The sequence below is a fragment of the Mesoplodon mirus genome (genome assembly GCF_964341445.2).
Source record: "Mesoplodon mirus genome assembly, chromosome: 5".
In the NCBI taxonomy this organism is placed as follows: domain Eukaryota; kingdom Metazoa; phylum Chordata; class Mammalia; order Artiodactyla; family Ziphiidae; genus Mesoplodon; species Mesoplodon mirus.
Genome location: NC_138980.1, coordinates 62,317,581 through 62,461,759, shown reverse-complemented (window position 1 = coordinate 62,461,759; position 144,179 = coordinate 62,317,581).

Sequence of the window (144,179 nt, the reverse complement as noted above, 5' to 3'; positions counted from 1 at the left end):
AGACCACTTTACATTTCTACCAGCTATGTATCAGAATTCCAGTTGCTCTAAATCTTCACCTTCACTCAGTATTATCATTTGTCATTTATTATCACTGTCATTTAGCTCATTTAGCTACTCTAATGGTGTGCAGTGGTATCTCATTGAGGTTTTAATTTGCATTCCTTTCCTAGGTAAGGATGTTGAACATCTTTCCATGTACTTAATGGGCATTCATATATCTTCTGTCATGGAGTGCCTATTCAAATCCTTTGTCCATTTTTTAAAATCGGGTTGTTTGTCTTATTGAGTTGTAAGAGCTATTTATAAATTCTGCATGCAAGTCTTCTATCAGATAAATAAATATATATATATATATATATATATATATATATATATATATAGTCAATATTTTTCTCCTAGGAAGGACTTAGGGAGATAACCCAGGCTAGGATGGAATTAAGGAAGCATAAGTTTATTATCTTAAACTAAAGACATATGATCTTGAAGGCCTTCCTTGAGTGTCGAGTTTTAAAATTCAGTATTTTATTCCTTGGCAGAACGCCTTTGTTTATTTGTTTGCTTGGTTTTAGCCACTTTGATTCTGTTAGTCAGCAAGCCAGTTCATAATTGTAACAGTGTTAAGCCTGGCAGTGATGTGAGAGAAGAGCAGAGTTCCACCTTCTTCAAGTCTACCCAGCGTAATCTCCTGCCCTTACAAAGGCTCTTCATTACAGAGTATGTTATCTCAGAGATGAAGAAGGTACCTCCCCGGGGACTGGAATATTGTCCTTCTTTTACTTTCACAAGATTGTAAAATATGGAAGAATTCTTCAGGAAACAGAATTCAATTGATAAAAATGGCTCCCATGTTATCCTCCTTTTTGGAGACCCTGGTAATGTTGTCACCATATGAAGGCTCCAGGTCACTGACAGTGTCCCACTAGGACATGATTCTCAGCCAAGTGAACATGGATATAGACTGTGGCCAAACCATACTGAATTTGTTTCCAACTAGAGTAGCACAGCAGATTTGCTCTATAAATTCAACTTCTTGAGTTGGATTGAATTGTCAGAGTGGAAAAGGAGAGGAAAGATAAAAGTCAGAGGTTAATGAGAAGCTTGTACCTGCTCATAATGACACTGATAACAGTAATAAATTCAGGGAACATGAATTCTGTATCTGTTCTGTATCACTGTATATGCAGAATTAAAGATAGTGCCAAGTATTTAGTAGATACACATCTGGTATTTGTTGAATGTCAGAAAACTAAATATTCACTAGGCACCAGTCACTCTAAGGGCTTAACAGATATTATCCCACTTAGTCCTTACTATCTGCCCCCTCCATAAAACATCCAGTAACTGATGTTATTTCAGTTTTACAAATAAAAATATGAAGTTCAGAAAGGTCAAGTTACCTTCCCTAGTTCACACAGCTGTCGAGCTAGAATAGAAACCTAGACTTTCTATCAATATTTTTTAATTGAAGTGTAGTTGATTTACAGTGCTGTGTTAATTTGTGCTGTACAGCAAAGTGATTCAGTTATACATAGATATACATTCTAAAACCCAGACTTTGTAATGCTTAACCACTATGCTAAACTATCGAAAAAGTGGAGTGAAATTAAAGCTTCTTTTTTTTTTAAACTACACTTAATGTAGGAATTCTGCATACTTACATTTACACACACACACACACACACACACACGGACTCCCCTATCCCTTTAAGTTTTTTTCTATATAAAACCTGGAGTGACTTACTTTCTGAGTTTCCTTGTGTATAGTCCAGTTCAGAAAATAGTAAAAGCATATTTTGAGTCATAGGTCAGTCAGAAATGTTTGTTAAACACCTATTTTACTATTTGCTGTTAGAATGAATGTATATACATACACAGAGACAAATTAAAGTCTGTTACATCAAGAGTGATGACATTCATCCTTACATCTTGAGGGTCTGGCTTCTTTCTTGGCACACTGTAGTGCTCAGTAATTTATAACTACCACAATTTTATTATTTTGGTATTCATTTCGTTGCAGATTATTAATGAATAATGCTCACTTAATAACATTACTATGCATGTTTGTGTGCATCAGCATGTGTGTGTATGTGTGTCTGTATGTGCAAAATAGTTAAGAATTCCTTACCTCCAGGAACTTACATTATAGGTGTGGGAAGTTGACAATAAACAAAATAAATAAGTATATCATATAGTGTTTTAGAAGGTAATACACTACATGGGTAAAAATAAAAGCAGTAAAAATATAGGGAGTAATGAAGAGGAGGTTTCCATTTTAATCTGAGAAATCAGAGAAAACCTCACCAAGAAAGTGGCATTTAAACCAAGATTTAAAAAGACGAGAGAAGAAATTATATGAACTTACTGGAAGGAACATTCCAGACAGAGGAACAGCTAATGTGAAATTCATAAGGTAAATCTAGGATTCAAAGAAGAGGTCCCTCTGGTGATAAATATTTGGAATTGTCAGCATATAAATCATGTTTAAAACCAAGGGATGAAATGAGGTAAACTAGGTAAGAAGTGAGATGGAGAAGTCCAACACCATCCAAGGCAGGGGGTGGGAGGGTTTCAAAGTTAAGAGGACCAGAGAGAGAAAGCAACAGGATTTGTAACTCAGGAGGAAAATCAGGTGATAATGATGGCCTGGAATACAAAGAACAGTGTGTTTCATGGAGGAAGCAAGGATATAAAAGTTATTCTGTCTATAATCTTCCCATACCAACCCATTTTCCGTAATATAGTCAGAATGGTCTTCCTAACATAGCCTGGAAGGCATATATCTGGAAGATGTATTCTTCCTTAAAATATCCACATTGCATACAAAATAAAATTCAGTCTTCCTACCAAGGCTTATCAGGAGCTTCACACGCTGAATTCCAGTCACTTCCCCAAACTCATCTCTCACTACACTACCCTTCATAATTAATTCATTCAGAAAACATTTAAACACTTCTTGCATTCTCAGCACTGTCCTACATACTGAGCTGAGAATAATATAGAAGGCATGGAAGGTCCCTGCCTTCACGGAATGGACAGTTTATTGGATCTGAGGGAAACAAATGACTAGATAAATGAGGAAATAAAGTGGATGCTAAGCTCCATGTGAGCAGAATATGATCTGTCCTGTTCCCTGCTCTATCCCCAACAAAAAAAATGGGGCCTTACATATACACACTGCCATATATAAAATAGATAACTAATAAGGACCTACTGTATAGCACAGGGAACTCTGCTCAATATTCTGTAATGATCTATATGGGAAAAGAATCTAAAAAAAGAGTGGATATATGTATATGTATAACTGATTCACTTTGCTATACAGCAGAAACTAACCCAGCATTATAAATCAACTATACTCCAATAAAAATTAAAAAAAAAAAAAAAAGAATGGGACCTTAACATAGGAGGTGCTCAGTTGATATTTGTTGAGTGAAGGACTGAATAAAGGAATTTCAGATGGCAACACATGATATAAAGGAATTTGACATGAAAATTCACTGGTGATTGAGAGCAGGCTACTTGGACAGTGTGGTCATAGAAGGCCCAAGACCTACCATTCTAATTTCCAGCCATTTGGAACTTCTTTCTGTTTGTCAAAGATAACATGTTCTGTGTGGTCCCTGGGCTTTGGGATATCCTATTCTTTTTTGCCAGGGAATATTCTTTCTCCCAAGCTGTAACATCTGTTCTTTGCCTAGCCAATTCTGACCTTACAGTTGAGCATGACACTTAGATTTCAACTCCTCTGAAAAGCCTTCCCACATCCATCCACTCCTTAAACTAGGTTAGGTGCTCCTTGTAATTGCTTGAAGCATTCTGTGCTTAGCCTGATAGAAGCTCTTATCTTGCTGTATTTTCAGTGATATCTGTACATAAAAGGAAATAGAAGAGAAGGAAGGAAACTGCTATGATTAATTATGACAAAAGCTTTTGCAGGTGGTGCTTTTGCATGGCCTTTGACAGAATAAAATGTAGATGCAGGCTGCTCCATGGATGTAGATGCAGGCAGCCCTTTTGCTTTCATAATACTGTGTGAATTACAGGATTTTTTCCCCCTTAATTGCCCATCACAAGCACCTAATTTATCTATTTGTTTGCTTTTCTATTTATTTGTGTATCTACTTATTTATATATAGCCTCTTTTACATCGTTTCTGACATGAACAAGCACCAATATCCATCAGTACCTGTCAAAGAAGAACTGCAACATCAGCTCATTAGAATTAACATTTCAATTTTAGAGAAAGAAAAGACTTTATCAATCCTCTTTCCAGGTTGTTTTTAAGCTATTAGGGGTCACAGGACTTTTTGTCTGTTTTCTTTATTTTGGTTCAGTTTTGGTCTTGGCTTTTAAAATCTGCTGAATTCTTCTCCCTGAAAAATGCATATTTCCCCCTTATACACATAAAATTTTGCATATAATTTCTGGAGAACCCTGAAGCTGTTTATAGTTAGGGTCCCCTGATATATCTCAACCTTTAAGTATAAAAGGCAAGGAAACTTGGTTGTGTAAATCAGGGTCTTTAAAGGAGAAATGAACTTTTGGAGTAAAAGGTCATGCTGTCATTCTGGTTTAGGGGTGGAAATGGACACCCAGCCCCTCCCTACCTGGATGGTATAGAACCAGTGAAGTAGACATGTGCAGTCTTAGCCAATCCTCACACCCTCCAGTGGTAAAATAAGTTTTAAAAGATAAAATGATTTTTCTGTGGAGGAAGAGAAGGGGGTCCCATCAATCCAGCAGTTGGGGAAACAAGTAAGGTGATGCAGGCTGAAACTGGGAGTCCAGCCTCCAAGACGCTCTTGGGAGTTCAGACATTCAAGACAAGTTGGTTTCACTGCTGACCCACTTCCTATATCAAACCACCAGGATTCATTCAAGCATAGCATGAAATAATGGAGTGTGGATTTAAAATAGACTGAAATATATGAGAACCTGACACTACATTTACTAATGGAAATGATTCATGGTGTCACATTTAGCAATGTTTTGGTCCTGACAGCACCGTTAATATTCATCATCTTAGCATAGAAAGATCAGAGATCAGGTATGTAACCAAAACCAAGTATTCTGGATCGTTGCATTTGACTTTGCTTGGGATTTTTAAAGTGGCTTGCCTCTGAGAAGCATGAGGAAAAGAAATGTACTTTTTATTAAGATTTTTGGCAAATAATTGCATTATTGGAGCACAATATTTTAGGGTCAGCACTTTGTATCCAATTACCAGTGAACATAATGTATAGTTCCTCTGACTTGCCATTTCTGCTCTGCAGGCACTTAAGATAACCCTCTGTAATTTTTCTGGTTAAAGTGAATTTATTGCTGGCAAAAATATTCCTGGAATTGGATGCTTTCTCCAAATGAAGAACATGGTAAACATGCCGACTGGAAATTGGCTTTTCCCAACTCCTTGTTCTCCCAGGCAGAAGAGAAAAAAAGAAAAATCTTTCTTTAAAAAAAAAAAAAAAAAAAAGCTTAATCAGCATAATCTCAATCTTTTGCCTGATTAGTGACAAAATGACTGGATTGAATTTGATACTTGTGAATTCCAGATTTGTTTCTGCTAGTGTCTTTCTGAATTCCCAATGGAAAGTCACTTAAACCTCTCAGGCTTTCCTGTTTCCATTCAAATGCCCACTCTGTCTCTTATTATGGTAGGCAAGTCACTCTAAACTTCAATTCTATTATTTGTAAGAAGGGAATAACACCTCTCTCAAAATGCCATGTGAACTTAAATGAATCATACATTGAAACACTTAAAACTGAGCTTGGCACAGAGCAGGCACTCAGCTAATTATTGTCATTACCTCTATCTAAATAACTGAATATATGGAGAAGCAGACAAATTGATCAAAGAAGAAGTCAGGTCATATATTACTCATTTTTCTACATTAATGTTACCCTGAAAAGTTGGTTTTGGAAGACATTTCATCTCAAAATAATGTTTTTTCCTTTGACTTGATTTTTTTTTTTTTAATGAAGACATATTCCCATGAAAGACTATATGACTTAAATGTCAGTGTTCTGTTTATGATAAAATATTCTCTTTTGTTGTTTTATTTTATAAATATATAATGTCCAGTGTTAGCTCTAATTAAATTAAATTGGAGGAGTCAAGCAATACGTATCAATACTTCAGTGCTGGACTAGAAAAACTCTAATTAGTGTGGTAATCAGAATAATTCCCCCCTGCAACTCTCACCCCAAAGGTATCCATGTCCTCATCTCCAGAAACTGAATATGCAAATTTGATTGGCAGAGAAGAATTAAGGATGCATATGGAGTTAAGATTGCTAATCAGTTGATAAGGAATTTTTCCTGGGTCATCTAGGTGGGCCCAATGTAATCACAAGGGTCCTGAAAAGTAGAGAAAGGAAATAGAAGTCGAGGTCAGAGTAATGGGATGTGTGAAAGACTAGACTCACTGCTGCTGGCTTTGAAAATGGAGGAAGGAAACCACAGACGGAGGAATGGAGAATGCCTCCAGAATCTGGAAAAGGACAGGCAACAAATTCTCCCTTAGAGCCTCCAAACAGGGATACAGCTCTGTGGACACCTTGGTTTTAGTCCAGTGAGGTCTGTGTTGGACTTCTGACCTACAGAGTTATAAGAAAGTAAATTCGTGTTGTGTAAGCCACTCAGTTTGTGGGAATTTGTTATACCAGTTATTGACTGAAGTAAAATGCGCAACCTAAAATTGTCATTCAAGTTTTATTTGGAGACCTTTCTGAGGACTATATAGCCCAAAAGGCAGCTTTTCAGATAGCTCTGAGGAACTGTTCCAAAAAGGTAAGGGAGAAGCCAGGATATATAGGAGCTTTTTGCTGGAAAAAAAAATGTACTTGAACATCAAAAGATTACTCCTAATCACAGAAACAGACATTCAAGTTAATGACTTTAGTGCTTTTCTATGTACGGGAAGATAAGAGTCTAGGTTCACTGAAATTATTCTTTAGATATGCATCTTAGCTAACTCCGGCCAGTATCCAGAGCACACAATGCTTCCTATTTTTCTCTAGCCTGAATTTTCCTGAAGGCTCACTATCTGGGGTGAGGGTGGGGTTGCAGCTGAGGTGGCTGATGGCTTGATCCTTGTTTACTGGAATGGCATGCAACATTTTTTATTTACTGGAATGGCAGGCAGCATTCCTTGCCCACACAGTAAAAGAAAACTAATATAATTAGCAATAGTAATTGTGTCTTATTTGTATAAAACATATTTGTATATGACTTACTTGTGTAAGTTCACAAACATGCTTTCATATATTTTTGAACACTGAGAGATATTTAGTCCTCCTGACCTCAATAGACAAGCCAGTGTTTCAAAGCAGTGTGGAGGCTATTTCAGTAAGCCTGGCACCAGATGAGGGGGGCTTGAACCTGGGTGTTGTGAACTAAATGTTTATGTTTCATCCAAATCCACATCTTGAAATCCTGCGTCGCAGTGTGATAGTGTTAGAAGATGGGTCCTTTGAGAGGTGATTATATCATGAGGTAGCTCCCTCATGAATGGAATTCAGGCTTTATGAAAGAGATACCACAGAGCTCCCTAGCCCCTTCCACCATGTGAGGATACAGTGAAAAGTGTGCAACCCAGAAGAGGGGACTCACCTGACCAGACTGGAACCCTGATCTCACAATTCTTGCTTCCAGAACCGAGAGGAATAAATTCCTGTTTCTTGTTAGCTACCCAGTCTGCAGTGTCTTGTTATAGCAGCTCAAATGGACTAAGACAATGGGTCAGTGGAAATAACAGGAATTGATCAGATGCTATATATATTTTGAAGTTGAAGCCATCAATTTTTGCTGGCAGATGGAATGTGGACATGAGAAAAGGAAAGATAAAATATGACTGCAATATTTTCGACCTGACCATTAACTGAGTGACAGTGGATGGAGCAGATTTGGGAAGTAGGAGAGAATTAGAAGTTTAATTTTATGCATATTAGGTTTGAAATATCTAATAGGCATATGATAGAGAAGTCAAGTGGGCAGTTGGATATACAAGTCTGAAGTTCTCAATCTGGAATGGTATGAATTTAGGAATCGTTAACATGTCAGTGCTGTTTAAAGTCAGAGACTGGATGAGGTCAACTAGAGAGTGAGTATACAGAGCAAAAAGATTCAGAATTGAGCCCTGAGGCATGGCAACTTTAAGAGGGCTGGAAGATAAGGAGAAACAGCCAAGAAGCCTCATAAAGTTTGCTGAAAGAAGAAAAAGAACAAGCAGGAAGTGAAATCAAGTGAAGATAGTGGCGATTCTTATTCTTTTATGTTGCTTTTAAGTCACATGATAAGAGTAAATACTTGTAGACCTAAGATCTTATTCTTCTACATCAGCATTTCTCAACTGAGCCACAACTGATATTTTGGACCAGATAATTTTTTGTTGTGGAGGTTTATCCTGGGCATTGTAGGATGTTTAGCAATATCCCTGGTCACCATGCACTAGATGCCAGTAACATGGTCCCAGTTGCAACAACCAGAAATTCTCCAGACGTTGGCAAATTTACTTTTGGAGACAAAATTGGCCCCAGTTGAGAACCACTATTCTACACATATTCTAAAGTACATTATTCTCATTTATTAGCTCCTGCTAAAATGAAAGCCCAGAAGACTGGGAGAAGAAAATCCTTGGGGTTAAGGCAGAGCTGGTCCTCTATAAGGAAGGTAGGGAATCATCAGCAGAAAGTTAGCAGCCTTCACTCTAGACAAAAGGGCAGAACACCCATTTCATGGCTGAATTGCCTTTCAGTGATAGCTTGATTAGCATCATTTTCTACTAGGGCATTTCTGAATCACTTCTCACAGAAACAGACTCTACCAACCTTCAGGGTAAAATGGGAATCCTCTGGCTTGATTTTGTCAAGGAATGTCTAGACTGAAATGCCCAATTAACTTTGTTTTCCTGATGTCTCTGTGCCTGTAGGACCAGAAACAGAAGCAGTTCTGCACACTAAAGAAATAATTTTCTAGTGAGGTAATTAGAGCTACTGCCATTGTACCACTGACCACTGAGGGTAGAAAAAACTGAGGATACAGAAGCACTTAAGGATTTTTGTCAATCTGTTCATGAAAAGGATAAAATGGAAAATATAAAAGAAGCAGATATATAAATAAGGAGGGAGGCACCGCACAGCTAGAAATCAAAGGAAAATACCCACATGCATGGAAGACATTGAAGATGATAATGATGATGATGACAATTATGGCTCATTTACTCGACAACTGCTTATTGAATTGTTGAGTCGTTCTGTTCTTAGTGCTTGAGAATATGGTAGTAAATAAAACAGACAAATAAATTCTACCCTCATGATGCTTTCGTTCTAGAGGGAGCAATAATAAACAAGATAAGTTATTGTCTTATTCTGTTTGGGCTGCTATAAAAGAGTACCATAGACTGGTGGCTCATAAACAACAGAAATTTATATCTCACTGTTCCGGAGGATGCAAAATTTATGAACAAGGCACTGGCGAATTTAGTGTCTGGTGAGATACTGGTTCACAAATGGCTGTCTTCTCACTGTATCTTCACATGGCAAAATGAACAAGGGATCTCGCTGACGTCTCTTTTATAAGGGCACTAATCCCATCATGAAGACTCCACCCTCATGACCTGAGCATCTCCCAAAGGCCCCACCTTCTAATACCATCACATTAGGCATTAGCTTTCAACATATGAAATTCAGGAGGACACAAATATTCAGTCTAAAGCAGTTATAGAGTGATAATGCTAAAGAGAAAAAAAATCAGTCAGGGAAGGGAGATATGAAATAATGAAGAGGTTGATATTTTAGTGAGGATTACCAGTAAAGGAGCTGAGAAATAGCAGTCTAGGAATAGGGAATAACAAGTTCACGAGGGAACATGCCTGGTATGTTGAAGGAACAGCAGGAAAAGCAGTGTAGCTCAAGAAATAAAATAGACAAAAGGCAATAGAACATGATATAAGGTCAGAAAGTTAATGGGATGCCAGATAACACAAGACTTGTAGTTCTTAGTACTTCATAGTGAAAACATTGGCTTTTATGTTGAATGAGATGAGAAGCTAATGCAAGGTGTTGAGCAGAGTGACCTGATTAGATTTTAACAAGATAATTCTTATAGCTGTGTTGAGACTAGAACTTGGGGGAAAGGGCAGAAGCAAGAAGACCAGCTGTGACTATTCCAGTAATCCAGGAGATAAAGGGTGATGGTTTGAATCACACTGATGGCAGTGGGGATGGAATGATGTGCTCAAATTCTGTATAGGGCTTCCCTGGTGGCGCAGTGGTTGAGAGTCCGCCTGCCAATGCAGGGGATACGGGTTCGTGCCCCGGTCCGGGAAGATCCCACATGCCGTGGAGCGGCTGGGCCCGTGAGCCATGGCCGCTGAGCCTGAGCATTCGGAACCTGTGCTCCGCAACGGGAGAGGCCGCAACAGTGAGAGGCCCACATACCGCAAAAAAAAAAAAAAAAAAAAAAATTCTGTATAGATCTGAAGGTGGAATAAGCAGGTTTTGTTTCAGGAAAATATGTAGGGTTTGGGTGAAAGAGAGTAGTCAACTGTAAGGTTTTGGCCTGAAAGACTGGAAAGATGGAGTTGCATTTACTGAATAGGGGAACTTTGCAATATGAGCTTTCAAAGAGAAAGTGAAAAATCAGGCTCCGTTTTAGACATGTAAAAGAGGGGGAGATTTTAGTAAGCAGTAGAATACAGGGGTCTGAAGTTCAGTGGAGAGGTCTGAGCTGGAGATAAGATTTGTGAATCATCAACGTATAATGATGATTAGAAACAATTTGATTTCCCATCTTCACATTTTGACCTCTTTAGGTGGACTCAAGCTACATCATGCCAGGCAGGTGCCACAATAGCTAATAACCCAGGCCAAATTCAGTATATGATACATACTACAGGACAAAGAACAGTTTCTCCAACAAATCAATGGCTTTAGAAAAGGGAGAGGTAGGTATTATAAAGTGAGAAAGACTTAAGGGACATAACAATAAGATACAGTATATCAGTTGTTTAGAACCTGAATCGAGTAAGCCAGTGACTAAAAAAAAGGCATTTTTGAGAACACTTGTGGAATTTTGAAAATGAACTGAATATATCATGATTTATGGAATTATTGTATATTTGGTTATACTTTGTATATGTATATATATGAGTATATATACATATATATAATATATATATAGTGTATTTGGGCAACTGAAAAATTTACAGATGAAATGAATGATGCCTGAGATTAGTTTTAAAATATTTTAGTATAAAAAAATCCATGAGGAATATGGGAATTAAGATTAGCAAACATTAAAAAAAAAGATTAGCAAGCATTGATAAATATTGAAGATGAGTACTTAGTACATCAGAGATCATTGCGCTATTTCTTTTACTTTAGTGTATTTTTTTAATTGGCACAATAATAAAAACTTTGCTAGACTGCAATCTCCATGTAAATAGGTATCTTAGTTTGTTTTGTTCATGGATGTATACCAAGTACAATGACATTGCATATGCTTAATAAATTTTTGTAAATGGCAAAATAAGTTAAAGCACTATTTAGGGGAACAAAAGATTGCTGAATGCCAACCACCTTGAGTGTTATCAGAATTGACTTGCAAAATGACCAGGAGTAACTATAGACTCTCCTATTCCAGGTGACAAGTTTTTATTGAAGTTTGGTTGATTTACAATATTATGTTGGTTTCAGATGTACAGCATAGTGATTCAGTATTTTTTATAGATTATACTCCATTAAAAGTTATTACAAGATAATGGTTATAATTCCCTGTGCTGTACAATATATCCTTATTGCTTATCTGTTTTATACAGAGTAGTTTGTATTTCTTAATCCCATACCCTTAATATACCAACCCATTTCCTCTTCCTTTTGGTAACCACTAGTTTGTTTTGTATATCTATGAATCTGTTTCTGTTTTGCATATGTACTCATTTGTGTTATTTTTTAGATTCCACATACAAGCAGTGTCTTTGTCTACTTATTTCACTAAGCATAACATTCTCTAGGTTCCTCCACACTGCTGTAAATGGCAGAATTTCTTTTTTTTCATGTCTGAGTAATATTCCATTGTACATATATACCATAGCTTCTCTATCCATTTGTCTGTTGATGGGCATTTGGGTTGCTTCTATATTTTAGCTATTGTAAATAGTCCTGCTAATTGGAGTACGTGTACCTTTTCAAATTAGTGTTTTCATTTTTTCTGGATATATACTCAGGAGTGGAATTCCTGGATCATGTGGTACCTCTATTTTTAGTTGTTTGAGGCACCTCCATATTGTTTTCCGTAGTCAGTGCACAAATTCCTGCAAACAGCTACTTGTAGACTTTCTGATGACAGCCATTCTGAAGACAGGTGTGAGGTGATATCTCATGATTATTTTGATTTGCACTCCTCTAATAATTAGTGAGGTTGAACATCTTTATATATGCCTGTTAGCCATCTGTATGTCTTCTTTGGAAAAATATCTATTTAGGACTTCTTCCTACTTTTTGTTTGGTTTGTTCGTTTTGTTTTGTTGATATGGAGTTGTATGAGATGTTTATATATTCTTGGTTATTAACCCCTTGTTGGACATATCATTTGCAAATATTTTATCCCACTCCATAGGTTGTCTTTTTGTTTTCCTGATGGTTTCCTTTGCTGTGCAGAAGCTCTTAAGTTTAATTAGGACCCATTTGTGTGTTTTTGCTTTTATTTCTTTTGCCTTAAGAAAGATATCTAAAAAAAATATTGCTCCAATTTATGTGAAAAAGTGCTCTGCATATGTTCTCTTCCAGTTTTATAATTTCAGGTCTTACATTAGGTATTTAAGCCATTTTGAGTTTATTTTTATATATGGTATGAGGTAATGTTCTAATCTCGTTATTTTACATGTAGTTGCCCAGTTTTGCCAACACCACTTAATGAAGAGACTGTCTTTTCTCCATTGAATATTCTTGCCTCTTTTGTGGTATATTAATTAACCATAGGTGTGCAGGTTTATTTCTGGGCTCTTTATTCTGTTCCATTGAACTGTGTGTCTGTTTTTGTGCCAATACCATGCTGTTTGGATTACTGTAGCCTTGTAGTATTGTCTGAATCTGGGAGCATGCTACCTCCTGCTTTGTTCTTTTTTATCAAGATTGCTTTGGTAATTCAGGGTCTTTTGTGGTTCCATGTGAATTTTAGGATTATTTGTTCTAGTTCTGTTAAAAATATCATGAGTATTTTGATAGGGATTGCATTGAATCTGTAGATTGCTTTGGGTAGGATGGACATTTTAACTATATTAATTCTTCTAATCTAAGAGCATGAGCTATCCTTCCATTTCATTGAATCGTTATCAGTTTCCTTCATCAACGTATTATAGTTTCCAGAGTATAGGTTTTTCAAATCCTTGGATAAGTTTATTCATAGGCATTTTATTTTTTGATCTGATTTTAAATGGAAATGATTTTTAATTTCTTTTTATGATAATTCATTATTAGTGTATAGGAACACAACAAATTTCTATATATTAATCTTGTATCCTGCAACCTTGCTGAATTCCTTTATTAGTTCTAATAGTTTTTCAGTGGTGACTTGAGGATATATAGAGTGTCATGTCATCTGCAAATAGAGACAGTTTTTTTTTTTTTTTTTTTTTTTTGCGGTACATGGGCCTCTCGCTGTTGTGGCCTCTCCTGTTGTGGAGCACAGGCTCCAGAAACGCAGGCTCAGCGGCCATGGCTCATGTGCCCAGCCACTCCATGGCATGTGGGATCTTCCTGGACTGGGGCATGAACCTGTGTCCCCTGCATCGGCAGGCGGACTCTCAACCACTGCGCCACCAGGGAAGCCCTAGAGACAGTTTTAACACTTTCTTTCCAGTTTGGATACATTTTATTTCTTTTCCTTGTCTAATTATTGTGGTTCTGACTTCCAATACTATGTGAAATAGAAGCAGTAAGACTGGGCATTCTTGCCTTTTTCCTGAGTTTAGTGTGAAGGCTTTTAGCTTGTCACCATTGCGTATTATTTTGGCTGTGCATTTGTTGTAAATGGCCTTTATTATGTTAGATATGTTCCATCTATACCCACTTTGATGAGAGATTTTGTCATGAATGGATTTTGAATTTTGTCAAATGTTTTTTGTACACTTATTGAAATAATCATGTGACTTTTATCCTTCTTTTTGTTAATGTGGTGTATCACATTGATTGATTTGTGTATGTTGAACAATCCTTGTGACACTGAAATAAATCCAGCTTGATCGTGGTGCATGATCCTTTATTGTTGAATTTGGTTCGCTAATATTTTTTTGAGGATTTTTACATCTATATTCATCAAAGATATTAGCCTATACTTTTCTTTTTTTGTAGTGTGTTTGTCTGCTTTTGTTATCAAGGTAATGGGGTTTAGTCCATTTAATTTGGGAGTATTCCCTCTTCTTTAATTTTTTGGAATAGTTTGAAAATAATTGGTATTCATTCTTTTTTGTATGTTTGGTAGAATTCCCCTGTGAAGCCATCCATTCCTGGACTTTTGCTTGGTGGGGATTTTTAATTGCACATTCAGCTTCACTGCTAGTGATCAGTCTGTTTAAATTCTCTGTTTCTTTCTTATTCAGTTTGGAAGATTGTATGTTACTACAAATTTGCCCATTTCTTCTAAGTTATCTACTTTTTTGGCACATAACTGTTCACAGGATTCTCTTATGATTTTTTGGTATCTCTATGGGATCTGTTGTTATTTCTCCTCTTTCATCTCCTGTTTTGTTTATTTGCATCTTGTCTTTTACCTTCTTGGTGAGACTGGCTAAAATTTTATCAATTTTGTTTATCTTTTCAAGAAAAACAGCTCTTAGTTTCATTGACCTTTTCTATTGTTTTTCTTTAATCTCTATTTTTATTTATTTCCTCTCTGTTCTTGGGCTTTGCTGAACTTGGGCTTTGTTCATTCTTCTTTTTCTAACTCATTTAGATGGTAGATTAAGTTGTTTATTTGAAAATTTCTTTATTCCTTGAGGAAGGCCTGTATTGCTATGAACTTCCCTCTTATAACTGCTTTTGCTGCATTCCATAGATGTTTTTGGAAATTTGTGTTTCCATTTTGATTTGTCTTGGCATGTTTTCAGATTTCCTCTTTGATTTCGTCATTGACCCATTATGTTTTTGTTTGTTTTGTGTTTTTTAGCATGTTATTTAGTCTCCACGTGTTTGTGCTTTTCCCATTTTTCTTCCTGTAGTTGATTTGTAGTTTCATACCCTTGTTGTCAGACAAAATGCTTGATATAATTTCTATCCTGTGAATTTGTTGAGGTTTGTTTTGTGACCTAGATGTGATCTGTGCTGGAGAATGTTACATGTGCACTTGAAAAGAATGTGTATTCTGCTGTTTTTGGATGTAATGTCCTGTAGATATCAGTTAAGTCCAACCAGTCTATTGCATCATTTAAGACTACTGTTACCTTATAGATATTCTGTCTAGATGATATTTCCATTGCTGCCAGTGGAGTGTTAAAATCTTCTACTATTATTGTATTATTGTCAATTTCTCCCATTATGTCTGTTAGTATTTGCTTTATCTATTTAGGTGTTCCTGTATTGGGTGTATATATGTTAACAAGTATAATATACTCTTCTTGTATGGATCCCTTTATCATTGTATAATGCCCTTCTTTGTCTTTTTTAAAAATTAATTAATTAATTAATTAATTTTATTTATTTTTGGCTGCCTGGGGTCTTCGTTGCTGCACACAGGCTTTCTCGAGTTGTGGCGAGCAGGGGCTACTCTTCGTTGCAGTGCATGGGTTTCATTGTGGTGGCTTCTTTTGTTGTGAAACATGGGCTCTAGGCAAGCAGGCTTCAGTAGTTGTGGCACACGGACTCTAGAGCGCAGGCTCAGTAGTTGTGGTGCATGGGCTTAGTTGCTCCGGAGCATGTGAGATCTTCCTGGACCAGGGCTTGAACCTGTGTCCCCTGCATTGGCAGGCGGATTCTTAACCACTGCACCACCAGCGAAGTCCCCCTTCTCTGTCTTTTGTTACAGCCTTTGTGTTAAAGTCTATTACATCTGATATAAGTATCCCCATCCCAACTTTCTTGTCCTTTCTGTTTGAATAATATATCGTTTTCCATCCTCTCACTTTCAGTCTTAGTGTGTTTAGCACTGAAGTGAGTTTCTTGCAGGCAGCATATTTAAGGGTCTGGGGTTTTTTGTTTGTTTTTTTGTTTTTATCTAATCAGCTACCCTGTGTCTTTTGATCAGAGCATTTAATCCATTGACATTTAAAGTAATTATTGCTAGGTATGTACTTATTGCCATTCTATTACTTGTTTCCAGCCGTTTTTGAAGCTCTCCTCTGTTCATTTCTTCTTCTTTTTGTTTCTCCCATTGAGTTTTGATGATTTTCTTTAGTAGTAGGCATGGGTTCCTTTCTTTTTGATTTTTGTGTATCCAGTATAGGTTTTTGACTTGTGGCTACCATGGGGTTCATATATGTTGACGCATAATTATATCTACGTGATTTAAGCTGATAGTCATTTTAAGTTCAAACACATTCTAAGTGATCTACTTTCTTTTCCCCTACATTTTGTATTTTTGATGTCATGTTTTACATTTTTATGCCTATCCCTTTACTGTTTATTGTGCTTATAGTTACTTCTATAATTTTTGTTTTATAATCTATGTACTGGCTTATTTAAGTGGTTGATCCTCAATTTTTAATATATATTTGCCTTTCCTAGTTGTATTTTTCTTTTCCTGTAGATTCTTCTTTTCCATTTAATGAAGATCCTGCAACATTTATTTTTGGGTAGGTTTAGTATTGATGAGTTATTTTAGTTTTTTGCTTGCCTGAGAAGTTCTTTACCTCTCCTTCTCTTCTAAATGATAATCTTCTGGGTAGAGTATCCTAGCTTGGGTTTTTTTTCCCCTTTAAGCACTTTGAATATAGCATGTCACTCCCTTCTGGGATGCAATGTTTCTGTAGAGAAATCAACTGATAGCCTTATGGGGATTCCCTTGCATATGACTATTTGTTTTTCTCTTGCAACCTTTAACATTCTCTCTTTATATATAATGTTTGCCATTTAATTATGATATGTCTTGTTATAGGTGTGCTTGGGTTCATCTTTTGGGATCCCTCTGTGCTTCCTCTACCTAGATATCTGTTTTGTTCTATAGGTTTGGAAAGTTTTCGGCCATAATTTCTTCAGATACATTTTCAATACCCTTCTCTCTTTCTTCTCCTTCTGGAACTCCTGTAATGCAAATATTGGCACATTTAATGTTGTTCCATAGATCTTGTATGTTACTTTCTTTTTTTTTTCTTAATTTGTCTTTCAGTCTGCTATTCTGATGGATGGGTTCCATTATTCTATCTCTAGATCACTTATGCATTCTTCTGTATCACTTAGTCTGCTCTCCATCCCTTCTAGTATATTTTTCTCTTAATTTTAGATATTGAATTTTTAATTTTTTATTGGGTCTTTGAATATCTTCTAGTTTCTTGTTAAAATATTCAGTTTTTAGATCAATTCTGTTCCCTAGTTCAATTACCATTTTTATTATCAATTTAAAAAAATTCTTTATCTGGCAATTGTTTAGTTCTGTTTCATTATTTATTCTTTCATGTATTTTCTCTTGCTCTTTCAATTGGGAGTAGTACCTTTGCCTTTCCACTTAACTTTCTCTGCCTCGATGGATTTAGGTGCAACAATTACCTATTACAGTCTCAGAGCATCCTTAAGCATCCCTCCTTAAGAGGGAGCATTTCTATGCACACAGCCTTTGGTGGGAGGGCTGGATTTGATGTAGGCACTAGCCACATCTTTCCTCAGGGTTGTGTTAGCAATTATCACCTTGGCAAGAAGTGGGGCTGGAGATGGAGAGGCTAGAGCTACTAATGGGTGTGAGATAGGACTTCCTTACTGCTCAGTGGCTATCACTGCCCTTTCAGGGGTGGGGTTTGATCCCAAGTGGTTAAAGCAGAAGCCCTGAGGGTTGCACTCAAGCTGGCTCTGTTCCCTTTAAGTGTGTGTTTTTTTTGCTCCTCACACCAGGACTTTACCCCAGAGGAGTGGAGTGATGAAGCAAGTGGGCCCATGTGCATACAGAAATCAGATGTGCTGCCTGTGTAGGCATCTGTAGCTCTACTCAGACATAGCCCACTGTTGAGTCTTTTCAATGATCATGGCTGCCCCAGATCTAGTGCTGCACTGCAGTGTGGACTGAGCAGGCTGGAACATTCGCTCAGCTTGGGCTAGATCATGCGGTGAGGTGGTCATGGGAAACCCAGCAGCTACTAGGGCAGACCTCTCTGTCCTGCTTTGGGGGCAAGACCCCTTTGTCTCTCACCACTGATTGCTGCCCCCAGCCTCTGCCAGCTCCTGCCCTGTTGTGGAATTGTTCCTCAGGGAAGGTGGGTCCTGTGTGGTTTCTCTGTGTGTATAGGGAGGGGTGTGACCTGTGGCACAGTAGCTGCCATCAGAAATCTGGGCTGCCTCTGGGGCGCTGCTTGAGTTACTGACAGCAATGGCCACTGCTGCTCCAGCTGGGCTCTGCCCTGGAACTGAGTCACCTCTGCATCCCAAGGTCAAGCCTTTTCCCTGAACCTGGATGGCCTGGATCCATTGCTGTACTACGGCATGGAGTGAGCCTATCCAGAGCATTTGCTCAGGTTTATCTGGGGCGCATGGTGAGCCAGTCACAGGAGACCGGGCAGCCGCTAGAGATGACCTCTCTCAGCCCTGACTCAGGAGCAAGACCCCTTTGTCTGTCACAGCTCATGACTATCCCCAGCCTCAGCCAACTCCCACTCTGTTGTGAAACTGTTCTGCAGGGGAGGAAGGGCTTCCTCCCCTGCAGAACAGTTTCTATTCATGTATCAGGGATGAGCTATGGCAGAGTGTGTATCATCAGAAATCTAGGTAGCCTCTAGGGAGCTGCTTGAGAAAACACCAGCACCGGCTACCACTGCCCCACTTGGACTCCGCCCCAGGATCGGGTCACCTCTGCATCTCCCGTCAAGTCTTTTCCCTGGTCGTGGCTGCTCTAGGTCTAGTGCTGCACTGTGGTATGGAGTGAGCAAGGTCGGCGCATTCACTCAGCTCAGGCTAGGGTGCAGGGGAAGGTGGCTGTGGGAACCCTGGCAGCTGCTAGAGCAGACCTCTCTCCTCCCTGGGAGCAAGCCAGTACACATGTGCTCCTCCTGAGTGGAGTCCAAGCTTCTCCAGACTTTCTATCTCTCCCAGTGGTCTTCCAAGCAGCCAAGGGGGCTTGTCTCCTCCACATAGGACCCCACGACTAGGATGGCCACTCTGTGGCTCAACCCACTCTTTCCCCAGTGTGGGTGTCCACCCCTGCAATCTCCCTTTTCCTCTGAGTCCTCTCTCTGGGGCACAGGTCCTGACCTGGTCCCTCTTCTTCCTGTCCTACCCAGTTAGTGTGTATCTTTCTTATTGCCTTTGTTGTACAGAAGTCTTTCTGCCAGTTTCCAGTTAGTTTTCAGTGAGATTTGCCTCTCATATAGATGGGGGGTTTTTGGGGGGTTTTTTTGTTTGTTTTTTTGCAGTACGCGGGCCTCTCACTGTTGTGGCCTCTCCTGTTGTGGAGCACAGGCTGCGGACGCGCAGGCTCAGCGGCCATGGCTCACGGGCCCGGCCGCTCCGCGGCATGTAGGATCTTCCCAAACCGGGGCACGAACCCGTGTCTCCTGCATCAGCAGGCGGACTCTCAACCACTGCGCCACCAGGGAAGCCCGTGGAATACCAACTTTAAATACAAACATCAGAATATTTAACTCATGTTCAAAATCATGGAAATCACACAACTTATATTTCCCTGAAGGATGTCTTGAACGAGCAGAAGAGACAAACATAGGTGAGGCTCAGGAACCTTGGAAGGAGGAAGAGAAGTCTTTCTGACCCAGGCATGGAGAGGGCCCAAGGGAGTGGTCCCTATGCCACAGGGTTACTCATGCACTGAGTAAGATCCTTCAAGTGCCCAGGGTCTCCACTGCCCACAGTGGGCACATGTGGCCTTGTTCAGGCCTAAAGGCTGCTGGCTTCCCCCTTTTGCAGCCACCAGACTGACATGTGGTGTCCCAGTGGGGCAGCATCTAGGGAAGTTGAACCGGTCATGTCCCTTCCCTCAGACCCATTGCCACCAAGCAACAGGGTGAAGTGACTCTCAAAGGTATTGCATCCTCCATGCCAGGACTGCTTGTTACCTGGATCGTGGACAAGGGAGAGGCTTGTATTTGCATAGATGTGACCTCTGGCCAGCCACCCACCAGCTGTGCTATGATTCTGCCAGCCCAGGCTGGAGACAGCTGCCACCATGCCCCACTCTGAGACACCAGGCACTGTGCTCACCTGGTGAGATACTCTTGTGGCAGCCAAGTCCCTGCCAGAGGAAGATAGTGCCAGTGGATGGGGTGAGGGGGTGCAGGGGTTAGAGGAGGAAGCAGCCAAGAACCCCTTCTGAGGAGACGGTAGGAAGGAAGACTGCGTAAGAGCTGAGGCTCTAAGCCCCAGGGCAAGGCCCATTGTCCCATTGATGTACGAAACACAAATTCAAAGACAGAATTACTAAGAATTTCAAGACAGTGACTGCAAAGCACTAAAGCGCAAGCCCAAGGCCCTTCTGAACAGGGGGCCCTGTGTGACTGTGCAGGTCTCAGCCAATGAAGCAAGTGCTGACCCTGTGTTCTCACCCCTATCCCATCATTTCTGGCTTTCTGAGCCTGGGCTGCACATTACATTTTTAGAACTCAGTTTCCTTATTTGCCAGATGAGAATAGAGCCTTTCAGCAACCCAGACTCTGTAGTCACCGAGGTCCAAGTGATTTTAACAGTCAAAGTGAGGAACTGGCAATGTGGAAGGTGGAAGGTAGAAGCTGTCAGGCAATTTTAAACTTCTAACCATCACTGGACCACACAGTGCCTCAAGCCTAGTGAATTAATATTGAAAAAAATCTCATAATTATAAATAATATATCACCTCAGGGTTTTAATGGTGCTGCTGTGTTCATTTGTTAAATATAAATAGTTAAAATAAGCCAGAGTGAGGTAACTTTGTTTTGGGAGTTTCCAAGCTTCTCTTCTCCTTTAAGAGTATCTGAAAGGAGGATTTCCCACTTACCCTATCCACCTGGAGAATGTTCAAAGCTGGCATTTACTGAGCACTTACTATGTGTCAGATATAGCATGCGTGTCACTTCTTTTTTTTTTTTTTTTTTTTTTTTTGCTGTACGCGGGCCTCTCACTGTTGTGGCCTCTCCCGTTGCGGAGCACAGGCTCCGGACACACAGGCTCCGCGGCCATGGCTCGCGGGCCCAGCCGCTCCGCGGCATATGGGATCTTCCGGGATCGGGGCACGAACCCGTGTCCCCTGCATCGGCAGGCGGACTCTCAACCACTGCGCCACCAGGGAAGCCCCGCGTGTCACTTCTGTGTGAATTCTCTCACCCACTCTTCACACGGCTGCTTCAAATAGGGTGGTTCTCTTCTTTCTTTATCTCCAAGTTAGAGCTGCCAATCTACGTAGAATTGCCAACATTATGTGAATTATATTTACACTAAATATATACTATACACTTATTCTAAGGCAATTACTTGTTGTTTATCTGAAGTTCAAATTTAACTGGGCATCCTGTGTTTTATCTGGCAACCTTACTGCACCCACTGCTCATCTCAGACAACCCTGAAGGCATTTTTCTTTCCAGTGACTCATCTTTTCCGTAAGATGTGTGGATATGTGTGTATGTGAGTATATATGTAGAGAGAACAAGAGGAATAAAGCATAATATCAGAATGTTTCATATACCGGTCATGCTACATACGAGTATCAGAAACGCTTTTCACTTCATTGAAATGGCTTCATTTTTTCCAAATGATTGCATAGTTTCTACCTCTAACATCAGTAGTGTATCAAAAATATCACCAAAATTGCTAGAAAGAAAAGTAACTTTCTCTACTGCTTCTGCTAACATTGTAAACTAAGGCAGTGTAACCAACAGAGCAATTCAGCAACCTTCAAGGAAGTTGTATTATTTGTTCTTGGAGTGGCTACAGAGAAATGTTTGTGTGCAAAAGACGAGGTAATAAATAAATGAAGAAAAATGTCTCTATACTGGAAATAGACATTTAACCTAAAGGAGCTTACCACCTAACAAATCTACTCTATGAAAAGGGCTGTAGGATCACAGACCATCTCAAAGATGAAGAGAGGCCCAGGTCACCTCATTTACTTAAGGAATCTGGTATGTTAAAAATGAAGAAATCCCAAAATAGAGTTTCAAAAATTTTAATATATTTTTAATGTTTACATTTAAAAGTTTAATCCTGATAATTATAACTCAATATTTTTGTACTATTCTCCACTCAAAAATTCAGGATTTATTTTTAAAACATTAACTTATATTTCATTATAAATCCTATGGTCCTATAAATGTAACGGACACTCATCCAGACATAGTGTCTAAAATTCTCAACTTGAAGCCTGTGAAAATGTGAAATAGATTCTGATTCTCTCCAAGCAGTTTAGTAAATCCCATATTCCCTTGGGGCGTGGGGAGTGTATGATCTGAATCATCAGGGGATTAGAGCAAAATGATTGGGGAGCTCAAATGGGAATGAGAAATCCTGCAGGTGAGCCTGTTCATCCCTGCACCCTGCTTTGCTATTTCTGATGGCTTCCAATTAACTATCCTGGAATGGCATCCTATCAACTTTGGCATGAGAAATTTCCTACAATCATCCTTAAAAATAACCGCATAATAACCATTTATTTTTAAATTACGTATTTTTTTATGTTTGGGTAGCTTGCTAAATAATAAAAGTAAAAGAATTACCAATAGTTATCAAGCCACTACTATGTTCCAAGATGCAATGTTAAGTTTTATGGAATCCCACTTAATCTTTATAAAAACTCCATGAGGCTGGTTAATGAGTGAATCTTAATGATATCAAGAGTTATAGGGCTTCCCTGGTGGCACAGTGGTTGAGAGTCCGCCTGCCGATGCAGGGGACACGGGTTCATGCCCCGTTCCGGGAAGATCCCACATGCCACGGAGCGGCTGGGCCCGTGAGCCATGGCCACTGAGCCTGCGCGTCCGGAGCCTGTGCTCCGCAACGGGAGAGGCCGGAGCAGTGAGAGGCCCACGTACCGCAAAAAAAAAAAAAAAAAAAAAGAGTTATAGGTCTATTCCTCATAAGAGTTGGTCTTTTTGTTTTTGTATGATTAAACACATTTAGGCAAAAGTTGGAAACTCTTTGCTTTCATCACTGAAAGCTTAGTCAAACTAAACTACTGATTGGTATTCACGAGATGTGTTCAGAAGGATGACATTGAGTTTTGGTTGTTGTCTGTCTGTTTGTTTTGTCTGATTTTTGTAAGGTTAGAAAAACCAGCTAACGATGTGCTTAGTAGGCCAGTTCACTATCCATGATCTGTCAACCCTCAGGGCCATCCAAAAATCTCATGAGTACACACAGTGCTTATGTAAGGCCCTGGTAGAATCTGATATGCTTTATGAAACAGAAAGTGCAAATACAGGGTCATATTTTAGCCCACCGAGTATTTTCCCTAGTGAGTTATCTCACAGAATGTCAGATCCTAGAGTGGGAGGGGTCCTACAAGATGGTCTCCTTTGAGATGACTTGAAGTTAATGACTAAGTTATCTAACAACAGATTGACAAGTAGTCCTCTCCAGGCCATTTCAGGCTATAGTATCCTGAGTTTTATTAGAGACCTTTCAAATGTTTTCCTAAGTTTCTGGGAAGCAGAGGTAGCAAAATCCTTTACTAGATGTTTAGAAATATTCCTTTGTGCCCGTAATTACAAATTGGAGACATACTAGCCCAATCTTACCTATAGATATATTTTGTTGTTGTTTTTTGGCATGCAAAGTGATTTTTAAAAATTACTTGGCAAGATGTAAACATCAGGAGGTTTCACACAAACACGTAGACACACATATATGGATGGATGGATGGATGGATGGACAGATTTGGAATTCAGCTTCTCTTGATTTAACTTACTATTTGTCAATATGGGGTCTGCATTCTAACTTAGTAACAACTGCCCAGAACTCAAGAGTGGGTTCCATTTAACTTGGGTAGATACTCTCCTTTCTCTGGGGTCCTTGCCCTCCTTCTTGTCCCTCAATACTGAGGCCAAGTGTCAGCTGCTATATCTCACAGTGCCAGGATATATATATATATATATATATATATATATATATATATATTTATATTTGTCTTCCAATATACAGTAAGTCCCCTACATTCATTAACAAGTTCCATTCTGAGAGTGCGTTTGTAAGTCCAGCAAAGTTAGCCTAGGGACCCAACTAACACAGTCGGCTATATAGTACTGTACTGTAATAGGTTTATAATACTTTTCACACAGATAATGCATAAAAAACAAAAAATGAAGAAAACATTATTAATCTTGCAGTACAGTACCTTGAAAGTACAGTTGAAGAGTATAGTAGCTGGCATAAAGGGGCTGGCATCCAGTGAACAGGCGAGAAGAGTTACTGACTGGAGGAGGGAGAGGAGGTGGGAGATGGTAGAGCTGAAGGATCATCAGCAATAGGAGATACCAGCTACATCACCGCTGCTACATCTTAGCAGTACCAGCTACATCACCGCTGCTTTTACACTTGCTTCCAGACATCCTGGCCTTGAAATAAAGGTACTGTACTACTGTACTCTATATAGTGCTGTACAGTAAAGTACACAAAAGCACAACCACTTGTAGAGGATGCACAAACGTGGCAATGTACACCAGACACGTGAACTAACTTACATGATTGGACATGAGAATGCACGTTCACATCCTTGAAAGTTCGCAACTTGAAGGTTCGTATGTAGGCGACTTACTGTACCCAACTTCTGACACATTTGTGGCACTAACATTTATTAGATAATATTAAGTAATTACCACATGCCAACTACAGATAATGATGGAAAGATCCTTCCCTCCATGAAGCTGCCAATCCTGTGGGAGAGATAAATATATAAATAATTCATTCAGTTACAGCACAGGATACGTACTTCCATTAAAACTTATTTAAAGGGATATTAGACTTCTTCCTGGATATGGAGGCAAAGCACTATAGGGAGGACTTCACAGAGCAGGTGGTATTTAAATAAGATCTTGTAGAAGTAAGACATCAAATTAAGAAGATGAGTTAAAACATTCTGTGTATACAAAAAGTCAGAGAGACACGAAAATGTATCTGGGACCTAGCAATTTGTTGGACAGTTGTAAGGGGCTGAAAGGAATATTGAGCAACAAGGTAATGAGGTTAAGCTTTGAATGTGGTCCTCAGTAATTTTTGAATTGCTATCAATGATTACCAGGGAAATTATTATTGTTAATAATTGAAATCCTGCCTGCTTCAATATGTATGCATCTTTTTTCCATATCTTATAGTTTCCAAGGCTTTTTTTCAATAAAACATCTTTTTAGTTCTTAAAAGCATTATTTTAGACAAAACTTTATTCTTCAAGATAAATTACACTAATTTTATTTAACATTTTCTTTTAAGACCTATTTTCTATCTCTTAAATATCTTTTGTTCATCAATGGTTCTGTATATTTGGAATACTGATTTGTCTTTTTCTATAGTTTGGTATTACTCAGATTATGGTGTCAACAGTCCTTAGTCCCAGTGTGTGATCTTGGACAAATTTGCCTCGCTTTCTTCCCTTTAGAATGGACTTAATAAAATCTTCCCTACAGGATTGGAAGCATTAAATGTGATGAATGCAAAGCATTTAGCATAGTGCCTAGAACTCATTGAAAATTATGGCTTATTGTTACAGGAGTTTTAGAGTAGAGATTCATCCAATCTTCAGTAGTATCTGAGTCCTTAAATGCCTATAAATAACAACCATTTAACTTGAGAGTATTTTTCAACGTCTAAAATGCCTCACTTGTTTGTTTGTTTGTTTGTTTTTTTGCGGTACACGGGCCTCTCACCGCTGTGGCCTCTCACGCAGCGGAGCACAGGCTCCAGATGCGCAGGCCCAGCGGCCATGGCTCACAGGCCCAGCCGCTCCGTGGCATGCGGGACCCTCCCGGATGGGGCACAAACCCACATCCCCTGCATCGGCAGGCAGAATCTCAACCACTGCGCCACCAGGGAATCCCCTCACTTATTATTTTAACCCCACCTACCAACTCTTTTTTTTTTTTTTAATCACCTCTTAGATTTGAGATTTTTTTTAACATCTTTATTGGAGTATAATTGCTTTACAATGATGTGTTAGTTTCTGCTTTATAACAAAGTGAATCAGCTATACATATACATATATCCCCATATGTCTTCCCTCTTGCATCTCCCTCCCTCCAACCCTCCCTATCCCACCCCTCGGTGGTCACAAAGCACCAAGCTGATCTCCTTGTGCTATGCGGCTGCTTCCCACTAGCTATCGGTTTTACATTTGGTAGTGTATATAAGAGAAAAACAAATACCATATGCTAACACATATATATGGAATCTAAAAGAAAAAAAAATGGTCATGAAGAACCTAAGAGCAGGATGGGAATAAAGACGCAGACCTACTAGAGAATGGACTTGAGGACACAGGGAGGGGGAAAGGTAAGCTGGGACAAAGTGAGATTTTCTTAACATTATCTCAAAATACATCTATCAAACTCATTGTTCATGCATTTCCTCTTCTTTTTACAAATAATAGGGCATTCATAATATGTAAAGAGCTTGTACAATTCAATTAGCAAGACAGACAACCCAATAGAAAATTAGGTTAAAAAAATCTCATACAAATAATTCACGAAGAGAACAATTCAAATTTTCAATGAAAATATGAAGATGTGATCAACTTTGTTAGTCATCAGAGGAGTATAAATTAAAGCCACAGTGTGATACTTGACTACACACACACTAAATTGAATAGACAAAAATAGCAAAACAATAAAAAGTATTAGTGATGACAGGAAGCATCCAGAGTTTTCAGAAACTTCTGGTAGGAGTGTAAACTGGTGTAAGGACTCTGGAAAACTATTCAGCAGTATATGCTAATGCTAAACGTGCACATAACATAAGACAAGCAATTCCACTTCTCTGTAAATACCCAACAGAAATGTGTCTGTGTTTTCACCAAGAGACATGAGTACACTGTAACAGCAGTGTTTACAATACCATAGACGGGAAGCTTACCTAAATGTCTATCAACATAAAATGCATAAATAAATTTTCTACAAATACCCAGTGGAATAAAAAGTTACTAGATAACACTGAGTAAACAACAGTGAGTATAAGCAAACTATAGAGGACATGGATAGAGCAGGAATTTCAGAATGATGAAGGAGATGGATGGGCCCTCTCCCAACAAAACAACAATTTTATTGATAAAACTTATTTTTTAAAAAATCATTTAAGTTCTCAGTAAAATATACTAAGGGCACACAGCAAATGAAAAATAAAATTCACTCATGAAAATCTATTAAATCTCACAACAATCATTCCATGGCATTTGAGCCATTTCCTTATGCTCCCCCGGTAGTGTTTTGGAAACCTCACCCCAGGTACTCTATTCCAGGCAGGTCAAGCCAAGAAGACCTGAGCTCACTCTCCTCCCTGTCCCAGTGTGAGGCTACAGTTTCAACCTGGGAGGGCAAGGAAGGCTGCCACCCTTCCTGATCCCCACTCAGTGCTATGTTGCAGAAGGTTTATTTCCAGAAGGCATGGCAGAGGTGATCAGGTCTACTTTCCCCAACCCAGCTCACACTTGTAAGACAGAAGCTCTGTCCCGGTACATTAGGCCAAGAATAATGGGCCCTGATTGCCCCATCCTGACTTTCTTACAGGGTAAAACTTCCACAGTGGGAGGTAAAGCTGAGACATCCAGGGGCTTCCATCACCCATGGTGTTCACCTCCAGGAAAAGTGGGTGTCACTCCTGGAAAGCAAGTCCCCGCTCCCAGCTCTGATGCAGGGGTACTGGGTTTATTCCCAGAATAAAAGTCGGGCCATAAGGAATAAGAGCTCCACATTTCTACCTGAGAGGGCTGACTCGACCTGTAGTGGAGTGTTGAGAACTCTATGACTAAACGTGTCATCCAAAAACATTGTAGTCTTGGCAGAAAGTAATTAAGAGGATGTTGGCTCCTTGACACAAGCAAAACAGCTGGGCATCCAGAAGTTTAACAGAGAGTACCAGGGAAATATAAAGCTAAGAATAACTCTCATGGGATCGCAGCAAACTTTAGGGGTCAGGGAGGCTATCAGGGCTGCACTCACACAGGAACAGGGAGAGCAGGAAGAGAAACAACCCAGATGTTCACCAAATAATGAATGGATAAATCGTGGAATTTCCACACAGTAGAATATTTGGCAATAAAAAGGGATGCTAAAGTAGACAGTTACAAAGGACCATATAGTGTTGATTCCATTTATATGAAAGTCCATAACGGGCAAAGAACTTGTTTCAATAAAGGCATAAAGTATATTAGTGATTGCCTGGAACCAGAGTGGGATTTGGGAGCAACTGCTAATGGAGTTTCGTCTTGAAGGGACAAGTATGTTCAAAAAGTAGATTGTGATGATGGCTACACAATCCTGTGAACTTATTAAAATAATTGAATTATATACTTTAAACCATTGAATTGTAGAGTGTGTGAATTATGCCTCAGTAAAGTTTTTAAAAATGTAAAATAAACTATGGTTGTGTGGTTAAATTGCAAAATAATGATGATGTTGGGGGGAAACAGCCAGACATATTAAAAAATACAGAGAGAATAATTCCTTTTACAGGAAAAAAGGAGAAGTAAGAAAACAGGCAAGGCTAAGGTATATTGTTAAAAGTCAGGATAGTGGTTGCTCTTGTAGGTGTAGTGCTCTTGTAGTGTAGGGAAGTAGGAAGGATGTTACAGGAAAACTGAAAATATTCTTAATTTTTTAATTTAAATGCTGGTTACATAAGTCTATTCAATTTACAAAACTCCAATCAGGAGACACATTTATGATATGTGCATTTTATGTTTACACATTGTACTTTAATAAACATTTTAAAATTTTAATTTAATAATTTTAACAGTAGAAGCCACATATTACTTTATTATGCTTCAAATTTCATAATTTTAACTGAAGCAATATTGGTCTGTGGTCCAGTTTGTTCCATTTCATTCACTGATTTTTTAAATTCTTTATTTATTCCACAAATACTTTTTGTGTGCATATGGAGTGTAAGGTACTTATTTAGACCCTGGAAATTGCCATCAACAAGACTTCACTCACCTTGGCCTCATGTGATGTTCAGTCTATGAGGCTGAAAGACAATAAAAATTAATTGCAAGTGTAATAAATACCACAAGGAAGAGGTGCCAGACATTATGGGAGTAGATAATGGAAGACCTCCCTGTATTTGGGACTTCCCCGTGGACTTATTTGAAAGAGTGATTTCTAAGGATGAGCCTCAAGGATCGGTTAGGTTGCCCAAGTTAAGAGAGGGAGAAAAGTATTCTAAGCAGAGGGAAGAACTTGCATCAGGGACCTGAAGCGGGAAGGATGTTAGCCCTGTACAGAAAGAAAGAAAGTCATGCAAATGTTGAGTAGGAGAGTGGTTTAAGATAGAACTGGAGAAATAATCTAAAAACTAATTTGCAGACATTTACGGGAAGTAATTTATTCCAGCAAGAAAGTCTCTTGAATTTGCTTTCTCTCCTCCTCCAATCTTGTTTTGTTTCTACAATATGTTTTCCCATACTGTAACTAGAATATTCTTCATAAAGTAAAAACCTAGTTACACAGGGCCTCCCTTTAACCTCTTAATGGCCCCCATTGCTGTTCACTGGCTACTCCGTATCCATCTCTCCTCTCACTCCCTCCCTCACTAGCTACATTCCAGAACCAGCTATAGTAGTAGCTGCCATTAACTACCTGCCATTTAACATACAAACTCATGTATGTTGTAATTCTTACTTCCCATAGTGTCAGTAGTATTGCCTAGTTAATTCAGATCTCCACAAGTGCATCAAAGGCACTAGATAATTGTAAGAATAGCATTGTGAGATGAGGAATTCATATTTTTCATTTTGTTTATATGAACAGTTTTAAAAGAGAAATTTGAATTAGGTTCATTCTAGGGAGATCAAGAGGAGGATTGAAGCAAACAGTAGCATTGTCAGAATTTCTTATCAATTGTACTTGAGGTCAGTGTGCTATTTATTTGTAAATTAATTGGATAGTTCAATGAATTCATCTGGCATCAGGGTTACATTAATAGAAAAAATAGGGAAAATAAAATGTCACTGCTAGATTTCTCCAACTCACTAAGATTTTAAATCAGTTATTCATTTAGCAGTAACATTTGACCATTTGCAAAAAAAAGAAAAAAAATAAAAACCTTGATAATTATTTCTGTTTGTTTCTAATTGTCTAGCTGTATATTCCCAGCATCAATATAGCATATATTTTTCCAGTCGCAATCTCTTCTCTTTTTCATATTATTTTTAAAGTCAACATGTAGCATGCCTGACTATTTTAATAAAATGTATTAGATCACCATTGGAATTTTTTAATGTCTGCTACACTTTTCGTGCCATCAGCTATTCACTGAGTGCACCATTAAATTTCATGTTAACTTTCATTATTAAAACCCCTAATAATGCATTTTGTTAAAAATCAAAACGTGTTGTACTCTGCCCAAAAGTAACACAGTATTGTTTCCAATCACAATTTTAATTGGATTTTGGCTTTCTACTTTTTATATTCCGTCATAAATTTTATTGGGTTTAATTACAAATCCATATGTATTTGTTGAGAAGTGCTAGTTTGATATTTTCCAGTGACAACTACATTTTATTCAAAGAAAAAATGTATTAGAATAAAAATTGCAAGAGACTAACCCATTGTATAAGATGATTAATTGAATTCCAGATTTATATGCATTTGTGGTGAATGATTTCCTATAGTAAAATGACTTGAATGATGTATCAGGGCACCATTATTCATTTTAATGGGTTTGCACAACGTGCATATCACCATTATTATAGATAGCTTTGAAGATGTGAATTTCATTCCACCTTCATCCATTTTTAGGTCTGACAAATTTTCTTCTATGACCATGGAGAAAGAGAAGAATTATCCTGAGACTATTAAGTCCTGAGATTAAGTTCACCTCCTATATAGAAGGAAAAAAAAATTTTTTTTGATCTATAATTCTCAAAAATCTTTTGCTCTGTCAGTATTAGAGACCTGTTTGTTTAGATCTAGCTAATTATGACTTTTTAAAATTGAGGTATAGTTGATTTGCAATATTATATTAATTTCAGGTGTACAAAACAGTGATTCAATATTTTAGAGATTATACTCCATTAAAAGTTATTACAAGATAATGGCTATAATTCTCTGTGCAGTAAAATATATTCTTGTTGCTTCTCTTTTTTTTTACACAGTAGTTTGTATCTCTTAATCCCATACTCCTATCTTGGCCCTCCCCACTTCCCTCTTCCACTGATAACAAATAGTTTGTTCTCTATTTCTATAAGAAATAGACAATGTTTGTGTTCTGTTATATACATTCATTTGTTTTATTTTCAGATTCCACATATAAGTGATAACATACAGTATTTGTCTTTCCCTGTCTAATTTATTTCACTAAGCATAATACCTTCTAGGTCCATCGACACTGTTGTGAATGGCAGAATATTTCCATTGTATTCAATATATATTATATCTTCTGTATCCATTCATCTGTTAATGGACAAGTATGTCCGTTTCACATCTTGGCTATTGTAAATAGTGGTGCTATGAATATTGGAATGCATGTATCTTTTCAAAGTAGTGTTTTCCTTTTCTTCAGATATATACCCAGGAGTAGAATTGTTGGATTATATGGTAGTTCTATTTTTAGTTTTTTGGGGAACCTCCATAATATTTTTCATAGTGGCTCCACCAGTTTACAGTCACACCAACAGTGTACATGGATTCCCTTTTATCCACATCCTCACCAACATTTCTTATTCATAGACATTTTCTGATAGGTGTTAGGTGATATCTCACTGTGGTTTTGATTTGCATTTCTCTGATGACAAATGATGTTGAGTACACTTTCATATGCCTGTTGGCCATCTATGTGTCTTCTTTGGAAAAATATCTATTCAGATCTTCTACTCATTTTTAATCAGGTTGTCGTTTTTTTGTTTGTTTTTAATATTGAGCTGTATGGGCTGTTTATATATTTTGGATATTAACCTCTTATTGGTCATCATTTGCAAATATTTTTTCCCATTCAATAGGTTGTCTTTTTGTTTTGCTGCTGAATTTCCTTTGCCAGGCAAAAGCTTTTAAGTTTAATTAAGTAGCATTTGTTTATTTTTGCTTTAGTTTGTTTGGGTTTTTGTTTTGTTTTGCCTTAGGGGACACATCCAAATAATTATTGCTATGATTTCTGTCAAAGACTGTTCTGCCTATGTTCTCTTCCAGGAGTTTTATGGTTTCAGGTCTTACATTTAGGATTTTAATCCATTTTGAGTTTATTTTTGTATATGGTCTGAGGGAATGTTTTAATCTCATTGTTTTACATGTGGCCATTAGGTTTTCCCAGCACCACTTATTGAAGAGACTCTTTTTTCCATTGTATATTCTTGCCTCCTTTGTGGTAAATTAATTGACCATAAGTGTGTGGGTTTACTTCTGGGCTCTCTATTTTGTTCACTCATTCATGTGTCTGTTTTTGTGCCAATACCATGCTGTTTTGATTAATGTATCTTTGTAGTATAGTCTTAAATCTGGGAGGGTGATACCTCCAGCTTTGTTCTTTTTTCTCAAGATTGCTTTAGTAGTTTGAGGTCTTATGTAGTTCTATATACATTTTAGTCTTACTTGTTTTAATTTTCTGAAAAATGCCGTGGGTACTTTGGTAGAGATTGCATTAAATCTGCAGATTGCTTGGGGTAATATGGCCATATTACCAATATTAATTCTTCCAACTCATGAACATGGGATATCTTTCCTCTTCTTTGAATGAACTTCAGTTTCCTTTATCAATGTTTTATAGTTTTCAGAGTATAGGTCTTCACCTCCTTGGTTAAGTTTATTCCTAGAGGATTTTTTAATGCAATTTTAAATGGGAGAATCACATTTTTTCTTCTGTTGTAGCAACCCTAGATCTTGTGCCAGGCTGTGGTGTGGAGCATACGGGGCCAGAGCATTTGCTTAGCTGGGATGCTCAGCAAGGCAGTGGTGGGAGTTCTGGATGTCAGAAGTCTAGGCTGCTCCTGGGGCACTGTTTGAGTAAGCACCAACAGTGGCTGCCACTGCCCCACTTGGGTGGGTTTCACCCTGAATCCCCAGGTCACATCTGCATCCCTAGATCAATTTTTTCCCACGTCCTGGCCATCCTAGATCCAGTTCCAAGCTGTGGCATGGAGTAAGCATGACTGGGGCATTAACCTGGCTCAGACTTGGAATGTGATGAGGTGGCAGCTGCTTAGGAAGACCACTCTTCACCCTTCCTGGGATCATGCCAGTACCCACACACTCCTCATGAGTGGATTCTAGGCTTCTCCAGCCTTTCTATCCAAGCAGCCAAGCGTTCTTGTCTCCTAGGAAGAGCACTCCAGGATTGGGAAACCCAGTCTGTGACTTGACCCGCTCACTCCCCAGTGCAAGTGTCCACCCTTGCAATATTCGTTTTCCTCCTAGACCCCTCCCATTGGCACAGGTCCTGACCCAATGTTTTTCATATTGTGCTACCCAATTATGTTCCTCTTTCTTACAGCCTTTGTTGTATTGGAGTCTTTTTGCCAGTTTCCAGTTAGATTTCCATGAGGATTATTCCATATCTATCTGTATTTTTGATGTGTTTATGGGGGAATGTGAGTTCCACATTCTCTTACTCTGTCATCTTGAATTCCCTTCTGCTGGTTTTTTTTTTTTTTTTTTTTTGACTAAAAAATCAATTTCACTACTAGGGAGTAGTCTGTTCACATGGTCTATTCTGTCCTGATTCAGACTTGAAAGGTTGTATGTTTCTAGAAATTTGCCATGTTCTTCTAGGTTGTCCAATTTGTTGCATATAACAGTTTACAGTATTCTCTTATGTATTTTTTCATATCTCTGTGATATCAGTTATTTCTCCTCTTTCATTTCTTACTTTGTTTATTTGGGTCCTCTCTATTTCCTTCTTGGTGAGCCTGGATAAAGGTTTATCAATTTTTTTATCTTTTTAAAAAAGCAACTCTTGGTGTCATTGATCTTTTCTGTTGTTTTTATTGATCTCTATTTTATTTATTTCTTCTCTGATCTGTATTAATTCTCTTCCTTCTGCTCACTTTGGATTTTGTTTGTTCTTTGTCTAACTCCTTTAGGTGGTAAATTAAGTTGTTTACTTGAGATTTGTCTTGTTTCTTGAGTTAGGCCTGTATTGCCATAAACTTCCCTCTTAGAACTGCTTTTGCTGTGTCCCAAAGATTTTAGAAAGTTGTGTTTCCACTTCCATTGGTCTTGAGGTATTTTCTCTTTGATTTCATCATTGAGTTATTGGTTTTTTGGTAGCATGTTGTTTAGTTTCAACATGCTTGTGCTTTTCCCATTTTTCTTCCTACAATTTATATCTTGTTCCATGCTGTTGTAGTCTGAAATATTGCTTCATATAATTTCTATCCTCTTAAATTTGTTGAGACTAGTTCTGTGTCCTCCATATCCTGGAGAACATTCAATGTGTACTTGAAAAGAATGTGTATGCTGCTGTTTTTAGGTGAAAAGTTCTCTTGATATCTATTAAGTCCAACTGGTCTAATATGTCATTTAAGAACACTGTTGCCTTATTTATTTTCTGTCTGGATGATCTGTCCATTTATGGAAGCAGGGTGTTAAAGTCCCCTACTATTATTGTATTATTTTCAATTTCTCCCTTTATGTCTATTAATATTTGCTTTATATATTTAGGTGTTCCTGTATTAGGTGTATATATGTTAATGAATGTAATATCCTCTTCTTCTATTGATCCCTTTTTCATAATATAATGTCCTTATCTGTCTTTTCTAATAGAGTTTTTTTTAAGGTCTATTTTGTCTGATATGAGTATTTCTACCCCATTTTCTTGTCATTTTCGTTTACACAAAATATCTTTTTCCATCCCGTAACTTTTGGTCTGTGTATGTCTTTAGCTCTGAAGTGAGTTTCTTCTAAGCAGCATATAGATGGGTCTGTTTGGTTTTTTTTTAATCCAATCAGCCACCCTATGTCTTTTGACCTAGGCACTTAGTACATTGACATTTAAAGTAATTATTGATAGGCATGTACTTATTTTGCCATTTTGTTACTTGTTTTCTGTTTGTTTTTGTAGTACTTCTTGTTCTTTCTGCCTCTTTAATTCCTTCCCCTGTGTTTTGATGATTTTGTATTGGTATGTTTGTGTTCCTTGCTTTTTAGTTTTTGATATCTATTGTAGATTTTTTTTATTTGTGGTTACTTGGTGTTCATATATTGACCTATAACTATATGTATTTATTTTGAACAGGTAGTCTTTTAAGTTCAAACACATTTTTTAAGGTCTGCATTTTTACTCACCCACTTTGTTTTGTGGTTTTTATGTAACATTTTACATTTTCATGTTTCTCCCTTTACTTATTGTAGTTATACTTGATTTTACAATTTTTTGAATTTTAATCTTTATACTAGTTTATTTAAGTGGTTGATCCCAACCTTTGCTGGTGGGATTGTTCCCTTCCTATAATTTCTTATGTTTGTTTTAACCTTTTCTTTTTCACTTAAAGTTAAGACCCTTCTTATAGTGTTGGTTTAGTATTGATGAATTCTTTGAGTTTTTGTTTTTCTCAGAAATGCTTTTTCTCTCCTTCAATTCTGAAAGATCACTTTGCTGGGTAGAGTATCCTAGGTTATAGGTTTTCTCCTTTCAGTACTTTAAATATATTATGCTGCTGTCTTCTGGCCTGCAAAGTTTATGCTGAAAAATCAGCTGATATCATTATGGGGGTTCCCTTGTATGTGACTCTTTGTTTTTCTCTTGCTGCTTTAATTATCTATCTTTAACTTTTGTCATTTAAATTATGATTATGTCTTGATGTGGGTCTCTTTGGGTTCAACTGGTTTAGATCCCTCTGTGCTTCCCATACCTGGATATCTGTTTACTTCTTCAGGTTTGGGAACTTTTCCACCATAATTATATTGAATACATTTTTGATATCCTTCTCTCTCTTCTTGCATTCTGGGGCCCTCCATAATGCGAATGTTGGTACACATGATGTTGTCCCAAAGATCCCTTAAACTGTTTCCATTTTTTCAATTTGTTTTTCTTTTTGCTGTTCTGATTAGGTGATTTTTATTATTCTGTATTCCAGATCACTTATGTACTCATCTGTATCACCTTGTCTGCTGTTAATTACTTCTAATGTGTTTTTCATTTCATCTATTGTTTTCTTCAGTTATGACTGGTTCTTTTTTATATTTTCTAATTCCTTGTTAAAATTCTTACCGTTCATCTATTCTTTTTCCTAATTCATTTAGTATTTTTATTACTAATGCTTTGAATTCTTTATCTGTTAAATTGTTTATTTCTGTTTCATTAGTCGTTTTTCAGTGGTTTTCTATTGCTCTTTCAATTGGAACAAATTCCTTGGTCTTCTCATTTTGCTTAACTTTCCCTGTCTCTGTGAAATTAGGTGAAATAGTTTCCTATTGAAGTCTTGAAAGGGTGTCCTTGTGTTGGAGCACACCCAGTGGTTTTTGTGGGAGAGCTGGATCTAACATGAACACAAGTCACAACTTTCCTCAGGATATGCTGGCAGCTATCATCTGGTGTGAGGTGTACCTGGAGATGGAGGGGCTACAGCCAGAGCCAAGTGTGAGCCAGGGCTGCTTCTCTGCTCAGAGGATGTCACCACCCTATGGGGGCTGAGGCAGGTCCCAAGTTACTGGAGCAGAAGCACTGAGGGCCTGGTCTGAGCTTCCTTCTTTTCCATTCAATATGTTCTCTCTCCACTCCCAGTACTGGCTCCTTTGCTGCAAAGATGAACAGTGCTGGGGAAATTGGGCTGTTGTGGGCACTCAGCATGGCTTGGGGCACAAGCTGTGATGGCCCAGCTGAGGTCAGAGACCTGAACTGCTTCCAGTGTGCTGCCCATGTAAGCACCAGTAATGCTGCTTCTGCCCAACTTAGAGTCTGAGCCACCTCTGTGTCTAACAGCCCAGCTCTCTCCTTTGTCACAGTGGTCCTCTTCGCAGTGTGGAGCTGTGTCATGAAGTGAGCAGGGCTAGAGTAGTCACTCAACTCAGGCTGAAACACACACCAGGGCAGTTGGGGGAAACTGGCCAGTTACCAGTACAGTCTCATCTCCATCTTTTTTCGGGAGCAAGCAAGCATGGCTTCCTACAGCCCTGCTATTAGTCCCATCAATCCTCCAGCCAGCTAAGAGGATTTGTCTTCTGGGTGTTTGACCCCATGGTTGGGACACCCCATGTGTGGCTTGAGCCCCTCACTCCCCAGGTAGGGTATCCACCCATGTAATCTCCCTTCATCTCTGAGTCCCCTCCCCAGGGCACAGGTACTGACCCATTTGCTTTTCTTCCCTTCCTTCCTGATTCTGTGTAGCTCTTTCTTACATCCTTGGTTGTATAGAGTTTTTATGCCAGTCTCCAATTAGTTTCTAGTGACAATGGTTCCATATGTAATATATTTTTGTTGTGTTTATGGGGGTAGGAGAGTTCTGCATTCTCCTACTCTGCCATCTTGATTTCCTCCTCTAATGATGACTGCTGTTCATTATTGAAAGCTACGGTGAGTTGCCTCTCCTCCACTCTCTACCTTAAATTAGAAATAAAGTGACTTTCTTTATTTTAAAGTCATAAAATTATCATATTAGGTCTGTCATCCATTTGTGGGAGAAAATTAGCAGAATGTTTCTAATGGTTTGAATAAAAATTTTGCAGTATTCCAAATTCAGGACTAGGAGGTGTTTGGTAAAAGCAAAAAAAAAAAATAATGAAATGCATGTGTAACCTGTTTGGAAAAAAATAAATAAATGAGATCAAAGAGATGATCAGCCAGAAATGAGAGAATATAAAGAAATCTTGTGTCAATACCCATATAAGCCCTGTCTATGAAAATATTAGTCTAGGGTAGATAAATTTATATATACAGCTGTTTTGTGAAGGTTGTTCTTATAGTAATTGTACTGAATGAGTGGGCTACTAGATACTGTAACTATAAGATACTTTAACATTAAGCTCTTCTGACTCCATCCTCCCCAATGAATCTTTTGATCATTTGGCTCCCCATATAACTTGCCAATAGGGGAAAAATTGAGCTATTTAAGCTAACTCAAGCATTCTGGTCCACTTGTGGAAGTGGGGCTTTGAAAATAATGTAATCTACCACATAATCCCTCACCCAATTCTCAGACCCAAGCCAGTTCACAAATTCAGAATCCCTTGAATAAAAGGGAGTCCAAGTCCCTTTGAAGGACTCAGCATCCCAAATCTTTCATCCATCCTTCCTCAAAGGCACCTGCTGCCATTTCCAAGAGAAAGGGGAATACTCAAACATTTAAAGGATGATTACATGTAGGCTTGGAGACTACACTAATCCTTCAGGAATTAAAACTCCACTGTGGTTCACCAGGGAGAGTCCTATCAAGGTTGATAATAAAGATTTTTTTTAATATTCATCTCACAGTAGACCAGATGAGTTTAAGAACCCACACAGTGGTCATTTCTCACTTTCGGAATGTATAATAAGAACAGATATACTTATTTGTTGGATGAATCCTTACTTTCACTTCCTGACCTATGGGTGAAAACTATTATGGGAAGAAGGATGAATTGAAAGACTTTATTACTGTCCTCACCACCTCCCAAAACATACAAACATATAATCACCAAATAATAAGCCCAAAGTACCACTGTGTTCCAGGAGAAATTGCAGAGATTATTGGCAGTATCAAAGTTGTGAAATATGGAGTAGCAGTGCCTACAACATAAAACTTACTTCTTTGGACTATGCAGAAGACATGTCTTAGAGAATTAGATTGGATTTCCATGTATTTAATTAGGTAGTGACTCCAACTTTTGCTGCTGTTCCAAATATTGTCTTTTTATTAGAGCAGATCAGCAGAGGCTGAAACATCTAGTTTGCAGCTATTAATCTGGCAAATTTCTTTTTTTATACCAATTAGCAAAGTCCACCAGATACAGTTTTCTTACACCTTACAGATAAAGCAGTTTACTTCACTGTCTTACCTCAGTCTTGACAATTTTCTGGTTCTCTGTCAAAATCTGGCATTGAAGTAATCTTCATCACCTTGCCATCCCACATGGCATCATACTGATCTATAAATGGATGTTATAATGCCAGTCAGATCTGTTCAGCAGAGTGATGTGGTAAGATACATGTGTGCCAGAGAGTAAGAGATAAAAATCTAAAAATATCCAAGGGCTATGACATCACTGAGGTTGTTAGAGATCTACTGAATCTAGGGCATAGCTATGTATTCCCTCCTACCTGAAAGACAAGCTGTTGCATTTTTTACTTCCTTTAGTAGAAAAGAGTCACAGTACTTGGAGGGCATCTTTAGAGTCTAGCTTAATAGACACCATATTTGAAAATGTTTCTTCAGCCCATTTACAAAATGATCTATGTGATTGGCTGTTTTCAGTGAAGTCCAGAGAAAGAAAAAGGTCTGCAATTGGTGCAGGCTGGATTTCAAGCTGTTTTTCTTTCTGGGCCAGTGGCCTGACTTACGATGCTCAAGTGTCTACTTATCAAGATGCCTGGCTGAGCTTCTGGTAAACTCTGATAGGAAAATCACAACACAGATACCTGGCAGTTGAAGGAAAACATCACAATGCTATTATTCTATTGAGAAATATTTTCTGTTTAGTCATTGGCACTGGTAGAAACAAATCTTTTATCGCCAGATAATGCTTGCAACCAATTCTGCAACCTAAACTTCCAATCGTTAACTGAGTGTTTACAGGTCATAAATTCAGGCTTGCAGAGAAGCTGTTTCTCATGAAATAGAAGCAGTATGTTTGAGGAGAGGCTCCAGTATGTCCTTAAGGTGCAAGTGAGTTACATGAGCTATTGACTCTGACTTTCACGAAAGCATTAACTCCTACTGCACTGCTACCTCTCCATCCATCCACATTCCTCATAGAGATTTTCCTTGACTACATTAATGATAAAGAAAAGATTGGGGCCTCAATGCTGAATGTATTACATAATATGCTGACATTAGCTAAGCTGTCAGCTGAAGTATTAAAACCCTTCTCAGAGGTCGCCCTAAATTACAGTATGGAAGGAAACCTCCCAGTAAGCAGAATATGGAGCAGTGCATATTGTTGAGTACTTTTTCTAGGAAGATAGAGGGCCAGAAATGCATTCTATAATGATTTATGATCAGTGGATAACAGTTTAATGAGATTGTCATGGACTTGTGAGCAACAAGATTGGAGAGTAGTTTGTGAATAGACCTCTTGGAATGGGCATAGAGGGTGAGAATATTTACATCTCCCCTGAATGTTCATTAAAGGCCATCCCCTTCATGGAAGAATCTCAATAATCAGATGTTCAACATGGCCCATCCTGTGGCTGTGATACACAGTTTTCCCAACCACTTAGTGCTTAATCAAAGGGTTTATGAATAAAGTAGCCAGGTCTATGCAAACAGAAACATTGCCTGGGATTTCCTTCACCAAGAATGATCTGGCTACAAGTGCTGAGAACAAGAGAGACCAGTACTGATATATCATCATTTATCTGGTGTCAAATTGCTCATATAGGACCCTTTCATCATGATTTGTCCCAACTGAAAATAATACATAGGGCATGAATTCCCCTTCACTGCTCACAGTACTTCTCCCAGCACCCCATCTATGGATTTATTAATGCTTTATTCACCATCATGATCTCATACACATATTGCTTCTGACAAAAGAACTCACTTTAGAGCAAACAGAAATCAGGCAAATAGCTTAACCCTTTGTGATGTGCTTCTCAGTGTACTCCATCATCCAGAAGCAACAGACCTGAAGGAAATGTGGAAAGGCTACTAAGGGCTGAGTCATAGTGCTGCATAGATGACAACACTTAGGAGCATTGGAAAGCTGACCCTTTAAATTGTGACGACACAGTGACCAGTGTCTACTGTCTTTTCCATCTAACTAGGGGTGGGAATAAGAGTAACTACTCTCACTATTTTGCCTAATGGCCCATTCACAAAATTTTGCATTTCATTCCTGCATGTTTCTATACCTTTGGGCTCTGTAAGGTCTTGCTTCCGAAGGTAAAACAAAACAAAACAAAAAAGTCTCTTTTCACCAGGAAATACAAAGTGGTTCCAATAAACCAGGAATTGAGAATGCGACCTGGATATTTTGGGTTCACTATGCCACTAAATCAATAGGCAAGGAATAGGCTGTAGTGAAGAATCCCAATTAACAAGGGAAAATAGATTCTTGCCACACAAGGAGTTACGTTTGAATATATCCAGAATCTAAAGGATTATCAACGTCTACTTCAATGTAGAGTGGTAAATGTTAATAAAAGATCATGATTTCTACCAGAACATGATTTCTATGAGGTGAGACCCTTAAGGAATAAACATTCCAATCACCCCATATAAGATAGTTGTGATCAGCTGAGGTGCTGGTCTAGGTAAAGATAACATGAAATAGGAAGTGAGAAAAGGAACTTTTTAATTAATAGTTATTTTTTTTCTTGATTAAACCATTATTATTAAAATAACCCATTTTCATTTTTTAACTTAAAATTTTATAAAATAGGACAATTCCAGACATGTTGGAATGTGCAATAGTGCCATATATACCTGTTTTTGAGTCTTTTACTAGCCATGTGAACTGCGTGAAATAAGAACAATAATGGTGCTACAGCATATCCATGAACTCAGATCCTGTTTTACACTCTGTCAAATGAGGTGTTTAGATTAGATTGTGTCAAATTTCTTTTCCAACTTTAAGAATTTATAATATTTTAAGAATATAAGGACAAAATCCAGTAAAGAAAAGATAAATGCATTTACTTTTACTTATCATTGAATCCCCTTGATATGATTTTTTCCCTTAGTTCTTGGAGGAACTTTTGGCTTTTACCTGAGTTAGAATTTTTACAGAGGTAGAATGTCAACCAACTCCCTGAAACTCTAATTAGGATAAAACTGTATGGTTGACCTTTGAGGTTAATACAAAGTGAGTGAAATTCAACACCTATGTTGTAATCTAACAACTTGTCTGACAAAGAAAGGTAAAGATTGGAACCTCAGTAATGCAGTTAAAACAACTGCCTTGAGGGGAGACCTTCAAGATGGCAAATGAGTAAGACATGGAGATCACCTTCTTCCCCACAAATACATCAGAAATACATTTACATGTGGAACAACTCCTACAGAACACCTACCAAATGCTGGCAGAAGACTTCAGACTTCCCAAAAGGCAAGAAACTCCCCACGTTCCTGGGTAGGGAAATAGAAAAAAGAAAAAAACAGAGACAAAAGAATAGGGAGGGGAACTGCACCTTGGGGAGGGAGCTGTGAAGGAGGAAAAGTTTCCACACACTAGGAAGCCCCTTCACTGGTGGAGATGGTGGGTGAGTGGGGGGGAAGCATCAGAGCCACAGAGAAGAGCACAGCAACAGTGGTGCGGAGGGCAAAACGGAGAGATTCCCACACAGAGGATTGGTGCCCACCAGCACTCACCAGCCTGAGAGGCTTGCCTGCTCACCTGCCAGGGTGGGTATGGGCTGGGAGCTGAGGCTCCACCTTTGGATGTCAGATCCCAGGGAGAGGACTGGAGTTGGTTGCGTGAACACAGCCTGAAGGGGGTTAGTGCGCCACAGCTAGCCAGGAGGGAGTCCAGAAAAATCTCTGGAACTGCCTAAGAGGCAAGAGACCATTGTTTTGGGGTGTGCAAGGAGAGGGGATTCAGAGCACTGCCTAAATGAGCTCCAGATATGGGCTCGAGCTGCGGCTATCAGTGTGGACACCAGAGATGAGCATGAAATGCTAAGGCTGCTGCTGCAGCCACCAAGAATCCTGTGTGCAAGCACAGGTCAGTATCCACACCTCCCCTCCCAAGAGCCTGTGCAGCCCACCACTGCCAGGGTCCCATGATCCAGGGACAACTTCCCTGGGAGAACACACAACACACCTCAGGCTGTTGCAACATCACACCGGCCTTTGCCACTGAAGGCTCACATGACCTAGGAACACATACTGACTGAAAATGAGGGAATGAAAAAAGATATTCCATGTAGATGGAAATCCAAAGAAAGCAGGAGTAACAATTCTCATATCAGACAAAATAGACTTTAATATAAAGACTATTACAAGAGACAAAGCAGGACAATACATAACGATCAAGGGATCAATCCAAGAAGATGATAGAACAATTGTTTATATTTATGAACCCAACATAGGAGCAACTCAATACATAAGGCAAATGCTAACAGACATAAAAGAGGAAATGGACAGTAACACAATATTAGTAGGGAACTTTAACACTGCACTTTCACTATTGGACAGTTCATCCAAAATGAAAGTAAGTAAGGAAACACAAGCTTTAGATGATACATTAAACAAGATGGACTTAATTGATATTTATAGGACATTCCATCAAAAAACAACAGAATACACTTTCTTCTCAAGCGCTCATGGAACATTTTCCAGGATAGATTATATCTTGGGTTGCAGTTCAAGCCTTGGTAAATTTAAGAAAATTGAAATCTTATCAAGTATCTTTTCCAAACACAATGCTATGAGACTAGATATCAATTACAGGAAAAAATCTGTAAAAAATACAAAGACATGGAGGCTAAATCATACATTACTAAATAATGAAGAGATCACTGAAGAAAGCAAAGACAAAATAAAAAAATACCTAGAAACAAATGATAATGAAAACACGACCACCCAAAACCTATGAGATCCAGCAAAAGCAGTTCTAAGAGGGAAGTTTATAGCAATACAAGCCTACCTCAAGAAACAAGAAACAGATCAAATAAGCAACCTAACCTTACAATTAAAGCAATTAGAGAAAGAAGAACAAAAAACCCGGAATTTAGCAGAAGGAAAGAAATCATAAAGATCAATCAGAAATAAATGAAAAAGTAATGAAGGAAACAGTAGCAAAGATCAATAAAACTAAAAGCTGTTTTTCTTGAGAAGATAAACAGAATTGATAAACCATTAGCCAGACTCATCAAGAAAAACAGGGAAAATACTCAAATCAATAGAACTGGAAATGAAAAGGGAGAAGTAACAACTGACACTGCAGAAATACAAATGATCATGAGAGATTACTACAAGCAAATATATGCCAATAAAATGGACAACCTGGAAGAAATGGACAAATTCTTAAAAAGCACAACCTTCCAAGACTGCACCAGGAAGAAATAGAAAATATAGAGACCAGTCACCACCACTGAAATTGAAACTGTGATTAAAAATCTTCTATAAAACAAAAGCCCGAGAACAGATAGATTCACAGGCGAATTTTATCAAACATCTAGAGAAGACATAACACCTATCCTTCTCACACTCTTTGAAAATGTAGCAGAAGGACGAACACTCCCAATCTCATTCAATGAGGCCACAGTCCACCTGATACCAAAACGGACAAAGATGTCACAAAGAAAGAAAACTACAGGCCAATATCACTGATGAACATAGATGCAAAAATCCTCAACTAAATACTAGCAAACAGAATCCAACAGCACATTAAAAAGATCATACACCATAATCATGTGGGATTTATCCCAGGAATGCAAGGATTCCTCAATATATGCAAATCAATCAATGTGATAAACCATATTAACAAATTGAATGATAAAACCCATTTGATAATCTCAGTAGATGCAGAAAAAGCTTTTGACAAAATTCAACATCCATTTATGGTAAAAGCCCTACAGAAAGTAGGCATAGAGGGAACTTACCTCAAAATAATAAAGGCCATATATGAAAAACCCTCAGCCAATATTGTTCTCAATGGTAAAAAAATTGAAACCATTTCCTCTAAGATCAGGAACAAGACGAGTGTGTCCACTCTCACCATTATTATTCAACATAGATTTGGAAGTTTTAGCCACAGCAATCAGAGAAGAAAAAGAAATAAAAGGAATGCAAATCGTAAAGAGGAAGTAAAGCTGTCACTCTTTGCAGTTGAGATGATACAATACATAGAGAATCCTAAAGATGCCACCAGAAAACTACTAGAGCTAATCAATGAATTTGGTAAAGTAGCACAATACAGAATTACTGTACAGAAATCTCTTGCATTCCTATACACTAATGATAAAAATTCTGAAAGAGAAATTAAGGAAACACTCCCATTTACCATTGCAACAAAAAGAATAAAATACCTAGGAATAAACCTACCTATGGAGACAAAAGACCTGTATGCAGAAAACTATAAAACACTGATGAAAGAAATTAAAGATGATACAAAGAGATGGAGAGAGATACCCTGTTCTTGGATCGGAAGAATCAACATGTGAAAGTGACTCTACTACCCAAAGCAATTTACAGATGCAGTGCAATCCCTATCAAACTACCAATGGCATTTTTCACAGAATTAGAACAAAAATTTTACAGTTTGTATGGAAACACAAATGACCCTGAATAGCCAAAGCAATCTTAAGAAAGCAAACCGGAGCTGGAGGAATCAGCCTCCCTAGCTTTAAACTATACTACAAAACTACAGTAATCAAAACAGTATGGTACTGGCACATAAACAGAAATATAGATCAATGGAACAGGATAGAAAGCCCAGACATAAACCCATGCACATATAGTCACCTTATTTTTGATAAAGGAGGCAAGAATATACAGTGGAGAAAAGACAGCCTCTTCAATAAGTGGTGCTGGGAAAACTGACAGCTACATGTAAAATAATGAAATTAGAGCACTCCCTAATGCCATACACAAAAATAAACTGAAAATGGATTAAAGACCTAAATATAAGGTCAGACACTATAAAACTCATAAGGAAAACCTAGGCAGAACAGTGTATGAGATAAATCACAGTAAGACCCTTTTTGACCCACCTCCTAGAGAAATGGAAATAAAAACAAAAAGAAACAATTGGGACCTAATGAAAGTTAAAACTTTTGCACAGCAAAGGAAGCCATAAAAATGAAAAGACAACCCTCAGAATGGGAGAAAATATTTGCAAGTTAAGCAACTGACAAAGGATTAATCTCCAAAATATATAAGCAGCTCATGAAACTCAATATCAAAAAAACAAACAACCCAATTCAAAAATGGGCAGAAGATATACAGCTTGCCAACAAACACATGAAAGGATGCTCAACATCACTAATCATTAGAGAAATGCAAATCAAAACTACAATGAGGTATCACCTCACACCAGTCAGAATGGCCATCATTAAAAAAAATCTACAAACAATAAATGCTGGAGAGGGTGTGGAGAAAAGGGAACCCTCTTGCACTGTTGGTGGGAATGTAAATTGATATAACCACTATGGAGAACATTATAGAGGTTCCTTAAGAAACTAAAAATAGAACTACCATACAACTCTGCAATCCCACTACTGGGCATATACCCTGAGGAAATCATAATTCAGAAAGAGTCATGTACCACAATGTTCATTGCAGCTCTTTTTACAATAGCCAGGACATGGAAACAACCTAAGTGTCCGTCGATAGATGAATGATAAAGAAGATATGGCACATGTATACAATGGAATATTAGCCATAAAAAGAAATGAAATTGAGTTATTTGTAGTGAGGTGGATGAACCTAGAGTCTGTCATACAAAGTGAAGTAAGTCAGAAAGAGAAAAACAAATACCGTATGCTAACACATATATATGGAATCTAAAAAAAAAAATCCAGAAAATGGCTCTGAAGAACCTAGGGGCAGGACAGGAATGAAGATGCAGATGTAGAGAATGGACTTGGGGATACATGGAAGGGGAAGAGTAAGCTGGGACGAAGTGTGAGAGTGGCAGTTATACATATCCACTACCAAATGTAAAATAGATAGCTAGTGGGAAGCAGCTGCATAGCACAGGGAGATCAGCTTGGCGCTTTGTGATCACTTAGAGGGGTGGGATAGGGATGGTGGGAGGGAGATGCAAGAGATAGGCGATATGGGGATATATGTATATGTATAGATTATTCACTTTGTTATAAAGCAGAAACTAACACACCATTATAAATCAATTATACTCCAATAAAGATGTTTAAAAAAAACCCCAAAACAACCGCCTTTCATTTCTTCAACATTATTAACAGCCAATCCTGTCGGCTTCATGGCTTGATAACTTCTTGAATAGTTTTTATTAACCATGGGTGAGCATGTGAATAAAAATGAAATTAGGCAGAATTGAATGAATTCAAAGAGCCAGTCCTTCAAATTTTTACTTAAACCAGAGACTGGAGCACCTTAAGTACTGGTTCATTAGTTTGTTGATTGAGTTGAGATTTGGCATTATCAAGGCATGATATGAAGGGAGGAAATGCTTTGGGAAGAAGTGCATTTGAATCCTTTCTCTGTTTCTCTTTGGCTGTATTATCCTGAAAATACTACAACTCTCTAATGCTCAGTTTTCCTATTTTCAAATAATTTCCACTCTGCAGTGTTAAGATTAAATGAGATATTGGCTGTAAAGTGATTACCATAGTTCCTGGCATATGAAAGAGGTCAATTAATTAAAAAAAAAAATCTCCCCTACAGGAATTTCAAAGCAGACACAAAGAGGAAATAAGGTTGATTTGAATTAGGACAGAGTCTGACCTGGACTGAAAGGGGTACTTGTTTTTGGTTCCACTAACCAAGGTGGTAGATGTGCAGATAAGAACAATGATAAAGCAAGTTTAAACTTACTACTCCCCAGTGGAAAGACTCAGATTGGATAACACTCAGAAGCTCAAGTAGCCCTCAATTATCAAGAAATGGTATGTGCATCTACAATCCGTCATAAAAAATAAAGGAGATTTTGGATGCACTTTTCTGGTTTTGTTCAGATGTTTGGCATCAAGCACACTATAACCCTATTTAGAAATGAATACATTCTTGGCTAGAGCAATGAATAAAGATTAGAAAGAAATGAAGTCAGTTTTTCTCCTTTTTCTCCCCTTGATCCTAAGGGGATGCCTGGAAATCTAAAACCCTGCCAGTTAATTGGATGTTAGGTAAGCACTGAGTTTGGAAATAACACTTTTCTGCAACTACTCATGGAATCCTTTTTATTCTCCAGTGTCCTAGGGATTCTCCCAGGAGTTAATTGAGCTCAACCAACTACCCCCACCCCTTTTTCTCTCCTCCCAGATTGAAAGAAAGGGGCAGAGCACCAATGCCCAATTATTGACTTCATCCTCAATAAAATCTAATTATTGGAGTTGTTCTTTTAATTCAGAGATTTGGATCATTCATATTAGCTGAAGTTTGTTTTTGCTCCCTTGGTGAATAAACAGTTTCTAGTAATTTAATTGTCTCGGGTAAAAAGGAAGAATTTAATCTAATTTAAATTTATATTTAGCATCCTAATTTATATTAGTAGCATCATTTATACACCAACAATATGAATTGCCAATTACAGAGTATTCTTTTTTCTATACCAATTTTAACTTAATTATATGTGTGTTTTCTAGGTTGGCTTTCTACATTTGTCTAGAATTTGTGAAATCTGGAACTAAAAAAATAAAAATTTTAAAACTGGGTGTTACCAAGGTTGTGAATGCAATATTGTGTAAGAATTACTCTCTATATGCTAGTTGTAAGTGTATTATATAGATAAATAACTTTCTTACACATCTCAGCAATGCTTACACTCTTCAACTGCACGCTTATGTGCACATGACAGTCATTATTAACCACAGCCTAATTATACCATAATCACTGAATCTGAGAAACCTAATTATAGAATCAGAGAAATCAAAGACTGAAGGGAAAAAAACTGAAGTAGAGCTTCATTTTTGCAAAAAAAAAAAGTCTAATTTATTAGGCATCTCTATAATTCTATGAGATGGGTTGCTTCTCTTTTTTTGTGTGGTCCTGGAATTCACACAGGAAGATGGGCACAGAATCAGCACTAAAGTGCTGAGATCTTAACCACCAGACTTTCCACATAACTCTTCCTATATTCCTAAATAATCAGTCAGCTCATGTGCAGTAAGTACAGAATTGTTTTCTACCTGGTTTGATTCTCTGGCAGCACCATGAGAACCAGACAAGATAATGCATATCAATTCAGCAGTTATTTTACAGGTATCTGAACAAATATTCTGGTGCTATCATAGAGTCTCCAGTCATCAGTTTAGTCAACATATGTTCAACATTACATACTAATTATACTTCTTTTTTGGGCTACCATCCTAAGTGCTAGAAAATAGCAGTGACCAAATCATACTAAGTCCCTTCCTTAGTGGGACTTACATTCCAGTCAGGTAAAGAAATTAATTAGCAAAAACATTAAATTGTGTTAAATACTACAAAGAAAAATAGAGTAAGAAGATAGACAATGTTGTTTGGCTTGAGAAACCAGAGAGAACATTTGAGCAGAAAATCTGCATTTAAAAAGTGGTAAACTATGCAAAGATCTAGGGAAGTGCTTTCACAGTAGGGGAAAGAAAATGCAAAGGCCCTTAAAGGAGAACTAACTTCAGTGTCTTCTCAAAACAACAAGATGAGGTCAGAGAGTAGGCTGGAGCCAGGGTATGCATATTAGGAATTTGGATTTTAGTCTGAGCTAATGGGAAGTCACTGCAGTGTTTTAAACAGGAAATTGAATATGTTACTGGAGAGTAGGTTCTTGTCACTGAAAGAATTCAGAGATGAGACATGGAGGTTAAGAAAGCAAAGTGAGGATTTATTAAGCAACACTACTCTCTCATGGGGAAAGTGGGCAGACTCAGGTTAGTGGCTGCCCTGAGCTTCTTTGGCAAGCCAGTTATGTGAGGTGTGAAAATGAATGGGTGGAATATTCACTGAGGAGGGAGGTGGTTTGGGGTCGTATTTTCTGATTTTCATTCCAGCTCCACCTGGAGGAATTTTTGTCCATATTTAGTCCTGATCAGAAGTGTCATGGCATTGGTGCATGATGGGCGTTTCTTATTTGCAAGGCTAATTTTATTGTAATGAGAGCATAATGAGCAAAATGTTACATCCCAACTCCAGAGATTCCTGCCTTTTCCCACCTTTCTTTGTCTGCCTCTAGGACCCTTGTCACCCCAAAATATGTGGTTTCCTGTCAGTCTGAAGGTCCCTGCTCTTCTTTGCCCAAGGACCCTGGTTGTTTACAAGATGTATGGTTTCCTGCCACCTGGCCCACACCCCCCCTTTCTCTGCTCATATCTAGCTATCTACGTGTTCTAGCAAATATACCAGATTATTTTTTCTATATTAATTATTAAGGTATAATTTACATACAGTAAAATTTACTTTTTTGAAAAGTGTGCAAGTTCTGCTAATTTTGGCATACACTTACAATCATGCATTTATCACCACAATCAATATATACAACAGTTCCATCACTCAAAAGAATTGCCAATCTCCCTTTGTAGTAACCTTCACCCTCACTAAACCTTTTTACTATCACTATAGTTTTGCCTTTTCAGAATATCTTATAAATGGAATCATATAGTAAATAGCCTTTCATTCTTTCACTTAGCATAAGGTATTTGGGATTCCTCCACATTGTTGAGTGTATCAGTAGTTTGTACCTTTTTATTACTGAATAGAATGCTATTAAATGGATGTACCATAATTTACCTGTTCCCTCGTTTTTCCCCTGTTTTTTCCCCATTTAAAAGGTAATCTGTTGTAAACATCCACATATAGGTTTTTGTATGAACACCTGTTTTCATTTTACTTGGGTAAATACTGAGAAGTAGGATTACTAGGTCATATGATGAGGATATGTATAAATGTAGGAGAAACTGCCAAAGTGTTTTCCAAAGTACCTGTACCATTTTGCATTCTCATTAACAATGTATGAGTGGAATTGCTTTACATCTTGACCCACCATGGTTCTGTCCTTTTTTTTTTTTTTTTTTTGCCTTCATATTTGTTTTTAACACATCACTCTGGTAGCTGATTGGAAGCTGACTGTATTAGGGAAGAATGGAAGACAAAAAGTGGTTAGGAGGACTATTGCAGTAGTCAAGGTGAAAGATGATAGTGGTGTGAATGAAGATGGCCATGCCAGGGATGGTAAGAAACATCAATTTCAGGAGATAATTTGAAGGTAGGGTAAAAGGAGTTGCTGAGGATTTGGACATTATCTGTGAGGGAAGAAGAGGAATGTGGGGCAATGAAATAAATGGGATCCACAGATGGAAGAATAGATTTTGAGATGGGAAATAAAGTCTCTTTTAGGATGCTATGTTCAAGATGTCTTTTAAATGTATAAGACAAAATGTCAAGTAATTAGATGGTTATACAAATTGAAGTTCAGAGAAGTGATCTGAATCAGGCATGAGTCTGTTACTTAAGTGGGGTTGGGGTTGGAGATTTACATTTGGGAATTACTGAGTCCTCGTGATATTTAAAACCTTTGTATGGGATAAGATTCCCTAGAGAGGGTATATAGAGAGGGGAGTCCTGTGTCACCATAATACTTAGAATTAAGGAAGAAAAGGAGGAACGAGCCACAGTGACTTGTAGGAAGGGGCCAGTGAAATTAGAAGTCCACAAGGCAGTTTTACAGTCCAATTCTCATTATTGTCAAGTTTGTAGACAAAATCTATACAAGTACAAATAGTGCAAGATTATGTATCTATGAAGAATAATTGTCAGATTTTGGTGGTAGGTGCTGGCTGTCCTCCTTTGTCTTTCTCAAACACTTGGTACAGTTACTTTATGTATGAAGGAAGAGAAGGCTCAGCCCCAGGTTGAGAGTAGAAGGTAAGTCTGAACTCTTGTACTCAACAACTTTTGGGGAGAATAATTAAAAGACAGATCCGAGAGAGGAGGTTGGCATTGTGAGCATCTGAATAAAGGATACTTATTCATTCTCATTGTTTCCACAGCACAGAGAGCATTGTGAAAACAACATAAATTATAAAAATGAAACGTGTAGGATCCCGGCTTTGGAGTTAGGCAGGTTGGATTTGAATACCTTGTCTGCCCCTCTAGAGTCTCAATAGAACACTAGAGTGATATTTTTATAACATAAGTCAGATCATGTCTTTCCTCTGTTCAGAATTCTCCTTTGGCTCCCCATCTCCACAAAATAAAGTAAGAAGTTCCCATAAGATCTGGTAATACCCTACCTAATCAGTATGTTCCCATTACTTCTGATGACATTGTCTGTATGTTTCCCCATCCTCTCACTTCCTTTCAGATACCATATGTGTCCTCACAATTGAGCACAGTAGGTGCATTAGCACCTCAGCTTCTTGAAATGCTCTCCCTTCCTCCTGTAATGTTCTCTTCCTTGTGACTCATACCTTCTCCTCCCCTCCTGTAAGTCTTTGTTCAAGTTTACCTTCTCAGTGAGCATCCCTCCCCTCAACCCCTAAAGAATTGCAGCATCCCTCTACTCATTTTCTCTGCTTTATTTTTCTCCACAATGCTTTCCATCAGTTGACATATATTATATGCGTGTATATGTATGTACATACATATATATACACACACATATATGTATAAATTTACTGTCTTTTATTTCCCACTAATATGTAAACTCCATGATGGAATGAATTTTGTATGTCTGATTTACTGCAGTATCTCTAGAAACCAGAACAGAGTTTGGCACAAAGTAGGCACTCAATAAATATATATTGGATAAGCAAATAAAATAATGTGCATAAATCACTACACACAATGTCTAGATACTGTATGACTACTACAAATGATTGTGTGCTATTATTACTGTTATCATCATTAATAGTTTTAAAAATTTAAATTCCTTAAATGTTAACTGAATCAAATCCTAAGACATCAGCGCAAATGCATGATATTAGTCTTTACCAAAAGCTGAGTGGGTTGACTTTTAGCTTGGCTACCTTGAAATCTAGGGAGTCTCTCAGGCCTGGGATAGAATTGTGAAACTGGGACCTGCACCTTCAATGCAGCTGAGCTATATTTAGCTGCACCTGCTTCTGAAGGGCATTTCTCTCTGTGCAATAAATGAGTTGGGTTTGTAGAACATATATGTCTTTTGTATAAGCCAGCTAGAAAACTGGCTGTGTTTTTCAGACAGTGAAATTGGATTGCAGAACCAGGTACGTTATGTCCCAGCCTATTGACCACCAACCTGAGTCCCTTCTGATCTTCTCCAGCTCTCAGTTGCTAAGAGGTTCAGTCCTAGCTTTAATATGTGATTTTCCCCTTTCCTAGATTATAGCAGCTATCTGTGTTGGTTAACAAAAATTCAGGTCTTGTCATAAAGTAAAGATAATCATTGAAAAGCTAAGATTTATGGTGAACCAGGGACTCTGCTAAAGGGTTTCTGATTGGTCATATCTCCTCAGTCTCAAAACTCCCCTGTTATGAGCTGCTTGTGTCCCCCCATCCCTGAAAAATTCACATGTTGAAGTCCTGACCCACAGTACGTCAGAATGTGACTGTATTTGGAGAGATCTCTGAAGACATGATTAATTTAAAATGAGTTCTTTAGAGTGGGCCCTAACCCAATATGACTGGTGTCCTTATAAGATGAAAATTTTGCACATACAGAGAGATACTGGGGATGCATGCACACAGAGGAAATACTATCAGAAGACATAGAGAAGATGGCCATCCTGCATGCCAGACAGAAATGTCTCAAAGGAAACCAAACCTGATGACACCTTGATGTGGGACTTTTAGTTTTCAGATCTATGAGAAAATTAATTTCCATTGGTTAAACCATCCAGTCTTTGGTAGGTAGTCTGTTTTGGCAGCTCTAGCAAACTGACACAGCCTCCATGATGTAAGCAGTGTCATTAGTTGCCTTTTTGAGATGAAGAAACTGAGGCCAGAAGATCAAGGACACTCAGCTCACAAGAGGCAAGGCCATGATTTGGAACCAAGTTGTCTGACAAGAGCTCATGCTGGGCAGAGAAGGCCCATTATTCGCAGCGAGTGCAGCTTAGAAGCAGGAGAAAAAAGCAGAAGATTGGGTTCAGAGAGCCAGTTTCTGACTGGCTGAGATGCTTGTGGTAACTTGCTGGCAAGGTTTGGGGTTAGGTTCACAAGAGAAGTCCAATGCTGAACCTTCATTTTAGATGGTTTCCTTTTCATTTTTGTTGTAGTCATCTTCCTTGTAGGAATCATGTTTTTTTAAAAGGACAAAGGGAAAAAAATACATTAAAGTATGTTTCTGTATTAGTTTCCTATTGCTTCTGTAACAAATTTCCACAAAGTTAGTGGCTTAAAACAACAGAAATTTATTATTTTACAATTCCAAAGGCCACAAGTCTAAAATGGGTGTCAGTGAACCAAAAGCAAGGTGTCATCAGGGCTTTGATTCCTCCCAGAGACTCTAGGGGAGATTCCCTCTCCTTGCTTTTTCCAGCTTCTAGAGGCCACTCCATTCTTCAGCTTCCAAAGCTAGCAGCATAGCATCTTCACATCTCTCTCTAAGTCTTCTGTCTCCCTCTTCTACTTATATGGACTCTTGTGATTACTTTGGGCCCACCTGGATACTCCAGAGTAATCTCCCTATCTCAGGGTCAGTTGATTAGCAAGATCATTCTATCTGCAGCCTTAATTCACCTTTGCCGCACTAACAGTTCATAGTTTCTGGGGACTTGGACATGAACATCTTTGGGGAGGCCATTATTCTGTTTACTTTAGCTTCTATCAAAAGGAAAAAGGTAGCTTAGCTATCAAAGTCATATTTATAAACATAAGAGTCATAGGCAGACAGGGTACTTTCTGGAACTGCTAGGAGGGGAGCTAAAGTTGGCTAAGTAGAGCTCCAGGTAGGGTCAGGCAACAGGTCAGGTTAACAGAAAAGGAGATGCAAGGAGAAAGAGGGATGATAGCACCTTGGGAGCTCCCTGTGACTCTGTCCTCCCACCACAAACACTGCCTAAAGCCTATATGTTTGAGTGAGATTAATTTATCTCTATCTCCAGGAAGGATACCACCACCAAAAGTAGGCCAGTTAGTACATGGGATTCCCTTGGCTGTGATGACTGGTTTGGGAGTAGCCATATGACTAAGATGCTAAGTTGAAGTGGAAGCCAGGATTTATGTTCAAAGGTTGGAGAAAAGAGAAGAAGTTTGACATGGACCAAGAAGCATGAATCAGGTAGTGTTGGGAGCTGTGGGCAGTTACCCGGTGACAAGAGAGTAAGTCAGCCTTAGGATGACACTGACCATAGAAGGGAGAGGCTAGAGAGGAAAAAAGGAAACAGGCCCTCAGTGTTATTCCTGAATTGCTAAATCCTACTCTTCTGAAAATTTACTCTTCTTTTAGATATTTTTTAAATGTGAACAATTCCATTTTCTCTGTCGTTTAGACCTGTTTGAGTTGGGAACTGATATATGTTCTTATACAAAGCACGCAGTAAATACATCACTTGGGAGATGTGGTGATACTGGGAGCACTTAGATTAAGAGATTTATTTCTTGAGAGTTCAGTTTTGTTCAAGTTTAGCTTTGAGGATTTTTATCACAAAATACCATGTTACAAACACCTGAACGTCAGCTCTACATTTTACTAACTTTGTACCTTTTGCCTCTGCATATCCTCATATCTTTGATATTCTAAGCCTAACTGTTAATAGGAAAATTGGGATCAATAGATTTCAACCTTTTCTCAGAATATTATTTTCCAATTATTCTCTCTACCATGGCAATGTGAATTTTTTTCAGTTTTCCCTCAATTCTACATTGCTAATTAGGCCCTTTGGTAAAACCGTTTTAACAGTTTGTTGCTTCTTTTGGCAAAGATTAATTGAACATCTAGCATGTGACTGGTGTGCCAGACACTATTTATTACAGGTTCAGAGAAAACAAGACAGATAAAATTCCTGCTCCTAGAAAACTTACATTCTAGTAATGGTAAAGACACATAATTACATTAAAAAAAAGTAACTTTATGTTAAGTGCTATAAAAATATAGCATCTTAGTAATCTGTTGCAACAATAAAGATGTGCAACAAATCAATCCAAAGCTCAGTGGCTTGCAGAGAAATTACCTTCATCTGGGGGTGTTGTTGCATTCAACTCATTCAGACTAGGCTCAGATAGGTGGCTTGGCTCCAGGCTGCAGGGGCTGGCATGACTGCCTGTCTCTGGGGCAGCTGGGGTGGATCTGGTCTATAGATTTCTTATCTTCTTTAAATCAGAGGGCTATCTAAACATGTCCCCTGCAACGAAATGCCAGATGTGTAAGGAAACAAACAAAAACAAGGGAGGTCTTTTAAGGTTATGGGTTTGAAACCAGCAAGCTATCACTTATACTCATATACCACTGGTGAAAGGAAATCATATGGACAAACCAAAAGTTAAGGAGCAAAGATATATAATTTGCCTGAAGATGAAGCTATAGAAAGAAAAAGATGCAGGGAAGATGAATAACTGGGGCCAATAATTCAGTTTATCACACAGAGTTGAATGATTGGAGTGAAGGGTGTTACTTTAGACTGAGTATTTAGGCTAAGAGATTTTTGAGGTGAGATATGAATGAAGCAGAAGAGGTGGCCATGTCAAGAGATAACTGGAGAACATCTCTAGTATAGAGTTGCCAATTGATGAGAAGAGGTAAGAGTGGTTGAAGCATGATGAGCAAGAGAAAGCGTGTTACAGAAGGCATTACAGATGTAGGCAGAGGTGAAATCACTGAGAATCCTATAGTCCACATAATAATGAATTTTATTCAAATTATAACCGGGGGGACCAGTGGAGTATTTTAAGCAGAGGAAAATACTGACATAAGTTATATTTTTAGGATATTACATCGGCTGCTCTATGGAAAATTGATTGTAGGGGCAAGAGAGGAAGAAGGGAGAAATGTTAGAGGTTATTTTAATATTCTATGTAAGGGCCAATGGTAGTTTAGACTATGAGGGTAGCAGTGAATATGAAGAGAACTATATTGATAATACAATGTATTTTAGAGCGAGACCCAATCTGGTTGGGAGCAGAATTGGAGCTGTTTTGGAGGAGTGATGAGAAGTGAAGGGAAAAAATGACAGTTGGAAATTGGTTGCCATTTATTTAGATAAGAAAGTTGTGTTGTACATATGAAACATCATTATAGTTCTAAATAGGTAACATTAACATACATTATTGTGTCATTTTTTTAACTTGAAGTAGATCAAAAAATTCATCTCAGGTTGGGTTAGATTCTGGTTAAGCAGAAGAGATTCCAATAGCTTTTAGGCTTTATTTTTGAATTTTTGATAAGAAAGGTCTCCCTTCAGAAACATTACCTAGATCTCTAGGTGACAAGTAGATAAAGTAGGCAAATTAAATTCATTAGTATCAGCTCAGCCTTGCACATGGATCTGGGTCTCTTGACCCTGTTTCATTAAACACTTGTCCAAGAAAATGCCTTGGTCATCAACTAATCATGATACAGAGAGGCAGAATTGACATATTGCTGAGAGGCTGTACATGAAGGCTGCAAAGGCAAACAAGCCATTTTGTAGGGAGCATTTTGGGCAAAAGAAACAACAAAAAGGTCAATTCTGATAGAACAAATCTATCAGAATTCTATAAGGAAGCAGCTATACCAGAATAATACCTGGTTGTTATTAGTACCATTAAAATCATGCTATTCTCAGGAAGAGCCCAAATGAACCGCCAGCAGCAATGAAAAATTAACCATGAAAAGATGGGACAGGGTGTTTAAAAGGCACTATTTAAGATTCATCCTCTGACCCAGGGGTTTAATGGCTCAAATTAAACATTAAATACAAGGATATGGGTAGGAAAATATACTTAGAAAATTCTTAAATGGTAAATAAGCACAGAAATGTTCCATCAGTCAGCAAGAAGTTACTAAATTCCCAGGGGCTGCTGGTAACCTGTCTGATCCCCGTGGCTCTTCCTTGCCTAAAATAGTGTCTTTAAGCAACAAATACTAATCATATCTTTCCACTGAAATTTATCAGAGTATTCATCCCATGGAATGTACATTTATAGAGTTGTGAAAGTTTGGCATTCTGCAATTTTATTTTGTTTTTTATGTAACAGTTATGTTCATACCTAAATGGCACTAAAATACTAACATATTTAAGAGAAACATCTTAAGTACAAAATGTGTTTAGTCTTTACAAGCTCACTGCTCATGATATTCTAGATTATTTGGGGGGTAGTCATCGTGGTTCTTCATATAGATGCTGACAGTTTTTGTTAGATACTGTGAGTGACCAAGATCTTGTGGCAGTGGAAGAATTTGAGAAAAATAAAAATAATAATGACAAAAATATTGTGGCAGTGCAAGAATTTGAGAAAAATAAAAATAATAATGACCAATTCTTAAGTGCCTAGTTGAGTTCAGTCCTGGATTAAGCACTTTACATAAATGATCTCATACTGTCTTCAAAAACTCCGATTGAAGGACTAAAAAGGAGTTATGGTAGAGGAACAGCCCCAACCATCATGCTCCCCATTCACTGTGCAGCAGAACTTCAATCATCCAGAATATTCAGAGAATTCATGGAATTCTAGTTACCTTGGGCTCAAACTGAGAAATCTTAGATTCACCTCTCACCATTGATAATTCATATGAGCACTCACTCTCTCTCCTATACTTGTAGGTTTCTAATGAACATGATGAACATTTCTGGAGTATTTAAATATGTTGTAGTGAATTGGGGTCATTTGTAAATGTAGGATAAAAGGGAATAAGGTGGACTTGGGATTGACCCCTGACTATTTTCCAGAAGTCCATTCTCCATGGACTCAGTCCCTGCTTCTGGGCTTCCTGCCCTAGATCTTCTGTTTTCTTCTCTGTCCCCTAAGAGTGAAGTAGGTAATCAGGGAAATCATATTGGTTCCTTCTGTCAAGTGGAACCTTTGTTATTTTTTTGGATGATGTAACAAATGGTGCCACATTTGTTGCTAGAAAACAGTTTCTTTGGTTAAGGATGCTGGTTCATTTATTACCACTCAAGGCCACATGGACTAAAGTGAAACCAGATGGTGGAGAATCCTTTCAGTGTCCATACGTAGAGACTGAACATCCATTGGGTTCTAAGTGACTCCATGAGGAAGGAGTCTTATCCCTTTGAGACTTCCTAGGGCACACACTCCAACATCCCTCTGCTAGTTTGTATAATTTTTGCTGAACTGAAAGATCCCCTGAATTAAAGACCTAAAGCTCCAGATCCTAAGTTCCTCTTCCTTCTTGCCTACTACAAACCATTCTATGCTTTTAGGAGTCAGTTACACTCATGTCCCTCTTGTTTATACTTCCATTTGATTAGCATAGTATACCAAACAGATTGCATTCTCTAAGCTTCCAGACAGATGTCCAAGTTCAGCCAAGACTGGTTAGCCCTGTGTATCCTTTAGATTTGTCAGACAAATATTTAAAGCCAGAGATTGAGGAATTTTATCATCTTTATCAGAAAAGGAAAAAATGAAGCCCATAGAATTATTCAAAGAGCAAAACTCTGCAAATATAGCAGTGGCTCTCATGAATGAATGTTTCTGCTATTATATTAGTATTAGGTTATTCATACTTATCTGGGGGCCTTGAAGGGCCTAATGCCTTCATCTGGGCATGTTTCATAGATACACTGCAGGGGAGGTGAGAGAAGACTGAAAGTGCAGAGCTTTGTGTTCCTACCCCTCCAGCAAGCAGCAGGTAACTACAAGTGTTTCTAATCATGAAAATATGGATCTATGGGAGTTGTGGGGAAATATATGGAGATGATGAAGCTTTGCAGAATTTGAAATCATTTTGCCTCACCTCTTGTGTTTGCCTCTGAATATAAAATACATATCTTGTAGTGGTAAGTTGGGGAGTGGACCTTTTCTGGACACCATACAGGTCACCAAAGGGATACAGAAGTACCCACTATATGCCAAGCACTCAAATAAGCTCTTTTACATGAATTGACTTGCTTAATCCTCATGGAGAGGTTGTGAGGGAAGAGTAACAATCCCCAAAAGGAGATGAGGAAACTGAGCCTGGGGAAAAGTAAGTCAATTGTTAGAGTTGTTAAAAGGACATGGTCTGAATTAGAAGCCAGGTGGGCTTGATTTCAGGGCCCACCCACTTGCCCTATTTTGCTTTTCTCTAATCAAGCCTACCTCAGGGAATTGTTCCTCTCTCACACTTTTGAGTCAAGAAAAACTCTTTTTTTAAATCTTTTTTTAGTTGAAGTATAGTTGCCTTATACTATTATATTAGTTTCAAGCATACATCATAGTGATTCAAAAATTTTATAGATTATACTCCTTGTAAAATTAATATAAAATACTGTCTATATTCCCTGTGCTGTATGTTATGTCCTTGTGTCTTACTTATTTTACACCTAGTAGTCTGTACCTCTTAATCCCCTTCCCCTCTTCTTGCCTCTACCTCTATTCCACTCCCTACTGGTAACCACTAGTTTGTTCTCTGTATCTGTGAGTCTGTTTCTTTTTTGTTACATTTGTTTATTTGCTTTATTTTTTAGATTCCACATATAAGTGAAAAAATAGTGTACTCTTTTGATTCAAAAGAAACTTTATGGAAGGAAAGAAGGAAGGATGAAGAGAGGGAAATAAGGGAGGGAGGGAGGAAAATAGTTTCTGTGGAAAGGAAAACTACTAGAGTAAATGTGTAGAGCAGTTCTCTGGATGTGTATGGGTTAGGGGAGTGGATTGGTCCTTACCTGATTCCTCCCTGAGGATCACTAAGGCACTTCTCGGAAGTTCCTAAGGAGCTAGTCTAGAAACCAGTAAGGTGCAGTAATCTTGGGGACAAGAACCACATACCAGAGAAACATGTCAGCCCAGGGCACAGAGCAGGCAGAGCCATGAGTCTGCATTAAGTGTAGAGAGGACACCACACTCATTCATTTTTATTTACCCAAAGTATTTTGTAGCCACAAAGACAGTCATCTAAATAGAGGTTGGCCAAATAGAGTCCGTGTCTGTTTTCATATGGCCCTGAAGCTTAAGAATGGATTTTATATTTTGAAAGTGTTGTAAAAATTAACAAAGTATATGTAACAGAAACTGTGTGTGGCCCAAAATGCCTAAAATATTTACTGTGTGGCCCTTTTCAGAAAAAGTCTGCTGACCCCTGCCCTAGAAGGTTTGGCTGTGACTTTTGTTTTTGATCACCACCCACCTCAACTGAGACTAATTTTTGGTGATTCTGCCAGCAATACCTCTGATGCCAAATTTGTCCTCTGGAGGAAAGCAACTGAACACCATGGTTAGTGGGTTCAAGCTGTTGTCAAACCAGATAATGCTTCTGGAGGTGCTAGTCTTGGTCTCCGCCAGAAAGAAGTGTAGGTGCATACAGAGATGTGCTCTTCCCTCAGGGCCTGGTGTTTTCAGGAGGATGAGATATGTAGAAGTTCTACTTCCACCTCATTATAGGGTGAGACAAAAAATCCAGGAGGGGAATAGTAACTGTCCAGTAACACAGAATACTTGTGGAAAGTCTGAACTAGGATCCAAATTCCCTGGATTCTATTACACAAACATTTACTGAGTTTCTGGATGTGTCAGAAATTATATACAATGCTGAGCATGAAATAATGAAAAAAGACATACAAGGTAGACAGAAGATAGGATTGATTTTACAGATAAGTTCAGTACTTTAGACAGATCTTCCAGAAAGAAGGCACTGCAACAGTTAGGAGTGAAAGATGAAAGGGGAGGTTTAAATGTTAGCTTTCAGACAAAAACATGGGTGTGATATTTAGGAAACAGAAGAGGAAATAAGATTGAGCCAGGATTGCCTCAGACCATGAGCAGATAGGACTACAACCAACAAAAAGGAGAGCTCCTTGGTCATTATGACCCTTTGGAGGAGTCCCATTTTGATCAGAAATGGCCAGGCCTTGGTAACCCACCTTATGCAGTCCTTGCTTGGGTTGTCTGAGAAGAGCAAGTCTTTCATTAAGCAGCTAGGGTGGATCCTGAGGTTATTACAGATCTTTAAAAAGGGTAGCCTAGTGGTGTACTCTGTGGATGTGCATTGACTAAATTCATGGAGATCCTGTGCAACGGGGGGGAAAAGGAGAGGTACCATGAAAGACTCATGCCCAAATCTCTTTCTCCTTCTGAGGTATCAGTCCAAAATTAGTTATTTATTCCTTTGAATATATATGAATACATAGTTCTATCTTCCTGGTAGCCTTTTCAACATTTCCTAGGAAGGGGGACCTATCAAGTTCTTTACCTTAAACTGAATGAATCAATCATATTAATTTTCTGCATTATAAGAGAGAAAGAAGATTATGAATAGTAAAGCCCTACTTCCTTAGAACTAGAAGAAATCTAGAGGATGGTCATCTAAATCAACTCCCTTCCCTATTTTATAAAGGGAGAAATTGAAAATGAATCATACATGGCTAAGATGGAAGAACATAGAAGTAGGAAGCCAGAGAGGAGAAAAAAATCACAGATTTAAAACTTTTACTAAGAACTATTTGCTTTACTTTTAAGTTGATAGACAGAATTGATAGTCTATCACTTCACTAATTCACCTCCACTGCTACATCCTAGTCCAAGCCACCATCATTTCTTCCTTGACTTGCTCCATTAGCCCATCCACACAGCAGCCTGAATGAGTCTCATAAAATCTCAGTCAGATCATGATATTTCTTTGCTCAAAAAGTTCTGCTAGCTTCCATGTAACTGAAAGTAAAAGGTAAAGCTCTTATAATGGCCTGAAAAGCCAAGCACACTCCTGCCCGTGTTACACATTCTGCTTCTCTCCTCAACCACTCACTCAGCTCATCCACACTGTGTCTTTGATCCTTTTCTAACAGGTTAGAAACCTTTCACTAAGCTATTCCCTCTCCTCAGAAGACTCTTTCCATAGTATGTGCACTTAGTTTTTACTTCTTTTGGTGAGATAATTATAGACTTAGAGAAGAGTTGCGGAAATGGTACAGAGTTCCATGTACCCTTCATCCACCTTCCCTTAACATTAATATCTTACATAACCGTGGTACAATTATCAAAACTAAGAAATTAATCTGGGTATAATGCTGTAACTGAACTGCAGACTTTATTTGGATTTCACCAGTCTGCTCACTAAGTCCTTGTTTTCAATTCCAGGATTCAATCCAGGTTACCAGATAGCATTTGGGTGACATGTCTCCTTAGTCTCCTCCAACCTGTGACAATTCCTTAGTATTTCCATGTCTTTCAATATTTTGAGACTCTGAAAGTACTGCCTAGTTATTTTGCAAAGTGTCCTCCAGTATGCATACTAAATATGAAATATGAAATATCTAGTGTGCAAATCTAGTGTGCATATCTAGTAGCAAATTCATATTTCATATATTGCACACTATTTCACTTCCTTCAGATCTCAGCTCAAATAATAGCTCAGTGAAGTCTTTTCTGAACATTTTATTTTAAAAAATGTAACTCAGTTTCCTCTCTTTCTACCACAATCCCCTGTTTTACTTTTCTCTACTTATAAATTGGATATTCTTTATTTCTTAATTACTAGTTTATTGTCAGTCTTCCTCCACCAGAATGTTGACTCCATGAAAGCAAAGAATTTGTATGGTTTGTTCATTGTTGTTTACCTAATTCTCAAAAATTCCTTAACACGTAGAAGATTTTCAATAAAGGTTTACTGAATTCAGTGAGTGAACTGGATCTTTTGCTGTTCTCAGGAATTCAGAAAGCAAAAGTAGCTTACTACAAAGTTACAACATGCTTACTACAATACAACATGACATAAATCCAAAGGTATTGGAATTATCCAACAAAGAGGCTGGACAAAGCTTTATGAGACACCTCACACAAAGTTGTGAATTTTCTTTGTCAAACCAGTCAGAACTAATTATTTAAAATGTATTTCTGGCTGAGCTGTGAAGGTCTAAATTTATAATTTTGGATTTTCCTACTTCTTTCTGAAAAGAATTGATGAAATTATGGAAACGAAAACCTCTTAGCCTTTATGACTACTGTAGTTTGCTCAGTAAAATGGATTTCAGACACAGAAACATTTCACCCTCAAATGGGGCCTTTCAAAATCATTCCCTGACATTTTCACTCATGCAAGTGCAAATGCCTCCTGATTCATGGAGATCTGAAGCATTTTAAAAGCCAGGCTCTGCTCAATAATGCAGGACTTGTTTATACAATCAGCAAATTTGGCAAGACTATTTTTTACTCTTCTCCTTTTTCATACCACTTTCAGTTCTAAAAATAGTATTAGAACCTCTTTTCAAAGTGGGAAAATAGAAGAAAGTGGGCAAAAGTTGAATCTGATTAATTTTATTGCCTGTGACCATCTAAGATGTTGAACAGGGAAGATTCTTTGAGCTAGGAGACTTGGAATTACCGAGAATTTCACTGCTTAGGGCCAAGAAGAAGAATGAGTTCCAGTAAAAAGTGAAAAAACGTTGGATTCTAACATCACATATTCTAAAAACTATCTAACTTCCTTGAACCTCAGTTTCTTTACCTAAAAATGAAGTATCATCCCAAATTACTTACTCATTTATTCATTTAATAAATATTTATTGAGTCATTTCTATGGCCAATTCTTGGGTATATGTACATGAAAGACAGAATTCCTCTCATAAAAAATTTCACAGGTGAGGGATATAGATACTCAGAAAAAAGAAAATTATATGATAATATGATGTTTATAGAATAGAAATATACAGGGAGCCATAGGAGCACAGAGGTGGTGTCTGGGGAGAACAGGGATGGTTTTCTGAACGAGTGATGTCTGAGAGGAGAGCTAAAAGACTAGAAGGATTGGCTAAGTGAAGGGCACCAGGGCAAAGGATAGAAGAGGATGCTAACTGGAGGGAACAGCAAAGTAATTTAATAACATTTACTGGTGTATGCCATGTGCCAAGTACTGGGCTAAGAGATGTAAATAGAACAAGCATGTAAATAGACATGATTCTTCTCTTCATTAAACTGATATTCTAGTTGGGGAGAGGGACATACAAATAATTTCAAAATTAATTATTCCACAGTAATTGTGATAAGAGGCATGAAGAGGGGGTAGAGTCTTCTAAAGGTGATCAAGGAAAAGAGCCATACTGAGCGGTCAGAAAAGAAATTTTGGCATTTTATTTAAGTTTTGAAGGATTACACACTACAAATTAAGAATAAATAAACCTGAATATGGGATTAGGGGACATAAGGAGGGGGAAAATTTCAGGCATGCGTGACAAGATCAGATTGTCTTTGAAAGATCACTCTTGTTGCTATGTAGAGAATGGGTTGGTGAACACTTAGGGATTGTCTGCAATAGTCTGGAAGGAGATGATAATACGTTGAACGAAATGATGCCAGAGGGATTATGAGGCATATGGGCAGTGCAGTGAGAGAGGAGAGTTTTGGATAACTTATGTAGATATGATATTGAGATCAGGAGAAGGAGTAAGTTGAGGTATTGTCAGCACAAAGATGATGAGCTTAGTTGTTAATAAGAATGAGGCATTTTAATAGAGAATCCTAAACATGCTACCAGAAAACTACTAGAGCTAATCAATGAATTTGGTAAAGTAGCAGGATACAAACTTAATGCACAGACATCTCTGGCATTCCTATATACTAATGATGAAAAATCTGAAAGTGAAATCAAGAAAACCCTCCCATTTACCATTGCAACAAAAAGAATAAAATATCTAGGAATAAACCTACCTAAGGAGACAAAAGACCTGTATGCAGAAAATTATAAGACACTAATGAAAGAAACTAAACATGATACAAATAGATGGAGAGATATACCATGTTCTTGGATTGGAAGAATCAACATTGTGAAAATGACTCTACTACCCAAAGCAATCTACAGGTTCAATGCAATACCTATCAAACTACCAATGGCATTTTTCAGATAACTAGAACAAAAATTTTCACAATTTGTATGGAAACACAAAAGACCCCGAATAGCCAAAGTAATCTTGAGAACAAAAAACGGAGCTGCAGGAATCAGGCTACCTGACTTCAGACTATACTACAAAGCTACAATAATCAAGACAGTATGGTACTGGCACAAAAAGAGAAATATAGATCAATGGAACAGGATAGAAAGCCCAGAGATAAACCCACACACATATGGTCACCTTATCTTTGATAAAGGAGGCAGGAATATACAGTTGAGAAAGGACAGCCTCTTCAATAAGTGGTGCTGGGAAAACTGGACAGGTACATGTAAAAGTATGAGATTAGATCACTCCCTAACACCATACACAAAAATAAGCTCAAAATGGAATAAAGATCTAAATGTAAGGTCAGAAACTATCAAACTCTTAGAGGAAAACATAGGCAGAACACTCTGACATAAATCACAGCAAGATCCTTTTGGACCCACCTCCTAGAGAAATGGAAATAAAAACAAAAATAAACAATTGGGACCTAATGAAACTTAAAATCTTTTGCACAGCAAAGGAAACCATAGACAAGACCAAAAGACAACCCTCAGAATGGGAGAAAATATTTGCAAATGAAGCAACTGACAAAGGATTAATCTCCAAAATTTATAAGCAGCTCATGCAGCTCAACAACAAAGAAACAAACAACCCAATCCAAAAATGGGCAGAACACCTGAATAGACATTTCTTCAAAGAAGATATACAGACTGCCAACAAACACATGAAAGAATGCTCAACATCATTAATCATTAGAGAAATACAAATCAAAACTACAATGAGATATCATCTCACACCAGTCAGAATGGCCATCATCAAAAAATCTATAAACAATAAATGCTGGAGAGGGTGTGGAGAAAAGGGAACACTCTTGCACTGCTGGTGGGAATGTGAATTGGTACAGCCACTATGGAGAACAGGATGAGGTTCCTTAAAAAACTACAAATAGAACTACCATATGACCCAGCAATCCCACTACTGGGCATATACCCTGAGAAAACCATAATTCAAAAAGAGTCATGTACCAAAATGTTCATTTCAGCTCTATTTACAGTAGTCAGGAGATAGAAACAACCTAAGTGTCCATCATCGGATGAATGGATAAAGAAGATGTGGCACATATATACTATGGAATATTACTCAGCCATAAAAAGAAATGTAATTGAGCTATTTGTAAAGAGGTGGATGGACCTAGAGTCTGTCATACAGAGTGAAGTAAGTCAGAAAGAGAAAGACAAATACCATATGCTAACACATATATATGGGATTTAAGAAAACAAATGTCAAGAAGAACCTAGGGGTAAGACAGGAATAAAGACACATACTTACTAGAGAATGGACTTGAGATTATGGGGAGGGGTAGGGTAATCTGTGACAAAGTGAGAGAGTGGCATGGACATATATACACTACGAAACATAAAATAGATAGCTAGTGGGAAGCAGCTGCATAGCACAGGGAGATCAGCTCGGTGCTTTGTGACCACCTAGAGGGGTGGGATAGGAACGGTGGGAGGGAGGGAGACACAAGAGGGAAGAGATATGGGAACATGTGTATATGTAAACTGATTCACTTTGTTATAAAGCAGAAACTAACACAGCATTTTAAAGCAATTATACTCCAATAAAGATGTAAAAAAAAAAAAGAATGAGGCATTTTATAGCAATACCATCCTATCTGAAGTAACAAGAAAATCTCAAATAAACAATCTAGTCTTACACCTAAAAGACCTAGAGAAAGAAGAACAATCAAAACCCAAAGTTAGTAGAAGGAAATAAATCATAAAGATAAGAGTCGAAATAGAAACAAAGAAAACAATAGCAAAGCTCAATAAAAATAAAGCTGGTTCTTTGAGAAGATAAACAAAATGGATAAGCCATTAGCCAGACTCATCAAGGAAAAGAGGGAGAGGACTCAAATCAATAATATTAGAAATGAAAAAGGAGAAGTTACAGCAGACACCACAGAAATACAGAGCATCCCAAGTGACTACTACAAGCAACTGTATGCCAATAAAATGGACAACCTGGAAAAAAATTCTTAAAAAGGTATAATCTTCCAAGACTGAACCAGGAAGAAATAGAAAATATGAACAGACCAATCACAAGTAATGAAATTGAAACTGAGATTAAAAATCTTCCAACAAACAAAAGTCCAGGACCCGATGGCTTCACAGGTGAATTCTATCAAACATTTAGAGAAGAGCTAATATCCATCCTTCTCAAACTCTTCCAAAAAATTGCAGAGGAAGGAACTCTTCCAAAGTCATTCTATGAGGCCACCATCACCCTGATACCAAAACCAGACAAAGATACTACACAAAAAGAAAATTACCAATATCATTGATGAATATAGACGCAAAAATCCTCAACAAAATACTAGCAAACAGAATCCAACAACACATTAAAAGGATCATATACCATGATCAAATGGGATTTATCCCAGGGATGCAAGGATTCTTCAATATATGCATATCAATCAATGTGATACACCATATTAACAAATTGAAGAATAAAACCCATATGATCATCTCAATAGATACAGAAAAAGCTTTTGACAAAATTCAACACCGATTTATGATAGAAATGCTTCAGAAAGTGGGCATAGAGGGAACTTACCTCAACATAAAGAAGGCCATATATAAGGTCATATATATATGACCTTTTATAAGGTCATATATAAACCCACAGCAAACATCATTCTCAATGGTGAGAAAATGAAAGCATTTCTTCTAAGCTCAGGAACAAGACAAGGATGTCCACTCTCACCGCTATTATTCACCATAGTTTTGGAAGTCCTAGCCATGGCAATCAGAGAAGAAAAAGAAATAAAAGGAATGCAATTTGGAAATGAAGAAGTAAAACTGTCACTCTTTGCAGATGACATGACACTATACATAGAGAATCCTAAAGATGCCAGCAGAAAACTACTAGAGCTAATCAGTGAATTTGGTAAAGTTGCAGGATACAAAATTAATGCACAGAAATCTCTTACATTCCTACACACTAACAACAAAAAATCAGAAAGAGAAATTAAGGAAACAGTCCCATTCACCATTGCAAGAAAAACAATAAAATACCTAGGAATAAACCTACTTAAGGAGGTAAACGACCTGTACTCAGAAAACTATAAGACACCGATGAAAGAAAAGAAAGGTGACACAAACAGTTGGAGAGAAATACCATATTCTTGCATTGGAAGAATTGATATTGTGAAAATGCCTATACTACCCAAAACAATCTACAGATTCAGTGCAATCCCTATCAAATTACCAATGGCATTTTTTACAGAACTAGAAAAAAAAATCTTAAAATTTGTATGGAGACACAAAAGACCCGAATAGCCAAAGCAATCTTAAGGGAAAAAACCAGAGCTTCAGGAATCAGGCTCCCTGACTTCAGACTATACTTCAAAGCTACAGTAATCAAGACAATATGGTAGTGGCACAAAAACAGAAATATAGATCAATGGAACAGGATAGCAAGCCCAGACATCAACCCACGCACCTATGGTCAACTAATCTATGACAAAGGAGGCAAGGATATACAGTGGAGAGAAGACAGTCTCTTCAAGTGGTGCTGGGAAAACTGGACAGCTACATGTAAAAGAATGAAATTAGAACACTCCCTAACACCATACACAAAAGTAAACTCGAAATGGATTAAAGACCTAAATGTAAGGCCAGACACTATAAATCTCTTAGAGGAAAACATAGGAAGAATATTCTATGACATAAATCACAGGAAGATATTTTTTGATCCTTCTCCTAGAGTAATGGAAATAAAAACAAAAATCAACAAATGTGACCTAATGAAACTTAAAAGCTTTTGCACAGCAAAGGAAACTATAATCAAGATGAAAAAACAATGCTCAGAGTAGGAGAATATATTTGCAAATGAATCAAAGGACAAAGGATTAGTCTCCAGAATATATAACAGCTCATGAAGCTCAATATTAAAAAAACAAACAACCCAATCGAAAAATGGGCAGAATACCTAAATAGACATTTCTCCAAAGAAGACATACAGATGGCCAAGAGGCACATAAAAAGCTGTTCAACATCACTAATTATTAGTGAAATGCAAATCAAAACTACAATGACATATCACTTCACACTGGTTAGAATGGGCATCATCAGAAAATCTACAAACAACAGATGCTGGAGAGGGTGTGGAGAAAAGGGAACCCTCTTGCACTGTTTGTGGGAATGTAAATTGATACAGCCACTATGGAGAACAGTATGGAGGTTCCTTAAAAAACTAAAAAGAGTATTACCATATGACTCAGCAAATCCCACTACTGGGCTTATACCCAGAGAAAACCACAACTCAAAAAGACACATGCACCCCAATGTTCATTGCAACACTATTTACAATAGCCAGGTCATGGAAGCAACCTAAATGCCCATCAACCAATGAATGGATAAAGAATATGTATGTATATACAATGGAATATTACTCAGCCATAAAAAGGAATGAAATTGGGTCATTTGTGGAGACATGGATGGACCTAGAGACTGTCATACAGAGTGAAGTAAGTCAGAAAGAGAAAAACAAATATCATATGTTAACACATTGATGTGGAATCTAGAAAATTGGTACAGATGAACCGGTTTTCAAGGCAGAAATATAGACACAGATGTAGAGAACAAATGTATGGACACCAGTGGGGGAAAGTGGGTGGAGGTGATGGTGGTGTGATGAACTGGGAGATTGGGATTGACATGTATACACTAATATGTATAAAATAGATAACTAATGAGAATCTGCTGTATAAAAAAATAAAATTAAATTTAAAAGAAGATTTGACAAAGTTAAAAAAAAAAAGAATGAGGCATCTTGATCCATCCAAATTGACATTTCTCTAGGGAGTTAGATATGCAGGTATGACCTTCAGGAAAAAAAATAATCCAGAAGGAAGTATGAACTTGAGAAGAATGAAGCTATAGATGTTTGATATTTCTCATAAAGAGATTATAGACTGAGAAGAACACAGAATATGGGACCTAGGCTTGAACAATGCCAAGTTTTAATGGTTAGGTAGAGGCAGATGAGCCCAAAAAGGAGTTACAAAAAGCATCCTGAAATGGAGAGGGGAAATTATGAAACACTAAGGTACTTTAATAGAGAGCTTGTCATCACTAGAAACTGAAGAGTATAAACTGTATTAGCCAAGTATATATCATTGGTGACCTTCATGAGAGCCATTCCCATGGTGTGGCTGAGGCAGATGGCAGATTGAAATGGACATGAGATACTGTGTTGAAACTGACTAGGAAATAGGGCATGGGAAGAAAATAGAAGACTATTAATTGAGATAATGTATATAATAGCCTGTCTATATATTACTATTATTGTATTAACCCACTGTCTCCCTCATTCTCTATGAACATGCAAGATTGTAATAAATGTATATGTGTGTGTAGAATAGATAGATAGATATTAATCAACCAGTTTGGACCCAGAATTACAAAAAAAATTGGTATATTTCTTCTATATCTATACTCTACTTATTAAGTGACATTTTGAAGGATTTTCATCAGTGGAAGGTTAGCAGCCTGGTGAAAAACCACTTTCTCTTTTATAGCCTCTATTTTTTCTGTATTTACAAATCCAAAACTAGAAGCTCTCTTCCAGCAGATATTGTGGTATTTTTGTGAGTAGAATGATGACTGCTTGGGTTATTTTGTCAAGGGAACTTCAACATACCATGACTCTAGGAGCCCAGCTCATTATGACTTATCTGGAGTAACTGCATCATGCGGATATTTTGGATTTTCAAGTGAGAGGTTTATGTTCAGAATGTCTTCTTTCAAATTAACCTCAGATATTGTTGAATTAAAGCTCGTCAACTTTTAAAACTTCCTTTTTTGTATAGTCTCTGATCACTTTTTTTTTTTTTTTTTTTTGCGGTACGCGGGCCTCTCGCTGCCGCGGCCTCTCCCGTTGCGGAGCACAGGCCCCGGACGCGCAGGCTCAGCGGCCATGGCTCACGGGCCCAGCCGCTCCGCGGCATGTGGGATCCTCCCGGGCCGGGGCACGAACCCGCGTCCCCTGAATCGGCAGGCGGACTCTCAACCACTGCGCCACCAGGGAAGCCCTCTGATCACTTTTGTTCATGCCTTATTCTTTAAAAAAATTGAGGTATAATTTAAATAAAGTAACATGTACAGATCTAAAGTATACAGTTCACTAATTTTGACAAATACAGACAACTATGTAACCTACACTAACATCAAAGTTTCCTGCCTTTCCTGAGTCTCCCCTCAGAGGCAACAAAACTTCTAACATGTATCACCATGTATCTATCACCATAGCTTAGCCTGATCTAGAACTTTATACAAACAAAATTATGGACAATATATGTTTTTTTATGTGAGCCACAGAATGCTCAGCAATATATGTTTGAGAATATTGTTATTGTGTGTATAAACAGCTGAATAATTTTCCATTTTATTAATATACCATAATTTGTTTAATCATTTTCTTGCTGATGAGCATTTGGTTGGTTTCCAGCTTGTGGCTTTTATCAAGAAAACTACCAAGGGTACTCTTATCCCGGTCTACATGTGGGCATATGTTTTTATTTCTCTCAGTGAAGCTGAAGAGTCATTAGACAGATGTGTATTTAACTTTAAAAGAAACTAACAATTTCCAAAGCAGATATACCACTTTATAATTCCATCAGCAAAGTATAAAACTTCTCATGTTCCACACTTTTTTCAGTATTTTCTTTTGTCAGTCTTAGCAATTCTACTGTGTATGAAGTGGAATCCTGTTGTGGTTTTAATTTGCATCTTGTTACTGACTAATAATGTTGAACAGTTTTCACATGTTTAACGCTTATTTGTAATATTCCTTTGTAAAGATTTTATTCAAGACTTTTCACCAAATTTTATTGAGTCATTTGTATTTACATCGAGTTGTTAAGTTCTTTATATAACCTGGATACAAGTCCATTTTCAGAAATAAGTATTATGAATATTTTCTCTCAGTATGTAGCCTGCCTATTCATTGTTTTTCATGATGTCTTTGATGAACAGAAATCACAGAGACAAGAAGATAGTGGAAAACATCTTTGAAGTACTTAAATAAAAGAACTATCAATACAGAATTCTGTATCCACCAAACAGATTCTCCAGGAATGAAGGCAAAAGAAAGATCATCTCAGATGATGAAAAGTTAACAGACGTGTTGTCAACCCTCTGAAAGAAATGCTGAAGTAAGTTCATCATGCTAAAGGGAAAACTTGAATTTTTACAAATATAGAATGAACAGAGGTGGTAAATATCTGAGAAATGAATAAATATAAAAAATAATTTTTCCTTTTAAATACTTTGTATAAGTTTTTTTTTTTTTTTTTTTTTTTTCTTTTTGCGGTATGCGGGCCTCTCACTGTTGTGGCCTCTCCCGTTGCGGAGCACAGGCTCCGGATGCGCAGGCCCAGCGGCCATGGCTCACGGGCCCAGCCGCTCCGCGGCATATGGGATCCTCCCAGACCGGGGCACGAACCCATATCCCCTGCATCGGCAGGCGGACTCTCAACCACTGCGCCACCAGGGAGGCCCCTGTATAAGTTTTTAAAGCAAAAATTATAACATTGTCTTTTGGAATTGCAACATATGTCAATGTGTGTGTGTGTATATATATATATATATATATATACACACACACATTGCCGATATATATATTTATTTATCTGATACACACACACACACACACACACACACATCTCACACAAAACATGGATGAAAGGAATTAAAGACCTAAAAAAATAGAAAGATATTTCATGTTCATAAGTAGGAAGATTTAATATTGTTAAGGTATCAATAGTACCCAAAATGATCTACAAATTAATGCAATCCTTATCAAAATTCCAACAGCTATTTTTATAGAAATGTAAAAGCTGATTCTAAAATTCATATGAAATTGCAAAAAGCTTCAGATAGCCAAAGCAATTTGAAAAAGAAGAACCAAGTATGAGGATTCACACTTTAGAATTTCAAAACTTACTACAAAGTAAGAGTAACCAAGTATGGTACTGGCATAAGGATTAAGATACAGATTACTGGAATATAATTGAAAATCCAGAAATAAACCAGTACGGTTATGGTCAATCAACTTTGAACAAGGCTGCTAAGATAATTCAATAATAAAAACTTTCATTATAAATTAAGTGGTTTTAAAAACATTTATAAGACTATCGATATTTTCTAATTCCTCTCATGTCAATATTGCCAGTTTGTCAGTTACATATTTTGTGTATTTATTGATATTGACAAATTTATTATTATAAAGTTGTATGTAAAATTCCCTTGTTAACTTTAATTAATCTTATTAATCTTTTAAAAGAATCAACTTTAGGTTCTTATAATCTCTATTTTATCAGTTTTCTATTTCATCGATTTTGCTCTCATTCTTATTTTTCCCTTTCTTCTATTACTTTGTGTTTAATTTTCCCATCTTTTACTATATTTTTAAGATGGACACTTCAATCACTAATCTTTTTTTTTTTTTTAAAACATCTTTATTGGAGTATAATTGCTTTACAATGGTGTGTTAGTTTCTGCTTTACAACAAAGTGAATCAGCTATACATATACATATATCCCCATATCCCCTCCCTCTTGCATCTCCCTCCCACCCTCCCTATCCCACCCCTCTAGGTGGTCACAAAGCACCAAGCTGATCTCCCTGTGCTATGCAGCTGCTTCCCACTAGCTATCTATTTTACATTTGGTAGTGTATATATGTCCATGCCACTCTCTCACTTCGTCCCAGCTTACCCTTCCCCCTCCCCATGTCCTCAAGTCCATTCTCTACATCTGCATCTTTATTCCTGTCCTGCCCCTAGATTCTTCATAACCTTTTGTTTTTAGATTCCATATATATGTGTTAGCATACGGTATTTGTTTTTCTCTTTCTGACTTACTTCACTCTGTATGACAGACTCTAGGTCCATCCACCTCACTACAAATAACTCAGTTTTGTTTCTTTTTATGGCTAAGTAATATTCCATTGCATATATGTGGCACATCTTCTTTATCCATTCATCTGTCAGTGGACACTTAGGTTGCTTCCACATCCTGGCTATCGTAAATAGAGCTGCAATGAACATTGTGGTACCTGACTCTTTTTTTTTTTTTCTTAACAAATTTAATCAGTTATACATATACATATGTTTCCATATCCCCTCCCTTTTGCGTCTCCCTCCCACCCTCCCTATCCCACCCCTCCAGGCGGTCACAAAGCACCGAGCTGATCTCCCTGTGCTATGCGGCTGCTTCCCACTAGCTATCTACCTTACGTTTGGTAGTGTATATAGGTCCATGCCGCTCTTTCACTTTGTCACAGCTTAGCCTTCCCCCTCCCCATATCCTCAAGTCCATTCTCTAGTAGGTCTGTGTCTTTATTCCCATCTTAACCCTATGTTCTTCATGACATTTTTTTTCTTAAATTCCATATATATGTGTTAGCATACGGTATTTGTCTTTCTCTTTCTGACTTACTTCACTCTGTATGACAGACTCTAGGTCTATCCACCTCATTACAAATAGCTCAATTTCATTTCTTTTTATGGCTGAGTAATATTCTATTGTATATATGTGCCACATCTTCTTTATCCATTCATCCGATGATGGACACTTAGGTTGTTTCCATCTCCGGGCTATTGTAAATAGGGCTGCTATGAACATTTTGGTACATGTCTCTTTTTGAATTATGGTTTTCTCAGGGTATATGCCCAGTAGTGGGATTGCTGGGTCATATGGTAGTTCTATTTGTAGTTTTTTAAGGAACCTCCATACTCTTCTCCATAGCGGCTGTACCAATTCACATTCCCACCAGCAGTGCAAGAGTGTTCCCTTTTTTCCACACCCTCTCCAGCATTTATTGTTTCTAGATTTTTTGATGATGGCCATTCTGACTGGTGTGAGATGATATCTCATTGTAGTTTTGATTTGCATTTCTCTAATGAGTAAAGATGTTGAGCATCCTTTCATGTGTTTGTTGGCAGTCTGTATATCTTCTGTGGAGAAATGTCTATTTAGGTCTTCTGCCCATTTTTGGATTGGGTTGTTTGTTTCTTTGTTGTTGAGCTGCATGAGCTGCTTATAAATTTTGGAGATTCATCCTTTGTCAGTTGCTTCATTTGCAAATATTTTCTCCCATTCTGAGGGTTGTCTTTTGGTCTTGTTTATGGTTTCCTTTGCTGTGCAAAAGCTTTTAAGTTTCATTAGGTCCCATGTGTTTATTTTTGTCTTTATTTCCATTTCTCTAGGAGGTGGGTCAAAAAGGATCTTGCTATGATTTATGTCATAGAGTGTCCTGCCTATGTTTTCCTCTAAGAGTTTGATAGTGTCTGGCCTTACATTTAGGTCTTTAATCCATTTTGAGCTTATTTTTGTGTATGGTGTTAGGGAGTGATTTAATCTCATACTTTTACAGGTCCCTATCCAGTTTTCCCAGCACCACTTATTGAAGAGACTATCCTTTCTCCACTGTACATTCCTGCCTCCTTTATCAAAGATAAGGTGACCATATGTCCGTGCGTTTAACTCTGGGCTTTCTATCCTGTTCCATTGATCTATCTTTCTGTTTTTGTGCCAGTACCATACTGTCTTGATTACTGTAGCTTTGTAGTATAGTCTGAAGTCAGGGAGCCTGATTCCTCCAGCTCCATTTTTCGTTCTCAAGATTGCTTTGGCTATTCGGGGTCTTTTGTGTTTCCATACAAATTGTGAAAGTTTTTGTTCTAGTTCTGTGAAAAATGCCAGTGGTAGTTTGATAGGGATTGCATTGAATCTGTAGATTGCTTTGGGTAGTAGAGTCATTTTCACAATGTTGATGCTTCCAATCCAAGAACATGGTACATCTCTTCATCTATTTGTATCATCTTTAATTTCTTTCATCAGTGTCTTATAATTTTCTGCATACAGGTCTTTTGTCTCCTTAGGTAGGTTTATTCCTAGATATTTTATTCTTTTTGTTGCAATGGTAAATGGGAGTGTTTTCTTGATTTCACTTTCAGATTTTTCATCATTAGTATATAGGAATGCCAGAGATTTCTGTGCATTAATTTTGTATCCTGCAACTTTACCAAATTCATTGATTAGCTCTAGTAGTTTTCTGGTAGCATCTTTAGGATTCTCTATGTATAGTATCATGTCATCTGCAAACAGTGACAGCTTTACTTCTTCTTTTCCAATTTGGATTCCTTTTATTTCCTTTTCTTCTCTGATTGCTGTGGCTAAAACTTCCAAAACTAGGTTGAATAAGAGTGGTGAGAGTGGGCAACCTTGTCTTGTTCCTGATCTTAGTGGAAATGGTTTCAGTTTTTCACCATTGAGGACGATGCTGGCTGTGGGTTTGTCATATATGGCCTTTATTATGTTGAGGAAAGTTCCGTCTATGCCTACTTTCTGCAGGGTTTTTATCATAAATGGGTGTTGAATTTTGTCGAAAGCTTTCTCTGCATCTATTGAGATGATCATATGGTTTTTCTCCTTCAATTTGTTAATATGGTGTATCACGTTGATTGATTTGCGTATATTGAAGAATCCCTGCATTCCTGGAATAAACCCCACTTGATCATGGTGTATGATCCTTTTAATGTGCTGTTGGATTCTGTTTGCTAGTATTTTGTTGAGGATTTTTGCATCTATGTTCATCAGTGATATTGGCCTGTAGTTTTCTTTCTTTGTGACATCCTTGTCTGGTTTTGGTATCAAGGTGATGGTGGCCTCGTAGAATGAGTTTGGGAGTGTTCCTCCCTCTGCTATATTTTGGAAGAGTTTCAGAAGGATAGGTGTTAGCTCTTCTCTAAATGCTTGATAGAATTCGCCTGTGAAGCCATCTGGTCCTGGGCTTTTGTTTGTTGGAAGATTTTTTATCACAGTTTCAATTTCAGTGCTTGTGATTGGTCTGTTCATATTTTCTATTTCTTCCTGGTTCATTCTCGGCAGGTTGTGCATTTCTAAGAATTTGTCCATTTCTTCCAGGTTGTCCATTTTATTGGCATAGAGTTGCTTATAGTAATCTCTCATGATCTTTTGTATTTCTGCAGTGTCAGTTGTTACTTCTCCTTTTTCATTTCTAATTCTATTGATTTGAGTCTTCTCCCTTTTTTTCTTGATGAGTCTGGCTAATGGTTTATCAATTTTGTTTATCTTCTCAAAGAACCAGCTTTTAGTTTTATTGATCTTTGCTGTCGTTTCCTTCATTTCTTTTTCATTTATTTCTGATCTGATTTTTATTATTTCTTTCCTTCTGCTAACTTTGGGATGTATTTGTTCTTCTTTCTCTAATTGCTTTAGGTGCAAGGTTAGGTTGTTTATTCGAGATGTTTCCTGTTTCTTCAGATGGGATTGTATTGCTATAAACTTCCCTCTTAGAACTGCTTTTGCTGCATCCCATAGGTTTTGGGTCTTCGTGTCTCCATTGTCATTTGTTTCTAGGTATTTATTAATTTCCTCTTTGATTTCTTCAGTGATCACTTCGTTATTAAGTAGTGTATTGTTTAGCCTCCATGTGTTTGTATTTTTTACAGCTCTTTTCCTGTAATTGATATCTAGTCTCATAGTGTTGTGGTCGGAAAAGATACTTGATACAATTTCAATTTTCTTAAATTTACCAAGGCTTGATTTGTGACCCAAGATATGATCTATCCTGGAGAATGTTCCATGAGCACTTGAGAAAAATGTGTATTCTGTTGTTTTGGGATGGAATGTCCTGTAAATATCAATTAAGTCCATCTTGTTTAATGTATCATTTAAAGCTTGTGTTTCCTTATTTATTTTCATTTTGGATGATCTGTCCATTGGTGAAAGTGGGGTGTTAAAGTCCCCTACTATGATTGTGTTACTGTTGATTTCCACTTTTATGGCTGTTAGTATTTGCCTTATGTATTGAGGTGCTCCTATGTTGGGTGCATAAATATTTACAATTGTTATATCTTCTTCTTGGATCGATCCCTTGATCATTAGGTAGTGTCCTTCTTTGTCTCTTCTAGTAGTCTTTATTTTAAAGTCTATTTTGTCTGATATGAGAATTGCTACTCCAGCTTTCTTTTGGTTTCCATTTGCATGGAATATCTTTTTCCATCCCCTTACTTTCAGTCTGTATGTGTCTCTAGGTCTGAAGTGGGTCTCTTGTAGACAGCATATATATGGGTCTTGTTTTTGTATCCATTCAGCCAATCTGTATCTTTTGGTGGGAGCATTTAGTCCATTTATATTTAAGGTAATTATTGATATGTATGTTCCTCTTCCCATTTTCTTAATTGTTTTGGGTTCGTTATTGTAGGTCTTTTCCTTCTGTTGTGTTTCTTGCCTAGAGAAGTTCCTTTAGCATTTGTTGTAAAGCTGGTTTGGTGGTGCTGAACTCTCTCAGCTTTTGCTTGTCTGTAAACGTTTTAATTTCTCCATCAAATCTGAATGAGATCCTTGCTGGGTAGAGTAATCTTGGTTGCAGGTTTTTCTCCTTCATCACTTTAATTATGTCCTGCCACTCCCTTCTGGCTTGTAGAGTTTCTGCTGAGAGATCAGCTGTTATCCTGATGGGGATTCCCTTGTGTGTTATTTGTTGTTTTTGCCTTGCTGCTTTTAATATGATTTCTTTGTGTTTAATTCTTGACAGTTTGATTAATATGTGTCTTGGCGTATTTCTCCTTGGATTTATTCTGTATGGGACTCTCTGTGCCTCCTGGACTTGATTAACTATTTCCTTTCCCATATTAGGGAAGTTTTCAACTATAATCTCTTCAAATATTTTCTCAGTCCCTTTCTTTTTCTCTTCTTCTTCTGGAACCCCTATAATTCGAATGTTGGTGCGTTTAATGTTGTCCCAGAGGTCTCTGAGACTGTCCTCTGTTCTTTTCATTCTTTTTTCTTTATTTTGCTCTGCAGCAGTTATTTCCACTATTTTATCTTCCACCTCACTTATCCGTTCTTCTGCCTCAGTTATTCTGCTATTGATCCCATCTAGAGTATTTTTTATTTCATGTATTGTGTTTTTAATCGATGCTTGATTCATCTTTAGTTCTTCTAGGTCCTTGTTAACTGTTTCTTGCATTTTGTCTATTCTATTTCCAAGATTTTGGATCTGGGAAATAGAATCTTGGATCATCTTTACCATCATTATTCTGAATTCTTTTTCAGGTAGACTGCCTATTACCTCTTCATTTGTTAGGTCTGGTGGGTTTTTATCTTGCTCCTTCTCCTGCTGTGTGTTTTTCTGTCTTCTCATTTTGCTTATGTTACTGTGTTTGGGGTCTCCTTTTTGCAGGCTGCAGGTTCGTTGTTCCCGTTATTTTTGGTGTCTGTCCCCAGTGGCTAAGGTTGGTTTAGTGGGTTGTTTAGGCTTCCTGGTGGAGGGGACTAGTGCCTGTGTTCTGGTGGATGAGGCTGGATCTTGTCTTTCTGGTGGGCAGGTCCACGTCTGGTGGTGTGTTTTGGGGTGTCTGCGGACTTTTTATGATTTTAGGCCACCTCTCTGCTAATGGGTGGCGTTGTGTTCCTGTCTTGCTAGTTGTTTGGCATAGGGTGTCCAGCACTGTAGCTTGCTGGTCGTTGAGTGAAGCTGGGTGCTGGTGTTGAGATGGAGATCTCTGGAAGAATTTTTGCCATTTGATATTATGTGGAGCTGGGAGGTCTCTTGTGGACCAGTGTCCTGAAGTTGGCTCTCCCACCTCAGAGGCACAGCACTGACTCCGGGCTCCTCAATTTGGGATGATGTGTTGTCTATTCATATATTCCACAAATGCAGGGTACATCAAGTTGATTGTGGAGCTTCAATCCGCTGCTTCTGAGGTTGCTGGGAGAGGTTTCCCTTTCTCTTCTTTGTTCTCACAGCTCCTGGGTCTCAGCTTTGGATTTGGCCCCGCCTCTGCGTGTAGGTCGCCGGAGGGCGTCTGTTCTTCGCTCAGACAGGACAGGGTTAAAGGAGCAGCCGCTTCGGGGACTCTTGCTCACTCAGGCCAGGCGGGAGGGAGGGGCACGGAGTGCGGGGCGAGCCTGCAGCTGCAGAGGCCGGCGTGACGTTGCACCAGCCTGAGGCGCGCCGTGCGTTCTCCCAGGGAAGCTGCCCCTGGATCCCGGGACCCCGGCAGTGGCGGGCTGCACAGGCTCCCGGAAGGGCAGTGTGGGCAGTGACCTGCGCTCGCACACAGGCTTCTTGGCGGCGGCAACAGCAGCCCCAGCGTCCCACGCCCGTCACTGGGCTCCGCGCTTTCAGTCGCGACTCGCGCCCGTCTGTGGAGCCCCTTTAAGCAGCGCTCTTAATCCCCTCTCCTCGCGTACCAGGAAACCAAGAGGGAAGAAAAAGTCTCTTGCCTCTTCGGCAGCTCCAGAGTTTTCCCGGACTCCCTCCCGGCTAGCTGTGGCACATTAGCCCCCTTCAGGCTGAGTTCTCGCTGCCAGCCCCAGTCCTCTCCCTGCGCTCTGACCGAAGCCCGAGCCTCAGCTTCCAGCGCTGCGCGCCCCGGCGGGCGAGCAGACAAGCCTCTCGGGCTGGTGAGTGCCGCTCGGCACCGATCCTCTGTGCGGGAATCTCTCCGCTTTGCCCTACCCAGGTATGTGGGGAGTTTCTTGCCTTTTGGGAGGTCTGGGGTCTTCTGCCAGCGTTCAGTAGGTGTTCTGTAGGAGTTGTTCCACGTGTAGCTGTATTTCTGGTGTATCCGTGGGGAGGAAGGTGATCTCCACGTCTTACTCTTCCACCATCTTACCCGGAAGTCCAATCACTAATCTTGTATCTTTCTTTTTTCTAATACTGATTTCTGATTTAACTTAAATCCACAAATTTTGATATCCTTTGTTTTTGTTTCCATTCATTATTATATCTGATTCATATGTGCACACATTGAGGGAAGTCCTATATTGCAGTGTAAGAGAGTTAAAGGCCTAGCCCAAGTTTCCTTGAATAGGGATTCACAGACCCAAAAATTGAATTAGGCCTTTGGATATCAAACATCTTTCCACTATGTCAAAGCTGCCTCTCCACTGTGTAGAACCATTTCATATCTCTGTCTGAACCTGCCATTTTGACATTCACTTATATCTACTTGCAGTCGTCATTTAAAAAAGTCCATAGGCAGTGCTGTCAAGGTATCTGTATCATCTGTTCTGTTTGAATATAAAACTATAGGTGTCTCTTTAGAGAGAAATCAGAGAGAGAGCTGTGGCTTTTCTTGAACTGTTCTCATTCACATGGAGAACTGTTTCACAGAATTCACAATATAAGAATATATAGACAACACAACTGTAAAAGTCACATCAAGTAACATTAGCATCCTAAATTAGAAGCAGAAAAAAGCAAAGGAGATACTTTTGATCATACAGCATGCACATAGATTTTAAAAAACCTTATCAAAATCTTGGTTTCATATGTTCCTTTACCTACTCCTACCATTTTAAAACAGCAAATTTATTAATGTCTTCCAGTTTTGTGAAAAGAATTGATTTAAGCACGTATTTTGACTTCCAAATACTACTCTAATGGTTTTTCCAAAAAAAATTTAAGAAATGTGTATTGGAATTTTTAGAGATTTTTAAATCTTAGATTAATACAACTTCAAACATGAGATTAGAAAAGTCCATGTACTTTCCTTATTTTACAAATGAGGAAATTTTTCCCATTAGAGGAGGAGAAATATATCCAAACCAGTGATCTAAGTGGACGTCCTGATCCCAAATAGTGTTTGTGTGTGTTTGAGTGTGGGTGTGTTTTGTTATTTTAAAATTTTAGATACATAGACATTGAAACATTTGAGTCTCTCAAATTAAGGTTCTATGAAGTTGAGAAATCCTTGTAAAATTTTCTTGAATCTTTTGCTAAATGTAATTAATTATTTGGAAATTAAACAGTAGTGTCTTGAAAAGAACTGGTTCTTCCAAGAATGAACGAGATTTAAAGACTTTTAGGTAATACCTTCCCTTGACACCCCAAATATCTGTCTGCCCACCAGTTAAGATTCCTCCCTTCCTCTTTTGTAGTCATCTACTCCCTGCTTAAATTGAAAGCGAGCAAAATATCAACCAAAAAAGGAGATGAGACAAATCAGTTATAGTACATTTTTCCCTGATACTAAGATATTATTGAAGATGTATATATATGTGTGAATATATGTTAAAGGTTTATGTATGTTAACCATACTATAATACATAAAATTCTACTCTGAATCATGCACTCAAACATGTGTGTGTGTGTGTGTGTGTTTATGTATTCGGTGAGATTATAGGTACTCTTTAGTTTTGTTCTTTTTAAGTATACAATCTTCTAATTTTTTACAATGAAAACGTATCTGTGTATTAGGAAGTAACGCTTGTTTTTAATTTTTTAAAAAAATCTTAGTTAAATCAGTAGGGGACTCAAGTCAGCAGCAGCTCACAGCCAGAGGATGGTTGGAGGGGAAATCTTGTCACAGCCCACATAGAGCTGGATTGTAACTTCAGGAAGTAAGTTGAGGGAGCTTTGAAGATCAGCTCTGTCTACCTCAGCCAGGACTCAGGAAAGGCTCAGGATCCCCCAAACCTTAAGTCAGAAGCCAAATTACCCAGGGATCTTCCATCATGTTCAAACCAGAAGAGTTTGAAATCTGAGTCTTGCCTCAGCTACACTGCTTCTGGCAGGCTTTGATAACAAATAATGTGTTCCAAAGGCAACTCTCCCACCTGGGAAAGATTGTCAGTAGAATCTATTTACTCGGTCACCTGAACATCTTTCAGCCTCCCCGGAGATTTCCCCCAAAAAGCATTCTCATTCTTTTATAGCTCACAGTGGACTGCTTGCTAAGAAAGAATTTATTTTTTTTTAAACTAGAGCCACTAGGAAATCTTTTCATTTGTGTTGTTCAAGGTCCATTAAACAGTGCCAGATATTCTCAGAATTGGCCTTAATTTTCTTTGTTTGAAATATTTTGAAACTTTACATGGGAAGAGAAAAAAATGAGATACTGCAAGCCCTGAAAGAAGCAGATTAACTTCTAAATAATAAAGTAATTCAGGTCAATTCAATTCGACAAATACTCATTGAAGGCCTGCTATGTGCAAGCACTGTCAAGTTCTATGGGAAACAGTGAAACAATAATATATCCTTGTCCCCAAGAATTTCTGGCCCAAACATTGCCTGAATTCCATTTTTCTGGGTCTGTAAACTTACAGGGACACCATCTGCAGGTTTCCAAATATCTGTATGATCAGCATGCTGTTTGTGGCAAACTTAGTGAGTGGCCTTATTCCCACAAGCATAATGTGATGTCACCACAACTGATTACTAGTGCTTCTCTGTAAAGGATGGAGGGAGAGGACTAAGATGATGGCACGTGAACAGAGACATGGCTATTAATGAGAAAGAGATGGAGCCATATATTTTAATTTGCTTAGAGAAGTAACCACATTTCACCCACATCCTTTCAGATCCTCAATTTGCTTCAATTTTAAGCACTAACATACCACTCAATAATCTTTTTCCTAACACTTTTCCCCTGAGATACTTAAAACATATTTAAACATGGATTTACTCAAATACAAACCCATACACATTCAATTACTCCCACACACCATGCTAAATGAAGACAAAATATAGCATGTAAAAATGGAAGAAAGAGGGATTTTTACAATAAAATTATGTAAAATAAAAACAATTTATTTACAAATAAATAAGTAAAAATAAGGGAGGGAGATACAAGAGGGAGGAGTTATGGGGATATATGTATATGTATAGCTGATTCACTTTGTTATAAAGCAGAAACTAACACACCATTGTAAAGCAATTATACTCTAGTAAGGATGTTTAAAAAAAAAATAAGCAAAACAACATCACTATTAGAGACAATAACTGGTATGATTTGGGAAACATCCTTCCTGACATCTCTCTCTTCATATATATCATGTGTAGATTTTATAGATTACATGTAGATCACATATAAAAATGTATATGCATAATACATATATATGATCTGTGAAGAGAAAGAAGGATTTTATACAAGTCCATATAAACACCTGTTACATTTGTGAGATTTTTGCCTGTTTATTTTCTAGTGTGGGTGATGCCAGAATCACTAATCATTGATGAAATTTCTCCCTTCCCCTCCTCCAGGAAGAGCTCACATGGGCACACTTTGAAAATCCTTAGAGAGCCTTCCTTAGAAGGTCAAAATGATGGGCAATCATTGAGGAAACACTCCCTCAGAAGAACTGGTGAGTGATGTCTCTAATAAGGGACAATTCATACAATTTGACAATTTTTGTTTTGAGAATTTAGAGAAAAGCCATCTATCACCTAAAAGCTTTTGTGATAGTGGGTTGTGCCTGAGGCCAAAGTAGAGAAGAAGACCAACACTGTGTCTCAGGCCATGTGCAGCTTTTGTCAGTAACTCCATAGGGAAGCAGCGTACTGTAGTGTACTTCCCCCAGGGAATGGAAACCAAATATTCCACACATCCCCACATCTGCGCCATCCATGATCCCAACTTTCTTGGATTACTCGAAGGGATCGAAGAGCCTTTTGATGGAGATTCTGGATTTTCTGCAATTAAGGTATGTGGAAACTTCAGCAATTAATTGAGTAAAATAAGAGATGGAACTACATTTGTTCCCCAAGTTTGTAAAGCACTATCTACTGGATAGAACTGAGAGGAGTTACATATAGACAGAGATATAAACACAGATATTGATTTAGGTATTGCCAGGGCTGCTGTGTTGTACAATTCCACCGTACAGCCTTCACATAGTGCCTGCGGCCCAGGGTGGCACTGATGGATGTGTAGAGCTTACCGTATTTGTTATTATGCTACTTGTTATTATAGAAATGTTACTGTATGTGGAAATACTTTATAGTATATAAAGCCACAGAGTATATAAATGCACCATAATTTACCTAATCAATCTCTATTATGTGCATTTTAATCTACTATTTTCCTATTCCAATAAAGATGTAATGAGCATCTTTTTACACATATTCTTGTGCATCTTCTACTTACTTAACTTCAGATGAGTACCTAGAATCAGAATTAATGGATAAAAAATAATTCATATCTAAAATTGATACATATTTCTCCTCCCCTGCTTCAAATATTTAAAAGCTCATGCCCAGATGAAAAATAACTATTAGGCTGATTTCTTGTTTGTTTTCTTTGTTAATGTTATGGCCAAGGTTTGAACGTCCCCTCATTCAGGCCAGTTCTGTAAGTGTGTGTGTCTATATGCATATGAATTGTGATGGGGAGGGAGTTTGCTGGCTGTTGCAGACATGCTAGCAAGCTGTGTACCAACACTTTTGCCTCCTGGGCACCCAGCTAGACACCACATTACCCATCTTGCCTCATGATTAATTTTGATCATGGGATTGGGCCCTAGACAATGGAAGTAGGAAGAAATGGGTATGACTTTGAGGTCTAGCCCATAAAAAACCTTCCACAGGAATACCCAATTTCTTTCTCTTTTCCCATCTACCTGCTGAGTGCAGAGTTACATGAGACCCTGAATTACTGCATGAAATACAGCCTCCCTCCACTATCAATCTTTTCCTGGCCACCAACCTACCTCAGACAGTGAAAAACTAATTTTTATTGTATTAAGCCCTTAGCTCAGGAATTATTCTTTTTATATCAGTTAGCCTATCGTGACTACTACAGATGCTGTTTCACCAGACTATACATTTTGATACCTTCTGAGATGTTGCAAGCAGCTGCCAATCTAATTTACATTCCTCTTAACAAGCAATTTATAACTAGGACAGATCAAAGCACATGAATTAACCTATAGATTGTATTTGAAACCAGGTTATATGAGCCCTATTTTAGCAAAAGGCTAATAGGAAACTTAGAACCATACAGAAATTTTAACTGAACAGTAGCGTATATCCTCTCCATGGCAAGAGTTGGAGGTTTGTTCACAAATACTCAGATAGGGTGTGTGCTATTAGTGGCTTCTTGCTTGTGATTTCCAAAGGCTGCCCAATCACAAGCAGAGTCTCCCTAGAGCAAAACAAGTCAGAATAAGTGTTGGGGATTTGTGGAAAGAGCACATGTTGGAAGTCTGGGATCCAGTTCCCAGGCTGCATCTGCCATTGACATGCTGTCTTGGGATAGCATTATCTTGGGAAAATAACTTTCCTTCTCAGAATATGCATATCCTCCTGTAAAAAAGGAGCCCGTCAAAATAGATGTGAGATTGCAAACAATATACATTTTGTTTATGAACTCAGATTGATCATGAATCTCTGTTGAAAAGAATTCTGATGCTATATCGCTTTCAGTACCCAAGCAGGGTCTTGTAGTGGCATATGCGTCATATTTTGTCAAGTCTATATTTACTGAGTCTTTGGACCCTAAAAAGGGCACTCAATGTTCATTCTTTTATTTAAATTTTATTTCAGTGTCTCAGATCCAATAACATAGCAGAAGGCTACAGGTTAATATTGGGAGTGATGTGTTATGAGTATGAGCTTTAAAGTTTAACAAACCAACTTCAAATCCCTGTTCTCCTACTGCCTTGTTTGTGAGATTTGGGGCAAATTATTTATTCTCTCTATGCTCTACTTACCTCATCTTCAAATGTCAAAAACAATATCTACCTCATAGATACTTATTGCAATAAATTGAAAATAACGCATAAAAAAAATTTAGTGCCAAACTTGCTACATGGTAAATATTGCACATGTGGCAGTAAGTCTTGTTGTTACTGTTGGGAAGGAGAATGTTAACTGTCACAGCATGAGGAGATGGGTGTGGGAGCTCTTGAGGAAATTCTCCATAAACATGGCTGTGGGCTGAGAATTGAGAAACTTGGTAGTACCTAGCAATAACATGGATTTCATATCATCTTGCAAAATTCTCCATTAATTAAGATTTTTAGCCTTTTGTGCCCTCTCCTAAGTCACAATTTTCTTTTCTGTAAAATGAGTATAAAAACACGGGTTGTAACTTCCTTTTGTGGACCAATTACTACGTGGCAGGCATTGTGCTAGGATCTTTGCATCCATTGTTTTATAGAACCCTGAGAAGAGCCCAGGAAGGCAGCTTTATTAGCCCCATGATAAAATGGAGGCTTACTGTACCCAGGTTCACCCAGGTAGAAGGTGGAAGAGCTGAAATTAGAACCCCAGCCTACCTGAATCCAAATATCTGATCTTAAATACCCATCTAATTTAATGATTGGAGCATCACACTCAAACTCACCACATTGTTAAATTTTCCTCTAAAATAGCATTAATGGCAGAGGAAAGTGAACATTCTCACGGAGAAGTTTTCAATTCTATCTTGAATTTTGCACTTCATTTCATGATACAACTATGCTTGTTTTAACTTAAAAACACATGAATTGGAATTTCATTTCATGATACAATTATGCCTGTTTTAATTTTAAAACACCCCAAATCATTGAGTACAACGTGTGTTCCAGAAAGACGCACCATGTCTGTCCTGTTCTTTTATTTAACAAATATTTATTGAGAACCATTTATCTGCTGAGAAAACAACAGAGGTCACTGCTCCTCTTGGCACTTACAGTAGAATCACAAAGCATGTGACTATAAATAATTATACAAAGAATCAGCGGAAGGTGTTGTGGTGTGTCTAAAAAGGAGAACTAAACCAGTCCAGGGGATTAGGAAAAGTAATGTTTAAGATGAAAATTGAGTAGGAGGTAGCTTTCAAGACTGCCTGCCACATAATCATTAAATTAAGGGAATCACCACATAATTTTTCACATTGATCTTTTCTAAAAGATGAGTTATAATGCATTTGTAAAACATTAGAGTTTTGGGGGTTTTCTGCATATAATTTTATTTCAAACAAAAATCATTTTAAAAATTATTTGTTGTTCTGGATTTTTTGTACCTTTTCCTCCTCATCAGCCTATTAGTTGCTTAAGTGTGAGCTCAGCAATCCTGGTGTATGTAAATGTTGAGGGTGATCCTAGATTCTAAGATGGTCAGGGAAATAATCCAGAAGAAAGAATTTCAAAGATGCCCTTGAAAGATTGAATTTAACTGACTACAAAATTAATGCACAGTAATCTCTTGCATTCCTATACATTAATGATGAAAAATCTGAAAGTGAAATTAAGAAAACACTCCCATTTACCATTGCAACAAAAAGAATTAAATATCTAGGAATAAACCTACCTAGGAGACAAAAGACCTGTATGCAGAAAGTTATAAGACACTGATGAAAGAAATTAAAGATGATACAAATAGATGGAGAGATATACCATGTTCTTGGATTGGAAGAATCAACATTGTGAAAATCACTCCACTACCCAAAGCAATCTACAGATTCAATGCAATCCCTATGAAACTACAACTGGCATTTTTCACAGATCTAGAACAAAAAATTTCACAATTTGTATGGAAACACAAAAGACCCTGAATAGCCAAAGCAATCTTGAGAAAGAAAAATGGAGCTGGAGGAATCAGGCTCCCTGACTTCAGACTAAAGTACAAATCTACAGTAATTAAGACAGTATGGTACTGGCACAAAAATATAGATCAATGGAACAGTATAGAAACCCCAGAGATAAACACAAGCACATGTGGTCACCTTATCTTTGATAAAGGAGGCAAGAATATACAGTGGAGAAAAGACAGCCTCTTCAATAAGTGGTGCTGGGCAAACTGGACATCTACATGTAAAAGAATGAAATTAGAACACTCCCTAACACCATACACAAAAATAAACTCAAAACGGATAAAGACCTAAATGTAAGGCCAGACACCATCAAACTCTTAGAGGAAAACATAGGCAGAACACTCTATGACATAAATCACAGCAGGGTCCTTTTTGACCCACATCCTAGAGAAATGGAAATAAAAACAAAAATACACAAATGGGACCTAATGAAACTTAAAAGCTTTTGCACAGCTAAGGAAACCATAGACAAGGCGAAAAGACAACCTTCAGAATGGGAGAAAATATTTGCAAATTAAGCAGCTGAGAAAGGATTAATCTCCAAACATTAATCTCCAAAGCAACTCATGCAACTCATGCAACTCAATATCAAAAAAAGAAACAACACAATCCAAAAATGGGAAGAAGTCCTAAATAGACATTTCTCTAAAGAAGATATACAGATTGCCAACAAACACATGAAAGAATGCTCAGCATCATTAATCATTAGAGAAATGCAAATCAAAACTACAATGAGATATCATCTCACACAGGTCAGAATGGACATCATCAAAAATTCTACAAACGATAAATGCTGGAGAGGGTGTGGAGAAAAGGGAACCCTATTGCACTGTTGGTGGGAATGTAAATTGATACAGCCACTATGGAGAACAGATTGGAGGTTCCTTAAAAACTAAAAATAGAACTACCATACAACCCAGAAATCCCACTACTGGGCATATACCCTGACAAGATCATAATTCAAAAAGAGTCATGTACCACAATGTTCATTGCAGCTCTATTTACAATAGCCAGGACATGGAAGCCACCTAAATGTCCATCAACAGATGAATGGATAAAGACGATGTGGCACATATATACAATGGAATATTACTCAGCCATAAAAAGGAATCAAACTGAGTTATTTGTAGTGAGGTGGATGGACCTACAGACTGTCATACAGAGTGAAATACGTCAGAAATAGAAAAATAAATACCGTATGCTAACACATATATATGGAATCAAAAAAAAAAAAAAAAAAGAACATGGTCAGAAGAACCTACCTAGGGGCAAGACCGGAATAAAAATGCAGGCCTACTAGGGAATGGACTTGACGGTAAGCTGGGACAAAGTGAGAGAGTGGCATTGACTTATATACAGTACCAAAGGTAAAATAGATAGGTAGTGGGAAGCAGCTGCACAGCACAAGAAGATAAGCTCAGTACTTTGTGACCATCTGGAGTGATGGGATAGGGAGGGTGGGAGGGAGGGAGATGCAAGAGGGAAGAGCTATGGGAACATATGTATATGTATAACTGATTCACTTTGTTATAAAGCAGAAACTGGCACAGCATTGTAAAGCAATTATACTCTAATAAAGATGTTAAGAAAAGACACACACACAAAAAAAAGTCAATATGCTGAAGGAAGGAGGGCTAAGGGAGAATTGAAAGAGATAAAGATAGCCAGAAAGTAGGGTCTGTAAATGAAAGGATTCAGACTTTTATCTGAGAGTAATGGGAGACAGTGATATTTCAGATAAAAGATTAGCATCATACATACTGTACTTCAGAGAAATCATCCTGGCTTTGGGCAGAGAATTGAGCATGAAGACAGTTGAGGACAAGACTCTAGTTGGGAGGCTGCTGCTGGAGTGGAGGTGAGAGAGGTTGGTGGTGTGAGTCATAGGAGTGGCCATCCAGAGGGAGATAAGTTATGTATTTGGGAAAGAAATAAGATACTTAGTTAAAAAGGATTTGCAGGACTTTGCACTTAAAAAAATGTAACTATGAAAGGTGATAGATGTTAACAAGACTTCCTTTGATAATCATTTTGTAATATATATATATATCAAATCATTATGTTGTACATCTTAAACTAATACAACATTGTGTGTCAAGTTTATCTTAACAAAACTGGTGGGGAAAGAAATAAAAAAAGGCAAAGAAAGGACTTGCAGGGGTTAAGGCATAGAGATACAGATTTTTATATGCCTTAAGTTTTCAGGGATTTTTTTCCCATGTCCTAGTGGGTGACTAAATTCCCAACTGATTGCAGTGATTTTCCTCAGAGATAAAAGTGTTTAATATAAAGAGTGACAATACTGGGACAATTTCTTTAGATTCCTCCTGTGTTAATTAGAATTCTTTTGCTTCAAAATAACACTAATTGAATATTAACTATTGTAAAAAAAATAAGAGGATTTATTTACTCACATACTGAAAAGTAGGCTACAGGCTTGGCTAGGTCTTATGATTAAAGCACAATAGTCACAATTTTTTCTCTCTTTGTATCCTTCAATCCCACTTTTTTTTTCAGCCTGGCTTTATTCTTACATAAGCTCTTTCTCTGATGGTGGGAACAAAGTCTGCTGTAGCTCCAGCTTACATAAACTTTATACTCATAGTCCCTGAGAACAAAAAAAAAGTCTCCCCCACTAATTTTGTTTAATTTCTTGGGAAGAATCTAGTTGTCCCAGGTTAGATCTTATTTCCATCCCTGAGCAACCCCTACCCTCAAGTAAATGGAATACTCTCTTAGGCCTGGACCTTGTGACAAAATTTGGGAATGAGTGAACTCATCTGAACCTCATGGACCAAACAGATTACTATGGAATGAGTAAGAGATGGTTCCCCATCTCTTGTGAAATACACAAAAATTATAACCAAAAGTAACAGATATTCAACACACACACTGCATTTGTTGAAAGCAAAAGCAATTGTCTTAAGGCAAGGAAAGAGTAATATTCTTAATTTATAATTTATTCCATCAGCTTTTGCTATTGCCTAATTTATCCTTCCATCCATCTATCCATCTGTCCATTCACTACATGTTTCTGAAGCACCCACCACTTAAAAGTAGCTAAGGAATTTTCAAAACTAAATGACATGTGATTTTTTCCTCTAGTTGAGTAAGATCAAAAGGGGAAGACATATATTGCAAACACATATTTGGATAGGAATTAGGCAATATACAGAGATGCTGGTTTATTAATATGGATCAATTCATTTTTGTTCAATGAACGAATAAGTGAATGAATGATCCCAAGCTGCTTAATTAAAATATTTACTTTCAGAAGAAGGGGGAGGACAGATGCTTCATAACTTCTAAGCAGGTCATAATGAAATATTCAGTAACAGTATAAATAATTAACTACTAAATATTAAATATAGGATGAATATTCTATTTGGGAATTCAAGAGCAGTGTTGTGAAGAAAGTGGCATTTCAATGGGGACTTAAATAATGGAAAAAAGATTTCAATACCTAGAAGATTGTTCCAAGTTGGGGAAACACTAGGTATAAAAGGCAAGGAGGTATGAAATGGTATGAATAGTTGAAAAAATGATAGGTGACTTGTATGGCCAAAATTCAGGATACCTAGAAGGTTAGAGAAAGGAATATGACCAGAAAGATGGCGTGGAGATAAATTATGGAGAATATTGGACTTCAGACCAAGAAATGTCAACTATTTTCCATAGATATTTTGAAGCAACTGCAGTTTGGGGTCAAGAAATTGAATCATTTGTGAAATAATCTATGTTTCAAAGATAACTTAGAGAAGAATAACTGGTATTAATAAGTGATGTCATCCCTAAAATCAACCCAACTCTTTTGACCCTTCCATTTAGCTTCTATATCTGTGGGAATCTGTGAAGAAATTAGACATTTTAAAATATTTAAGAACATTTTCTCTGAAGAAAATAGACTTTCAGTAGATGAGCACTTTAGTAGCAAATATTAATCTTTTTTAGAACTGTCACCATTCCTAGAGAAGAAGCTAAAGTCTGTGATTGCATGGCCTACTTTGCTTCAATTTATTCAAGACTAAGTTGCAGCAAAGACCAGGAACACAGAGTCCTTATTACCTTCATGTTTTTACCTAATGCCATTGGGGGAAATCTCCAGAACCTTTTAGCACTCTCAGAGCTTCTGTTAAACATTAAGTAGGCCTGCATTTTAGCAGTCAGTCTGTGAATAGGTTTGTTCCATTTCCACCTCTGTTAACATGCCTTCATTCTCACTTTCTTTGTCAAGAGAAGAGAGAGAAACCAAGGAATTTGTGTTTGGGGGTCTAGGGAAGGTATCTTGAAAAACAATTGTACTCTGAAAGAAAGGAAAGTGAGAAAATGTTCATCTTCAGATTTTAGTTTTTCCTCTTTAGGACCAGGGTTCAAAGGCATCAGCCTACAGTTGTGAATTGACACATGCAGTGCAGTAAAGAGTCGTGAGAACTGTAAACTCAGGGAGAGTGGCATTTCTCTATCTGCACCGGCAACAACATGATTCATGTAACCACACCATGTCTTCCCTGAAGACAGACAGCCCCCACGTGAGATGTGATCCTGCTGCTAGCAAGTGGGATGTGAGCGATAAGCCCTTTGAGCGCAAGGCATCAGTTCTCACTTTGGAAGATCTGGACCACACAGCTACCACGGCCAGTCCCACATACCCTCACCATAAGGAGAAATTCAGAGCATGTTAAAACAAGAAGAAACTTTGTAGACCACTGCATTATTTTTCCATGGAGAAAATAAGACTGAGAGATGCTGTTCATTGTTGGTCACTATTGACACTATAGCTACTAATGATGAAAAAGTATAATCTCTTGTGGGTGAATATCACTTTACAGTTTATGAAGCATCTTCAGGCCTAGTCTCACCTCCAATTTTCACAGCAAGTCACTGAGGTGGTATTTATCACCTCTATTTTATAGATGAGGAAACTAAGCCTTAGAGAAGTTAAAGCAAATCATCTAGGGCCAAAGAACTAGCAAGAGTTAAAAGCTGAGTTTGAAATTGTGCTATTCTGAGTATTAGGCCACAACTTTTACCCCTATATGATACTACTTCTCAAATAATATCCCTCAAATGACTCTTTGTTCGGTGTTATTATGAGAGATTCCAAGGGAGAATTCCAAAAGATTTCCCTGAGCTCCTAGGAAATCAGAAGCATGGAGTTTCTACTGAGTGCAAGACTAGGCACAGAAGAGAACATGGTATATTAAATACTATTTCCATCACAGAAAATTTACACTGTAACTGGGGACACTAGAGCAGCACAGGTTAAACAGAAAATTCAAAGTGAGCCACAATTAAGTGCTGAGTGGTTCTAGCAACATTGGATGCAGGAGTTGAGAGAAGTGAATGATGAGTGAAGGCTGAAGAAACACAGAAAGGCTTAAAATTAAGCCTTACAGGAGATGAAATCTAGGACTTTAGTGGCACATGAACCTGGGTACATGAACCCAGCACCACTTTATAATACCTATTATTTTGGATAAGCCATTAAAGACCTTCAAACCTCCACTTCCTCATCTGTAAAGTGTGGTAACTTGTATATCTTGGGGTTGTGATGAGGACTTAGTGAGATAAAATATTCAAGTGCTTTGCGTAAGTTTGGCCCAGAAAAATTTCTGTAAGCCTTTAATAAAGACATGGAAGTTAGACTGGCACAGCTGAGTGTGTAAGATGTTAGCGGCTGGTCCACTTAGTTCATGTGATGGTTAGGCATAGAATGCAGCCACACATCTTTGTGCATCCTGATTGGGTACAGGTTTGCTTGGGCTGACTTTGGCAATCTTGGTGGATACTGACAGAGAGGTGTGAAAAGCCCTGGGCTGATTGTTGTACCTAGAACATCAATATTTGTAAATGGCTGCTTTTAGAGCTAAAGAAGAGGCTTAACTCAAGCCTGGGTTTGTAAAGGAAATCGGTGGAGCTCTCTGAGGTCAAACATCAATACTTCTGAGGCAGTGATGGCTAGAAACAGGAGATGATCTGCCTACTCTAAGAATACCAAAAATTTCTCAGAGATGTGAATAAGTCTCTAGGGCAGATTCTTCCTTTTCCTGCGAGGGATCACTTAGAAAGTTCTCTTGATCATACTACTGGCATTCAAATATTTATTTGATATTAGTTAATTTTGCCATGAATAGAGATGATATAATACTAACACAGCAGGCTTTGGTTAGAAGTGTTTGGTTTAATAACCTAAGTGAGTACCTTAATGAGAGATAGTGCAACTCTGAAAAAAGAAAAAAAAATCTGGCAGAGATATGGGAAGGAGGCTGGAGGATTGCCTTAGTTTTCTAGGGCTGTTATAATAAAGTGCCACAGATTGGGTGGTTTAAAAACAGAAATTTATTTTCACACAGTTATGGAGGCTTGAAGTCCAAGATCTAAGTGATACCTTTCTCCATGGCTTGTAGATTGCTATCTTTATGTTCATGTGGCATTATCCTTCTATGTGTGTCTTTGTCCAAATTTCATCCTCTTATAAGGATACCAGTCACACTGGATTAGGGTCCACCATAACGGCCTCATTTTAACTACCTCTTGCTGTATATCCAAATACAGTTATGGTCTGAGGTCCTTGGGGTTAGAACTTCAACACATGAATTTGGGGGGAACATAATTCAGCCCATGACAAAGATGCTAATTGCAGATTCCCTTGACAGATGAAGAAACAAAAAATTGAGGCCAAGGCATTGGTGAAAGATACAAAATGAGAGAAATAGGAGGTGTTATCAATATGGCAAAAATCTGGGCCATAGTGAGCAACAGCCCAGAAGGAGTTTCTTGTGACAGAGGAAAGATGATCAATTTATGGGGAGGAGGTAACAATAACTAATTTTAAGTCAAACTCACCTCCTCTCAATTTACATGACTCTGTATTATCTTCAACTTTTAGGGAAATTTATTATCCACCACAACTTGGTTTTAGCCTCTTGTTAGCACTGTCTTGGGAATGAAGGGAGGGGCTACAGTGGTCAAAATTTTAAGGCAGAACAAATGGAAGAGAGTTAAATGACAAAGAGAGGCAGTGACAAAACCTCCAAAAGTGACAGGTGGGAGGAGCTAGAAGTAACAGTTTAGAGCAAGAATGGAAAAGAAAAACCAGGACATATAATCACTCTCTGGAAATATATAGAAATATTGGGAGGGGTTGGATTTTTTTTGGAATTCATGTAGGATCAGGTTGACTTATTTTACTTTATATGACGTTTATCTACTATATAAAAGATCTTATGGGAGAAAACATGATTTCTCTATAATTACATAAAAGAGGGTGGAGGGGGGCTCCTCCTGAATTCTTCCAGTTTGGCCAGCTTGTCAGCACCATGTTCCTTACCGGAAACCCTGTTGAGAGACAATTCATGCAAGCAGTTATTATCACACCTGGCCAGGGCGGTTGGTTTCAGTTCAAGGTTCCCAAACAATCTAGTGACAGATGAAGCCAGCTTCCTTTGGGACTGTATCAAAATAACAAGTCTCCTGTTCAAGGTTCTAGTTAACATGCAGCTGGTACTGTGAAGTGCAATGGCCAATTGTTCCTTCAACTTCCAAAGGACTGTTTCCTAGAGAAGCGGTGTGGCTCACAGGGTCTTGGTGCTCCGGCTTGGTGTCAGGCCGGAGCCTCTAAGGAGGCAGAGCTGACTTCACGACATGGACCACCAGACACCTCCCCACCCAACGTAACATCAATTGGTGAGAGCTCTCCCAGAGATCTCCATCTCATTGCTAAGACCCAGCTCCACCCAATGGCCAGCAAGCTCCAGTGCTGGAAGCCCCGTGCCAAACAACTAACAAGACAGGAACACAACCCCACCCATTAACAGAGAGAGTGCTAAATCATACTAAGTTCCCAGACACCCCAAAACACGCTACCAGACACAGCCCTACCCACCAGAAAGACAAGATCCAGCCTCATCCACCAGAACACAGGCACCAGTCCCCTCCACCAGGGAGCATACACAAGCCACTGAACCAACCTTACCCACTGGGGGCAAACACCAAAAACAATGGAAACTACGAACCTGAAGCCTGAATAAAGGGGACCCCAAACACAGTAAGTTAAGCAATGAAGGAGCAAGGTAAAAATGTACCAGACCAAACAAATGAAGAGGAAATAGGCATTCTATCTGAAAATGAATTCAGAGTAATGATAGTAAATATGATCCAAATTCTTAGAAATAGGATGGAGAAAATACAAGAAACGTTTAAAAATGACCTAGAAGAACTAAAGAGCAAACAAAAAATGATGAACAACACAATAAATGAAATTTAAAATTCTCTAGAAGGGATCAATAGCAAAATAACTGAAGCAGAAGAACGGATAAGTAAACTGGAAGAAAAACTACTGGAAGTAACTACCACAGAGCAGAATAATGAAAAAGAGGACAATTTCAGAGACCACGGGAACAACATTAAATGCACCAACATTTGACTTATGGGGAGCCCAGAAGAAGAAGAGAAAAAGAAAGGGTCTGAGAATATATTTGAAGAGATTATAGTTGAAAACTTCCCTAACATGGGACAGGAAATAGTCAAGTCCAGGAAGCACAGAGAGTCCCATACAGGATAAATCCAAGGAGAAACATGCCAAGACACATATGAATCACACTATCAAAAATTAAATACAAAGAAGAAATATTAAAAGCAGCAAGGGAAAAGCAACAAATAACATACAAGGGAATCCCCATTAGGTTAACAGCTGATTGTTCAGCAGAAACTTTGCAAGCCAGAAGGGAGTGGCAGGACATATGTAAGAAGATAAATGGGAAAAACCTACAACCAACATTACTCTACCCAGCAAGGATCTCAATGAGATTCAAATGAGTAATTAAAACTTTACAGACAAGCAAAATTTAAGAGAATTCAGCACCACCCAACCAGCTCTACAACAAATGCTAAAGGAACTTCTCTAGGCAGGAAACAAAGGGAAGGAAAAGGCCTACAAAAATAAACCCAAAACAATTAAGAAAATGGTAATTGGAACATACATATCGATAATTACCTTAAAGGTAAATGGATTAAATGCTCCAACCAAAAGACACAGACAGGATGAATGGATATAAAAACATGATCCATACATATGCTGTCTACAAGAGACCCACTTCAGACCTAGGGACACATATGGACTGAAAGCGAGGGGATGGAAAAAGATATTCCATGCAAATGGAAATCAAAAGAAAGCTGGAGTAGCAATTCTTATATCAGACAAAATAGACTTTAAAATATAGACTATTACAAGAGAAAAAGAAGGAAACTACATAATGATCAAGGGATCAATCCAAGAAGAAGATATAACAATTGTAAATATTTATGCACCCAAAATAGGAGCACTTCAATACATAAGGAAAATGCTAACAGCCATAAAAGGAGAAATCGACTGTAACACAAAAATAGTAGGGGACTTTAACACCCCACTTTCACCAATGGACAGATCATCCAAAATGAAAATAAATATGGAAACACAAACTAAATGACACCTTAAGCAAGATGGATTTAATTGATATTTATAGGACATTCCATCCCAAAACAACAGAATACACTTTCTTCTCAAGTGCTCATGGAACATTCTCCAGGATAGATCATATCTTGGGTCACAAATCAAGCATCAGTAAATTTAAGAAAATTGAAATCATATCAAATATCTTTTCCAATCACTATGCTCTGAGACTAGATATCAATTACAGGGGGAAAAATTGTACAAAATACCAGTACATGTAGGCTAAACAATGCACTACAAAGTAACCAAGAAATCGCTGTAGAAATCCAAGAGGAAATCAAAAAATATTGAGAAACAAATGACATTGAAAACACAAAGACCCCAAACCCATCAGATGTACCAAAAGCAGTTCTAAGAGGAAGTTTTATAGCAATAATATCCTACCTCAAGAAACAAGAAAAAATCTCAAATAAACAAGCTAACCTTACACCTAAAGCAATTAGAGAAAGAAGAACAAAAAATAACCTAAAGTTAGCAGAAGGAAAGAAATCATTAAAATAAGATCAGAAAGAAATGAAGGAACCTATAGCAAAGATCAATAAAACTAAAAGCTTGTTCTCTGAGAAGATAAACAAAATTGATAAACCATTAACCAGACTCATCAAGAAAAAAAGTGAGAGGACTCAAATCAACAGAATTAGAAATGAAAAAGGAGAAGTAAAAACTGACACTGCAGATACAAAGAATCATTAGTGATTACTACAAGCAACTATATGCCAATAAAATGGACAACCTGGAAAAAACGGACAAATTCTTCGAAAAACACAACCTACCGAGACTTAACCAGAAAGAAGTAGAAAATATAAACAAACCTATCACAAGCACTGAAATTGAAACTGTGATTAAAATCTTCCAACAAACAAAAGACCAGGACCAGATGGCTTCACAGGCAAAGTCTATCAAACATTTAGAGAAGAGCTAACACCTATCCTTCCAAAATATAAACTTGTACACTCTTCCAAAATATAGCAGGGGGAGGAACAATCCCAAACTCATTCTACGGGGCTGGCATCACCCTGATACCAAAACCAGACAAAGATGTCACAAGAAAAGAAAGCTACAGACCAATATGACTGAGAATATAGATGTAAAAATCCTCAACAAATACTAGCAAACAGAATCCAACAGCACATTAAAAGGATCATACACCATGATCAAGTGGGGTTTATTCCAGGAATGCAAGAATTCTTCAATATATGCAAATCAATCAATGTGATACACCATATTAACAAACTGAAGGAGAAAAACCATATGATAATCTCAATAGATGCAGAAAAAGCTTTCAACAAAATTCATAACCCATTTATGTTCAAAACTCTCCAGAAAGTAGGCATAGAGGGAACTTACCTCAACATAATAAAGGCCATGTATGAAAACCCACGGCCAGCATCATTCTCAATGGTGAAAAAGTGAAACATTTTCCTCTAAAATGAGGAACAAGACAAGGATGGCTTTCTCACCACTCTTATTCAACATAGTTTTGGAAGTTTTAACCACAGCAATCAGAGAAAGAAAAGAAATAAAAGGAATCCATATCGAAAAAGAAGAAGTAAAGCTGTCACTATTTACAGATGACATGATACTATACATAGAGAATCCTAAAGATGCTACCAGAAAACTACTAGAGCTAATCAATGAAATGGTAAAGTTTCAGGATACAAAATTAATGCACAGAAATCTTTTGCATTCCTAACACTGATGATGAGAAATCTGAAAGAGAAATTAAGGAAACACTCCCATTCACCACTGAAACAACAAAAAAAATCAAATACCTAGGAATAAACCTACCTAAGCAGACAAAAAAACTGTATTCAGAAAACTATATGACACTGATGAAAGAAATTAAAGATGACATAAACAGATGGAGAGATATACCATGTTCTTGGATTGGAAGAAACAACATTGTGAAAATGACTATGCTACCCAAAGCAATCTACAGATTCAGTACAATCCCTGTCAAACTACCACTGGCATTTTTCACAGAACTAGAACAAAATATTTCTCAGTTTCTGTGGAAACACAAAAGACCCTGAATAGCCAAAGCAATCTTGAGAAAGAAAAATGGAGCTGGAAGAATCAGGCTCCCTGACTTCAAACTAAATTTCAAAGCTACAGTAATCAAGACAGTATGGTACTGGCACAAAAACAGAAATAAAGGTCAATGGAACTGGATAGAAAACCCAGAGATAAACACACGTACATGTTGTCACCTTATCTTTGACAAAGGAGGCAAGAATATACAATGGAGAAAGATAGCCTCTTCAATAAGTGGTGCTGGGTTAGCTGATTCACCTCAAGGAGCACCTGGAGAACATGTGACTTTCTGATATAAGCCACAAGGGTTTATACTGTAGGGGAAAGGTGAGTACATGACTTTGTGATTTGGGATTAGGCAGCGGTTTAATCTTTAACCAAAACTCATGTTTTCCCATGTCCTTTGCTCTTGTATTTTTACTTGAATGATTTTGAGCAAGTTGCTGAACCTTTATGTGCCTTGTTTCCTCATCTATAAAATAGGATTAATATACTAACTAACTCATAGGTTTGTTGTGTGGATTAAATATCCTTATGTGTTAAAAAAAAAAGTGGTGCTGGGAAAACTGGACAGTTACATGTAAAAGAATGAAATTAGAACACTTCCTAACACCATACACAAAAATAAACTCAAAATGGATTAAAACCTAAATGTAAGGCCAGACACTATAAAACTCTTAGAAAAAAACATAGGAAGAACACTCTTTGACATAAATCACAGCAAGATCCTTTTTGACCCACCTCCTAGAGAATTGGAAATAAAAACAAAAATAAACAAATGGGACCTAATGAAACTTAAAAGCTTTTGCACAGCAAAGAAAACCATATACAAGATGAAAAGACAACCCTCAGAATGGGAGAAAACATTTGCAAACAAAGCAACCAATAAGGGATTAATCTCCAAAATATACAAGCAACTCATGCAGCTCAATATCAAAAAACAACCCAATCCAAAAATGGGCAGAAGACCTAAATAGACATTTCTCCAAAGAAGATATACAGATTGCCAACAGACACATGAAAGGATGCTTAACATCACTAATCATTAGAGAAATGCAAATGAACTACAATGAGGTATCACTTCACACTGGTCAGAATGGCCATCATCAAAAAATCTACAGGGGCTTCCCTGGTGGCGCAGTGGTTGGGGGTCCGCCTGCCAGTGTGGGGGACGCGGGTTCATGCCACGGGCCGGGGGGAATCCCACGTGCCGCGGAGCAGCTGGGCCTGTGGGCCATGGCTGCTGGGCCTGCACGTCCGGAGCCTGTGCTCCGCAGCGGGAGGGGCCACAGTGGTGAGGGGCCTGCGTAGCGCAAAAAAAAAAAAAAAAAAAAAAAATCTACAAACAATAAATGCTGGAGAGGGTGTGGAGAAAAGGGAACCCTCTCACACTGTTGGTGTGAATATAAATTGTTATAGCCACTATGGAGAACTGTATGGAGGTTCCTTAAAAAACTAAAAGTAGAACTACCTTATGACCCAGCAATCCCACTACTGGGCATATACCCTGAGAAAACCATAATTCAAAAAGAGTCATGTACCACAATGTTCATTGCAGCACTGTTTACAATAGCCAGGACATGGAACCAACCTAGGTGTCCATTGACAGATGAATGGATAAGGAAGATGTGGCAACTACATACAATGGAATATTACTCAGCCATAAAAAGAAACAAAATTGAATTATCTGTAGTGAGTTGGGTGAACCTAGAGTCTGTCATACAGAGTGAAATAAGTCAGAACGACAAAAACAAATACCATATGCCAATGCATACATGTGAAATCTAAAAAGAAAAAAAAAAGTTCTGATGAACCTAGGGGCAGGGCAGGAATAAAGACACAGATGTAGAGAATGGACTTGAGGACCGGGGAGGAATAAGGGTCAGCTGGGACTAAGTGAGAGAGTGGCATGGACATATACACTACCAAATGTAAAATAGATAGCTAGTGGGAAGCAGCTGTGTAGCACAGGGAGATCAGCTCAGTGCTTTGTGACCACCTATAGGGGTGAGATAGCGAGGGTAGGAGGGAGACGCAAGAGGGAGGGGATATGGGGATATATGTATACATACAGTTGATTCACTTTGTTATACAGCAGAAACTAACACAACATTTTAAAGCAATTATACTCCAATAAAGATGTTAAATTTTAAAAAAAAGACCGTGGGGGATTTTAACGTATAGAAGTTGATGCATCAGTCAAATAGGTTTTTGTTGTTATTGCTTTCAACTCTCAGCTTTTGCAACATATTTCCAGCTTCTAAACCAATTGTTTTCAAAGATATTCATTTAGGATAGCTCTTGGTAGCACAAACAGAGCTCTTTTCTAACTAGGAATAAAGGGGAAACATGTAAGGAAGATCAGAAGGTACTACAGTGAGTCCTGGGGTAAACAGTTTAAAAGATTTTATAAGGATAAGTGGGCAAAACCAAAGTCTGAGAGGGTAACTTCTCTCCTCAGAACCTCCATGACTACTGACTTCATTAGGATGAAATTCAGTCATCTCACCATAGCTAAAACTCCTGCTTCATCTGGTCTCACCCACCGCTGCCACCTCACCATGTACCACTCTTTCTGTCTTCATTCTGAACCATCTATGCTGGCATTCATTTCCCCCTTCCCACATGCCCGCCTTGTTTCTGCCTTAGTACCTTTGTCTAGGAGTCCATTCTGCTCTTCATTCTCTTCCTTCAGATCTTCTCACAGGTTCTCCCTCTTGTCATTCAAATTTCATCTTAAAGGCCACCTTCCTCAGTAAGGCTTCTCTGATTACTCTAAGGAAGCCACCCTCCCCTATCATCATCATTAATTATTACTTACTAGTTTTTTTTCTTATTTTAAAATGTATTTTGTGTTTATGTCCACTAGGATAGAAACATCTATAGGGGACGGAGCTTATTTTCTTCTTCTTCACCATATGCCCAGCAGAAGAAACATTTGTTGAATGAATGAGTGAGTGAATGTCAGCCTCATCCACATTTGGGGGCATAGAATCCACATATGCACAAACCCCTCTAAATATATTGGAAAGCCAGATGTTCAAAACATTCACCTTGGCCAAATATTAAATCTCTTCCTCACTAAAGTTTTTAATCAGAATTACTTTTCTTCTCACCCCCCAAAAAACCTTTAAAGTAATTTACAAACCATAGAATTAATTGCCTTGAAAGAGCAACTAAAGAGTTTAGTCCAATTATCCCACTTATTGCTTCATATGCCACTGCATTACTTGTACTAAGAGGTTTTCTCATGCCTACATGAATATTTCCGGTAAGTGAGCACCCCCCCACACACACACACAAGATAGTCCAATTTATCTTCTGACAACCTCCAATGTTATAACTGTTGCATATAAGAAAAGATAAACTTCCTTTTATTCTTTCATTTATTCTGTCATCACACATATTGATGACATAGGCATCTTGCCATGTGTTACCCACTGTGCTAGCTCTGTGAAGGAATATGAAGGGCTACAGTACAGTAGTGAGTAATAGAAGTAGTCTCTTCCTCCACAGAGTGTTCAAGAAAGCTGTGAAAATAGATTTCCTGTACATAATTACAAGAAAAGCACTAGAAAAGAGGTAGATGGTGCCGTTAGAACCCATAACTGAGGGATGTAGCCTGGACATGAAGGGAGGGCTATGTGTGTGCATGTGTGTGTGTGCGTGTGTGTGCCTGTGTGTGTGTGTAGTCTAGAGAATGAATAGGGGGTAGATAGGACAGGGAGGAGAGTCAGTTGTGTTCTTGAAGAAGGAAGGGTGGTTCCAAGCAAAGAGAAAAATGTTTCTGAAGATTCTAAAACTTTGAGCGTGCTGCTGAGACTTCAGCATGAAATCACATGGACACTTGAATGTCATCTTCATCAAAGAATTCCACTGTGGCTGGAGCAAAGACCAAGGGACAAGGAGATGTGGCTGGAGGGAGATGAATAACAAGATCATTCAGGATATGCAGGCTGTCTATGATTCAAACTTTATCTAAAGTGATGTGGAACTATCAAAAGGGTATAAGCAGAGGAAAGACATGACTTGGTGGAAAGCAAAAGTGAAGTAGGGAGATGGGTTATGAGGCTGTGGTCATATTCCAGGCAAGAGATGAAAATGTCTTGGACTAGAGTGGTGGAGAGTTGAGATAGAGAAAAATTGAACAATGAGAGATATTTGGGAGGCTGAACCCACGTGTTGATGCTAGTTCCCTTTGCTCAATTACACAACCTAAGGAGCTTCACACCTTCCCCTGACCACACTTCAGCTCTTTGAAGGCAAGCATTGCCCCTCCTCTCCCTTATTGCAAGTTGTATTTATCTAAACAACACAGCTGTGGTCCTCCCAACTGTCATTCAAACACCACAGTCTGACATCCTCTATCATTCTAGTTACTGTAGTCCAGATACGTACCGTCTCAGTGTCTATTCATGGTGTATCTCATAGTATCTCCAAGTATACATCTCAACCCTCAAGTGGTAAAAAGGGCAAAAGAATAATTGCTGGGAAAGGTGAATCAAGAATACTGAAAAATAAAAGAAATAATCATCTGGTTCTGAAACCTTCAAGAACCAATCATATTCCATTCGACCTCAGGGCCTGTTTTGGTAACCAGCATACATTATACTTTTCTGCATAATGAGATATGACACAAAGATTAAGCAATAGATCTTAAACCTAAAACAAATTTAAGAAACAGTGCTTAGTGAAGCAAAACTTATTCCTGTATTAAAAGATGGGCCTGTTTTTCTTGTGATCACAGAAGGGGGTGATTTCTGAGAGCAGATGCACAGCCAGGTCCATCAAAAAAACCAGTCACATGGACACATTCATTTTGAACCAGCATATTCTGTTGACATCTCCCCAGGAGAAGGAACCAGAAATTGACATTAACTTTAGATCTAAGCTGAGACTTCAGCATGAAATCATATGGACACTTGGGTGTTATCTTCCCCAAAGAGTTTCATTGTACATAAATTGCAGGAAGCCTGACACACATATTAAAATTTAGTATGGTTGAATGAGAGTCAGGGGAAAAAAAGGAGACAAATGTTGCTTCCATTAATAACATCCATTATCATCTGATACATGTTTTGTTCTCTTGGGGTTATTTCCTGACACAGATTTTCACACCAAGCAAAATGTTGTATTTTCAATGGAAATACAGCAGATGTATTCAACCACAGAGAAGATCTGGCTAAAATAAAAGAAAACCCTCTTCTGTGGTTTTTGTTTTTCTTTTTAATTTGGTATTTGCCTTTGTCTCCATCACCTCTGTGCAGTCAGGCACCCATCAGCACCATTGATAAAGTGTCAACTTTGATCAAGAACCTTGATGGATGCCTGTTAAATAAGAACATCTCAGGACACCGGAGAAAACCCTTGGTGCTCCACAAGCTCTGGTGTCTGTCTTAGCTCACAGGGTGCCCAGATTCACTCCAGGAGTGAGAATCCTGGAACCTTCTACTTTTCTCTGCATGATAATTTCTAACTTTGTCCTAGTGTTCTATGTGTAGATGTTAAAAATGAGAGTTGAGAGAATGCCATGCTTATACATTACTGGAGGAAACACAAATTGGTACATACTACTGGAAAAGCTACCGGAAACCTTAAAAATATCCAATCTAGTTATCCAATGAGATATCTTGTGGAGAACTATCTTAAGGAAACATTCAGAGACTGAAATTGTATGAATGAAGAGAAATATAAGCTGCAACATAATTACTATCAAGAGATGAGGGATAAATTTAAATAATTATTTACTTATTGTATAGCCATCTAACTGATGCATTGTTATATACCCCATACAAAAAGATATTTTCAAAGGCCAAACCTCTGAGGCTCTGTCTTAAATGAAAAAGAGAGGATATGAAATTAAACACCATCATACCAATTTTGTAATTTTAAATTATATATGTAAATATACACACATGTATAACAAAGTTAAAATCACAGTGTCACATGGTAGGCACATGATAAATTAATTGTTGAAAAATGAATATACAACAGAATCTAAATTGTGCATATGTTTAGGAGACTGATTTTGGGTGGTTATGTTTCTTCTTTATACTTTTCTATATTTCCCTATTTGTATACAATGAGTAGTTAATTCTTATAGTCAAAAGCCTCTGCAAGGTGAGTTAGGGAGAATGCTATTTAATATAAGCAAAGTATCATGGGGAAATTGAAACAGCTTTCTCAACTTTATGACAGTATTAACAATATGGCTAAGACTGCAATATGAACATCTTTCCTTCTGGGCCAGCTAATTCCCATTGAACAAAGCAGGAATATTTCGAATTATTCCCTGAAAACCAACCTTAAACCCTTCTGATCCTTGTTAAATGACAGAAGACCATGTTCCGTGCAGGTACAATTCCCAGAGAATCTCATCTCAGCTGTAAGACCAAGGTCTTAGTCCTGGACACAAATACAAATATCAAATTGTGTGCCTTTGGTTTCATGCTACTGAGAACTCTGAGCAGAAATGTGTCACTGGAAGAGCAGAAGACAGGCGGTGTGAAGTACAGTTTCCAGTTGAAGTATTCCCTGCAATATAGCTGACCTGTCTCTTGGAGCTCACTTGGGACACTATATTTTAATGTCTGTCAAAGTCATTTGACTTGAAGCTTGGTTTCAGAGACCAACTAGCAGTATAATTAAATAATAATAATAAGGACTATATCGATTTCAAGATCATTGTTTGCCAGATACTATGTTTAGTGGCTCCTGTGATTGATGTCATAGAATCCTTACAAAAACTTTCTGAGATAAGTGCTATTGTTATCCTCATTTTTCTCAAAGAGCACATAGCTAGTAAGTGACAAAGTAAAGACTCAAACCAGGATCCGTATCATTTATGGACACTGGTTGTTTTTTGTTTTTCTAACTAAGACTTTTTGGATCAGTTTAATGTTGACAGCAACACTGAAGGGAAGGTACAAAGATTTCTCCTATGCCCTCTGCCTCCACACCTGCACAGCGTCCCTCCTTTTCAGCATCCCCACCTGAGTGGTACATTTGTTACAGTGATAAACCTACATCATAATGACCCAAAGTCTGTAGTTTACATTAGGTTCACTCTTGGTATTGTAGGCCCTATGGGTTGGAACAAATGTATAATGACATGTATCTATCATTGTGGTATCATAAAGCATATTTTCACTATGGAGAAACAACAGTGAATTATAAGAAAGTAGAATAAACTGTAGAAGGGAAATTTTAGCATGAAGGCATTATTTAGAATGAGAGAATCTAGGGACATTTTCTCTGAAGAAGTGACATTGGAAAGAATTTTGAAAGATGCTTTCATATATCTCTATGTTAAAGGGACTTATTTAACTAGACCCGTTTCATCTTTTAAGTCTCAGTTTAAATGGCATTGCTATAGCTGGGAATTCAGTATCTGTTCAGTTTAAAAAATAAATGTTTAATGTTGCCACGTGAATATAAAGCTCCCTATAAGTACTTATTGAAATTTTTTTGCCTTATGGAGTTTTGTACACATAGTAGGTGATCAATAATGATAATAATCTCAACACTAGATACCAAAAAATTTTCTAGATACATTTAGAAAAAGTGTGCTGGGTTTCAGATTCCTATTAGTATAGTCCTCAAAGCTTAGGGATTTTTTTAAAAAAAGAAAAAATCTATTATGGAAACTTAGTAAAGCACATCCAGAAAATTGCAATTAAGTTTTTTAAATAAATGAACATAGCACATAAGGCCTTTCTCCATAAATTGCCAATTACCATCCTTCAGCCCCTTGGTGATAATCCTGACTAGAATTACTTTAGCTTTTGGAGTTAAATCCCTAGAGTCTTGTGTTCTTGGTTGGTGCAGACAGAGTAAAGTTATTGCAGGCAAACCTCCTAAATTCTGAATACAGTATTTTCCCACTTACTGCCCTCACAGGTCTATAAGGTAATGGGAAAGAAAAAAAAGAAAAAGAAAAAAAAAAGATAATGGGAAAGAAAGAAAAAGGAGGCAGTTTGAATACTGGGTTCATTAAAAAGCAAAAGACAAAGTCATTGTAGCATCTTGATTAATCAGATATAATGATGTTTTCCTTGAGCTTTAGAAAATAAATTTCTCTAGACTTAGGTAATAACATAAGCAGAAACGAAAAAATAAAAGCCTTTATGTAGAAACTTTGACCACCTTACCACCATAACTAACCACACTGATAAGAAACCTAAAGCAAAGGGAAGTGTTCTAAAATCTGCTTAATAAAATTGCATACTTAGAATATTAGATCGCATATCAAAAGTCTGAGACCATGGTTCTTTCTTCCCAAGGGACCTGTACTGTCTTGAGAACATAGCTTCACATGGCTGCACTTCCTTTCTCCTATGCTAATACAGTGCAGTGCTTCATTATGGAATAGGTGGGAAGAAACAACCGAAGATGTGATAGTGTGATATCAGTATTGGATAAAAGATTTAAAATTAGATGAAAGGCAGCAACACTCTGGCCTGTATAGTTGCCTTCTGTCCCTCCTCCCCAAGAAAAAACACACACAACAAAAAAGCAAACAAACAAAACACTTTCAGGTGAGTGAAAATGACATGCATTTGGGCTCATTGCTTACATGTGTAGAGGCTTTGAATATTAATTCAGATGTACTCTGACAGTTTACAGCACTGAGTTACATCACTTCTGTCTCTTTGTGGAGGCACTGACACTGTCAGTCAGTCCTATATCTACCTGTGTATATGCTGAGGCTGAAATAGAATCTAGGAGAGCATTCCATGTAAATTCCAGATTCTAGAACTCGTCAGATTCTACCATTTCCCAGTCCACATTACTGAATGTCAACAGTAATGTTGACATTACTGAATGTCAACAGTAATGTCGACATTACTGAAGCATAATTCACAATTTATCGACTTCAAGGAAAGAAATGCATCTTGCTACTGTGGTCACTGACTAGGCTTCAAGATCCCATTAGAGGAGGAGAAAAGGTGTAAGTGTGTGCCTTTCTGTGTGTGTGTGTACCCATATATCTACTCGAACTTCAGTTTAGAAAGCAAAACTTCTAAATTGCCATGAAAAAGTAGGAAAGTTTTTATATATGCATACATACACCCACACACATTCCACTTTCAACTTTGTCATTTTGGGCAAAGAAAAAGAGAAGTGAGAGCTAATGGTGATGATAATGATTCCCAACCACCGTAAGTACTGCCTGCCCATCTTCAACCTATTACCCAAAAATCATCATCATCATTCATAAAACAGAAATTACTGGGCACATCTTGAATCTCATACTGCAAAGTCCAAGGTGTTTTACTTGGAACTTGTAATTGACATGTATGAAATAATATATGGTGGTTTCATGCTACAGAATGGAATTAGTGAGGTTTAATTAGTGTTTAGTGAGTGATGCCAATCACAGAAGACAACATATATCGTCCAGTGAAACATACAGCTTCTTGTATTTTGTCATGACTTGTGCCTTTCATTTGACCCCCTCCCTATTTGCCTGTCCCAGCTATCTTCTCCCAAAAACCTTGAACCCACCTGGAGCTGGCAGGTTATGGTGTGGCTGACTTCTCACTTCCCATCTGCAACTGTAACAGCTGCAAAGGTCCCAGTCCCCCAGTGACAGTGGATCTCAGAAAGTCATTACATCCCTGACTGATCATGGTAGTCAGTTAGATAACTGTGGAAATAAGCATTTAAAAGGTTAGTTTCTTAATCTGTGTATCCCTTAAAGCTGCAAAGAGAAAAAGGCATAGGATTTTATTTATTCATTTATTTAACAAATGTTTATCATACATTTTCTTGTATGAGGTCCTGGAGACCTAATCTCCATTCACTCTTCTTCATAAGCATTTACCTAGAGTCAATTATCTGGCATTAAAATCATGCCATTCAAACACTACTAGAGTGATTTTTTTCTCTCTCTCTCTTTTTTCTCACTCTGTATTTCATGAGTCTTCTGCATGGATGTCCTCCTTCTCTTTCTTTGCCTAACAAAGTGCAAACCACTCTTAATATCTCAAATCCAATCCCAAGTCCATGAAGTCTTTTCAGATCACCTCAATGATAAATGAACTTTCTTTGATCACCTATCCTATTGACTTTATTATTTATACCACTCATAATGGACGCTATATAATCCCTTTCCCTTGATTGTGGGCTGGACCTAGTGACTTACTTTTAATGAATAGATTATGACAAAAGTGATGAGATGTCACTATTGAGATTAGGTTATAAAAGGCTATGACTTTCCTCTTACACTCTCTCTTTACTACTCTCTATCACTTACTCTGATGGAAGATGGTGCCATATTGTGAGCTACCATATAGAGATGTTCATGTAGGAAGAGACTGAAGGCTTCCTCAGGCCATAACCAGAGAACTGAATCCAGTCAACATTCTCATGGGTCAGCTTGTAAGTGGGTAAACCTCATTTGAGTGTTGCAAAAACCATAGCCCCAACTTATCATCTTAATTGTAGCCATACATGAGACTCTGAGCCAGGGGACCTAACTTATCCATGAATGGATTTTTGACTCACAGGTATTGTGAGATATATGTTATTTCAACCCACTAAATTTTGGAACTCTGTTACACAGCAAAGATATCTAATCCAATCCTTCAATTGTAACTCCGATCATATAGTCTTTCATTCATCAAGTATTTAGTGGTATCTACTCTTCTTTCTGCCAGGTTCTGTGTTAGGCAAGATGAATCAGAGAGGAAAAGAGGAAGGAGAGGCAGAAAAATATTACTGTTAAGAAGCAAGATCCAAATAAAAGTGTAAAATAGTATATATGTTTTTATATTTCCTATATTATTTACGCAACATTGTTTTTGAAATTCATCCACGGTGTAGCATGTAGCCATAGTTTTCCCATTTAAGGTACTGCATAGATTACAGGTACTTTGCATTTTGGCCACATCAATGGCGGATATTTTAAAAATGGATTTTAAAAATATTTTACCCAGAATATGTAGTTCTTTCAGATGTAAAGTGGTTTAGAATAACCAATCCATCAAAGGGCTAGGAACAAAAGTCCTCTAGAGGTTTCATGTGTATCCTTAATGCTTACTAACAGTGTATCCCTCAGAATTCCTGTATTCTGTAAATCTGTGGGGGCAAAGGGGTGGCTGAGTATGTAAGGCAGTGGGTGGGAAGAAGGGTCCCACATCATTCCCTCTACATTATCCTACTTTTACATGAGATTTAACTTGGGAAAAAATGTTTTGCTGAGGGAAAAGAAATTAAACTGAAAAAAAAATTAGTCCCAGCCATTGGGAGGCACCTAAGATGGTATACACCGCCTTATTGAACTGGATTGGGCTGAGCAATTATTTTCCTAATATGTTTTGTGTGGGCTTCCTAGAATATACAATTTGTGAAAAATGACCCTCAAGACTACATTGATAATCGATCTTAAAGCCCCCTCTGAATCCTCAATTTGTTGAAATGCCCAATTTACTAATGTTTTTCCTAAACCAATAATCTGAAGTGTGGAAATGCCTGAAATATAACAATGGAATATACCAATGTTTTCAAAGTTGCCCTGTCTTTGAAATGGTACAAAAGGAGTTTCATGTTGTAGGTGAAAGCAGGTTTGGTTTGTACTTAAGGCAAGTAGAAAGGTGTACTTCAGACACCCAGGATGGAGAATGTAGAATCAGTATTACATTGAAATTCTTAAACCTCCAGGCTGATTTCACATTTCATAAAGGATAGAATTATTTGAGAGGAGAAGGCTAAAGTAAGGAGAAATAGACCTAATCCCTGCTGCCTGTCTCCCTAGCTAGGATCTAAGTGTTTCTTTTAAATTTATGAGATCAGAACATCAAAAGATAGCAGATAAATATATTCAGATAGAGTGGAAATTTTGACATAAATTTAGTGACTTATTTTTCCCCTCAAGAAATGAGTGCATGTGTTTTACAGGATATTACTTAGGACTTGATTTACATAGAGACCCATATATTTAGGAAAGAATCAATAAATAAGATTCCAGAGAAGAGCATCAACTCAATCAGATGCTCTAGGGCTGCAGTGTCACTGCTTATCTGTCCCCTATGCTCCTACCAGAGCATAAATAGATGACCTCTCAGAGTGTCCCCCACTGAAGAAAGGCCATGGTGGGGCATCCAACAGCACCACAGAGGGACCCTTCCCTTCTGTGCACTTTCATGAAAGGGTTAGGATCTGTGGGCTGCTGAACTCTTTTCAAGCGTAGGACAGAGGTTGGGTTGTCCAACAGAGCTTGTAAAATGTTTAGGATATAGACTCTACTTGGAAATCTCCTAACAACTTCTTATCTGGTCTGTGGGTAAATACACAGTGAGGATTTTTTTACACAAAAAATATCGTAGAGCAGAAAAATGAATGGATAGAATGGTATGCATCACTGCAGTTAAATATCAAAATAAAATGTTAAATGGAAACAAACAAAAAAAGGAAGTTGCAAATAGCTAACATTTATGTAAAAATTGTGAAACACATAATAATAGTTTTTATTGTTTATCAGTATATTCCCATGTAGTTAAAGTTCAAAAACATGCTTATGCGTGATTCACATCATCTTGAGGATAATGGTTATCTTTAGGAAGAGAGAGAAGGGAAGAGGACTATGGATTTTCCTTTTTTATAATGTTTTATATCTTACTTTTAAAAAAGGGTCAGCTGAGACAAATGTGACAAGTAGCAACGAACATATGTTTTATCTTGGTAAAGATTACATAGACGTCTATAATATTATTTATTTATTTTTGCTTTTCTGGGTGTTTTAGATGACTTATTATTAAGCTTTTAAAAATAAAAACACAGGGCTTCCCTGGTGGAACAGTGGTTGAGAGTCTGCCTGCCGATGCAGGGGACATGGGTTCATGCCCCAGTCTGGGAAGATCCCACATGCCATGGAGCAGCTGGGCCCATGAGCCATGGCCACTGAGCATGCGCATCCAGAGCCTGTGCTCCGCAACAGGAGAGGCCACAACAGTGAGAGGCTCGCGTACGGCAAAAAAAATAATAATAAAAAATAAAAAATAAATAAAAATATAAACACAATTTTAGTGATAGTCCCTTCTAATAGAACGTTCTGTGATCTTAGAAATGATCTAAATCTGTTCTGTCCAATATGATAGCCACTAGCCACATGTGGCTACTGAGCATTTAAAGTGTGGCCAATGCAACTGAAGAGCTCAATTTTTAAATTTTATTTAATTTTAATTTTAATATCCATATGTGAGTAATGGCTATTTTATTAGACAGCATGAGTCTAGAATATAAGCTCCATTAAAATTGCAGAATTGGTCAGTCTTCATTAACTATAATTCCAGTACCTAGAACCCGACTCTGTACCAGGAGGTACTCCATACATAGTTTCTGAATTAATGAAACAGTGAGTTCCAGTGCATATTTTCCATTTTCCTCCTGTAAGTTGGTTGACAAACATATGGTGTCACAGATTCACCAAGCCTAGAACTGTTTGTTATTATCCTATAAAATCAATATTTTCTAGTAGCCATCATTTTTCTACCTATACTAAACAATTCTTAGTGCATATTTTAATTAGACTATACTGATTATTGTGCATTAATTTAACCTTATTCTGTTCCTTCTACTGTGCTATGATCTATTTTTTAGATATTCTGTCAGTATACAAGGTAGGGCTAATATCATACCAAATATCTCATTGACAAATTTTTAGAGGTTTACAAAACTTATGAGTACTTTAAAAATCTGAGCTCCTGAGGTCCAATAAAAAATAGACAAATAAATGTTTACCAGAAAGAAGGGCATACCATGGACCAGAGAAATTATCAATCTAATGTGAAAGAAAACAAAAGTTGACAAGAAACAATGTAAAAATAATCTTTAAAAAACATGCAACTATTAAAAGTAGGTTTAATTTTTGACTAAGGAGGAAATAAAAGATGGGGATAAAAATTGTGAACAAAAAGATATGGTTGCTCTATTCCTCCATTCTACTTCCTCTCAAAAATACTAAGAGATACATTTTGTGGTATGCAAATTATACATTGATAAAACTGATATAAAGATGCTGGGAAAGAACTGCATGTGAAAAGATTGATTAAAGTCTGAAAAAGCTAACACAAGTGAAATATAGATGAGAAGAAAGGAAAGAAAATGGACAACAATATCTCAGATGACAGAATGTCTTTTCAATTCCCTACCCAAGAAAGAAAAATGTTAAAGAAAATAGGAAGCTGTCTGTCTCAAAAAAGTAAGTCAGAAAATTGAAGGAACAGAAATAATTCAGCAATGGTAATTTACCTCCATTTTATCTTTGCATATGAAGAAAGTGGGTAGAGGATACAGAGGAAGATCCCTGTTGATGGGGAAATGACTTGGGACCAGTGGACATACAGTCAAACTTCAGCTATGTCTACATCAATAAGGATATATTAAAGTGCCATTATTTATTGATTCACAGTAGCCACTGGCCAGATGAGGTGAATCTGACCTAGGAGGCAGAAGACTCAAGAGAAACAATATCAGTTGAATGGGACTGATTCCCATTAATGCACAAAGGGATTAGGAAATGTTTAGAAACCAATTTCATAAGATCTTTTGATTGTGCATAGCCAGTAAAATAAGTAAAGGCATAAATAAAAGCAAAATGTTTCACTTCATGGCTCTCTAAAGCCATTATCAATCAATGGAGGAAACTTTGCTTGCAGCTGTAAGGAATTGTTTAGCTTTCCCTAAAAGCAATCTTCAAAGGTCTCTTTAAATGATGGTGCTACAAAATAAGGTGGGGTAGGGGGAGAGCAAATTAAAGTGATTCTAAGATCTACATATTTGGTGAAGTCAGAATATAATGGCAGGTTTCATCAGAGGGAAGTGCTCCAAATATTTCTGACTACATCAGTCCTTGAAGCAAAATTCCAAATTGAGATATGGAATTGCTTGAACCAGGTCACTCCACAACCCTATTTTGAAAAAAGTCATTCAAGAGTTTACTAGTGCAGATGTCATGTATTTCATGTGGAAAAGGGCCCAGATATGGAAAAGCACTGCCTTCTGGTTACTCTTAGTTTATTAAGACATAAAATGTGATTATAATATGCCTACTTACAGCCTAGGCATGAGAATTGAGAATTTATTGGATTTAGACTAGTTACATCTTAGATGATATGGAGGTGGAATGCATTTGAAAGAGGAGAAAACAAGCTTTGGTACAAATTTCTCTAAATGTTACACTGAAAAACAAGTTAATAAACTATTTGGACTATTTTGTTCATTCAACAGAATTGACTAGTTTATCATGTTTATTAAGCACCTAGTATGTTTCAAGACATTGTGATAAATATTATGCAAAAAAACAGAGACTTAAATAAGAATAAAAGTAGTTAATATTTATGATTTTGCACCACATGCCAGTCACTATGGTAGGGCCTTACATAAATTATTTCATCTAATTGTCACCACACTCTGAAGAAGACATATTATTTGTCCTCTTTTTTTTTTAGGAGAAAGAAACTGAGGTTTAAGGGGATTGAGGAGTGTGTCCAAGTGAAAAGCTGTTACTTAAATCTAAGCTCTAGTAGATTCCACAGACATGTACTTCTCATTTATCCACATTGCTCTTCAAATAATGAGATTTCAGTAAGGATAAGACCATCTTTGCTCAAAACTCTATGATCTAGTTGCTGTGTGTGTGTGTGTGTGTGTGTGTGTGTGTGTAAAACAGTATGGCTTTGCCTTCTAAAGCATATATAGTGACAAAGATTCACTTCACCCAAAATTTACTTTTTTACTTCAGATTGCTACTGAAGTCTCTAAAATACAAATAGATTGTCACTATTGATACATCATAAACTATTGACATTTTAAAGGATAGTAGTTACAGAGGGATCTTCAAGATAGCAGAGAAATAAGACATGGAGATCACCTCTCTCCCCACAAATACATTAAAAATACGTCAACATGTGGAACAATTCCTATAGAACACGTACTGAACACTGGCAGAAGACCTCAGACTTCCCAAAAGGCAAGAAATTCCCCCACGTACATTGGTAGGGAAAAAGAAAAAAGAAAATACAGAGACAAAAGAATAAGGACAGGACCTGCACTTCTGGGAGAGAGCCGTGAAGGAGGAAAAGTTCCACAGACTAGGAAGGCCCTTCACTGGTGGAGACAGGGGTGGGTGGGGGGAAGCTTCAGAGCCACAGAGGAGAGTGCAGCAACAGGGGTGCAGAGGGCAAAGCAGAGAGATTCCAGCACAGAGGATCGGTGCTGGCTAGCACTCAACTGCCTGAGAGGCTTGTCTGCTCACCTGCCAGGGCAGGTGGGGGCTGGGAGCTGAGGCTTGGGCTTCAAAGTTCAGATCCCAGGGAAAGGACTGGGGTTGGCTGCGTGAACACAGGCTGAGGGGGCTAGTGTGCCACAGCTAGCTGGGAGGGACCCAGGAAAAAGTCTGGACCTGCCTAAGAGGCAAGAGACCATTGTTTTGGGGTGCACGAGGAGAGGGGATTCCTTCTGTGTCTGCCCACAGAAGGCAGAGCACCACCTAAATGAGCTCCAGAGACAGGCACGATCCACGGCTATCAGCTCGGACACCAAACATGGGCATGAAATGCTAACGCTGCTCCCGCAGCCACCAGAAACCCTGTGTGCAAGCACAGTTCACTATCCACACCTCCCCTCCTGGGAGCCTGTACAGTCTGCCACTGCCAGGGTCCTCTCATCCAGGGAAATCTTCCCGGGGAGAACACACGGCATGCCTCAGGCTGTTGCAACGTCACGCTGGCCTCTGCTGCTGCAGGCTCGCACTGCATCCCATACCCCGCCCAGGCCTGAGTGAGCCAGAGCCCCCGAATCAGCTGCTACTTTAACCCCCTCCTGTCTGAGCAAGAAACAGATGCCCTCAGGCTACCTACATGCAGAGGCGGGGTCAAATCCAGAGCTGAACCCCAGGAGCTGTGCAAAGAAAGAATAGAAAGGGAAATTTCTCCCAGCAGCCTGAGGAGCAGCAGATTAAATCTCGACAATCAAGTTGAAGTACCCTGCATCTGTGGAATACCTGAATAGACAACCAATCGTCCCAAAATTGAAGCGGTGGATTTTGGGAGCAACTGTACACTTTGGATTTGCTGTCTGCTACTGATTTGTTTCTGATTTTTATGTTTATCATAGTTTAGTTTTTAGCGCTTGTTATCATTGGTGGATTTACTTACTGGTTTGGTTGCTCTCTTCCTTTTTTATTATTATTTTCTTTTTTTATTTTCATTCTTTTTATTTATTTATTTTTCTTTCTTTTTTTTTTCTCCCTTTTATTCTGAGCCATGCAGCTGGCAGGGTCTTGGTGCAATGGCCTGGTGTTAGGCCTGGGCCTCTGAGATGGGAGAGCTGAGTTCAGAACATTGTACCACCAGAGACCTCCTGGCCTCATGAAATATCAATCAGTGAGAGCTCTCACAGAGATCTCTGTCTCAATGCTAAGACCCAGGTAAACCCAATGGCCACCAAGCTCTAGTGCTGGAAAAAATAAGCTCAAAATGGATTAAAGACCTAAATGTAAGGCCAGACACTATAAAACTCTTTGAGGAAAACATAGGCAGAACACTCTTTGACATAAATTACAGCAAGTTCCTTATTCACCCACGTCCTAGAGAATTGGAAATAAAAATAAACAAATAGGGCCTAATGAGATTTAAAAGCTTTTGCACAGCAAAGGAAACCATAAACATGATGAAAAGACAACCCTCAGAATGGGAGAAAATATTTGCAAATGAAGTAACTGACAAAGGATTAATCTCCAAAATATACAAGCAGCTCATGCAGCTCAATAACAAAAAAACAAACAATGCAATCCAAAAATGGGCAGAAGACCTAAATAGGCATTTCTCCAAAGAAGGTATTCAGATAGCCAACAAATACATAAAAAGATGCTCAACGTCACTAATCATTAGAGAAATGCAATTCAAAACTACAATGAGGTATCACCTCACACTGGTCAGAATGGCCATCATAAAAATATCTACAAACAATAAATGCTGGAGAAGGTGTGGAGAAAATGGAACCCTCTTACACTGTTGTTGGGAATGTAAATTGATACAGCCACTATGGAAAACAGCATGGAGGTTCCTTAAAGAACTAAAAATAGAACTACCATATGACCCAGCAATCCCACTACTGGGCATTTACACTGAGAAAACCATCATTCAGAAAGAGTCATGTACCACATGTTCATTGCAACTCTATTTACAATAGCTAGGACATGGAAGCAACTTAGGTGTCCATCTACAGATGAATGGTTAAAGAAGATGTGGCACATATATACAATGGAATACTACTCAGCCATAAGAAGAAATGAAATTGAGTTATTTTTACTTAGGTGGATGAACCTAGAGTCTGTCATACAGAGTGAAGTAAGTCAGAAAGAGAAAAACAAATACCGTATGCTAACACATATATATGGAATCTAAAAAAGGAAGAAATGGTTCTGACGAACCTAGTGGTAGGACAGGAATAAAGACGTAGATGTAGAATGGACTTGAGGACACGGGGAGAGGGAAGAGTAAGCTGGTATGAAGTGAGAGAGTAACATGGACATATATACACAACCAAATGTAAAGTAGACTGCTAATGGGAAGCAGCTGTATAACACTGGGAGATCAGCTCAGTGCTTTGTAACCACCTAGAGGGGTGGGATAGGGAGGTTGGAGGGAGACACCAGAGAGAGCGGATATGGGGATATATGTATACATATGGCTGATTTACTTTGTTATACAGCAGAAATTAACAACATTGTAAAGTAATTATGTTCCAATAAAGATGTTAAAAAAAGTTTAAAATAATGGCTAATAGTTACAATTTTAGTGATTAAAATTGAAATGAAGTATGAATAAAAATGCATGCTTCAATGAAAAAAGAAACAGTAAGGCTCACATTATATGAGAGGAATGGACAAGTGCTGTAGAATTTCAGAGAATTCTTTAAAACTAATGGCTTTTTCAAACAAAAAGAAAAAGATTAACATTTGAGTTGAAAAATGAATATAGGCCATGAACTGCAACTTTAAAAAATGGAAAATAAACAATATGCAATAATATTAGAGGTCACATGTTAAAAAACAAAACAAAATTCATGGAGTGCTGATGTCATTTTTTTAGCTCTCGAATTACTAAGCTCTAAAGGTGATAAGTACATAGAGATAAGACATTCATAATCTCCTGGGGAGAGTGTAAATTGCTGTAACCTGGGATAGACATTGGGGCAATTTGCCATTTGTCACATTTAGTGATAGTATTTAAAATGCTTATACCCCTTTTCCAAATGTTTTCAATTCTGTTTATTTATGCAAAGGAAATTATAGGTACAAATATAAAATGTTGGCTAAAGGAATATCTATCACAGGGTTGTTGAGAAGTAAAATATTGGAAACAACACAGTGCCCAACAAAAAATATGAAGAGCTTAATTAAATATATGTTCCAATATGATAGAATAATGGGATACTCTGTAGACATTAAAGTGAGGTTCTTGAGAAATATTTAAGAAAATGAGGAAAAATTCACATTTAATTAAGTGAAAAGTGATATATAAAATGTTACAGATCTCCTAATCTCAATTTATATTCATATATATGTATATATTATTAATTCATTAATGTAGACATATTAAAATATTAGTAACTGCAAGCAACAAAATGTTAACAGAGTTTTCTCTAGGTAATAGGATTATAGAAAATGTTAATATTGGATACTTTCTTCATTTTTCAAGTATTCTGAAATTTTAAATATATATGTATATATTAAAATATTAATTAAATAATTAAATTATTTTTATCTCATAATTAGTAAATTTAAAAATTAAATGAGAAGAGAACCAAGGGCACTAAGAGATAAAATATTTCCAAGCAAGGATTCATGGATAAGATTTCATTTGGAGTACAGGATTGCTGGCTAAGATGCATAAAAGACAGTGTAGAAAAAAAGAGATGTTCTGAATAAAAACTATCAGCAAAGATAGAATAGTATAGAGGATGCTTATGAACTTAGAATAGATCAGCCAGGAAGAGGACAGAAAGCATTTACAATGTTTAGAATGTTACTAGATTTAGAATAAATGCAAACTCTATATAACCACATTAAAGGACAAGGTACCTTGGACAAGTAGCATTCAGTTGATTATCACCAGCTCAGATAAACTGTGTACTCCCTTATCCATTCACTGAATGATTTATTCATTTAGAAGATATCTCGAATACTTACTATGCACCATGCCCTGTTTTATTTATTTATTTATTTTATTGAAGTATAGTTGGTTTACAATGTTGTGTTAGTTTCAGATGTACAGCAAAGTGATTTAGTTATACATACATATATATCTATTTTTGTCAGATTCTTCTCCCTTATAGGTTATTACAAAATATTGAGTGTAGCTCCCTGTGCTATACAGTAGGTCCTTTTTGGTTATCTAATATTTTATATATAGTAGTGCATATATGTTAATCCCAAACTCCTAATTTACCCCTCCCCACCAACCCCTTTGGTAACCATAAGTTTGTTTTCTATGGCTGTGGGTCTATTTCTGCTTTGTAAATAAGTTCATTTGTATCATTTTTTTTCTAGATTCCACATAAAAGTGGTATCATATGATGTACATATTTCTCTGTCTGGCTTACTTCACTTAGTATGATAATCTCTAGGTCCAACCCTGTTGCTGCAAATGGCATTATTTCATTCATTTTTATGACTAATTTTCCATTGTATAAATATAGCACATCTTCTTTATCCATTCATCTCTTGATGGACATTTAGGTTGCTTGCATGTCTTGGCTATTGTAAATAGTGCTGCCTTGAACATTGGGATGCATGTATCTTTTTAAATTGGAGTTTTCTCTGGATGTATGCCCAGGAATGGGATTGCTGGATCATATGGTAACTCTATTTTTAGTTTTTTGAGGAACCTGCATACTATTTTCCATAGTTGCTGCACCAATTTACATTCCCAACAGTGTAAGAGGGTTTCCTTTTCTCCATATTCTCTCCAGCATTTATTATTTGTGGACTTTTTGATGATGGCCATTCTGACTGGTGTGAGTTGATACCTCGTAGTTTTGATTTGCATTTCTCCTATAATTAGTGGTGTTGAGCATTTTTTCATATGCCTTTTGGCCATCTGTGTGTCTTCTTTGGAGAGATGTCTATTTAGATGCTAGGAAATATGAATGAATCAAACTGAGGTCTCTACTTCCTTAAAGAGTTTGCAGTCTAGGACAGAAATAATCTTATAAATTTTATTTTTTTTCTCTTCCTGAATTCCACCCCAAATCTCAAAGAAACTCTAGGATCCTGTTCTGTCCAGTTGTAATAAAATAATCTATGTCTATAAAAGTTGTCCATTTGTTCAGTGAAAGGGAACTTCATGTTCCATCAAGTAAATGAAGCAACTAATCCCTGATTTTGCCACTCGATACATTCTAGTCTCACTTATTGAGTCCTCACTGTATGTTCTTGCCTACCTCTTAGACACAAGCTACTTCTCACGGGTCTCCCAGCTAGATCACACCCTTCTAGTCTGAACTGTCCTTTCCCAATCTCTACTTGACAAACTCTACTCATCTTCTACAGTCCTATCATGCGGTACTTTCTCAGATCATTCGCTCAACCATTATCCTTCCCTCATTCATACTCCTAAGCCACTTTATTTATTGAACTTATATTTGACTTTCTCCTGAGAGCTCTGCAAACCCCTATATTCAAGGTATTATTGTATTATATAATTCCTTCCACAAAGTGCAGTGAAGAACAAATGAAAAATTTAAGTGACCCTATAAGACCCTTAATGAATCTATAAACATGGGATTAAAGTAATTTATAATACTATTAAAATAAATTCTGGCTGGATAACCAGCTGAACAGCTTTATCAATTGACTTCTTATTCATTTATACTGTTAATATAGAGCAGTGATTTTCAAACCATTACTCAGTCATAAAGTGAGTTTAGTGGGGCACAATCAGAATTTTTAAAAAAAGAAATAGAAAAAAGAGAAAGGATTGGGGAAATATCAGAGTATATGACCTACAGTCAAAGCAAGTATTGTGCAATTGAAGTTCTGGTTCATTGTGTGTGTGTGCATGTGTGTGTGTTTATTAGATTGTGAAGAAAAGTTATTTTTAACATAGGTTATGGATAAAAATGTTTGAAAGCCACTTATATAAAACTTGTGACACATTCCCATCATATATCCCACCCATAAAGGAATGTGACATGTTACTTCTTAAATTATCCAGCATTCCTACACTCTGTAAAAAAACAGCATTTTCTTAGACTGCTTACTTTCTCCTCACATTGTCACAAACACTGCAGTTGGATTTCTTTTCAAATATAAAGTATTTATTACTTAACGTGGGTTGTGAGAATTCAGGCCATGATGAGATGTAGATACTGAGATGTCAGGTTTGCTCACCCACTAGGTCAGTTATCTGCTCTGTTCTCAGACCAACCCCAAAGTCTGAGCAGTTCAATCCATGCTTAAGCAGAGTCATAAATTACCCTGGTTTGTGGATCTCCAATGCTCAGGAATAGTTGCAACCGCAAATATTGAATTTTCCAAGATTTCCTGTGGAACTTGTCAAATTATGGTATGTCTGCATGGGCTGGCAATTGAACTCATTTAGGGTAAGAGACTATGTCTTTTTTTTTATAGTTATATTCATAGCCATGACCAGCACTGGCTCATAATAAGTGCTTAGTATTTACTGAATGAATTACACTTGAGAGGGATCCTAATTGAAAAAAAAAGATAAGAAATACCATTTTTGTACATTTTCAGTTATAGAGTCTAGTCACCACGAATGTTTGAAGTACTTTTAAAATTACCATTAGCAATTTCTTGATTGGCAATACCTAAAAATATGAAACTAATTTGGAAAAATTAAAATTAGAAGAGGAATTGGTATAGTTTCCAAGTAGTTAATTTACAGCAAGCAAACATCTTCCTTATTGGAAAAATAGTGGAATCAGAAAGTGGAAACAGTAAGCTCGTTAGCTTCACTTCACCTAAAAAAAGGTAAAATGTATAAGCAGCAAATTGGGTCAGTTTTCCAAAAGTCCATTACAGTTTAAGGTCCCTCCCTCCCCCACCACCCTGTTTTAATGGGCTGAAGTGTTGTCGCTAACCCAGGAAAAAAAAATTTTAAGGAGTGTGTTTCAATGTATAGATTCTGCCTTTAAAGAGTGAGTGAGCTTTAGAAACAATCACTATAGTGGTCTAATTGCCTAGGACTTAGAATGAGATCTTGGGAAGGGAGGCAGGGAGAGGATAGTTGCATCATGCTTTCCAGGCACAAAGGCAAGAGGTTCTTTGAATACCAGCTCACCTGTAGCACAAGACTTCCTAAAGAGAAATTAAACCTGTTTCAAGCACTTTTGTAAATGCCTCACCTGAATCTTTACTGGGAATTTTCAAAGCCAGGGAAGCAACATAGCAGGTTACAAACTCAAATATCTAAAGAGGCTAGGCAGATAAGGGGTTGAGTATAAATGGAATTATTTGTGATTATTCAATTCATGACTATTAGAGAACTTGTGTGTGCTTTTATTTGCTCAAAACATACTTAAGATACCATTAACAATAAGCATTTGTAGCTTGCTAAGTAATCACACTGAGAGAAGAACCAACTTGTCAAGAAAAAGTTTCTATCAAGAAAACTCAAGTTGAATCATTTCAGGAAATAGATGCAAAAAAAATTTAATTAAAAATAAGTTCATGATTGTACAATTATGCAAGTATAGACAGGATTGAAGAAAACAATTAGAGATATAAGACAGCCAGAGAATGGCAACAGTAGGAATCCATTATCAGCCCTAGGTTTGAAGGAGCAGGAGGGGAAAAGGTGTTACCAGACCCAGAAGAGTTGGAGCCATGCAGGAGTGGCTGGCTGGTAGATGCAAGGACTGCAGAGGAGCATAGTCACTGCCAGCACCGTAAGAAAGCAGAAGGGAGGGCAAGGGAGGAATAAATACTCTACCCTCTGTCTCCTCCCACTCTCCAGTCTCCTATCAGTGTCTCCCATTGGTCCAACTCAACCAGAGACTAGAAGGCAAGAGCCTAGGCCATTCAATGCACAGAGGTCAGCCTTCCTGGGACAAAGAGCAGGGAAGAGAAGGGCAAGATATAGCTGATGGAGGCAAACTGAGGATGACCATTAAACCCAACAATATTCTTTTTGTCTATAAGCTTTGCAAGAATTAGATTGACCCAAATGACATTTGTTCCCCTAATAAATGAACAAAACATTTTGTCAAATAAAGATAACCTGAGATGTTCACACTGGGTTAGATATACTATTCTGGTGGACTTGAGCATTCAGTTTATTCAAACAGCTTATTTGACTACTTTATTTCAAAGAGTTTACTGGTTGTTTGCTGGTTACTTTTTTGGTGTTCCCATAGATCTGCCACCCCCTTACATTTTCAAAGATACTATAAGGTTTAAAGTTCAGTCTTCCAGAGATCTATCTGGGCTCCAGGGCATTTCTCCTGAAGATGTATATAACTCTTGCAATAGAATCCAGGAGTTAAAGTCCCCCAGACCACTGCAGTGCATTTCATCAGCAGGGTAAGTGACTCTCCCATTTCCTATTGCTTGAAAGAGCAGTCAGATTCATGAAAGCACATTATGCCCTTCCATGTGGCACAGGTATGCTACTAAAAAAAGAGAAAGAAAGAAAGAAAGACTGATATGAAAAATGCAAGGTACTTAAGCAAGCAGGACCACTATTGCTCTCTAAAAGATAGATGATTGCAGTGAACATGATGTCTGGAAATGTAGTTTGCCCAAATTAAAGTGGAACATAAAAATAAGGAGGGAAAGAATCTAATTTCCATTTAAAGTTGCTATCAACGGTAGTTGTACAATATTCTTTGTCACACCTTCAGGTGATAGACCTACAGTGCTGCAGAGCCATGGTAATTCAAAGGTAGCCAGGGGCAAGAGAAATATAGAACTCACATCTGTCAAAATAGATCTGAGCATCGAGTTGGCTAGAGAAATATGGCAGGAGAAAGGGCAGGATGCCATTATGAGGGAGTAATAAATTGCAGTTTATGATGTCTGCCTGAATAATAGGAAATGAGGAGGGAAGGGAGGTTTTCTTGAGTTTTCCTCTGAGAAGAGTTGTGGGAGGATCAAGTTGGGCAGTGACTCTTCAATCCTTTTTGACTATTGTGAAGTCAAGAGACTACTTTGCCATTTATATTTCAAGAGAAAAATTATGTCCTATTTGTATTCTCTCTAAGAAGAAAAATATAACTTTGTCTTACTGCCTAAGCTAATCATAGATTTTTCTGTGAAATCATGATAATGACTGTGATGGGAATTTTCTCCCAGAGGTGTGGGCAGAGCACTGGACTAGTAGTAAGGAGACCCACTCTTCTTATCTTAGTTCTTGTGATTATAAGCTGGGCATCAGGCATCAGGCACAAAACTTCCTATCCTTCAGCCTGGAAAAATCTCAGTCAAGAAGAGGGGCTGGATAGATCCTCAAATCAAACTCCTCCCAGGAAATGAATCATCATCCCTTCAACAGAATTTAAAATGTTGCCCTAGTTTCTGATCTTCACACTTGCCTACACAGACATTTCTGAATCTCCATTGCATTCTCCTGCTAATAACCCCCTGACTACATTCCTCTGACTTCACACCCATTCAGTGGCTCGAATTTAGCATGCTTACAGATGTGTTATTTGGGCAACTTATATAATCTCTGAGAGAGCTAATTTAATCATCTGAAAAATTCAGACAATTACAATATCATACAAGGTTGATGAGAAGTTAAATGTGCTGTAGTAAATAAAGTGATACAAACATAAAAGAAAAAATCATAAATTGGATTTATTCAAAATGAAAAGTTTTCTCTTTGAAAGACACTATTAACACATTTTTGACTGGAGATGTATTATGGCCACAGGTGTTAGTTTCTGCAAAATCCCCTGGTCAGTAATGAGTTAAGAAAATGAGAAGGCAAAACAGAATGGTAAAAATATTAGGAATACATTTAGCTGACATCAGAATTTTAGTGAGAATATATAAAGTCCTATTACAACTCAATAATAAGCCGACAAACAATCTAATAAGAATTTGCAAAAGACTTGAACCGATACTTCACAAAAGAAAATATATGAATGGTGAATAATCATCTGAAAAGATACTCAATATCATTAATCATCAGGAAATGAATATTAAAACCACAGTGAGATGCCATTTTACACCCATTAGAATGTCTAAAATCAAAAAGAAAGTAAAAAGTGTTGATGAGAATGTGGAGCAACTGAAACTCTCATACACTGTTTATGGGAATATAAAATTATACCACCACTTTGGAAAATATTTGGCAGTCTCTTAAGCAGTTTCTCAGCCATTCCATCATAAGTATCTACTTCTAGAGAAATAAAAACACACAAGGACATAAATGTTAGTGTTCGTTGCCTCTTTATTTGGAATAGCCACATGCTGGAAACAATACAAATGTCCATCAATAGATAAGTAATGGGTAGACAAATATATCCATACAGTAGAATACTACTAATATGTAAAAAGAATAATCTACTATATACACAGTAAAATGAATGAACTCAAAATCATTATTCTGAGTGAAAGTAACTAGATACAAAATAGCACATAGTGTATTATTCCATTTATATAAAATTCTTTTAAAAATGCAAACTAATCTACAGAGGCAAAAAGCAGATTGATCTCAGATTGCCTGAGAACAAAGGTAGAAAGTGGAGTTGCCTGTAAAGGGATATGAGGATCCTTCTGGGGATGACGGACGTCTTCTGTCTTGATTGAGGTGGTTGTTTCCCAGGTGTATATATCTGTCATAATTCATCAAATTATATACTTTTCATTGATTCTGTTCATCATAAGTAAATTATATGTCAGCAAAGTTGACTTAAAAATAACAAAATAGGGCTTCCCTGGTAGCGCAGTGGTTGAGAGTCCTCCTGCCGATGCAGGGGACACGGGTTCGTGCCCCGGTCCAGGAAGATCCCACATGCCGCGGAGTGGCTAGGCCCGTGAGCCATGGCCGCTGAGCCTGTGCGTCCAGAGCCTGTGCTCCACAACGGGAGAGGCCACAACAGTGAGAGGCCCACATACCGCAAAAAACAAAACAAAACAAAACAAAAAACCAACAACAAAAAATAAGTGAAGTGCTAAGATCCCAGCTTGGCTCAGAGTTCTCAATATGAGGGGAGTATATTATTCTTGTTATTATTTTTTCTCTAGTTATTATTTTCACCCCACCATTGACATCTGACTGTGCTCCATCCATGTTTGATACTATGTCTCCATTCCACTTTGTGTACAGTGGATAGTATAGTAGTATTAGGGCAAGGGCAGCCCTTCCTGAATCACTTAATAGAGCTTCCTTTCTTAGAGGGTACATGAGAGGATCAAATGATGACACATTATATGGGAAGTACTATAAATATTAGGCTTTGAAGTTTTATCATTATTATGTGCTTACTCATCTGATGCCCCCTCAGAAAGCTCACACTGTCCCCGGTGAAGGGAATATAAGTGGACAAAAACACCATGAGTCTCAAGCTTATTATCTGCCCTTCTATGGGTCCATCTACCAGTAGCATCCTGGAATTGGTGGATCTGATGGATAAGAACAGGGTTTGACATTAAGTGGATCTGGATTCAAACTTCAAGTCTGCCACTCACCAGCTAGCTGTGTGAACTTCACCAAGTTACTTAATGTCTATTAGACTTGGTTTGTCATATATGAAATGGAGGCAATAGTAATCCCTGGTATAGTTGTTGTGAGATTAAAGAACAAATTGATGTTGTAGAATATGTTGCACAGCACCTTGGATCTAGTAAACTCAGAGCAGATGGTAGCTGTTCTTATACTCTGCCCAATGGTCAGGTATGATGTGTTTGTTTAGCCATCGAGGAGCCCACCCTGGAGCTCTGGATCCATTTATACTGCGTGGCACATTACTGAGGTCTTCTCTGTGCATCCACCTTTCTTTGCTCTCTGCTTGAGGAGCTGTGTGCTAAAGGTCAGGGTGGAAAACGGTCTTGCTCTATGTTCTCTCCTTTTGCTGCAGGTAATTTCCTCTGTCCATATGCCATTAATGATGTGATTATCAGTGCTGGTGGCCAATCATGTTACCTAATCAAAGCACCAAATCACTCTCATCTCTCCCAACAACTCCAGATGGCATCTGAACACTCATTGGTAATAAACAGGGAGAGTTTCATTTTGTTTTGTTTTTTTTAATTTTTAAAGTGTTCTCTAATCAACTTGGATAATTAGCTCAAAAATAATAATAATTCTGAATCCTCTCCATAACTCATATGCAAAACCCTAAGATCACTAAGACGAGAGAGCTGCTAATTAGCTATTTGCATTTTACCTGAAAAGAACAGGACCAAAGGCATTCATTCAGGAAACTGAAATCTCATCTTCAAAAGCAAGTTGGATAAAGAAGTGAGGCCAGCATTCAATGGCTTGCTGCAAAGAAGAAGAGAATGAGGCAAATGTTAATGTGCACAACAGGCCAAGGCAAATGATTCAAAGTCATCCTAAATTTAGGGGGAAAGGGGGGAAAACGATTTGCTTCCTGTAAGTGAAGACCTCAACTCATCAATTATGTTATTCCATAGAATACAGATAGGAATTCTACAAAGTCAGAGGATATAATGAGGATGTTATATTGTCTTTAATAAAAAGAATCTGACTTGCCCTTTATACTGCATAACCTGCAGAAATGTCAACATTTCATTAGAAGTGTCCAGTTTCTTTCAATTAGTGAGGGTGGCAAAGTATGTTCCTGTTGCTCCAAGAGAGGTAAAATGAACTGTTATGGATCCCTCTGCAGGCAGAGCCCTGGGTGTTGATAGGTATTCTGCGGAGTTTTAGATGCACCTACCAGAAAATGCTCTTGCATTTCATGTGGACATATGTAATGAAGCAAAGGATGATAGACTCCTTTTAGGCACAGAAAAGCCTGCTAAGAAAATGAGATCAGGGCTGAAAAGTTAGGGTTTATCAGGTTCTTGTCTTCCCCAAATTAGAACTATATCATCCTTATGAAAATGTTAGCAATGTGTCTGAAGAAATGGAGACAAAGGAATTTTTTATTTAATAACCTCACTGTTTAGACAAAATTCCCCTGTGAAAACTGTAGAACTCTTTACATGAGTTTCAAAGTTTATATATCACATAATTTGAAATCCTGGGACCTCAAAAATACAATGACTAAATTGTGAGGCCTTACCATGTCTGTAAAATAAGATGATGATTTTACTGTATTTTAGGTATCATAAATCTTAAAACTATTAATAAAAGTAATTGTATAGGGAAATCTGTCATTTTTGCCTCTCTGTCATCCATCCCCCTTTACTTAGTAACAAAACCTTGGTTTTTCATGAAACCACTTCTATCTACATATGTCTAGTTCCTAGCCAGTAGGAATATTGCCTCCTCAGGACACAAATAGCCACCACATGGTAAGAACCTTTTAAAATTGAAGTTAACACAGAGCAAAGCAGAGCCAAGAGCTGGAGAGAGAGACTGCAATGTAATTTGAGTCCCTGGACCCAACCAGGCCTGAAGTAGGACACTCCGGACTCTTCCATTGGAGGAACACAATAAATGTCTTTTGTTTGCTCAAACCAGTTTGAATTCATTTCTGTCACTTGAAACAAGACAGTCCTAGCTAATATAGGAATGCAATTCTCATACTTTGAAGTTGGGTATGACATTAGTAAAGAATGTTCAGTAATGTGGAAATGTATCCTGATTTTCAGATCAGTGTCACTATTCTTCAGAGGCAGAGAAAAAAAGGAAGAGTGAAGAGAGGTGATGCTAATGAGCTAGATGATTAAGAAGGAGAGATTTTGAAGAACCCGGTCCTTTTATAGCATAAGAAGGGCTCTAGGAATTACATTAGACCCAGAAGGAAGATAACTTGGAAAAATTTTATTGCTAATTAAATCATGTTTGATTTCCATAGGCAAAACTGAAAAAAAAGTTTCTGGCAGGAATAAAACCTGCATGAAGAAAAAAATAAAAAGATGATACTTATGCATTTCTTAATGGTACCGTTAAGTCCCTCCAGTACTTATAGGAAGGCAGTCATTTACTGGGATCTAAAAAAGTGCAGTCTGTTTGTGGGAATGTAAATTGATGCCACTATGGAGAACAGTTTGGAGGTTCCTTAAAAAACTAAACATAGAACTACCATATGACCCAGCAGCCCCACTACTGGGCATATACCCTGAGAAAACCACAATTCAAAAAGATTCATGTACCACAGTGTTCATTGCAACTCTATTTACAATAGCCAGGACATGGAAGCAACCTAAGTGTCCATCGACAGACGAATGGATAAAGAACATGTGGCACATATATACAATGGAATATTACTCAACTATAAAAAGAAACGAAATTGAGTTATTTGTAGTGAGGTGGATGGACCCAGAGTCTGTCATACAGAGTGAAGTAAGTCAGAAAGAGAAAAACAAATACCGTATGCTAACACATATATATGGAATCTAAAAAAAAAAAAAAAAAAAAAAAAAGGTCATGAAGAACCTAGGGGCAAGATGGGAATAAAGACGCAGACCTACTAGAGAATGGAATTGAGGACATGGGGAGGGGAAAGGGTAAGCTGGGAGGAAGTGAGAGAGTGACATGGAAATATATACACTACCAAATGTAAAAAAGATAGCTAGTGGGAATCAGCTGCATAGCACAGGGAGATCAGCTCAGTGCTTTGTGACCACCTAGATGGGTGGGATAGGGAGGATGGGAGGGAGATCCAAGAGGGAGGAGATATGGGGAGATATGTATATGTATAGCTGATTCACTTTGTTATAAAGCAGAAACTAAAACACCATTATAAAACAATTATACTACAATAAAGATGTTAAAAAATTTTTTTAATAAATAAATAAATTTAGAAGTGCAGTATATCTGATTAAAGTTCATGCAAACACTAAAATGTTTCTCCAAAAATCTGTCTGAGGCAGAGAAATAAGGATGACCAGCTCTTCTCAGAACCTTTCGAGAACAGTATATTATAGGCTTATCAATGACTCTGGTGATTCAAATTTTCCCTTAAGCACATGTGGGAACTATATAGCAAGGTGGCAAAAGCTGAGAAATGTTATTTTTTTAAATTTATTTTATTATTTATGTATTTATTTTTAGCTGTGTTGGATCTTCTTGCTGCATGTGGGCTTTTCTCTAGTTGTGGCGAGCAGGGGCTACTCTTTGTTGCGGTATGCAGTCTTCTCATTGAGGTGGCTTCTAGTTGCAGAGCACAGGCTCTAGGCACACAGGCTTCAGTAGTTGTGGTGCATGAGCTCAGCAGTTGTGGCTTGCGGGCTCTAGAGGGCAGGCTCAGTAGTTGTGGCACACGGGCTTAGTTGTTCTGCGGCATGTGGGATCTTCCTGGACCAGGGCTCGAACCCACGTCCCCTGCATTGGCAGGCAGATTCTTAACCACTGTGTCACCAGGGAATTCCTGAGAAATATTATTTTTGGCATCCATCATGGCTTTATGGGCTGTCAAAAGGAGCCCTTCCAGCAAAAGCACAAACAACAGCACACTTCCCACTTTTTGCATTAGATAGTATGGAAAACAGTGATGGTCCTGGAGCCTGTCATGAGCTTGCCCCTGCCTAAATCTCCATTGGCAACTACACCACCAACGAGGCTCTCTCACTCTAAACCCTGGCTGTACTGAACTGTACAGAACACTGTAGTATTCTTGACTCCTTTGTCAAATATTAGTTGACTGTATATTCTTGGGTTTTCCTCTGGGCTCTTGATTCTGTTCCATTAGTTTCTTTGTCTGTTTTTAATGCCAGTACCATGCTGTTTTAATGACTATAGCTTGGTAGTATAACTTGAACTCAGGAAGTGTGATGCCTCCTGCTTCGTTCTTCTTTCTCAGGATTTCTTTGGCTATTCAGTATGCTTTGTGGTTCATATAAATTTTAGAAGTGCTTTTCTCTACTTCTGTAAAAAAATACCATTGCAATCTTGATAGGGATTGCATTCAATATATAGATAGTTTTTGGTAGTATTGTCATTTTAACAACATTAATTTTTCCAATCCATGTACATGGATGACTTTCCAGTTATTTTTGTCTTCTTTCATTTCTTTCATCAGCGTCTTATAGATTCCAGAGTACATAAGTTTTACCTCCATATTTAAATTTATTCCTGAGTATTTTATTGTTTTTGATGATGTTGTAAATGGGATAAATTTCTTTATTTCTTTTTCAGAAAGTTCATTGTTAGTGTATAGAAAGGCTAATGATTTTTATATGTTAGTTTTGTATCCTGCAACTTTACTGAATTAATTGATTAGATCTATCCATTTTTTGATTGAGTCTTTAGGATTTTCTATATATAAACTCATGTAATCTACAAATAGAGACAATTTTAATTCTTCCTTTCCAGTTCTGATACCTTTTATTTCTTTTTGTTGCCTGATTGCTCTAGCTAGGACTTCTAGTACTATGCTGAATAAGAGTGGTAAGAGTGGGAAACCTTGGCTTGTTCCTGATCCTAGAGGAAAAGGTTTCAACTTTTCACCATTGAGTATCATGTTAGCTGTGGGTGGGCACATCATATATGGCCTTTAATATGTTCTTTAATGTGTTCAGTTTTTACCATGAATGAATGCTGAATTTTGTCAAGTGCTTTTTTCTGTATCAATTGAGATGATCAGATGCTTTTTTTCTTTCATTCTATTAATGTGATGTATCACATTGATTGATTCATGTATGTTGCATCCTTGAATCCCAGAGATATATCCCATTTGATCATGGTGTATGATTCCTTTCATGTGCTGCTAAGTTCAATTTGTTGGTATTTTATTAAGGATTTTTTTTCTTTTTGCGGTATGCGGGCCTCTCACTGTTGTGGCCTCCCCCGTTGCGGAGCACAGGCTCCGGATGCGCAGGCCCAGCAGCCACGGCTCATGGGCCCAGCCGCTCTGCGGCATATGGGATCCTCCCAGACTGGGGCACGAACCCGTATCCCCTGCATCGGCAGGCGGACTCTCAACCACTGCGCCACCAGGGAGGCCCTTATTAAGGATTTTTACATCTGTATTCATCAGGGATATTGGCCTCTGTAGTTTTCTTTTCTAGTCATGTTTTTCCAGTGTTGGTGTCAGGATAATGCTGGCCTCATACAATGGGTTTGGGAGTGTCCCCTCCCCCATTTTGATATTCTGGAAGGGATTGAGAAGAATTGGTATTAATTATTTTTTAAATGTTTGGTAAAATTCCCCACTGAAACCATCTGGTCCTGGGCTTTTCTTCACTGGGCGATTTGTGATTTCTGATTCAATTTCCTTACTAGTAATTGGTTTATTCAGATTTTCTACTTCTTCCTGATTCAGTCTTAGTAAATTGTGTGCTTCTAAGAATTTTTAAAATTTCTTCTAGGCTGTCCAGTTTCTTGGCATATGGTTGTTCATAGTTGCTCTTGTGATCCTTTGAATTTCTGTGGTATCAATTGTAATGTCCCCATTTTTTAATTTATTTATAATTTTGTTGATTTGGGTCCTTTCTCTTTTTCCTCAGTTAGTCTAGTCAAAAGTTTGTCAGTTTTGTTAATCTTTTCAAAGAACCAACTCTTAGTTTGGTTAATCTTTTCTATTGTTTTTCTGTTCTCAATTTCATTTATTTCTGTACTTTTTAATAATCATAATCTTTATTGTTTCATTTCTCCTGCTAACTTTGGTCTTAGTTTGTTCTTCTTTTGCTATTTCCTTAAGGAATAGAGTTAGTTTATTTATTTGGAATCCTTCTTGTTTCTTTTTTTTTTTTTTTTTTTTTTTTTTTTTCAGTACACGGGCCTCTCACTGTCGTGGCCTCTCCCATTGCAGAACACAGGCTCCGGACGCGCAGGTTCAGCAGCCATGGATCACGGGCCCAGCCGCTCCGCGGCATGTGGGATCTTCCCGGACCAGGGCACGAACCCGTGTTCCCTGCATCGGCAGGTGGATGCCCAACCACTGCGCCACCAGGGAAACCCCCTTCTTGTTTCTTAATGTAGACATTTGTTGCTATGAACTTGCCTCTTAGAACTGCTTTTGCTTCATCCCACAAGTTCTGGTGTGTAGTATTTCCATTTTTGTGTCTCAGGAAACTTTCTTATATCCTCTTTAATTTATTCTTTGATCCATTGGTTGTTCAAGAAGGTGTTGATTAATTTCCATATGTTTATGAATTTTCCAGTTTTCCCCTTGTATTGATTTCTAGTTTCATGCTATTGTAGTCAGAGAAGAAACTTGATATGATTTTAGTCTTCTTGAATTTGGTAACATTTGTGTTGTGGACTATATATGGTCTATTCTAGAAAATGTTCCATATGTACTTGAGAAGAATGTGTATTCCGTTGTTAGATAGAATGTTCTGTATATGTCTGTTAGGTCTATTTGGTCTATAGTGTTGCTCAAATCTGTTCTTACTTTATTGATTCTCAGTCTGGGTGATCTATCCATTATTGAGAATGGGGTATTAAAATCCCCAACCTTATCATATTACTGTTAATTTCTCTTTTTATCTCTGTTAGTTTTTGCTTTATGTATTTAGGTGCTCCAATGTCAGGCACATAAATATTTGCAATTGTTACAGCTTCCTGATGGGTTGAACCATTTCTCATTATATAATGACTTTTTGGTCTTTTTACCATTTTTGATTTAAAGTCTATATTTTTTTATATAAATACAGTCATCCTGGCTTTTTTTTCTTTTTAGCTTTACCATTTGCTTGAAATGTCTCTTTCCATACCTTTAACTTCAGTCTATGTATGTCTTTAAGGCTAAAGTGAATCTCTTGTAGGAAGGATATTGTTGGATATTATTTTTTTAATCCATTCAGCCATTCTATAGTTTTTACATTTATTTATTTGTTTATTTAAATAAGTTCAATCTGTTTACATTTAGAGTAATTATTGATAGGTAGGGGCCTACTATTGCCATTTTGTTAACTGTTTTATAGATCTATTGTTTATTTCTTAACCTGATATCTTTGTGTGTGTGTGTTTTGATGTCTTCTGGTATCAGTGTACTTTGACCCCTTTACCATGTTCTCTTGCATAATTAATAGACGATTTTCCCTTGTGGTTACAATGAGGCTTACATAAAATATCTTAAATTTATAATACCTTATTTTAAACTGATAACTTCAATAGAATTCATAAACTTTACTGTTTTACTACTTTCCTTCACATTTTAGGTTATTTTTGTTATGATGTACATTTTTTTTACATTATGTTACTAATAATAGATTGTTGTAGTTATGGTTATTTTTACTACTATTTTTTAATGTTCAAACTAAAGTTGTGTGTGATTTACACACTGCTATTACCATATTGTAGAATTAACTAGGACTATATATTTACCATTACCAGTGAGATTTACACTACGTTTTTATGATGTTAATTAGCATTCTTTTACTTCTACTCAAAGAATTTTCTGTGGCATTTCTTGTAAGCCAGGTCTGGGGTAAGCACTCCCTCAGCTTTTGTTGGTTTAAGGAAGTCTTTATCTCTCCTTTGTTTCTGAAGGACAGCTTCACCAGATAAAGAATTCTTGGTTGAGTTATCTAATTACAATAGTTTGACTGTGTTATCCCTTTCTCTCTTGCCTTAAAGGGTTTTGTTGAGAAATCTACTGATTTTCTTACAGAAGTTCCTTGTATGTAATTCCTCTCTTTTCTGTTGCTGCTCTTAAACCTCTTTCTTTGTCTTTGACATTTGATAATTTAATTGTAATGTGTCTCAAGGTAGCCCTATTCAGGTTCAACCTATTTGGGGTCCTATGGACCTCATAGACCTGGATGTCCATTTCTCTCCCCAGGTTCAGTAAGTTTTCAGCCTTTATTACTTTAAATATACATTCTGTTCCTTTCTTTTTCTATTATCCTTCTGAAATTTTCATAATGCAAATATTACTTCTATTCATTGTGTCCCATTATTCCCATAGGCTGTCTCTACTCTTCTATATTTTTCTTTTTTTTTTTTTTTTTTTTTGTGGTACGTGGGCTTTTCACTGTTGTGGCCTCTCCCGTTGTGGAGCACAGGCTCCGGACACACAGGCTAAGTGGCCATGGCTCACAGGCCCAGCCACTCCATGGCATGTGGGATCCTCCTGGACCAGGGCATGAACCCATGTCCCCTGAACCGGCAGGCAGACTCTCAACCACTGCGCCACCAGGGAAGCCCCTATTTTTCTTTTTTCTCTTTTGACTGGGTAGTTTCTAATGTTTAATCTTACAGGACACTGATTCTTTCTTCTCCATTGTCAAATCTACTTTTGAAACTCTTGATTGAATTTTTTAGTTCAATTATATTTTTCAACTCTAGGAATTCTTTATTTTTGTTGTTTTGTTTTGATGGTTGCTATTTCCTTATTGAGCTTCTCATTTTGTTCATGCATTATTTTCCTACTTTTGTTTAATTATCTGTCTGTGTCCTCTTCCTTAAGAGGATTATTCCAAATTCTTTGTCTGATAATTCATAAATTTGCATTTCTTTAGGATCAGTTATTGAAGCTTTATTAGTTTCTTTTGGTGGCATAATATTTACCTGATTTTTTGTGATCCTTGTATCCTTATGCTTGTATCTACATATTTGATTAATCGGGTTCATCTTCCAGCGGAAGGTTTGCTTTGGCAGGGACAGTTCTTGACCAGTCAGCTCAGTTTGGGTTTTGGGTGTGTCTTCTGGTAATGTCCTTGGGCAGTTGGGACCTACTATTATGGTCTATTTTTGGGTGAAGCAACTGTTCAAACTCTGAGGATGGGAATGGGGGTGGGGAGGATCACTGGCTGACAATAGTTGGAGAGGACTGATGGGATGGTTCCCTACCCAAGTGGGGCTGTAGGATGGGCTCCACAGTTGCCTGAGTTCTCTGGTCAGGCTTACCAGACTGTCAGGACTGGGTACTATATTCAGTAGTAAATGGGCCTATGAATTAGTTTTCCTGACCTGGCAGAACAGCAGGACAGGACTCAGGGCCCATACACCTCATTATTTGGGAACCTGAACCAGGCCAGAGTGTGCACTTAATTCCCTGGTCAGTTGAGGTCACCAAGTTTGCTCTGAAGATGGAGGTAGCCATGGATTGTTCAAGTGCCACTGGACATAGGGCTGTTGATTGGGCTATGCAGCTTCCCATATGTTGCATGGGTTAGGTTACCTATTTGAACAGGCTAAAGGCTATATTCATCCATGAGTGGGACTACAGATTACATCCCCTGCCTGGATGCAGTGGGAAAAACAGCTCTAAAGCTGCTAAAGCTCTTTTTTCTTACCTCAAGCTGACCCACTTCCCAAGTTCCCTGATCAAGCAGGACTACTGGCTTTGTCCTGCAAACCCTTAGCTCTGCCTGCCTACCTATAGGCTCAAGTGCCACTGGGCCGCACAGCTTCCAGGAGTTGTCACCAGCCCTTCTAGTCAGATGGGGCCACACTCCACAGTGGGTGGCACTATGTCTCAGCTCCCTTGCCTGGGTGGAGGAGGAGTGCCCACTCCAGGCTACTCTCAATTTCCCAAATAAACACTCTGGTGGGGAGAGGCTGGGTGTTTCCCTCAGCCTTGGCTATGAATTAATCTCCCTGCCTGTGTGTAACACCAGAACACTCCAGGCCCAGTACTGGTTTTGCTCTGGGGATGATCAGCTCTGCCCACTCACTTTTCAGCTCAAGTGCCTCTGGGCTGCACTGCTTCCAGGAGTTGTCACCAGCCCTTCCAGTCAGCTGGGGCCAGAAGACACTCCACAGTGGATGGGGCTGTCATTGAGCTCCTTGCCTAGATATGGGCAAACTTGAGCTCTAGGGCTAGCAAAACTTGAGGACCTTTATAAATCAGGCAGATCTGCTCCCAGCTTAGTTCCCTGGTCAGAGTGTGCCCCCAACTTGGACCTGCAGATGAGTAAAGCCACTGTTTGGGATTACTACTTGGGCTCTACAGGAATGAACTCTGTCTGCCAAGAGCTGCTGGTTGTTCAAGCCCCTCCCCCTTTCTCCTTCACAATCATATTGCAGATTCCTCTGCAATTCTTGTGGTGCAAGATCAGAGTAGGGGCTTCCACAAAGCAACCCACAATGCTGGGCAGCTTTGGGAGTGCTGGTTGTTCTCCCAGCTTCTCTTTTCCCACTGGAGAAACCAGAGGCTCAGGGAAGAGCTCTCCATGTGGTGCTGTACTGGTCTGAGGGAGGGGCAATACAGTCACCTTGTAGCCATTTCTCTTACCCTTCTAATGCAAACTGTCTTGGTCTCTGTGGTATAGGAGGTCCCTGGTGTGGTGTTTATTAGCTCTTGAATTTCTCCAAGATCCATATCTTGAAACCATTCACTCCCCACATTTTTTGTCATATCCATAATCTTTCATGATTTCCCTAATTGGCTCTGTCATAAATCCTGTGAAGTCATGTACATCAACTGGACACAGTTTTCTCCAGCAGGAATTTGTTGTTTGGGGCTTGATGGCTTTCACAGATTTTTCTATAAATAATGGTATCTCCACTGGTATAATCCTTCCAGACTTTCATGATGTTCTCTCTATCAGGGTTCTCTTTCATGTTGTTGAGAATCCTTTCCATAGAGTACTGTGTGTAATGAGCCTTAAAGATCCTTATGAGCCCCTGATCTAGAGGCTGAGTTAGAGACATTATGTTTGGGGGCAAGTAGACCACTTCAGTGCCTTAAATGTTGAACTTATGGGGTCCTGGGTGGCCAAGAGCATTGTGCAATATCAAAAGAACTTTAAAAGGCAGTCCCTTACTGGTAAGGTACTTCCAACTTCAGGGACAAAGCATCAGTGGAAACAATCCAGAAAAAGGGTTCTCTTTGTCCAGGCCTTCATATTGTACAATCAAAAGCCTGGCAACTGGTGTTAATCTTTTCCCTTCAAGGCTCAGGGGTTAACAGCTTTATAGATAAGGGCAATCATGATCATAAATCTGAATGCATTTGCACAAAACAGTAGTGTTACCCTATCCCCCCTGCCTTCAGTCCAGGTGCTTGCTTCTCTTCCTTATTAATAAGTGTCTTTTGTGGCATTTTTTATTCCAGAATAGGGCACTTTTGTCTATATTTAAAACTTATTCAGGCAGATATCCTTTCTCCTCAGTAATTTTTTTTTTTTTTTTTTTTTTTTGTGGTACGCGGGCCTCTCACTGTTGTGGCCTCTCCCGTTGCGGAGCACAGGCTCCGGACGCTCAGGGTCAGCGGCCATGGCTCACGGGCCCAGCCGCTCCGTGGCATGTGGGATCTTCCCGGACCGGGGCACGAACCCATGTCCCCTGCATCGGCAGGCGGACTCTCAACCACTGCGCCACCAGGGAAGCCCCCTCAGTAATTTTCTTAATGGTATCTGGGAACTTGTCTGCTGCCTCTTGGTCAGCAGAAGTTTCTTCTCCCATTATCCTGATATTTTTTAAGCCAAAAATCTTTCTAAAATTATCAAACCCCATCCTTTGCTATAATCCAATTCTCCACTTTAGACGCTTCATCTTCTTTTTGCTTTAAGTTGTCATGTAATGACTTCACTTTTTCTCAAATCATATTAGAATCTATAGGTATGCCTTTCTTACAGCAATCCTGCACCCAGATTTTTGATACAAGATAACAAAGGTATTTCACAAAATGTGCAAGGTTTTCATGCCTACTGGCATAGCTTCAGCGACAGCTTCATGACTTTCCTTTCCTCTTTTTATTTAGGTCTTTACTCTGGGTTCATTTATCTTGAGATGGTGGGCAACTGAAGTTGCAGACCTCAATTTACAGTGCATATCCAGCAATTTAGCTTTTTCTTGTAATGCCTTGACTTTTCTCTGCTTCTTGGAAGCATTTCCAGCATCATTAGTGGCACTTCATATGGGTCCCATGGTGTTACTCAAGGTTTACAGTATTGCACTAAATACGATGAAAAATATGAAAGAATCATGAGAGATCACTTTTACCGTGATGCACAATCTACTGGAGAGACAAACTGCTCACCTGGAGGTGACTAGCATCACCCGGTGTTTTAAACAGGTACTCATAACACTTGAGCTTGCCACAACAGCAGTAGGAGGTGGCTACAAAATTATTACAGGTGTACAGTACCTACTGGACTGAGGGTCCAGTCATGGTGGAGCAGAAACTAGCTACCTACTCTGTGCCTGGCCCTAATTCCTAACTTAGACAACCAAAGCTTTAATAAAAATTACTTTATGCCACTGTACTCTGCAGTGGAGTGTCAGTAGATAATCAGAACAAGCGTAGTAACATGGAATAGCTCTTACAGTTAAAAGAAAAGCTTAAGAAACAGGTCTCTGAAAACACAGGAGCCAGGAGCTCTGGAAACTTTAGTAACAGAAACCAATGCTTCTGGACCACCATCGCATACTACCATTTTCAATGGTTGAGTTACTCTACTCAAGGTTAAAATTCCAGGGAGAAACAATCTGGTTGGAACAGTTTATGAATTATTTCCATTCTTACATCCAGGGTGGATTTATCCTAGCTAAATCACTTGGAGTAAGAGTTAGGGAAGGATTTTTTGCTAAAGCAAAATCAGAGGAAGGGAGAATGTACTGGGGCCAAGAAAACAACAACCCCAAAATAACTGCAAAAATAAAAAGATTTTTAATTACTACTTTTTTACTTGGCCCCTCTGGCATAGAGGGGGAGCATGCTTAAAGTCTTTCAAAATACAAAGTGGCAGCTTTCAAAGAGATTTATATTTGAGCTAATTCTTAAATGTGAGCTAAGGGGAAAAAAGTAACATTCTATTGTTTGAAAGACATTGAACTTAATTTGTCTGTAACACTTAAGCAAAGAGAATTACCCTCATGCAGTCTTTGGAGGAATCTACCTGTGTTTCATTCATCTGATCAGTCAAAGTGCAATCACATTTCCACAACAGGATGCTTTGTGAGCTAACAGCAGATAAGGAGTTTCACAGCAGAGGAGAGCACAAAGCAGTTCATCATCATTTGTTTTTGTAATTGCTTAGAGCCAAGTATCTTTCATTATGTTCAGTGAACCCTCTATATCCAGGCTGGAGAGGCCACCCTGAGCACAGTGGGCTGGGTTATGAATCAGGAGATCAGCTGCCTTTTGCCTTGAGAAGAGAGAGCCATGAGTTAAGAAATACGCTCAGCTTAGATATAATCAGCAAGGATAGGACTAATGTGGATGGGCTCTCCTAGTTTACAAGATTCTGCTGTGTGGGATTTTAAGGGATAAAGGAGATATACTGCACAAAATCTACTCTTTTGTTTTTCCAGAATTTTACCTTCTAGATTAATTATACCTTTATCCACATAATCCCATTTTTACATATTTTTAAAGAAGGAAATATTCAAACAATTATTAACACAGGATTTAAATGCAATAAATATTTGTCAGGTCTTTGCTAAGTGCCAGGTATGGTGCTAGGCACTGAGGTACAATGGAGAACAAGACACATGAAGTTTCTGACTCCATGGTGGTTACTTTCTGTTGGGGGAAACAGGCAATAAACAAGTAATTTTAGATAGAGATAAATGCTATGAAGGAAATGCAAATAACTTGTGGAAGAGATCATGAGGTACAAAGTGTCCAGAGAAGTCAAGACCCACCTCTCTGAGTGGATTCACCCGAGATCTAAAGGATCAGAAGTGATTCAGGGGGAAAACCTTGCAGGCAGATGACATCATGAGCATAGCAGCCCTGGGCAGAGGGAAAGGCTCAGCCTACATGCTGATAGAAAGCTGGTATGTCTGGAGCTGGGCAGGGAGCAACCATTCATGGCTTAGCAGGCCATGCTAAGGAGTGTGAATTTCATTCTATGTGCAGTGAGAGGCCATTAGAGTGATTCAAGTGGGAAAAATGTTGTCTGATTAACATATTTGAAAAATCACTAGCTACTATGTAGAAGGTCAGTTGTAGGGATAAGACTGGGATCAGGAAGACCAGTGAGAAGACTACTTTAGAAATCCAGGTAACGTATAGTGTTGGTTTGGACTAACATGATGATAATGGCAATGGAGAAAAGTAAACAAAACATCTCTTTTGGAGGTAGATTAGAAGTTGGAGGAAGGGATAGAGAGTAGGAAATTCAAAGTATGGACAGGACAGGAGGAAGCACAGAGGACTTACTGATTTTTTGTTTTAATCATCAGGGTTGGGGAAGATGTGGAGAATAATACTCAGGGGAGAAAAACTCAAAAGCTTTGTGTTAAGCTAAATATGAGATGACTAAGAGACAGCCAGGTAGACATGGCAAGAAGGAAGATGAACACATCAACCTTGAATTTTGACTTAAGAGTGTAAAAATCTATGGGAAGACCTCAAAGACAGCATGGAACTATTTCAAGAACAACTGGCTACACTGCCGGCTATGGTCTGAATGTTTGTGACCCCACAAAATTCAGATGTTGAAATCCTAACCCCCAAAGGTGACAGTATTAGGAGCTGGGGCCTTTGGAAGGAGCATAAACCATGAGACTGGATTCTTGTGAATGGGCTTAGTGTCTAATAAGAGGACCCAGAGAGATTCCTAGCCTTTTTGGCTGTGTGAGGATACAAAGAAAAGTCTGAAACCAGTCGAGAGCCCTCACCCAACCATACTTGCATCCTGATCTCAGACTTCCAGTGTCTAGAACTGTGATAAATACATTTCTGTTGTTTATAAGCTAATCAGTCTATGGTATTTTGTCACAGCAGCTCAAATGAACTCCAGAGAGTCTATAGGACAGGTTTTCTTTAATGTTATTTAGTTGCATCAGAATGACCTAGAGAGTTTGATAAAAATTCAGACACTTGAGTCCCACATATCAGATCACAATCTCCATGGTGGTGCCCATGAACATGCATTTCTAGTAACTCCACAGGTAATTCTAATGCCTTTCAAAATTTGAAGACCTCTGTTCTGAGGTATTGATATTTTTTCAGGAAATTGTACTTCTTGACCCATCTTTCCTTCAAGTTAAAGATACTTCCTTGAAGTTGTTTTAGAGTAATACAGCAATTCTCCCATTTTCTGGTTCATTTCTCTGCTCTTCAGAGGCAGGAGAAACCAAGGGGGCACTGGGAATTCATAGGGTCCTCGGGCTTTGTCCCCTTGTCACTTTCCGTTGTGAACAGAAGTGGTTGGAGGAGATTGAGGAATAAATTGTGACTGTTACATTTTATTAAAATCTCCCCAGGCTAGCCAATGATAGTAACTTAAAGAAAAATTGCAATTCATGTAGCTTTGAATCATAGACCATTAGAGCTAGAAAAGATTTTAGAAACAACCTACTGGTTAAGCCAACAGGATCTGTTCATCTCCTGCCTTCTGCATTTACTAACTTGGTGCCCTTATGAGAGTTATTTCA